Here is a 117,133-nt window from a genome sequence, read left to right as displayed (position 1 = left end):
GGGCAATAGTATTGAACTTTAGTATGAGTATATGAAGGTCTTCAATGATGGACTCCTAAAACTGACACAATACAGTGCTATTTCATCTTAGAATGAATTTTGCATACCACGGGATGCTAGAAAAATCAGATTTTTTATTTAAAAATAATTTCAAAGAATAATACCATCATGGAACAACCCAAGGACAGTTGAGGCAAACTCTCAGAGTTCAAAGGCGCATTCGCCCACCCAAGCTGGTCTGTATAAATACAAGAAGTTTATATGTGAGTGCAATGGAATGTACAGCGGCCCCAGAGGACCAAAGGGGAAAAAACGTGGGAAGAGAAAGAGGACCCTCTGAGGGACAGGCATGCCCCTGCTACCATGGACTCTCACCCCAGTAGTGCCTCCTGCCCCTCAGACCAGGGCACCACTGGAGATGAGGCTTGCCAGCACTTGGACAGGGCCACCCTTGGCCTGGGCTCAGCCTCAAGGCTCAGAGCGCGGAGGTTGGCTCCCCAGACGTCAGCAAGGACCAGGGGTGGTGGGGCAAGTCGGATGATTTCCCTGAAAACTGGGTGGAAAGTGAGGAAGGGGACTTCTGCGAGGATGCTGGGCATGCGTGCAGAGTGGCACTGAGACTGCTCTGGCTGACGACAGGCAGGATGGGGATGGGAGACCCACAGGCCAAGCTCCAAGCTCTACCCTGCAGCATCCTTGCCAGACTGCAGAGACGCGCAGGCTGGGCTCAGATAGCGCCACCTACTGTCAGGCTCCTAAGCATCATGCAGCCTCTCAGAGAGGACAGCCACGGCTGCATGAGTCATTTCCACCTGGAATGCTCTGGAATGTTCCTTGATCTGACGTAGGGTGGGGGCTGGGGCGGGGGGAGACGTGACTATTTGCGGCACCACCCACTCCCTCCCCAGTGTCTTTCCCTGCTAAATACCCAGCCTCCCTAATAAGCCCTTTCCAGAACCTTCCAAGGCACTGTCTTAGCAGAGGGGAGTCCCAGTGTGAGCAGGCCAGAATCCTGAGGCATAAGGAAGCTTTGGAGAGTAAAGAAGGCCTTGACAGAGAAGAAAAACACTCCATAGTGAAGCCACATCTGTCCCCTGCTTCCCGTGCCCTCTCCCTCTCATCCCAAGGTTTCTGAGTCCTTCAGCTGGGTCTCTGCAGGTAGCATGGCCATGGTCCTTCCCGTAGTTACCCTGAAGCACCATGCCCACTGCCGAGCCAGGCCTCCCCCTGCCCAGGGCATGTGTCTGAGGACACAGAGCAAGCCGCCGATTCGAGCCCCCGCTTCCCCCCTCCCAGGGCTGAGCACAAGCGCCCAGTGATCAAAGGCCCGCTCCACCCGGCCCAGCAGGGGCTGGCAGCTGAGGACACAGAAGGCCGCCCTGCAGGTGTGTCCTCCTCAGCCAGCACGGAGCCTGGGCCTGCCTGTCCGCAGGATCCTGATCACGAGCCCTTCTCGCCTGCTCTGGCTCACCTCCAGCCTTTCTGGGCACTGTACCACCTGCCCCCCGCCAAGAGAAGCCTGTGGGGGCCCCAGATCTGGGCATCCCAGGGGGCTCCAGAGCGGGCAGAGTGTGGAGAGTGCAGGGCCTGCGCAGGAGAGCTGGGTTTCTGGCCCCCATCCGGCCCCTGCAGTGAGCTGAGTGACCACGGGCAGCTGCGTTCCAGGCATCAAAGCGCCGGGCCCTGGGCCCCAGGGTGCCGCCCACCAGAACAGTTTCCAACAAACAAGTTCCACTTGGTTGCTTTTTTTTCCCTTCAAGTGGCTGCTGGGGCTCAGTGCACAGTATTCCTCACTGGCTTCCGCCAGGCCAGCTCCCTGTCTTCGTCCCCAGGCTGGGGGAGCATTGTAAACGAGTCACCTGTTGACAGCGGGGCAGAGGGGGGCCCAGAATCTCTCTCTGCTTGTCCCCAGCATGGCAGCATAAACCAGGGCATCACTGTGTAACCACCGTGCTAGGAGCATTCTTCTCAGAGGCCAGCTGGGGGTCCTGAGACTGTTCCCTCCGGAGGTGTCCTCAAAGCCCGGCAGGAGTCCTTAAGCTGAGCAGGGATGAAGGCTGACCCACTGTTACCTGCACACAGGAGAGAGGTCCTATCAGAGGGCCCCGAGAGTGGCAGGTGGGTCCTGCCACCAGTAAGCTGGTGGTCCCCCATGCATGAGTGGCAGGGGCAGGTCCTGATGCCCCAGCCCAGGTTTTCCTTGCTGACTGCCATCCAGCCCGCTCAGAGACAGGACTCAGTGCTGTCAGGGTGGTGAGCAGCCTGTCGGGTGTGGGAGGAGAAAGTATCACCTGTGCTCAGGGACCGGGCCATCCCAGCTGAGGGCGCAGAGCTGCTGTTCCAGTCGGGAGATGCGGAAGGCCAGGTAGGAGGAGGACACCACCAAGAAGCAGATCCTGGAGCAAAGGGTGGGGGAGGGGTGAGAGGGTGGGTCTCTCCTTCAGCCAGAGGGCATTTCAGAGCCTCCTCACTGCCAGGTGGGGAACAAATGACTCCTGCCACCAGAGAAACACCAGCATCTCCGGGCTCCTGTCCACACGCAGGCCTGGCCTACAGGCTCCCCAGAGGCCAGAGCAAATCTGAGGTTGGTCCCTGTGGTCCTGGGTCCTTCTGCTGAGCTCCCTTTCCTCTGATCAGTCCCTATGGTCTGATACCTCCTCTGGGAGGCCACTGGGATACCTGTGGGTGCTGAGAGTGGCCAAGGCCCAGTCAGCAGAGCTAGGGGCCGCCAATGAGAGGTGGGCAGCCAGGACCGGCTAGAACCTGCCTGAGAACAGGCAACAGTGCGGCAAGCTTCTGCCCATCACTGCCCGCCCCCAGCTCTCACACAGCCCCCCAGTCTTGCCAGTGCCACGCAGTCCTGCCCTGTCCAGCTCTTTCTTTCCCCAAAGCCTCTTCGCTTTCGCCTCCCACTGCAGGACCCGAACCCTGAGCTACGGGATCCGTACGGAGGAAACTGCAGGTGCTCTGTCTTTCTCCAGCCACCACCCGGGAGCCCAGGGATGCCTCAGCCCCGTCCCGATCCTGGGCCGTGCCATTCCCTGGCACCAGGGGTCCCCCTCCAGATATCCAAACGCCCACTGGCTCGGCCCCCACCACCAGTATGGCCACCTACAGCACGAAGAAGACCTTGAGGAGCCGGTAATCCCAGAGCCTCAGCTCCCCATCGCTCTTGCTCTCCTCCTCCGGCTTCTCCTCTGCACGGGCAGTGGCATCTGCAGGGGAGAGAACATGCAGGTGTGTGCCTGGCCCCCCTGTGCCTGCACACCCCCGCCCACCGTGCCTGCACACCCCCAAAGCTGAGTCTGCACCCCCGCCAAACTGCGTCTGCACTCCCGGCCTGCCTGGAGCAGGCACACCTTTCCCTCACCACCCCCCCTGCCTCCCCGCCCTCCCACCATTCTCCCAAGCTCTCCAGGCTCTGGGCTTTCCCTTGGAAGCAGGAAGGAAGGAACAGCTCCAGGAAGCACAAACCCATCAGGACCCCACTCAGCAGCAGCAGGTGGGTGGGAAAGCCGAGGGCGGACACAGTGGCCCAGAGCAGCCCTTCAACTCACCAGGCCTGGGGGGCTTCCTGGAGGGGAAGAAACTTTCTGCAGAGTCCAGGGGGGTGGACGGGACACTAGGGATGTGGTCTGGGAGGGACAGGGACCTGGTGGCCGGACACACTCTCCTCCACTTCATCTCAGGAATGAGGACTTCCTGTCGAGGCAGCAGAAGGGTCCAGGGCTTGCGTGTGCCCGCGGGTGGCCGGCACCACCACAGGGGCGTCACCCGCAGGGGAACAGGTACCAGGGAGCAGAACGTTGCCGGAGCAACCACAGGCCTGCAGCTGCCCCCAAGCTGTGACTCACCCCGGAAAGTGCATCTTTGAAGAGAGCCAGCACCGCAATCCGCTCACCCAGGAACGGGCACTTGCCCAAACCCCACGAGGGACAGCGCCTGGTTTCCTCCGGCCAGGGTGCCCACCCCTTGGCGCCTCCCTCTGCCAGCCAAGCTCTGAAAACATGCAGGCTTCGCCTTCTCCCTGCCTGGGCACTGTGCCTCATCCAGGGTTCACCCACTGCTTCATGGTCGGTGGGAGGCACTTCAAATTCCCGGGGGTCACGTTCATCCCACCCCAGCTCCGGATGCTCAGTCCTGTCAGTGCGGAGCTGGCGGCTCAGGGAAACTGCAGGCCTTGCGCAGTCAGGAAGTGAGACTGTCCAGTCCCACAGAGACCCTGGGGCTCTCATGGGGACATCTCTGTCCCCTCCTGGACCCTGCTATATAGGGCCGCTGGTGTATCCATATGCATGGGGTGGACCAACGCAGGCAGTGTCTTAAATCTGGACGTTCGTTTGCGTGAACAGGTCAGCAGGGTGGCTGGGCCCGGGGTGTGGCAGGTGTAGAGGCCCCAGAGCCCGGGGGCCGTTGGCATTGCGGTCAGGCACTGGCCCTGGCCCTTACCAGAGACGCGCACTCAGGTTCCTCAGGGAACTCTCTGACGCTCAGACTCTTCTTGCTGGAAGGCTGCGGAGGCAGGAAAACTGGGTCACCCCGGTCACCTGCCCACCTCTGACAGCCCCGGCCAGGTGCGGGCGGCAGCGAGAGAATGTCACCCCCAGATAACCCACAGTAGGTCCGACAGAGCCTCATGCTGAGTCTGCCCACCGGGTGCTGACCCTCTGCCCCATACCTGGAGGTGCGTGCAGATCCGCCTCAGCGTGTCAAAGACGCTGTCCCGGGACAGCAGTGACACAAACACGTACTGGGGCACGGAAAGAAAGCGGAGTCAGCTGAGGACTGGGGGGCGGTGCGGGGGTGGGGGGAGAGCAAGGGAGCGCAGCCCCCACGGACCTTCTGGCTGGTGTTGGTGGTGATGGCCAGGCCGTTGGGCAGGAGACGAGCCATCTTGTGCTTTTTGACCATCTGCACGGACACCACGGGAATGGCCACCTGAGTAGGGGACAGGGGGGGAGGGGACAAGTCTCAGATCTTGCCCCCAAGGAAGACCCCTTTGCTTGCCTGTATGGGTCACGGCACCTGGCAGCCCTGAGTCGAACCAGTACTGCCTCGGAGAGAAAGGGACCTTCACACGACACCTCCTATAGTGAGAACCCCACCGTGCACCCGTGCTGGTTTCCACTGCTGTATCCCGGCAGGTGGCTGTGGTGAGTCCTGTGTGGGGCAGAGGTGATCCCTGCACTGGCTTCCCCGATGGTGACCCCCCCCCCCCACACACACACACTCGGCTCCTCAAGGCATCACAGAGAAGGTGACATTCAGGCCACCTCATGCCAGGAGAGGGGTCTGGATTGGGGCAGAACCACTTTCCTGGACCCTGGCAAAGATGCCTTGGCCTCAGGAAGCACGGGGACAGCTGTGACCTGCGTGGGCTGAGGGCTGTCCCTGCCACTTGCCACTACCTTGATATCTTTGCCAAAGAGGCTGGCGTGGAAGCAGAGCCAGTTGGAGGAGATGTAGAGCCGGCCCTGGAGAAGCAGGTCCCTCTGGAGGGCACAGGAGCACACTGGCAGGGGTGGGAGAGAGCAGGGCATGGGCAAGGGCAGTCCAGCAGCCCCAGGGCCCTTGCACACCCTCAGGAGCCTGGAGTCCAGCCAGGCAGTCTCCAAAACCACTACCCAGTCCTGGGTCCAGCTCCCCACAGGCCTTTCCTAGGAAGCCTGACAGCGTCCCCACCCTCACCGCAAGACGTTTTCTATTTCACCAATGCAGATCAGTGCAAGTCAGTGCAGGCTTCTACCTCAGTATCCCCAAAGCTGTGGGACTCGTTCCCTGAGGCAGAACCACTGGGCCCTGCTTGCCCTGCACCCAGATTGTGCAAAATGTTCCTACTGAGGCCAGAGGCCTGCCTGGAGGAAGAGCCCCTGATAAGGGCTGAGCTCGAGGGAAAAGGGGATGCCCAGAGGGTTCCCACCTGCTTCCCCATCCAGCCCTGGTGCTTTCACAAGCCCGAAAAAAGCAAATACACCGGGCCCTTGCCAAGAACAGCCTAAGCTGTGTCCCAGAGGGGACGGGAGCAGGTTGGGGCCCAGGAACTTAGAGGAGCCCCCACAGTCATCCCGCAGGGACACAGCTTACCTTTGAGGACCATCTCCTCTGAGGGGACGTCCTTGAACAGCTTGTGGTACTGCTGGTTGTATTTACTCAGGAGTGTCTGAAACGCACGGGGTGTGTCTCAGGAGAGGGGGGGGCAGACACCACGGGGTGCCAGGGGAGCTGCTCTGGCCACAGACTGGGAGAGAGGCCAGGCCACAGCACAGGTAAGCACCCAGCGGGGTGGAGGCTGAGGCCCAGCACTGCCTGTCTCCTGTGTTGCCCGGTGCCTGGAGATTAGAGGCCAGCCACGTCCGGGAGGGGACACCCTGTTGGGTTTCCTGGCGCCAGGCCCCCCAGGCCCTCCCCCAGAGCCGTCCCACACTTACCCCCTCCCTGCCACACTTCTTTATCTCTTCGCCCTTCAGGCCCTCTGGCCAGTGCGGACTGCAAAGGAGACATTCCATTCCAGACATGGGGACCTTTGAGGCCGCCCCGCGGGCTCCATGCCAGGGCCGCCCTGGCTGCCAGCCAGAAGCTAGGGGCAGAGGCTTCAGACTGAGGATCCTTGGCAAGGGGGATCATGATCCAGCAAGCGCGTGGAGGGCAGGGCACCTCCGGATGCCAGGAAGAGTGGCCAAGCGTCCCCCGACTCCCGGGATGGCTGTGTGCAGGGCACCCACCCCAGAGCACTGTCTCCTGTTGATGCTTTGGGGGGCCAGGCCTGGGTGTGAGCAAGTCGCTCTAGGCGGTGTCTCAGCCCAAGGGATTGGCAGAGGCACCGTGGGCGGGATAAATGAGCAGGAGGGACTGGGGGGACTGGAGGGGCCGCCGGGGAAGGCAGAGGGAGGTGTCAGCTCATAGTTCCAGGCCCACAACCCACAGGACTGGCCACCTCGGCTGCCTCCTGCCTAGGGCTGTGACTGGACAGTGGCTGGGGGGAGGGCGGGAGGCTGGTTGGCCTCAGGACAGGTGGGCAGGGAGGGGAAGGGAACCCAAAGAGCCAGGAGACTTCCGGGTCCCAGTGCAGAGTAGAAGAGGCCCTGGGCAGCCCCCTGAGGAGTCCTCACCCAGACCCCTTTCTAGCAGGACACCTCCTGAGGCTTCCCACACCCATCATTGTAGCTGAAAGGTGAGGCTTGGGCAGGAGCGGGGGTGGGGGGGTGGGGAGGGCAAGCAGGGGGGCAAAGGGTCTCACCTTGAGTCTGGGGACTCTGGAACCCTGTCTGGTTTCTCTGGGCAGGGCTCGGGGCTCTTCAGAGACGCCGTCTTCCCATGCATCTGGTGGGTGCTGAAGACAAACAGGCCCCATGGGGAAACAGGGCCTCAGGGCACCCCCCTCCCCAGTCATGTTAGCACGCCCCCCCCACTCCTAACACAGACTCCACTCTTCTGAGAGGCAGTTTTCAGGCTGAAAGACACAGGGGAGCAGGCCAAGCAAAGCCTGTCCCCTGCCACGTCCTAAACACCTTGGGCTCCTCCGGGCAGGCAGGAAAGCGCCCCTCATGCCCAGTGCCAGGAAGCTGTTAGGCTGCGGGGTTCTGGGCCTCACAGCCTCTGGCCGCACCCTGGAAAGGCTGCAGGGGAGGACTCAGGTCTACCCTGGGCCTGGGCAGCGAGTGTAGACAACCAAGTTCTGGGCAGGAGGGCTGGCGCGGGGCCTCCACTGCTGAGGAATGCTGCAGCTGTGGCGTGCGCTTGACCCCGTCAACCGCGGGTGAGCAGCCAACAATGGGGCACTCGGCAGTCCTGCTCCCAAAACACCTCAAAAATGCCCCGGCGCGGGCGGGGGTGGGGGGTGGGTGGGGTGGGACTGGAGGGATAGCACAGCAGGTAGGGCGTTCCTCTTGCACACAGCAGATCTGATTCCATCTCTGGCACCACATACTTTTGCTTTTTGGGTCACACTCGGCGATGCTCAGGGGTTACTCCTGGCTCTGCACTCAGGAATTACCCTGGCGGTGGTCAGGGGACCAGATGGTCCCGCAGCCTAACAGCTTCCTGGCACTGGGCATGAGGGGCACTGCTTTCCCATCTGCCTGGAGGAGCCCGAGGTGTTTAGGACATGGCAGGCTTGTACTCTATCACTGGCCCAAGATCTGTAGAAATTCTTGATTTAGAATATCAATCTTTACTTTCCTAGTTTGTTACTTGCCGGGCACTATCTGCTAGTATTGCTGTGCTTGTTGTACTTGTGTTTAATTTGGGTAGGGGAATCGCCTACTCCTGGCTCTGTGCTCAGGAATCTCTCCTGGTGGCACTTGAGGATCCACATGCAGAGCCAAGGATGGAACTTGGGTGTGCTGAATGCAAAGCAAGTGTCTTGTCCACTGTCCTATCTCCCTGGTCCCTTGATTTAATTCTGGAGTGGTAAAGTCCCCTCAGCAAAGCCTGGCAAGCTCGCCGTGGTGTATTCGATGCGCCAAACACAGTAACAAGTCTCACAATGGAGATGTTACTGGGCCCGCTCGAGCAAATCGATGAACAACGGGAGGACAGTGCAGTGCTACAGTGGCGTCCCCTCACCTCCTCTTCCATCTACTACTTTCTTTGGTGCTTTTCAATCATACAGGCTCCCAGGAGTCACATGTATGGCTCAAAAGCAAACCAGGGGTCCATCAAGAGAGCAGAGACCAAACAGGATTCTGGGAGAGCACACGGGGTGATGGTTTCAAGGGCAGTGGAGAGAGTGACTGGCACTGTCAGGGCACACTCAGAGCCCAGACAGGAGGGGCAGCAACCCCCTAGAAAAAAGGAGACTGGGAGCTGGGGAGACAGCACAAGGTTGAATGTACTTGCATTGCATGAGGCCAATCTTGGCTCCAGTCTGGCACCCCATAAGGTCCCAGGAGTAAGCACAGAGCCGGGAGTAGGTCTCGCACATGCTGGCTGTAGCCCAAAATTAAAAAGAAAAAGGGAGACTGAGTCTGAGTCCTCAATCCCTGGCACCCCATATGGTCCCTCCAGGCCAAAACACACTGCCTTCAAAATGAGCTTCCATTCAGACTCCCTGCTAATGCATCTCATCTCCTGAGGGGTGTGTGTGTGTGTGTGTGTGTGTGTGTGTGTGTGTGTGTTGTTTTTTTTTTCTATTGGAGTTACGCCACAGTGGTCAGGGGTCACTTCTGGCAGTGCTTCAGGGACCACATGTGGTGCTGGGGATGGAACCCCTGTAGTGTGAAGATGAGTAAAAACAAAGAAATAGGAGCAACACCAGATGCAGAGTTTTGGGTAGCACAGCTGCCATGCATTCGCCCAGCCATCAGGCTGGGAAGGTCCAGGGATCAACGCTGTCTTGCACAGAGACCATGAAGGAAGCGCAAAGGGGCCAGGGGTGCAGCTCCAGTGGTAGAGCATGCGGCGAGCAGTGTGAGGCCCTGGGTTCCATGACCCCCTGAGCACCTCCCTACATAGGCCTGGTGGTCCTTGAGTACCTCCAGGGCCTGAGCTAGGAACAGCCCCTGAAAAATTAATAAAAGTGGGGGGGGAGCAGAGTGATAGTAAAGCAGGTAATACACTTGCTTGGCCAACCTGAGTTCCATCCCCAACACCCCACATGGTCTCCTGAACACCTCAGGAGTGATCCCTTGAGCACAGAGCCAGGAGTAAGCTCTGAGCACTGTGGGGTATGGCTCAAAAAAGGGAGGGTCGAGATATAGGACAGGGCTTAAGGCACTTGCCTTGCACACATTACACCCTGATTCAAATGCTCTGCACTGCATACAGTCCCCAGAGCACTACGAGGAGTCCTGAGCACAGAGCAGGAATAGCCCCTGAGCACTGCTTGGTGTCACCCCAAAACAAACCCCCCCTTTTTTTTTGCTTTTTGGGTCACACTCGGCGATGCTCAGGGGTTAATCCTGGCTCTGCACTCAGGAATTACCCCTGGCGGTGGTCAGGGGACCATATGGGATGCTGGGAATTGAATCCAGGTCGGCGCATGCAAGGCAAATGCCATGCCCATTGTGCTATTGCTCCAGCCCCCCAACCTCCATTTCTTTTTTTAACAGACTAATGCTGGTGTGTAGCACTGGAAGTTTGCAGCTAGATGTGAATTAATTAACATAAATCTAGCAGGGCTGGGAGGTGGAGGACATCTGAAGTTTCTGCCACCAAGAGGGTTGAGGTGAGTGGACTCTCCGCTCTGCAGAGCCCATCCTGGGCAGGAAGCCTGGACAGGGGACACAGGGCCCGCCTGGGCTGGCGCCTCCGACCTCACAGGAACCTGGGTCACTGTACACTCCGTCATTCCTCTGGTGGATCCTTCCTGAGTGGCCACACTGTGGCCCAGCCTGGGGCTACTGGAGGGGCAGGACGAGCAGCTGGCCCTGGAGATGCTGGAAGGGGACTGTCACGAGAGGGGAGGAGCGGGGAGAGGGGCAGTGAGCAGGGACTGGGGGACTCAGAGTCACCTCACCCCTTTCGGACTCAATGGCCGAGGACAGGCCTGACAGTAGCTCTCTGCTCTGAGCTGCGTCCCTGGGTCCCGAGGACTCACCTAGAGAAACTCCCAAATCTGTGCTTGAACCTCAGGGCTGCCACACACACACACACACACACACACACACACACACACACACGCACGCACACACACACACACACACACACACACAAAGAACTTGACTCTGTGTCTAGACAGAACTGTCCAGTGTGCCCACAAATGCTTCCTCTGGGCACCCAGCAGCCCTGAGAGGCCCCAGACCAGCATCCTCAGCTCATTCTTCTCTCTCCCCGCAACCCCCTCCACCCCATGCATCCACTCAAGCTCCAAGTCCATGGGACTGGCCACTGCTGGGCCCACTGTGTCCATTCTGGCTCAGGGTGCGAGGCCAGACTACCGTCAGCCCGTCCCTGAAGCTGGGAGCAGCTTCACCCTAACTTCCTCACCAGAGTGCCTGGGCCCAGAATTCTCCCCAGATCTCCCTCTCCAAAATTCCCTCCCAGACTTCTCCACCTGGGCCATTCCCAGTCATCTTTCACACTGAAGTCCAAATGTCACCTCCTCTATGATGCCTTCACTGATTTCTCCCCACCTCCATACACACCCCACCCCCTCCTCTGGGGTCCCTGCTCCTGTCTTATGCTGCTGCCCCCGCATTTACCGTATCAGGTGGTACATATCTGTTTACACATCTGTCTTTCCTGCACCCCAGGGGTATATCTTAGACTTGTGTCTCCCTAGGACACAACAGTCCCCCTGAGTTTGCTAAATGAATAAGTGCAAGAGCCAGTAAAAGAGGAAGGGGGTGCAGAGTAGGGGGGAGTCAGAGAAGGGGCGCCAAGACGACTGCTGTCCAGCAGGAAGGGGAGCAGATGGGGACGGAAGCTGATGAGGGACACGCAGGTGGGCCTTTCCTCTGGAGCCCAGCTGCCCGGCAGACAGAGCACCGGGGGCACTGGAACCCTCTGACTGACCACAGGGGCACTAGGGTGGAGGTCAGATGTGACACTGAAGAGGACAGAATGGCCCAGACATGATGGCCGGGTGTCAGGTGGAAGCGCCGACTGCCCTCCCGCCCCTCACCTCCACCGCAGCCTTCTCTGGGGTCCCCCTCTGGCTCCCCAGTCTCCAGCCCACACCTGCACTTCCTGGCCACAGGCTGAGCCTCCAGGCATGGGCAGAGGCAGAAAGTGAAGCTGGGCCCTGAAGTCTGAGGTGGAGTCTTGTGTTCAGGGGTGCGTTGTCCTGAGCATCACCCAGGAAGGTACCCCCACCTCTACTCAGAGACAGCCCAGGCTGACTCCTCCATGTGGTCCTTGGGAACTCGCAAGCATCCTGTAGGCCCTGTGAGCTCTGCTCAAGGCCAGCACCACCCTCTCCTGAAGATGGACATGATAGGGGGCCCCAGAGAGAGCCACGCTTCCTCTTCACACACAAAACACCTCTTGGCGGCAGCTGCCCCCTCAGCCTCACCCGTCCGCCCAGAGGGGTTAAACCAAGAAACCAGAAAAATAGCCCAGCGGGGCAAGGAGCTGAGGTGTCCTGGAAGGAAGGCCAGCAGTGGGACCTGGCTGGGCCCCCTCTTTCCAGCAGCTGCTCTGAACTCTCCCAGCTCCCTCCACCCCAAACCCTGCACAAAGCTCACCCCCACTTGGCAGAGAAATGAGCCCCTGGTCACACAAACCACAGCCTGACGGATGCACACTGGAATCGTTTGTAAGGGTCGGGGGATGGGGCTTGGTGGTAGCATACTGCTTTGCATGTATTAATTTGGAGGATTGATCTCTGCCCCCCCAAACAATGAGTCATCTTTAATGTTTTTTTGAGGGGGCCACACCCGGTGGTGCGCAGGGCTGGCTCTGTGCTCAGGGATCACTCCTGGAAGTGCCTAGGGGACCATATGGGATGCCAGGGGTCAAACCTGGGTCAGCCGCATGCAAGGCAAATGTCCTACTAGATGTACTATCACTCAAGCCCCCTACATTTAATGCTTTTAAAAATAAAAAAGAGGCAGGCAGGGAATGGGGGGTGGGGGGGTGATTGGGGGAACCTGGGGACATTGGTACTGGGAAATGTACACTGGTGGAGGATTGGGTGTTGGAATACTATATGGCTGAAATTCAATCATGAACAGCTTTGTGAGGGTCTATCTCACGGTGATTCAATAGAAAGTTAAGAAAATTAAAAACAGGGCCAGGGTGATAATACGGCAGGTAGGGCATTTGCCTTCCATGTGGCCGACCTGGGTTCAATCTCCAGCATCCTATATGGTCCCTCAAGCAGCACCAGAAGTAACCCTTGAGCATCACTGGGTGTAGTCAAAAAGCTTAACAAAAGTTTAAAAACAGAAAACAGAGGGGTTGGGGCTAGAGCAATAGCATGGCAGGTAGGGCATTTGCCTTGCACGCGGCCGACCCGGGTTCGATTCCCAGTATCCCATATGGTCCCCTGAGCACCGCCAGAGGTAATTCCTGAACGCAGAGCCAGGAGTAACCCCTGTGCATCACCGGGCGTGACCCAAAAAAGCAAAAAAAAAAAAAAAGGGGGGGTTTCAGTAAACAGTGTAGCAGTCAGGGCACTAGTCTACCAAGCATCAGGCCTGTACCACAAGGTCCCTGAGCATCAACGGGCACAGCCCTGAGGCCCCTTAGCACCACCAGTGTGGTCCAGGTGGCCCCATCACTATAGGGACCAAACAGCATCACATCCACAGGCCCTCGCACAGAACCCTTGGACCACCTGAGCACCACTTGGGAGCCAATGCCCTCAAAAACAAAACCCAAAACATAGAGCAACAGCAACAGAGGCTAGCTGCCTGAGTCCTGTTAATGAAGTCAAAATTAAATCAGGCCAGTCAAAAAAAATATCAGACCAATTCAATCAGAATTCTGGGGTGTGGCCTTTAGGTAAATACACATATCATCTAACAGGCTATTGCAATAGTATTTGCAAACAAAAAAAGTATGTGTAAAACAATGACAAGGGGCCAGGAGTGTGCCCCCTGTGAAGGGCACGTGCCCTGTGTGAGGTTCTGAGTTCTGTCCCTGCATCACATGGACCCTAAGTACCACTGCTATTGCCCTTGGCCCCCTAAGCACCACTGTGTGTGGTCCCCACAAGAGGAAAAGTAAGTATGTGATTCAGTGCACGTTCCAAAGAGAACATACCTGGGGGCTGGAGTGATAGTACAGTGGGTAGGGCATTTGCCTTGCATGCAGCTGACCCGGGTTCGATTCTCAGCCTCCCATATGGTCCCCTGAGCACCCCCAGGAGTGATTCCTGACCTGAGTGCATGAACTAGGAATAACCCCTGTGCATCACCAGGTGTGACCCAAAAGGCAAAAAACAAAAAAACAACAACAATAACAAAAAAAAACAAAGATAACATATCTGGAAAGCAGCTACCCCCCAGATCACTCTCTCTCCCTACCCCAAAAGGCCGACTGCATTCTGACTTCAATAGCACAACAGCAAAGAGCGGTGGCATAAGGCCCACTGGTCTGGGTGTCATCTAGATGCAAGAAGGGGCTCTTGCATGCACCCTGCAGCCTATGAGACCCTACTGAATCCTCCCTGCATGGCTCCTTTTCACTCAGCTGCATCTGAGAGGCTCATCCAGTGGGATGAGGAAACTGCACTTTCTTCAGAATCCTGTCACAGAGACACACAGTGATTGATGGATGCCTTTTCATCTCGGAGGGCCTCTGGGTAGGCATCAGTTTTCACCTTTTATGGAAAATCTGCTGCAAACATTCCTGGCCCTGTCTTGAGGACACAAGTTTTCACTTCTGTGAGTAAACACTAGGTACTGGCGTGACTGGATCACAAAGGAGGCGGGTGTTCAGCTCTGGGCTTTGTACAGTTCTCAGGTGATTTTAAACCTGTAGTCGGTGCCAAGAGAACACTAGATGTTTGCTCGAGGGGAGGGGAGAGGTAGAGAGAGGGAGGTAGAGGAGAGGAGAAGAGAGTCAGACACTTCCTACCTCTACCTGTCTTGCCCATAGCTCAGGGCGTCGCACCCTCCTGCTCTTCAGGCCCAGTCTCCTGGGTCCTCCCGGGTGGAGGGCTCTGCCCTTCCTGTCCATCACTCTGTCCCTCTTGACTTCCAGCAACATCCTGAGTGAGACAGGAGCTGGGTCTGGCCACACAGATCCCCGTCTTCCATGAAGATCACTGAGCATATCGGTTCAATGGTACCAAAGGAGAGAGACCCTCTTTTCCCATGCAGAGGTCAGTGCTGAACCCCACTGTCCTTCCCGGGAGTCTCCCTATCTTCCCTTGGGCGCCACAGTCCAGGAGCTGGTTGGCCTGGGCTGTCTCTCAAAGGGAAAGTGGGATTGCGTAGACAGTTTCACCAACATGCTGAAACTTGAAAGCTGACCTCTAGGTCCAGAGAGATACTACGGGGGTGGAAGCACGTGCTGTGCAGCTGCTGAACCCACTCAATCCCCAGCACCACATATGGTCCCCCAAGCACCACCAGGAATGAGCCCTGAGCACTGCTGGCTGTTTCCCAACCCCCCACCCCCAACCCTACCACAAGAAAAATCTCACTTCTAGGGCTGGGGACATAGTGTGAGTGATAGATAGTGAGAGTCGAGTAGCACTGCATTCCCCAACACCCAACAGCCAGGCCCACATCATCAAGGAGACCCCTGGGCACTTTTTTTTTTTCTATAGGAAATTTTCTTTCTTTTGCAAAAATTCATTCTATTGTTGGCATCTCCACAGAGAACTAGAGACTCACTTTTGACTTTCTAAACTCATACTCTGGGACCAGAGAGAGAGAGAGAGAGAGAGAGAGAGAGAGAGAGAGCGAGCGAGAATGCAGAGGTTATGATGCTTGCTGTGCATCCCACTGAGCCTGTTTCAAACCCCCAGCACCATACATGGTCCTCTGAGCTCTGCCATGAGTGATGCCTGAGTGCAGAGCCATGAGTAAGGCCTGAGCACTGCTGGTGTTGCCCAGAAACAGATAGATAGATAGACAGACAGACAGACAGACCTTCCAGGTCTAGGATAACTGCCTTGCTTTTCAAGATGACTCTGCTCCGCTCCTCTCTGCAATTCTCCGCTCCTCTCCTCCTCTCCTCTCCTCTCCTCTTCTCTCCTCTCCTCTGCTCCCACTCTTCCTCTTTTCCTTCCACATAGGGCCATACTTGCAAGGCAAATTCTCTACCCTGCCCTAGGCCTTCTTCCTTCCAGTGACTAAAGAGGAGAGAACCCCAATAATCAAGTCCACAGTGAGTGTGATAGGGTAGGATCAGTGAGTTGAAGCCCATGGGTTGGTCTGGCTCAGCAACCTGGACAAAGGACTCTGACAAATGGGCAGGTCTGGCCACACCCCTACTTGCCAGGAGGTGGGCTGAGGACATCAGGCCAGAAATTAGCTGTTTCCTTCTCTCTGTGGCAGCATTGGAACAGGGCATAGGGGATGAGGCACAAGGCCAAAGGTGCTGGTTCCCCAGGCAGCACCGTCAGCAAGGAAATTACCTTGGCCAGAGCTGATGGAATCATGGAATCATGAGTCAGACAAGCAAAGCAAGCAGACAGTTCCTTAGAGAGCAAAGCTGAGCCAACCGTCAGCTCCCACCCTAGTGAGTCCATCAGGAAATCCAAGTGTGAGGCAGGATGCAGCCAGGAGGGTACCCAGGGAGAAGAGAGCTGCAGGGGCACCCCAGGAAGTCCCTGGGGAAAAAGTGATGAGAGAAGCAGGGTCAGTTGCCAGTGCTGGAGAGCAGGAAGAATCTGTCCCCTTGACTTTCCTGGAACTATTTGTTTATCTGTTTGTTTGGGAGGGGCACACCCAGATGCTAAGGACTCACTCATGGCTGTGCACTCAGGGATCACTCCTAGAGGGGCTTGGGACCAGATGTGCCAGGAATCAAACCTGGATTAGCTGTGTGCAGGGCAAACGCCCTAGGCGCTGTACTATCACTCTTGTATGCTCTCTTGACTCTCCATCCACTTCATGTGCTCCGACACTTGGTGCTGAACAGAAGTGCTCACACTAGGTTTGCCCAAGACCACACAAGGGCATGTGTATGATGATGTTATTCTCAAAGGCCAATCCTAGCCCTAATGAGCCTGATCTCTAATCCTAACCCTAAACCCTAATCCTTAAATAACCTAAACTCCTAATCCCTAAACCTAATTTATAATCCCTAACCCTAAATCCAAAACTCTAAAACTAAATCCTAATTTTTTAACCTCTAATCTGTCATGGAAATTTATCTAACCCATAATGCTAAACCACCCTAATCTCCAGCCCCTAATCCCAACACTTACTATCAACCCTCAACCCCAACCTCCAACCTCTAACCCCAACCCTACTCTCCAGACCCTAACCCCAACCTTTATTAGTAACCTCCAACTCTAACCTCTAGCCCCTAACCCCAACTCTAACTTCCAACCCCAAACCCCATCCCTAACCTCTAGCCCCTAACCTCCAGTCCCTGAGCCCAATCCTAATCTCCAACTCTAACCCCAACCCTAACCCCAATCCTAACTTCCAACTCTAACCCCAACCCCATCCCTAATTTACAGCCTCTAGTCCCAACTCTAAACTCCAACCCCTAACCCTCATCCTAACCTCCATCTCCTAGCCACAACCCTAACCTCCAACTCCCAAACTCCAATTCCTAGCCCCAACCCTAAGATCTAATACCTAACCCCAACCCTAAGCTCCAATCCCTGACCCCAACCCTAAACTTCAATCCCTAGCCCCAACCCTAAGATCCATCCTCTAACCCAAACCTCCAAGTTTAGCCTCTAACCCATCTCATGGCACTTTCCCCTTCAGGGTGGAACTGGCACCCTGGGCTCAGCTGTCCCAGCTACAGCCCTGTGGGCAGGACAAAGACTCTCAGGCCTGGACCTACCTGCCCATGGTGGCTCTTCCAAGGAGCAGGGAGAGGCCTCTGGGGAACGCTGAGTGGGCACCATCCATGCACAGACACGGAGGCCAAGGCCCAGAGAAGCATCTCACTCCTGACCACACAGTGAGTGGATGGAACTGGATTTTAAAGTCCAGTTGGACTAAAGGCACCTTCTCTGGCCAGGCGTCAGGACCCTGACATCTGCCTGCAGGAGGCAATCCCAGCTCTGGGGATGGCCCCAGTAGAGGAGACATGGCAGTACTTACTCAGGGGAGCAGGGGTCCCTCATCAGAAGCCCCCCCAGATCCTTTCTCTCCCCTACACAGAGAACCAAACCAAGTGGGTGAGCTAGTGGCTAGGGAGCCATGAGCTGGCTGGCTGCAACGGGAACAAGGACTCCTTTGAGTTGGGTGCTGAGAGAAGGCCCTCCATCTACACGAGCTCAGCCCCTGGGGGACAGCCGGCAGGCAGAAGCAAGACTACTTGTCACCCTGGCTCCTGGCGGCGCCTGGCCCTCCGCTGCTCAGGCACTGAGCCAGCCCAGCTCTCCTTCCCTGCTCCTGCACCCCGGCCCTCAGCACCCCCAGGATACTCTTGGCAGCACCGTGACCAACTTGCCCCTGTGTGTCCTGGGCTGCCTCCCCAGCCTAACCTGCATCTCAATCTAACCTGCTTCTCCCATATGCAGCTCCGGAGCCGGAAGGATAGTACAGGGGTGAAGGCACTAGCCCTGCATGAGGCTAACTCTATTTCCATCCTCAACTTGGCATAAATTCTCCCCAAGCACCTGGGGGTCACTCCTGAACACAGAGCCAGAAAAGGCCCTGAGCACTGCAGGGTGTGGCCCAAATAACCCCCCAAATGACAAGGATGGTGCCCGTCCTCCCAGCATGGCCTTCCCCCAGAACCATTTCTCCTGAAGTCTGGCCAGTCTGTGCCTTCAGGGAGGACAGGCCCTCTGGGTCTGGGTCCATACCAGCTGCTTGGGCATCTTCCCAGCAGTGCGACGTTGATCTGGCTGTCTTGACACTTCCTCATTTCCCCAGGGCTCTGCCTGGCTTCAGGCATACAGTAGGTGCTCAATGACTGCGGGGGGCTCCCTAGTGTCATCTGGGCGACAGCAGGGAGACCCCAGATGCACAACAGGCTTGGAGAGTGATCCGCTCAAGTTTGCTCCCAGTCCTCCAGACACCCCCAGCTACCACCCCCCAACCCCATCATCACCTCCTCTACATAACAGGGCTACCCCAGGCCTGCAGTGCTGTGGGGGGCTGTCCCAGCCAAGTTTTCTGCTGCTGCATGGGACCTGCCGGGGAAATAGGGCGGGTCCTCACACCTCAGCCTGCACCACCCAGAGCTGAGGCCTCACACCCCCTCTGTCCCTTGAAGGATGCCTAGAAGGCCAACCCCGCCCCCACCCCACCCCACCCCGGGCAGACGGAGAGGGAGGCCCCAACAGACCCCAGACTTCTCAGCAGGCCCCACATCTGCCCTGCGTAGCCACCAGCTCGACCCACCCCCACCAGAGAAGCAGCGGCCAGCAGGGCCTCTGGTACCTGGGCCAAACTCCCCACCTCTCGGGCCCCACCACGGCTCAGACCCCTCGCTCAGGCCCATCCGCCACTTCTCCTCCCTCCTCAAGAGCTCTGAGGTCCCTGCTACCCCTTCTTGGCCAGAGCTCAAAGGCCTTCTGAGGGAGAACGGTCACCAGGGAGACGGTGAGGACAAACAGCTGAAAGCGGGAAGCGGTGCTCCAGGGGAGATCCAGGATTTCCTGCGCGGCCCTGGCCAGAGCTGCACCGAAGGCCCAGCCCGCGGCTGGTTCGTCCCCGCCGTGCCCACTGCTGGAGCAGCATCTGCTGGCGTGGCCTGCTCCCAGACCACTTTTTCTTGGCAGGCCACTTGGGCCCTGGTTGTTTCCAGACAAGAAGCTGGTCATTCAGGTCTAAAAACAGACTGGTATTCATGAGGAAACAGAGCACTGCTGTGCCCCGGCGGTACCTCCACTGGGCCTACCTCAGCCACTCAGACGCCCCCACTCGGGGTGCCAGTGGGGGCGGTGAGTCCAGGGACAAGTTAGCTGTGTCCATCCAGGGACGGGGCTCAGCACAGCTGACCCTTGCAGCTCCCCCCACCTCAGAACTGGAAGGCGCAGGTGGGCTCGGAGGGGGAGCCGGGGGTGCTGGAGCAGGGAGATGAGCAGGCGGGCCCGGAACCAGCTCCCGGCTGAGGGGCTGCGGGGGAAGGGGCTGTTTCTTGCTGGGCCTCGGTTCTTCCTCTGACAAGGAGCCAGAAAGTCCCAGCCCAGGAGGAAAAGCAAATGTCTGAGGGGAAAAAACAAAAGTGAGCCAGGAAAAGGTCCTGGGCAGCAGAGGCCGGCGGGGTGCTATCCTCAAAGGCCGGCTAGTCTCTCTGCCTCCTTTCCACAAATAGTCACTGAATGCTGCTATTCTGTGTGGGCACTGTGAAGGGGGCATCAAGCGAGCTGCTATCCCCGAACGCCCGGTGGGAGTGGCAGACAGGAGACAAATATTTATATAAGTCAAGACATCATTAAAGCAGCAATCAATGCCGCGAAGGAGAAGCACGGTGTCCTAGAAGGACCTCTCTCAGCAAGCCCGTGGAAGACTTCCCAGAGGTGGCGGCAGCAGCACTGGAGCTGATAATGGATGGGAATCAGATGGAGGGGGTGGTAGGTCACTGGAGAGGGGCTATGCAGGATGAATAGGAGGGTCCTGAAGCCAGAGCTATGTGGCATGTCAGAGGAACACAACAGAGTCCTTTGGTCTGGAGAGCAAAGGTGAGGCGTGAAGAGCATGAGGCTAGAGGGGTGGCAGGGCAAGATATGTAAGGCCCGCCCCCACGCCCCCCCCAGCAAGTCATTATCTTGAACTAAGGGATCTAAACAATGATGTGTACTGTGGAGATTGTGTGCTCTCTGATATTGTGTGATTCTCTGAGGGTTTGCTTAAGAGTAACCCAATGGAGAGCTGGAGCAGGCTTGATCCCCGGCATCCCATATGGTCCTCTGAGCACAGCCAGGAGTGATCCCTGAGTGTAGAGCCAGGAGTAACCCCTGAGCATTGTGAGGTATATACCTACACTAAAAAAAAAAAGATAGAGAGAAAGAGAAAGAAAGAAAGAAAGAAAGAAAGAAAGAAAGAAAGAGGGAAGGAGGGAGGGAGGGAGGAAGGAAGGAAGGAAGGAAGGAAGGAAGGAAGGAAGGAAGGAATAAAAGGAAGGAAAGGAAGGACGGAAGGAAGGAAGGAAGGAAGGAAGGAAGGAAGGAAAGAAGGAAGGAAGGAAGGAAGGAAGGGAGGGAGGGAGGGAGGGAGGGAGGGGCTACAGCAATAGCACAGCAGGTAGGGTGTTTGCCGTCGACGTGACAGACCTAGGTTTGATTCCCAGCATCCCATATGGCCCCCTGAGCACTGCCAGGAGTAATTCCTGAGTGCATGATCCAGGAGTAACCCCTGTGCATCGCTGGGTGTGACCCAAAAAGCAAAAGAGAGAGAGAGAGAGCAAGAAAGAAAGAAAGAGAAAGAAAGAAAGAAAGAAAGAAAGAAAGAAAGAAAAGAACCCAATGGAAGTGGGCAGAGGAATATTGATAAAATAAAAATAATTTTATGTTGGTGGTTAGTGTCCTGGGTAAACCAGGAATTGAGGTTCAGCCTACTACTCTCTCCTCTTCACATCTAACCTCAAAGACAGATCCATTAGACTGGATGCAAGTAGTGAGAACGTTTCAGACTTGGAGCCTGCGATGATGGTCAGAAACAGATTTAGAGGATCTATTTCCAAATACAACCAACAATGACTAAGTGGTTCATTGAACATAGGTCATAAGGGAAAAAGTGTGAAATAATTGACTCTGGATTTCTTGCTTAAGCAAGAAGGTACAGTTTTGCTTTGCTAAGACAAGAGAGAGAGAGAGAGAGAGATAGAGAGAGAGAGAGAGAGAGAGAGAGAGAGAGAGAGAAATGTACTGACAAAAGTATACTGGAGGGAAACAATCATGCATTCAGTCTTGAACATGTGTGAGAAACATCTATATGAAAACACAGATGAGTAAAGAACTCAGAACAAAGATCTAGGCTTTGTGGATAAATTTTCTGTTATTGGACTGTGGACAGAAGCCAGGAAGATCCTTCAGCGAAAGTGTCTGTATAAGGAAAGGCACCATCAACAGAGCATAAGATGAATTCAATGGGTGGGAGAGCAGGGGAAGATTTTCCCACCAAACAGCACTGAATGAATAACAACAGTGTGCATTATAATTAATTGAATCCCTGTCTCACATCACATATAAAAATTAACTCCAAAAATGTCAATGCTGGGGTCTGGAGAGATAGTATAGTCGGTAGGGTACTTGCCTTGCACACAACTGAGCCAAGTTTAATCCCCAGCATCCTATTTGGTCCCCAGAGTATTGCCAGGAGTGATTCCTGAGTGTATAGCCAGCAGTAACTCCTGAGCATCACTGGGTGTGACCCCAAAACAAAAACAACCGCCCCCCCCAGGGCTGGAGCGATAGCACAGCGGGTAGGGCGGTTGCCTTGCACACGGCCAACCAGGGTTCGATTCCCAGCATCCCATATGGTCCCCTGAGCACCGCCAGGAGTAATACCTGAGTGTATGAGCCAGGAGTAACCCCTATGCACCACCGGGTGTGACCCAAAAAGAAAAAAAAAAAACAATCCCCTCCAAAAAAGTCAATGCTAGTATTATAAAAATTCTTTGAAGAAAACTTAGGTGTATATATTTTATTAATCAATGATCTTGAATTAGACAATGGTGTCTTAAGATATGACACCAATAGCACATGAAATCAAACGGAAAAAAAACAAGATAATTTAACATCATCAAAATTAGAAATTTTGTGTTGCTAATGGTATTATCAAGAAAGTGAAGATGGGTCTGAGAAGGAGCCAGAGAGATAGTACAGTGGATAGGATGCTTGCATTGCATGTGCCAACCTAGGTTCAATCCCCAGTACCCCATATGGTCCCGGAGCCCTGCTAGAAGTGAATCCTGAGCACAGAGGAGTAAGCTCTGAGCACCACTGGGTGTGACTCAAAAAAAAAAAAAAGAACAAAGGGACCAAAGTGCATGATTTTCATGTGGAATCTCCAGGTTCAATCCCAGCGCCTCCCGCATGGTCCCCTAAGCACCAGCAGGAAGGGCCTCTTGCAACAAGCCTGGAGCAGCCCTCAGGCAGTACCAGGTATGGCCAAGAAACAAAAACAAACAAATGAAGATAATTCACAGAATGGAAGAAAATATTTGCAAATCATATATGTGATGAGTGACTTTGTGCCCAGAGTAGGTAATGGACTCTGATAACCTTGAAGATACGTCACCAAGTGAAATAAGCCAAGAGAAATGGAGAAACGCTGGATGATTCCACTGAAATGAAGTATCTCTAGTGGTCGAGTTCAGGGAAACACAAAATAGAAAGGTGATTGTCAGGGGCAGAAGGGAAGAGGAAACGGAGAGTTATCTAATGGGTGTAGAGTTTCAGTTACGCAAGATGAAAAAGTCCTGGAGATTGGTTGCACAATAACAGGAATACACGTAACGCATTGAACTATATAAATAAATTTAGAGATGTTTAAGATAATCAATTTTATGTTATTTTGTTTGTTCTGTTTGGTTTTTAGGCCACACCAGTGCTCAGGGCTTACTTGCTGTACTACCTTTCCAGTCTCTCGTTACTTAAGTTTTTTGGGGGGAGAGGGTCACACCTGGCGATGCACAGGGGTTACTCCTGGCTCTGCACTTAGGAAATGCTCCTGGAGGTGCTCAGGGGACCATATGGGGTGCTGGAAATTGAACCCGGGTCAGCCATGTGCAACGCAAACACCCTACCCACTGTGCTATCGCTCTAGCCCCTCATTACAAAAATTAGTTGTTTCAGTTCTGTTTTTGGGGAGCACGGTTTAGGATTTGGGGTCGAAACGTTCGAAATATGGTGGTAGCAAGGGGGAATGGTGGTAGAATTGGTGTTTAAATATTAAATGTAATGAATTATTGTGAACAACTTTATAAACATAAAATAGCACTGTAGCACTGTCCTCCCATTGTTCATCGATTTGCTTGAGTGGGCCCAGTAACATCTCCATTTTGAGACTTATTGTTACTGTGTTTGGCATATCGAATATGTCACTGGTAGCTTGCCAGGCTCTGCTGTGCAGGCGAGATACTCTCGGTAGCTTGCCAGACTCTCCAAGAGGGCGTAGAATCGAACCCGGGTCGGCCGGGTCAGCCGCATGCAAGGCAAATGTCCTACCCGCTGGGCTATCAAAAAAATAAAAAAATAAAATTAATGAACTTCAAATTTAGGGTCAGAGGTAGTATGAGGATGAGGTGTTTGCCTTGTAGGCGGCCACCTTGGTTCACTGCATCTGGGCCCCTGAGAATTGCCAAGAGTAATCCCTGAGCACAGTGCCAGGAGTAAGTCTTGGGCAATGCTGTGTGTGGCTCAAAAACAAATAAAAAGACCTCAAAACTTAACAATAAAAAGACAATCCCATTTGAAATGGGTGAGGTTTAAATAAACATTTATCAAAAAAAAAACCACATTTCTCCAAAGAAAATATCAAATGACCAATAAGCACATTAGTCACCAGATAAGGTCAAATCAAAACCACAATGAGTATCCCTCGTTACAATCACAAGGGACAGTAATCAACAATGTGTTTAGGTGAGGTTACAGAGAAATCAGAACCCTCAAGCACTGCTGGTGGGAATGTAATATGGTGCAACTTCTTTGAAAACTAGTATGGTGGTTCCTCAAAAGGTCAGACATAGAATTCCTATATTGCCAGTAAGTCCCCTTCAAGGTAGATCCCAAAAGAAATGATCACATGTCCCCATCAAATCTTGCACAAGAATGTTCACAACATTCCATGGTAATTATCAGCATAATAGCCCAAAATATTGAAACAATCCAAATAGTCCTCAGTTGATGAGTGCATAAACAAAATGTGGAATGTCCATTCAATGGAACATACTTCAGCTATGAAAAGGAATAAAGTTCTGATCCATGCAATGAAATGTATGGATGTTAAAAACATTATGCTAGGGGCCAGGGAAATAGACAATGGGGAAGGCCTTGCATGCGGCTGATCTGGTTGAATCCCTGCCACCCCAAGTGGTCCCCTGTGCCCTGATAAGAGTGATCCCTAAACGCAGAGCCAGGAGTAAGCCCTAAGCACTGGAGGATGTGACCCCAAAACAAAAACAAAACACATTTGGGGATTTTTTTGTTTTTGTTTTTTTCAGTTTTCAGAGACATTACTGGGCCCGCTCGAGCAAATCAATGAACAATGGGAGGACAGGACCTTTTTTAGTTTTAAATATATATATATATTTTAAATTTTTATTAGTGAAACACCATGAGGTACAGTTGTAGACACTACAAGTTTTTGTGCTTGGGTTTCAGTTATACAATGATCGAGTACCCATCCTTCCACCAGTGCCCATTCTCCCCCACCAATGATCCCAGTATCCCTCCCACCCCCCCACCCCACCCCCATCCCATCCCGCCTCTGTGGCAGGGCATTCCCTATTGTTCTCTCTCTCCTTTTGGTTGCTGAGGTTTGCAAAAGAGGCACTGAGTGGCAATCATAAAACAAAACACATTATAGTAAATGAAAGCAGTCACAAAAAATTGTATGTGACTCAATAAGTAGAAAATTCCAGACTCTGAAAACCAGAGAGATAGCACAGAAATTAAGACACTTGTATATAGCCATTTCAGCCATGACCCTGGTTCGATCCCCAGCATTGCATATGGTTCCCTGAGCACAGACCCAGGAGTTGTCCCTGAGCACTGCCAGGTGTGGCTCAAACCCACACCACTAACCCCACACCTCCCTAAAGAAAATGTCCAGGATTGGTAAAACCACAGAGATCGTAGATTAGTCGTTGCCAGGGCCTGGGAGAGTGTGGACAGGAAGGTGACTAATACATAGGGTTTCTCTTGGGGGTGACGAAACTGTTCCGGATTGAAGACAGTGAAGATGTTTGCTCAACTCCGAATAGTCTGAAAGGTACTGAGGGTACTTCAAAGGGTTAATGTTTGAGCTGAGAAGGTCTCAGAGGAACAGCGCATGCCTTCAATGTATGAGGCTCTGGGTTTGAATCTGTGGTCTCACAACACTCATGTACCCACGAAAGTCAAGGTTTTGGTGGCGGACTATACCTGGTGAAGAGGAGTGGGCAGGTAAGAAGGCAGGAAGTCAGGGAACTAAGAAAACACTCTGGAGGAAAAAGGTCCATCCACCCCCATATCAGGAGAGTCGTGGGCCAAGGGGCAGAAAGAAAACCAGGTGACCTGGAAGCAAAAGAGGGTTTCCAAAAGTTCAAAATGGCAAGCAGTGAAGCTGGGTGAGAGGCACAGAGGAAGCTGTGAGGAGTGAGGAATGGGCAGAAGCACAGGGTAGGGCAGGTCCCGAGCGAAAGCAGCTCTGAGCATGGGACTCCAGGCTCCACGAACCTGCAAGGAAGGAGCTGAGGAGTAGGTCTCTGAGCGCAAGTGAGCAGGCTTCTGAGCTCAGGACTGGAAGCTCTACACCAACCACCCTCCCATCCTACCTCCTTTCCCAGCAGGGCTTGCAGGGAGAGGGGTCATGCATTCCTCTGGTTTCCTGAGGCCGGTGTCTGTAGTCAGGAGGGTTCATCTTCCCTGCCGCCCTCACCAGTGGCTCCTGCTTGCTGGCCCTATGACCCACCTCAAGAAGGGCTGGGAGTCCTTGGTATTCCTGCAGACTGGTGGGGGTCAGATGTGGGCGGACAGTAGCCGCACTCACACTTCCTAACCCACTCACTCTCCATTCTACACCCCCATTCCAGAGCCTAGATCCTAGATCCTAGATCCCAGATGCTTGCCCAACACCAAACTCAGAAATTAGCCAGGATTTGGGACACACCAAGCAAGGTCCCTGCTACAGCCAATTGGGAGTGGGGGGTTGGGGAGAGGATGGGGAGGCAATGGCATGCTCAAGCTTGAGAGTTCAGATGACCCCAACTAACGGAGCAGCAAGGTGAGTTCTGGAGTCTCTTCTTTCAGAAAGATAAGAATCCAGTACAGGAGCCGGAGTCAGGGTACAGCCGGTAGGGCACTTGCCTTGCATACAAGCCAAGCCAGAAGTTAGCCCTGAGCACAGCCAGGTACGGCCCAAAAACCACAAAGTAAAACAACAGGAAGCTGGTACAGATATTCTTTTTGCGTCTGTGGTCCCAGGATAATGTGCCTGTAACACAAGTGCTCTGAGGGCTGGTGACATGGTCCAAGTGCTATAACATGTGGTACAAGGCCCTGCGTTCCATCCCCAACACCACCAGATTGAATACCTGTGGGAGGGGCCCCTACTAAAGCAGACAAACAAAAAAGAGTCTGAAAATGCCTCTGTTCCACTACCAAGCTCCACGCCCAGACCAGCACCACAGGCTTCCCTCTTTGTGGTCTCTGGACTAGTCAGTGCCAGGATGGGAAGACACGGAATGAACTCTTGTGGAGATCACTATTATTCCAGTGGGCATAAGAGCAGCTAAATACTTTCTCTGTAGACTGCATTATGCAGGAAAAGGGACAGGGATAGTGATTCTATTCATATGACAACAGATAAAAATGTCTACCCATAAAAATGTTAATGTAAAAAAATTTGAGAAGAAACCCATATTTTCCAAAAATGGCACAAAAGATTTGAGTAAACTGTTCTTGATTGAAAGATTCAACATTGCATAAAAGTAAGTTTTGCGGGGGCCGGAGTGGTAGCACAGCGGGTAGGGCATTTGCTTTGCATGCAGTCGACTCGGGTTCAATTCCCAGCATCCCATATGGTCCCCCAAGAACAGCCAGGAGTAATTCCTGAGTGCATGGGCCAGGAGTAACCCCTGTGCATCGCCGGGTGTGACCCAAAAAGCAAAAAAAAAAAAAAAAAAAGTAAGTTTTGCTCAAACTTTTGTTTGTTTGTTTGTTTGTTTGGGGGTCACAACTGGGAATGCTCAAGAATTACGCCTGTAGGGGCTGGAGAGATAGCACAGCAGGTAGGGTGTTTGCCTTGCATGTGGCCGACCAGGGTTCGATTCCCAGCATCCCATATGGTCCCCTGAGCACCTCCAGGAGTGACTCCTGAGTGCAGAGTCAGGAGTAAACCAAGTGCATCACCAGGTGTGACCCAAAAAGCCAAAAAATAAGTTTTAAAAGAAAAGGATTACGCCTATCTCTGGAAGACTCAGGGAACCATATGGGATGCAGAAGATCAAATCAGGGTCAGCTGCATGCAAGATAAACGCCTTATCTGCAGTAGTATCTCTCCGGCCAGTTTACCACAAACTTAATGTACAAGTTTTACCCTACTAAATGTCTGAACAATTAGAGAGTCAGGCCTATTTGCTGGGCTAGGACAGATAAACAGGTCTACAGAATATAAGAGCATACAGAACATGATGTATGGTACATATGAGCACATTTAGAATATAATAAAGAAAATTTAGGGTAGAAGTTAAGTCAAAGAGCTAAGTGTACACTTTGCATGCAGGAAGGCTAGGATTATTCCCCAACACCACATGATCCCCAGAACAACGCCAGTAGCAACCCCAAGTACTAAGCCAGGAGTGGCCACAGAGCAATGCCAGGTGTGACCCCAAAACCCAAAAACAAGTAAATAAATAATTAAATAATAAAATTTCAAATAAAACTGGATTGTCCCGTAAATGATATTGGACAATTGGCCACCCCATACGATTTCACAAAAATTAATTCCAGGTAGATTTTTTAGAGAGCAACAAACATCCAAAGAGTCCTAAATCAATGAAGAACTTAAATAAAATAGAAGACAATATTAAAATACCATGAAGGGCCTTTCTGAGCAAGAGATAAAAATCCAGAACACATTAAATATTTAATGACACAAGCATTAAAAGCCTTTGTTCATGAAATTTTAAACTGGCCAAGGGTTGGAGTTTTTAATAAATTAGCTCATCTGAGTCAATAAGAAGAAAGGTAAACAGTGTAATTTTTAAAAGTGGATAAAGAATAAGAACAGACCAGCCACAAAAGAATATCACTCTTAGATCTTATTAGAAAATATTTTAAAATTATTTTGCTCAATATTACCAACACTGTGAAAATAAGCAATTTCTGACCCCTTGAGGAGTCTGAAAACAGGTAACCTTTTTGACATATATTACATGCCTTCAGCAACACACAGACCAATGCCAGGTGTGACCCCAAAACCCAAAACCAAGTAAATAAATAATTAAATAATAAAATGTCAAATAAAACTGGATTGTCCAGTAAATGATATTGGACAACTGGCCACCCCATACGATTTCACAAAAATTAATTCCTGGAGTGATAGTACAACAGGTAGGAAATTTGTCTTGCATGCAGCCAACCAGAGTTTAATCCTAGGCATCACATATGGTCCTCCAAGCACTGCCAGGAGTAATTCCTGAGTACAGAACCAGGAGTTAGGCCTGAGTACTGCCAGGTGTGCCACCACCACCCCTCCACCACCAAAAAATATATAAATGCAGGGCTGGAGAGATGGTACAATGGTTAGGGCACTTGCCTTGCATATGGCTCACACTGTTTCAATCCCTGGCACCACATATGGTTCTCCATGCCCCCTGCCAGGATAGATTCTTGAGCACAAAGCTAGAATTAAGCCTGAGCACCACCAAGTGTGGCCTAAAAACTGAAAAAAATTAATTTAGGGCCAGAGAGATAGTATAGAGGGCTGGGTGCTTGCCTTGTATATGGTCTACCCGGTTCTATCTATCACACTGCAAATTATTAAAAATTGAACATACTGTAAATCATCAAAAACAATAGAGATATTTAAAAATAAAAGGGAAACTATATCCTTTATAAGAAATTTCAAAGGCTTAGAAATTTCATAACATTTACTATTGATAGCACATCAATGAAGAACCACTTTGAGAAAGGGAACCTATATTTTTCTAGGCAGAGACATGTCAGACCCATGAATCCCACTGCTTCCAATTTATTCTTAGGAAATAACTGGATACAAACTTCAACATTTTAGAATGTTCACTGAAGTATTGTTAGAAGAGGAAATAAGCCAATAGGCCACCACCAAATCATGGTTTATTCCAAGAATGGAATTTATAGAATTAATAAATTCCATAGTAAGTTAACAGGATTTTAATAATGAATAAAGTATTTATCATTATTAATAAAGCTTGCTTGGGCTGGAGTGATAGCACAGTGGGTAGGGCATTTCCCTTGCACACGGCCAACCTGGCCAAGCAGAGTTCGATTCCTCCACCCCTCTTGGAGAGCCTGGCAAGCTACTGAGAGTATCTCACCCGCACATCAAAGCCTGGCAAGCTACCCGTGACATATTCAATATGCCAAACACGGTAATAAGTCTCACAATGGAGACATTACTGGGCCCGCTCAAGCAAATCAATGAATAAAGCTTGCTTATGAAAATGAGTCCATATGAGCATAGAATAATAGAATAACATAATGTGGGAAAGGCATTCTTTAGAGGGGTATCCCTCATAAAGTATATTAGAATGATGGTCTCCAAAATTTTAACAATATATTCCTAAGCTGAAATTTTGATGTTGTCCTACTTCCAGTGTAACTTGTGTTAATACTGTGATCAGAATAGCCATCTAAATTGATTGTGAGAAAAGAAGGAAAATGAAGAAAAAGAAGGGTGGGGGTGGGAAACATTTAAAGGTATAGCAAAATGAGCACATCTGAAATTTCAAATTTCTATAATTTCATTCTTAAATGAACCCCCTGAAGAATTCAAGAAAGAATTCTTGAATCTCTCTCTCAGAGAGAAAGAGAGAGAGAGAGAGAGAGAGAGAGAGAGGGAGGGAGGGAGGGAGGGAGGGAGGGAGGGAGGGAAGGAAGGACTTTGGTTTTTAAAACAAACTTGTCCAAATCCAGTTGTGGCAAACTGCACAAAAGTAAACCCACACAGTGCACATCAAACAGGTAGAATCTGAATGAGATCAAGGTTCTAGCATGTCCTATTCCAAGTTCTGGAACTGCTCTCCTGCCATGCAGGATGTTAACTCTAGGATAAACTGGTTATTACTTATCCCCAGATTAAATGTTTCTTTTTTTAAAAAAAAAATAAACCTTGCACCTTGGAGAAGGGAAAAAGACAGACCTATTCTTAGAGCTGGGGCTGAATCATCCCCGAAAGCCTCGTTTTAGATTCTCCGAGCTGGAGGCTCTGCAGGAAGAGGGCCCGGGGAGGCCTGCTGGGGCCCTGCGATCAGAGGAGGTCAGTGGCACGTCTCAGGTGAACCCAGGGAGACTCAGACAGGAAAGACTCTGCTGGAACTTGTGGAAGAAGGGTTAAAATCCAGGTCTTTCGATATGGATGGCAGATGAAAAGCGCTCATAGCAACTCATGATTAGGGAAGTGCAAAGCAAAACAACACGTAGATACCATCTCACGCTGCTGAGAATGGCACCTATCCAAAATCTGGGAACAGCCAGTGTTGGTGGCCTTGGGGAGAAAGGAACCTTCCTCATGTTGATGGGAATGCTGTCTGGTTCCTCCTCTAGGGAAAGCAATACGGAGAAAAAGATTTCTCAAAAAAACAGAAAAAGAACTCCCATGCAACCCACTTCTTGGCATTTACCCCCCAGACACACATACAAACACGCACACACACACACACACACACACACACACAAAAAAAAAAAAAAAAAACCAATAATTCCAAAGGATATATAAGCACCCATGTTCATTACAGCACTTAGTACAATAGCCAAGATATGGAAATTACCCAAATACTAGACTATGGATGCATGATAAAATGGAATACGATGTAGCTCTTAGAAAAAAACAATGTTGCAACATGAAAGGAACTAAAGGATATTATGCTGAATGAAGTCAGAAGGAAAGCAACAGATACCAAACGATCTCTCAAATGTCAGAGTTAAAGACACACAGCACGAGAGCAACAAAAGGACTTAAGGAGGCAACATAACAGGAGAATGTTGGGGTGAGGTTGGAGAGAGAGGGGCCTCAGGGTCCTTGGGGAATGGAGGGACATGGTGATGGGAAGGATGTTGAAATTATGTACGCAGAAAACCATCATTAACTATCACCTGCAAATCACAGAACTTCATTCTATTATAAATACAAACTGTCACTGTCCTCCTGATGTTCATCAATTTGCTCGTGTGGGTTCAATAACACGTCTCCACTGTGACACTTGTTGCTGTGTTTGGCATATCAAATACTTCATGGGTAGATTGCCAGGCTTTGACGTGCGGGCGAGATACTCTCGGTAGCTTGCCGGGCACTTCGAGAGAGGTTGGAGGAATCGAATCTGGGTTGGCCAGGTCAGCCACATGTAAGGCAAGTGCCCTACCCGCTGTGCTATCGCTCCAGCCCATAAATATATAAATAAAATAAAATTTTCAAGACAAAAAATAAAGAAACTCCAGGCCTTTGATAAAGCCCAGGCTCTTCCTGTTATACCAAGGATGCCTCACGGACAGGGAGAAGCCAGTGTCCTTACCCAAACAGATTTCACTCTGACTAGTGAGAACTCAAGGAACAAGCCTCTGTCACCACGTGCCTCTCTCAAGAACACCAGATTTCCACTGGAGGCACGACCCCAACAGTGCATAGGTGAGAACCACCCCTAGCCTCTCAGTCACTCATGCATCAGCTCTCCTGAATCTGTTCCACATGGACCGACTGTTTAGTCCTGGCCTCCTTCCTTCATCACCTGATGTGAAACCTCAGGAGTCTGATGTGAAACCCCTAGGAATCCAGGCAAAGATTACAGGCCCATGCGCAGACACCTAGAGTTGGGGGTGAAACTGGTGTGTCTGAACAGAGGGACATATTCCTGGAAAGAAAGCATTTTATGATTATTACATGTGTTTGTTTATTTGGGGGTCATACCCAGCAGTACTGGGGAACCATGTGGTGCTAGGAATTGAGCCCAGGGATCCTGCATGAGAGGATGCATTCCAACCTTTGAATGTATCTTCAGGGATGCATCCGAAAAGATTTGCACAAGCTTCTCAGCCTTCATCTTTACATTTCTTTTTCTCTTTTGGTGCCTGAGCGCTGAGCCTCTGCACATTCCTGGCTATGGCCCCAAACCAACCTCCACCATTAAAAAAAAAAAAACTTAACAATTTTTCAAGTGTCTTTTAAACATGACCCAAGGAAATACTAATAAAACAAGAACTAAAAGACAAGTTCAGTCTCCGCGGATTATTAAAACACTCGAGTTCTGAATTATGACCAAGATTTTCTTTTTCTTTTATTTTTTTTTTATGATCAAGCTTGGGCATTTGTGGCCACGCGACATCTTATTATCTCATTCTTACTTTGGACAACCTGGCAGGCTACCGAATGTAACCTGCCCACACGGCAGAGTCTGGCAAACTCCCCATGGCATACCCAATATGCCAAATACCAGGAACAATGATGGGTCTCATTCTCCTAAAGAGCCTTGAATATGGCACTTTAAATCTCAGGGCTATGGGGCTGGAGCAATAGCACAGCGGGTAGGGCATTTGCCTTGCATGCGGCTGACACGGGTTCGATTCCCAGCATCCCATATGGTCCCCTGAGCACCGCCAGGAGTAATTCCTGAGTGCAGAGCCAGGAGTAACCCCTGAGCGTCGCCAGGTGTGACCCAAAACGCAAAATAAATAAATAAATAAATAAATAAATAAATAAATAAATCTCAGGGCTAGGACGAAGGAGACATTACTGGGTCCTGCTCGAGGCAATCGACGAACAACAGGATGATTGTGATCGTGATCATGATGATCAAGCTTTTCTAAATTAGTAAAAAGTGTGATGCCAGGCCTCATATATGCAAGACAAGTGCTCTACCACTGAGCTATATTCCTGGCCCTTTGATTAAAATTTTAATGTAGTCAATGATCCCCCAAATTATACAGCTTTAATTCCATCAATAACATGATAGATTTTAAATATAAACTCTAGGGCCTGAGAAACAGTCCAAGGGTTAAAGTTTCTTGCCTTGGATATGGCCAAGCCCAGTCTGAGCATCATAAGGAGAGTTCCCAAGAACAGCTGGTTGTGACCCCAAAACCAAAGTAAAGAAATAAATAAGATAATAAATAAACCCTGGGCTGGAGCATGGCTTAACAGGCTCATGCACATGCCTTGCATGCAGGAGGCCCAGGTTTGGGAGGAGGCACTGCGGGGTCTCCTGAGCCCAGGTATTTTACTGAGTTTGGATTCAAAAAGCTCAGTGTAGGGCTGGAGCGATAGCACAGTGGGTAGGGCGTTTGCCTTGCACGTTGCCGACCCGGGTTCGATTCCCAACATCCCATATGGTCCCCTGAGCACCACCAGGAGTGATTCCTGAGTGCAAAGCCAGGAGTAACCCCTGAGCATCACCGGGTGTGACACAAAAAGCAAAAAAAAAAAAAAAAAAACCCAATCTCAGTGTAAATATCAAATCCTAGTATTATCACTAGGTCATTTTAAAAGAAAATTTCCAGACTACAAATTTTAAAATAGCATGTTGTGTAACTCCACTAGCTATGGGCAAGTTTTGAGTAATCTGACTAAAGTTAACACAGAGTAGAAATAATTAAGGGCTTTTTCTCCAGAAGAAAATTAATCCCGGGCCAGAGCGACAGTACAGGGGGTAGGGTGCTTGCCTTGCATGCAGCCGACCCAAGTTCGATCCCCGGCTTCCCATAGGCTCCCTGAGCACCGCTGAAAGTAATTCCTGAGTGCAGAACCAGGAGTAACCCCTGAGCATCGCCAGGTGTGATCCAAAAAGAAAAAGAAAAAGAAAAAAAAATTTCTTCTGAAGAGATAATACAGTGGGTAAGGGATTTGCCTGACACACAGCCTACCTGGTTTAATCCCCAGCATCCCACATGGAACCCTGAGCACTGCCAGGAGTGATTCCTGAGTGCAGATCCATCCAGATATATCACCTGAGCTTTTGTCTGGCCCCAAAACAAAACAAACAAACAGATAAATAAATACTCATTACCAGAGTTGTTTGCTCAAACATAACCACCCACTGCAAGTCCAATCTCCATAAAGGGACCTCAACAAGCAGAAACAAGGGTAGGACTTTGACAGCCAATACAAATACTTTTGGTATTTCACGTCAACAAATGAGGAAGAAAGAAGAAACACAGACATATTGCCAGGCCCAGCTAATAGCCCACCCAAAACACTATCGATACAGGGTTAGAGTTCGAAGGACTAGAGCACATGGTTTTCTAGGGTTTGATCCCCAGTACCGCCCTGGGTTCTTCAAGCACCACAAGAGCAAACCCCAAGTACTGAGCCCCTGGGTATTACTGGTTATGGCTCCAAACCAACATTCACCATAAAAAAAAATTTTTTTTTCAAGTGGCTTTTAAGCGTGACCTGAGGAAATACTAATAAAACAAGAATGAAAGACAGGTTCAGCCTCCACAGGTTATTAAAACACTCCGGTTCTGAATTATGACCAAGCTTTTCTAAACTAATAAAAAAGTGTGAAGCTGCAGTGGGGAGATGTAGAGGGGAAGCAGTTCATTCCTAGGAACCCCTTCCTTCTGGAATCTGGGCGGTGGCAGGCAGGGACCTTTTGGAGAGACAGTTACTCGTTAATTATACAGGAAGCTTTATCCCCAATGACTTCTGCCTTCCCTGCCCTTCCTACTCTAGTCCACAGTTGGGGAATTAATCAAAACTTCAAAGGTGGGTGATAACAGATGGTGACAGAGTGATGCCCAGTCAGGTGGATAGCAGCACAGAGGCCAGACGGACGTCCTGCCAGACTCAGCCCAGCATCAGGCAGGACTGCGGAATGGAGGGAAATCATTTTCATTTTCATTTCTCAGGAAAGGAAGAAAGCCATTGTGTTCTAGTGCTCAGATGCAGTCAGTCATCCCGAACTGGAAAGACACATCATTCTTTGCCTTATTTTACTCGACTGTAGGGGCCACACCTGTGAAACTAGGGATCGTCACATGGTGCTGACATCCTGCCTAGGGCTGGCCATCAGAGCCTGTGGGCTACCACTTGAGCCACAGCCCCAGTCTAAGAATGTTCCACTTTTGACCTTATAGACAATCCATAAGCAGTCACAGCAAAGGAGAAATTAGGTAAAAAAAAAAAATAGAAAGAAAAGCCCTGGGGCTGGAGTAATAATACAGTGGGTAGGGTGTTTGCCTTGCATGTGGACAACCAGGGTTCAATCCCTGCCACTCCATATGATACCCTAAGCCTGTCAGGAGTGATCCCTGAGTGCAGAGCCATGAGTAAGCCTTGAGCACTGCCAGATGTAGCACCAAAACCATTTTTTTAAAAAGCGGGTTTTTTATATATAATTTTTAATATAAGCCCTTCAGCCCAAGGAGATATCACTCACCAGACTGAGTACAAGATTTGCACGTTCAATCCCTGGCACTGCTGGGTGTAACCTCTGAGCACTGACCTGGTAGTAGCCCCTGGGTAGTACCAGGGGCAGACCCCAAATAAACAAACAATACAAAAAAACACCCTCCAAGACTGAAGGGGAAACAGACTGGTGAGTGGAATCATGGTGGCCCCAAAGAGGTACAGGGAATTAGGCACTTTCCTTGCATGCCACCGACCAGGTTCAATATCTGGCATTGCATATCCTCCGCTGAGCCCCCAACAGGAGTGGTCCCTGAGCACAGACACAGGAGTAAGCCCTGAATACTACCACTGGGTGTGGCCCCAAAACTAATACAAAAAAAAAAAACCCAGAAAGCTAGAACCATGGAATGACCACATGAAAGCCTTAAGAAAGCCTTACCTCTTAACTTAGGATGGCAAAGTAGGACTAGAGAAAGGAACCACCTTGTCCCAACTCACAGCAAAATAGCAGCATGAGACTATAAACTCGTGTCTGATTCATGCCAATCTGATAAATGCAGTGCTTAACATGCAAGTGCCGAGATGGCTGTCGAGTGGGCTGAGGACCGGTGCAGCCTCCCAAGCCGGCTGGGAGAGCTTGTGGGAGCCGGCTGTGGGGACTCATCCTGAAGGCTGCCCATCCCAGGGCTCACCAGAGGTGGTCCAACTGGTGCAGAGACCTTTCTGGCCTGCACAAAGGCTTTGTTTGAGGAGTCACGCAAACACAGAAATTTCTTAAAAGCCATAACCAACCCCATCAAGGCATGCCCAGGGCTCAGCTGGCCTCTCTAGACTATTCAGAAAATCTTCCCAAGAGCCAATGAGGAATAACTTCACTTGAATCTACAGAAATGCTCCTGAAAGTTCATAGTAGCATCTGTCAACTTGTCCTGGAGATCTGCTCCTTGGCTCCATTAACTGGACTTGCCAAAGAGTTAACTGCAGCCCTGTGAGGTCCCGGAGCATGAACTGGAGCCCCGCCTGAGTGGCCAGAGGGGTGTTCAGGAGATATACGGGTCCGCAGGGGATATATGGGTGACCACCCTGCAGCCAGGCACCCCCTCTATGCCACCTCGCTCTGCCACCAACTACATCTCCAGCTCTTCCAAGAATCAGACTTCAGCGCGGGAGGTGTGCATGGGCGGGCACATTGGCGGGCTGTGTCAGAGCTGGGCTGGTTCCCTAGTTCTGGATGCCTGCAACCCTCCAACAGCCACGCGGTGCGGTGGGAGTGTGTGCATGTGGGGCGGGGGGCGGCCAGAAAAGCAAGGAAGGGCAAATGACATCTGGGTGGAGTCCCACTAGACAGACCCTTGGCGGGCAGGTCCGGAGGAGTCCCCGTAGCAGGTTGCAGTGGGCACAGGGTTCGTTCGGACCCTACCTGCAGCTGGCTGGGTGCCAGGCAACCCTCCAGAGCTGACTGCGGAGCTTCAGCTCGGGCCCCGGGAGGAACTTCGCGCCGCGTTCGCTGACTCTCCCCCTCCAATCATCTCCCACCGTCTCTCAGGGGCCAGCGCCCACAGTTCCCGCGGCCACCCCTTTCCCCCCTCCCCCGCTATAGGAACTTCCCAGTTTCCGAAGCGACCGGGGATCAGGCCCGGGACCGGGAGACCCGCCCCAGCCCGCCCCTCCGAGAAGAGCCAGGCGCGCGGGCGCGGCCGAGTCGTGCCAGGGCAGCTCCACGCTGCGTCCTGGGCAGCGGCGGGTCCCTGCAAGTGCAAACGGGGCCGCGGGAAGGGAGAGGCTGACCCCTTCGTGGGGAAGCGGGCGAGGCGCGGCGGGGATGCGGGGCTACGCACGGATGAACGGATGCAGGGATACGAGAAAGGCGAGGGGGAGGGAGGGGAGCGGGGGTGGGCGGCACTGCGCACCTGATTTGGCCACGTGGCCCCTCGCTGCCCGGTCGCAGGCCCCTCTGAAGAGCCCAGACCTGCCGGCCAGGGCATCCCGCGGCCGCGCCAGCACCTCGCAGCGCGGGGGACGCCCGGGCCGGCGCGCGCCCCGCTGGAGCCGAGCCCGCATTCCGGCGGCCGGGAAGCGCCTGCCTGGCGGCCGCCGCGCACACCCCACCCCGCCCGGCGGCACCCGAGCCCCGCGATCGGCGGCCCCCCGTACCTGCCCGTCTCGGCGGCCTCGCCCCGGCTCAGCGCGGTCATCGCGTCGCCTGCAGCGAGCTCCGGGCCCGCGCGGCAGAACCGAGCTCCCGCCCGCCCCCGGCCGCTCCGCCAGGGCCCGCCCCCGCGCGCCCATTGGCTGCTCGCTCGGACGGGCGCAGCCCATTGGCCGCTCCTGCCCCTCTCCAGACCAGGTGGAGCCCCGAGCTCTGGACCATCCTGCCGCTGCGTCCTTGAGCCGGGAAAGTTTCCCGTGGCTACGCCTCGTGCCTCTCACAGAGCCCGCTTGGGGTGCTCTCAAGGTTCAGGTACCTCTTCAACCCCTTCTGCTTTCAGAAGAGCCGGGCGACCGCTGAATCAACTCCTCAAAACGCCCAGGAGTTTGCATTCCAGGGTGCATTTGAATGGCCCTCCACTCCAGAGAAGTGAGAGAAGGGTTCCCAGGGGGGGTTTGAATGCGATAGGGAGTGCCCAGGAGTTCGAATGCTTTCACTTTTCTTAAGAGTTGCGGCCTGCCCTCCAGACAACAAACTCGATTGTCTGTGGAATGGCTGGGTGACCAGACCAGAAGTCAAGTGTGGAAACCAGGGCAGAGAGCCCCTGAGATGCATGGCAAGAGTGAACATGATCTGGGCTTTAGAAATCCCTAGTCCCACAATGTAACTACTTGACCACTGGCAAGGGGAAAGGGTGCAAGGTAGGTTCAGTTCCAGTCCCCACTCCCTCCTGTTTCTAGGTAGTGAAGGAACCTGGGGTCACAAGGGTTCCAGGAAGTGGTAGAACTTGGCCACAATGAGGAGCCAGAATGATCTCGACTCAGGAGCCTGTTCCAATTCTTCCAAAGGGGCAAGAAGAGCAGGCCAAAGGCCAAGGTCGTCGTCTTACCCACCAAAGCAGGAGGGGCAGGGCCCCCCCTTACTGGATTTCAAATCTGTCAATTTCACCTCCCAGCACAGCAGCTTTTAGAAATGCAGCTGCCGCAATGCCTTCCCCCGGGGCTGACACAGCACAGGGAGCCCAGGTCCCCCAACCCTGCTCCTTGGATTCCCGCAGGGATACAGGTGGTCAGAGTGAAGTGGAAACACACGAGGCCCCAGAGTCTTCTGGGGCTCAGCTTCTCGCCCCCACCAGAAAGGAGAGGAAACAGGTGCTTCAGCTGTTGTTTATTGACATACAGGTAGGTTCTATAGCAACAGGCCTGGAGAAGGCTGCAGCGGCCGGGGAATGGCAGGCGGGTGGAGTGTTTGTCTGCGGCCACTGCTGAGTGGAGTGCAGGGACGGATGTGCACGAGGCACGACAAGGTGGGAGAGGGGAGCCTAGGGGGCTGGAGAAGCAGGAGCGAGTCAGGGTCAGAGCCAGCTTCACCGGGACCCCCTGCCCCTGGCTCTGCGGCCCCCTCTCTTGCTGTCTTCTGACCCCTGGCCAGGGCTAGTTGTCTGGAAATCCATTTTCTACAGGAAGTGGACATAGGGCACAAAGGAGGCAGAGCTGCTGCCCTCTGTTATCTCTGGGGCCTAGAGTCAGTCCTGCAACCCTCTCTTGCCCCTCACTGCAGCAGGGACACATGATGGGCAGTGGCTTTGGGGGAGCCCCCTGAGCAGGGTCTTACACAGAGCCACGGTTCAGAGGCACTCGTCCGCCTTGCTGCCCCAGCCCACGAGTGCCACACTACAGCCAGAGTGAGCACTACAAGCGGTTGCTGACCTAATGGACGGGTTGGGGGAGGGGTGGGGCAGGGGCTGGAGATGGGGCTCTGCGGCCCATCACGGCACGGGAACCACACGCATGGTGTTGGTGAAGCCAGAGCCAGGGCGCCACCCTGTCAGCACAATGACCACGTCTCCCTTCTTGAAGAAGCCTCGGGCCTTGCCTAGGGGAAGGAAGAGAGGAAAGGTTGGTGAGTCAATGCCAGCCAGCCCGGCAGGTTCGCCTCCCACAGCCTGACTGGCCATTACTTCCTCGCACCACAAGGTGGCACTAGTCTCACAACAGAGCCAAGGAGGCAAGGGATTCCTTATCACTCACTGATGGCAGAGTTGGCAGGGACCTTTGGATTCATTTTATACTCTAGAAGGTGGAGGGCCTTGCCCAAGGTCAGAACTAGCTGCCTCTCTCCTGTGACAACCTACTCACATAGGGACAAAGACCACATCAATCCTGTATGAGGTGTGGGGTGTGTGTCTGTGTGTGCCCTGTGTGGTGTGTGCATGTGTGTGTGTGTGTGTGTGTGCCCTGTGTGGTGTGTGTGTGTTTGTGTGTGCGCCTGCCCTGTGTGGTGTGTGTGTGTGTGTGTGTGTGTGTGTGTGCGCGCCCCATGCCACAAGCAGGAGCTATTTTTATTAGCAAGACCTCATGAGCCAATGCCCCCATATGAACTTCCTTGACTTTCCGGATCCTCACATGGAGATCCGAAGAACTGCTCCTCCGGAGATAAGGAGAACTGCTCTCAAAAGTTACACTTTTGAGGCTGGAGCAATAGCACAGCGGGTAGAGCATTTGCTTTGCACGTGGCTGACCTGGTTCGATTCCCAGCATCCCATATGGTCCCCTGAGCACTGCCAGGGTTAATTCCTGAGTGCAGAGCCAGGAGTAACCCCTATGCATTGCTGGGTGTGACCCAAAAAGCAAAAAAAAAAAAAAAAAAAAAAAAAAAAAGACAAAAGTCCCACTTTCCCTCCCTAGTTCAGCCCAGAAATTCTGGAATGGGATGATGGAGGATTCAGAGAAAATACTCCCCAGGAGGGTGCTGGCACCCTCGGGTCTTATACGTTCTCTCTCCTGAGGACCCCAGAGAAGTCAGTGACTGCGCACCCCCACCCCAGGCCGGCTCCCATCCACGTACCGACATTCATGGCCAAGTTCACCCGGAGGTCTACATCCTCAGCCCACGCGTCCTGCACTGGGTCCTTACACACCACGGGGAAGATGCCACGGTACAGGTGGGCCTGGCGGGCCGTCTGGTGATTCCGGGTCACAGCAATGATGGGGGCACGGGGGCGGTATCTGGCCACCTGGTGAGCTGACCTGGAAAGGCACAGGGGTAAAGCCAGGAGAGACCATGAGACAGTGTCCCCCAGGTAGGCCCAGGGAGCCTGCTGCATGGGTCACTTTAACACCGGCCCCGTGGGCCCCACTGCAGAACACAGGCGTGGGGGGGGACAGGCAGAAGCATGCATGTCGTTTGCATGTCACACAGCACCAAGCTGGTCACGAATGTTCTCTCCACCTGCCCTCCACTGCTCTCACAGCAGGGCCCTGGACCGGCCAGTCTTGTGCACTCAAGCACAGGGCCCAGGTTTGGCAAAACCACCTTCAAAACTCTTCCGTTCTGGCCCCAGGAGGTATCCATGGGCCAGCCTCACGGGCACCCATTCCTCACTCGGCCACCAGGAGGTACAAGCCGAGACTGGTACTGAGTGGCCATCCAGAGAGGGGAGGGGTCCTGGCCCCGGGGAAGGGTATGCAACCTTCCCTTCCTGCTGCTTCTGGAGAGGCAGCTGGGAGTGTGAGCTGAGTCGTGCAGCAGGGGTCCTCTGAGGGGAGTATCCTTGTGCACACCGGTAGCTGCAGGTATGTCTCAGGAGCAAGGGACGAGCTGGCAGGAGGAACAGGCCTCCAGAAGGCAAGTTCTGAGGACACACAGCAGCTGTCCCAGGAACCTAACCCATGTCACAACTGAGAACGCTCCACTTACGGCTTGGCCTGCACTCAAGGCTTTCAGAGAGAAGCACCTGCTCAAGTCAGAGCCCGGTAAGAGGATGGAAGCCCAGGAGACTGGAGCTAAGAATAGTCGAATGGCCAGTCAGACGTTTTGACAAAGGTCAACCCTAATGGTGGAGCTGTTTGCCTGGTGCCTCTCCTGGCCGCCCACCCCAGTGACCATGTGGGCAGGATGCTCCCGGGCCTGGGAGCGAAGGACAATTCAGGCCAGGCCTCCACTTGATGGAATGACACAGAGTGCCAGACAACGCTGTGATTTCCTGGCCACAACCCACTTGTCTCAGGCTCAACGAGGGGCCATGGGGTGGGGTGGGGTGGGGAACGGGGGCGGGGGATGGGTGCAGCAGAGCTGAGATGCTGATGCTGCTGAGGGAGCTTCAGAGCTGCCGCCTGTGCGCCAGAGCCCTGGGGACTCAGTGTATAGTCACAGCTGAAGCCTCTGGTCACAGGGAGAGGATAACCTCGCTCTGAAACCAAAACGGCCCGGTGCGCCTTCTGAGCGCTCGCTGGAGTCTCTCCAGCTGTGGAAGCAGCTTTGCTCTCGCTGGGCCCTGGCCCTAGGGACGCCTTCCCTGCAGGACTCGGGCCACAGGCTGAGGGGGTCTTACCTGGCCCAGTGCCATCGGCGTGCCCGGGACCCCCAAGGAGGGGTACCCTGAGCAGGGCATCCCCAGGGGCGCTCCCACCTCCTACCTGCCGGACTTGGTGAGGACGATTATGGCCCCACTGCAGCACTTGAAGGAGGCCTCCACGGCACCCACGGCGGCAGCTTCTGTGGGGTCGCTGGTAATGGGAGCCAGGCGACGGAGCTCCTCAAATAACTGCATGTGGTAGATGGCGGCCTCTGCCTCACGGGCAATCTAGGGGAGCGACATCGTCCAGAGGGACGAGAAGGGGAGGGGGGACAGAGCTTCGTCAGAGCTGTGTCACACTGGGGATGGGAGGAAGAGGCCACAGACGCGGGCAGGGACCTGGCCCCCAAAGGCCAAGAGAAGAAGAGCATGAGGACTCCTGGGGACGGGGGCGTGTGCTGGCGCTCCTGAGGCCCTAGCCTGCCCTGACCTCGCTGGCTGCTTCCTGCGGAGACAAGAGGCCCTGAGCCGGGCCCCGGCTGCAGCAGGGCTGGGCCCTGGACGTCGTCGAGAACAGGCGGCGCAAGAGACTGGACGTCATTACCTGCCCGCAGGGCCCTACCTGCCAGACTCCGTCAGAACTATCAAAGCTGCCGCTAAGCACTTATAGGAAGCCTCCACGCTGCCCATGGCCATGGCCTCCAGGGGGTCTGTGGAGTGACTGGACGTGCGCACAAGTTCTTCAAACAGCTGGCGGTGGAACATGGCTGCCTCGGCCTCCCGAGCTATCTGCAGGGGTCGGGAGGGGGGAGGGACAGAGGACGGGTAGAGAGGAGACAACGCACATGGAAAGACAGAAGGGATCCATCAGTCAGTCAGAGAGGTTAATGGGCTCCGTCTGCCCGGCAGCAGAGGCAGGGTGTGGACGCCTGCGAGGGATCTGAGCGCGCCCACATCGCCGGCCAGCACAGGGGGTCCGGCGGGCGTCTCCGCAGGGCCAGGCACCCTGCCTCACCGTGACTCGGACAGAGGGAGGAGCAGGTCTGGCCTCCTCACATGGCTGGCTGCGCCCCACAAAGCTCCCTGCTGGCTTCCAGGCACACGTGGGGGTGCTGCCTGGCCTTGGGCAGGCGCAGCAAGGCTACATGCCTTTCCCGAGGCTGCCATGGAAACGCACTGAGCAGCCCCAGGAGGGCTGGCGTCAGGCAAAGCCCCAGAAAGTCTCAGGGCTCACCCACATAAAGGCTGAGCACGTGAGGCCGGGTTCAATTCCCAGCACCACATGGTCAGCCCCAAGCACTGCCAGGAGCAACCCCCAGCACAGAGCCAGGAGGAGCCTCTAAGCACCGCCAGGTATGGCCAAAAAACAAAAAAAACGCCAGCAGGTAGACAAACAGCCGCCCAGTGGGCTCTGATAAACAGCCATGTGCAGAGACAGACCCTGGTGGAAGAAACACACACAGTTTTATCAGACCCATGATTAAAATCTAATGATTAAAAGTCATGAGAAAGTCAGAGTTATTTACAGACAACCCGATCAAAGGACACCCGGAATTAGGAGGCAAGCTTTAGAGGATTATGTCCCAGTTCCCAGCACCCTGAGAGAGTAATGGTGAGGAAGAATCAGTCACCCATGTCATTAATGTGACAGGCTAAGCAGACGTGTGGCGGGATTTACTAGGTTAAAGGGTTTTTCTCTAAGAACAGAGGCATGCAGTCTGAGAGAGGACACGAGCAGGAAAACCACCGTACCTGGTACTGCCTAGCCCTCAGTTACAGGTCACTAGCTGCACCAGTCAGACATGGGAGAGAGCAGCCAACAGTTAAGAGGAGAAGCTGCTAGCCAGTGCTGGGGTGGGGGTGGGGGAACAAGCAGCCAGTACCAGCTGCCCAGTCCTCACAGCGCAGTGCTGGCACCCACACCTTGCTCGGTTCCTCTCTGTGGCGCCTGTCTGGTCACAGCAGAGTAGGGTACAGAAAAGCAGGCCGGGAAGCCAGGGCCCACAGTCTTAGTCCCTGACCTCAGAGGATTCTGGGTCCAGGGGCAGCAGGTGCGGCTCTATTACCGTGTGCACACCCCACTTACACACTGGGCTGAAATCTATCTCACAAATATAAAGATTCCATCATTCAGTGTTCAATAACAGCTGTGAATATTTAACACAAAGGCTACAATGAATTGCATCTAACTCACTTTAGGGCAAGGCTTGAGGGCTGATTTGCCCAAAGACACAAAACAAGTTACGTGGGCTCCTCATGCAGGTCACAGGTGACAATCTGGTCCAAGTCCGAGGCTATGCACACAGCTAAGGCAGGAAGACCCGTGGAGAAATGGGGTGTGTGGAGAGCCCCCTGTCCTAACATGCTGACTGGTTCAGGTCTATCATTTCCTGCCGGAGCCATCTTGTGAGCTGCTCTCAGCCCCTCTGGGCAGGTGTGAGGGGGAGGCCAGAGGCCCCGGGCATGGGGACAGCAAGCAGGTTGCATCCACAGGGCAGCAGCATCTGCTGGGGCAGGGCCGGGGCTAGTGTCCACCGACTTCAGTATGGATCCTTCAATCACCAAGAATGCTGGAGACTGCCTGGAAGACCTCAATCAAAGTCTTCACTATAAATGTCTTCCCTGGGAGGCTAGTAACTGAACACACAAAATGCAAAGGCAAAGAAGGTCTCTAAACTAGAGGTTGCTCTGAGAGTTGTTTAAATTTGGGGGGAAAGGGCCAAAGAGATGACTCAATGAGTTGGGCACAAGCTCTGCAAGTAGGGGACCCAGGTTTGAACCACAGCATTGCCCAGCCCTGGCCCCCAGAACAACTAACTTCCAAGCACAGGGCCAGGTGTAGCCCCTGAGTACCACTGGGTATGACCCAAAATGAGTAAATAAAAAAGTATAAGACTAATTTGGGGAGAACACTGGATGTGCCACGTAAAGGAAACAGGGTGTTTCACTGTCCAAAGGTTAAAGATAAGGCCACTTCCGGGTAAGGGGTGCTCAGTGAGCCACACACCTGATACGCATGGCCCAAGGGTGACTGGAAGCAGGTAAGCAGGCTGCACTCTCATCCTAAGCAAGCCTGACACCAGATCCCGGTGTTAATCAAACCTCACCCCCAGAGCACAAGGGCAGAGACACTGAGCCCCATGGAGACGAGCTAGACAGTGGACATGGCCAGCAGGAACCCAGTGAGAAACCATCTCTGGGAGAAGAGTGGACCCCAAGTCTCCTGATACTCTGCCCCAGAGCAGCCAGAATCACGCTGCCCCTTCTCCCTGTGGGATGGTCCCTTGTCACTGAGACCCCTGCTTTAGTCTGCGGTGAGTGCGACAGTCCAGCAAAGCAGGTCCCATTTGCAGACACCATGCAAGGCCAGCGCCAGTCAACTCGGTGCAGACAACAGCCTCCAGGGGTGTCCGTGTGGGAGAAGGCTCAAAACAGACAAAACGGAGGCTGGCTGGAAGGAGTCCAGGACCTTCCTCAGAACAAAGCGAAGGGGCGCACAGCACCGTGGTCATCCAGAGGAGGGTCAGAGTGTGTGACGGCCCAAAGCCAGCAGTGGCCCGGCTTTGTCCAGTGAAGGAGAATGCCCCCGCCCCCGCTGCCCCCTCCGACAAAAGGGCGCAGGGGGAGGTGGGCAGAAGGCAGAACAGTCAAAACCCAAAAAACCAACAAACGAGACTCCACCATCACCCCAGCACACGCTTCCTCACAATGGTTGGAACGCGGAGGACCAGGTGACAGAAGGCTCTGGAGGCCAAAGCCTGTCAGAAGTCACCTGGCATCAGTGCTTGCTGGGGCCGCCGGGACTCACCAGGTGCTGCATGCGCACGGCCTCCAGCGGGTAGTCGCCCTTGGCTGTCTCCCCGGACAGCATGATGCAGTCTGCTCCGTCCAGCACCGCGTTGGCCACGTCGCTGCCCTCGGCCCGAGTGGGGCGTGGCTTCTTGATCATGCTCTCCAGCATCTGGCAGGGGAGAGGGGAGTGAGCACTCCTGGGACGCGGTTGGTCTGTCCACAGCTGACCACTCCCCCACCTCCCCCCCCCCCCCCCCCCGAGAGTGTGTCTGTCTGTGTGCATGAGCAAAGGGGCTGCATGTGTGCCTGTGTAAGCGTGTGAGACATGGGAGGGAGGGAGAGACAAAGGTAGACAGACGGGGAGGTGGGGGAGGGGGGAAGCCTCCAATGTATCCTGTGCAACAGGAAGACACGTGCCTGGGTGGCGCAGATAACTGGCTTCCCAGCCCGATTGCACCGTCCAATCATCATCTTCTGCGCAAGGAAGACCTTCTCCGCAGGGATCTCAATACCGAGGTCACCACGGGCCACCATGATGCCATCGCTGGCTTCCAGGATCTCATCAAACCTGACAGAGAAGTTGGAAGAGATTGGTTCTGTGGAACCGGGACCACAAGTGCCAGGATGCTAAAGAGATGCCCCCCAGGAGTGACTGGACTGCGCCTCACCAGCCCTGTATCAGCATCTCCCACACGCCGCGAGGCGGGGCATTCAGGCCTCGATTCCCTCCCTCAAGTGGGCTTCTTCAGCTCTGTGGAGTTCCCACTGGCGGGAGCCGGGGGAGGACACCTCTGCAGCCACAAACCTGTCTCCTCTCCACCCATGCTCTGTGGGGCCGTAATGCCGCTCTCCACCCTCCACTCCCCGAGGCCTCTGCTGCCCAAGAGGCTCCTGAAGTCACAAGGGGTTGTGGAAGGCCCAAGTCCATGCGGCTCTGCACGGCCTCTTGCACCAAGGTTTGTGAGTACGCACAGGGCACAGGGACAGCAGGAGGCCCCGATAGCTTAAGGGAGCAACGAGCCACGGCCAGATCAGTCCCGAGCAGCTGCCAGACTGCTCTGGGGTTCCAGCTGCTCAGACCTGTGACGGGGTAGGGAGTCCAAGACCACCGATGCCACCAAAGTGGCCATCCTCATCTGCTCTTGGTGAGTGGGGGGAGGCGATGACACCATCAGAACCTGGAGAACCACATGCTTTGCTCTGGGACATCAAGGCCAGGCCCAGGCCAGCACAGTGACCATCAGCTGTTATGGAAGGGAAGACACAGAGGCTGGGAGTCGAGGGCTGCCTGAGATGAGCTGTGGTTCCAAGTGAGGGACAATGGGTCCCTACAGGGTGCCCCGAGCTCCACTCCTGGGGATTACCCCTTCTAAAGCAAGTAAGGGGAATGCTCATGACTAGAAGCACAGAATGCCACTGCCCAGTCTGTGCGCTGTGGCCTGGACTCCTTTCTCAGTGCTGTTCCTGGACACAGCATCGAAAGGCTGGCATCCATCGAGAAGTGGAGATTAGGAAATCCTTTCTGTTCTACATACCAATGCCTACCGCTGCCTCTGCAGACAGTCGGAGGGCTGGACAGACAGAGTGGCCTGCGCAGAGACGGGCAGGCGGCCAGGTCCAGGAGGCAGGGAATCACCTGCAGGATGCCGGACAGGCAGCGGGACTCACCTCCGAACGCCCTCATGGTTCTCGATCTTGCTGATGATCTTGATGTTCTTTCCTTTCTCTCCAAGGACCTTCCTGACCTCATGAACATCCGCTGCCTTGCGGATGAAAGATGCGAACACCATATCCACATCCTGTTCGACCCCAAACTTCAGATCCTGGATGTCCTTCTCCGACACAGCAGGCAGATCCACAGCAGCTCCGGGGAGATTCACACCCTTCTTGCTGCCCAGGGAGCCTCCGTTCTCCACCTCAGTCACCAGGTAGTCAGGACCTGTCCCACATGGGGCGGAAGGGGCAACAGAACAGGATGTGTGCTCAGTAAGAAGACCCTGCCCCTGCTGCTCAGTACTATAAACCAATACCAGTGTGGAATTCAAATCCCAACTCCAATCACCCTGCAGCTTTGGGCAAGTCAATTAGCAACTCTGTTTCCTCACCTGTGAAACAAGTAGTAACACCTAACAAAGTGTTATTTTTATGTTTTATTTTTTGTTGTTGTTGTTTTTGCTTTTTGGGTCACACCCAGCTATGCACAGGGGTTCCTCCTGGTTCTGCACTCAGGTATCACCCCTGGCAGTGCTCAAGGGACCATATGGGATGCTGGGAATCGAACCAGGTCAGCCACGTGCAAGGCAAACGCTCTACCTGCTGTGCTATTGCTCCAGCCCCTATTTTTTTTGTTTTTAATTTAGGTTTGGGGCTACACCCAGCTGTGCTTAGGGGACCATATGGGTGCTGGGGATCGAGCCAGGGTGGTGTGCTTGCCTTGCATGTGGACAAGCCAAGTTTGATCCCCAACACTCCATATGGCCTGCTAAGCCTTGCCAGAAATGATTCCTGAGTGATTCCATAGCCAGGAGGAAGAATTGCCAGGCATGCCCCCAACCCTCCCAAAATGAGAATTAGCCAGCATTCCCAGGCACACTGGAGTCCTGAATATATCAGACTGAGGTAGAGAAAGAAACCGACAATCCAAAAGGAGGATAGGTAGAAGAAAAAACATCTTGCATATACTCCTAAGAACTTGATTACTTCATGTCTAGTTTTAAGAATATGGTATATTTTCATTTAATCTCATGGCACCCGCCCCCCCCAACAGTACTGGCTTGGTTTTCTTTGGTCACAGTTTTGGTTTTTCAGGTCACACCGAGCAATGACTGATACCAGGAATCAAACTGAGACTGGTCATATGTAAGGCTAGAGTGTATTTTTAAGAATATAGAGACGTGGACCAGGACAATAGTAATGCTATGGGTAGGGCACTTGCCAGCCACCAGAAGTGATCCCTGAGGGGAGAGCCAGGGGCCAGGGGTAAGCCCTGACCACCAATGCAAAAGCAAAACGAAATGACACAAGACAGAGGCTCATGTGGAGTGGCTGCAAACAGAGAGCCTCCTCCTTGGAAGCATCCACATCCTGTGGCTTCTAAGGGCTGTTTCCAATGGACCTGGGAGTTAAGGCCTTTGCAGTGGGCACTTATACCTGCTCTATGCTGGCTTCAATCGTAGGCTCCGAACAAAACAAGGAGCATGGAACTGAGGCTATGCACCAGGCTAAGTTGAAGCTCCCTGGATGCCAGAGACCCCCATCTCCACGAAGTGGGCCTTTTCCCAAGTTTCATGTTGATGAGTCTGAAGACATGGGGCTGAATGTGACTCATCCCAGAGGCTGAGGGGTCCAATTGTGTCCTGAACCCTGGGTGTCTGGATACATGGCCCGGACTCCTGAAGAGCCTTTGAGTGGCCAAGTCCCTGCTCTCCACCCCACCCCCACCTCAATAAATCCAGTTTCTGAACCACAGAGAGAATTTGCTGTCAACCAAACTTCTGATCTTAAGCCAGCAGAAATCTATAGGCAGAAGACAGATCCTGACAACGAGAGCCCGCCCCTACTACTCACCTTTCTCCTTCACCTGCAGAGAAATGAGACCATCATCCACATAGATCTTGCTGCCCACTTCCACCACCTTGCAAATGTTCTTGTAGTCCAGCCACAGGGTGTTCTCGTCACACTTTTCCATGTAGGCGTTATCCAGAGTGATCTTGAGCTTGGCGCCCTTCTTGAGCTCCACCTCCGCGGTGCCACTCTGTGGACGAGACAATCCAGTGTGCCTGTGCCCACAGTGCAGAGAGGCAGCCCTGGGGCAGGAAGGAAAGGACCCCCCCCCACCTCCCTCTGGGGGCAATGATCACGCCTTGGCAGCAAGAAAGCATTTTTTTCTGGGAGTAAAGGATCGTATTCTTTGGGTATGAGTCAAGGAATAACCAAAGGGAAACCTCACATTATTTCATTTATGTGATTTAATAATAGGAAAAACCAAAAACCGAAAAGTCGCTTCTCTTTGTTAGATGAAATTGGAAGGAGTAAAAAAATAAATAAATAAATAAAGGCTCCTTTCTGATTTCTCAGCAAGGAGCAGGGGAGCGTGTGGTGGGTGGGTCAACATTTCCATCGGCAGTGAATGAATCCCTCATGTATCAACCCAGACTCAGGACTGTGGCTCTGGGCAGGGAATAGGCTGCTAAGGAGTGTCAGGGGAGAACAATGCCCCAGCAGGGCCCAGCTCCCACCCCATGCTCCCCGGGATACTCACGCCCTTAATGAGCCCAGTTCGGATCTCAGGTCCCTTAGTGTCCAGGGCGACAGCAACTGGCCGGTAGAGAATGGGGTCAGAGGCAAAGCTCTCCGTGGCTGTGCGCACATTCTTGATGGTCTCTGCGTGGTACTGCAGGAGGAAGAGGGCGGCAGGAATGAGCCTGGGGACACAGGGCATGCGGAGACAGCCCCATCTCCTGGGGACCTCAGCCACTCACCCTAAGAGCAAATCTTAGGAATATTCAGAGACTGCTGCCAAACCCCAAGGAAGGCTTGGGTCTAACCATGGTTCAGCAGGAAGGAAGCCTGTCTCCTTCTAGTTGTTCTCACCCCACTAAAGCAAACAACTGCAGAAAACTGCCTCAGAATGTGTGTTTTAGTAACACCAGCCTGACAATTGTTGATCTGATCGTCAGTAATTTGGAGCTTTTTCTCTATTGATTCCAGCTGCAATTTAAACTCAAAGTTATTGACTTAAACAAACAGTGGCCCAAGCTCAATAACAACACATTGCACAGTTTCACAATCACTCTCCAGGGCTGGATTAGATGGAAACGGTGCAGGGAAAGGCAGGAATATGCCTTTCTCCCGAGTGCCCTCTGCCAGTTCTCAGGAACAAAGCCTGGCCCCAAACTTCAGTCTGAAATCCTTTCTTTTCAGTCTAAACTTGCCACGGCTATTCAACCGAAAAGGGAGCCAGGGCCAAGACGCCAGAAGTTGTCAGCACAGTCAATGGCACTGCCCATGAAACAGAGGTGCTGGGAGTCTGACTCTGCACTCTGGGCCTGCTCCAGGACCCCCACCGCCCCCACAGGCAGCCGCACCTCCGAAAAGGAAAAGAAAAGCTTCATCTCCAAGGACATTGGCCTAAAGCTCATGTCTGAAGACTGAAATTTTCAGTTTTCATTCAGGAAGACCCAATGAGAACCACTGAGATTTTATAATTTCAATAAATTCTTAATTTTTTTTTAAGTAAAAGGCAAAGATTTACACAATCTGAAGAGAGTATTGTACATGGTGTGGGGTTTTTGTTTTTGGCGGGGGGGTGAGGAGTGGGGTGGGAACGGAATGTCCTATTTTTTTTTCTGCTTTTTTTTGGGATCACACCTGGTGATGCACAGGGGTTACTTCTGGCTCTGCACTCAGGAGTTACTCCTGGCGGTGCTCAGGGGACCATATGGGATGCTGGGAATCGAACCCAGGTCAGCCGCGTGCAGGGCAAATGCCCTACCTGATATACTATCACTCCAGCCCCCAGAACGTTCTATTTTTTAGTAAAAATTTCTACTGTTGGATTGCAACGAAAAAGCACTGACAAGTAAAAGTCACAGAACACTGAATATTGTCAGAGTTGACACAAGCAAAGGAAAACATGGTATCTACTTCAAGCAGAAATGACCCGAGTAATTATCCCATCAATGTTATTGTTGTCTTATGTTATACCGTCCATACTATTTAATCCCAATATGAAACTCTGACTCCTGGAACTTCCTTGGCCAAATACGTTTTATTCAGAATTTCTGGGTAACATGGCTTTATGGGGCCACATCCTCATAAGATTCATACCCACCCGCCTGCCAATGGTGGCAGAGCAGACCTAAGACAGGATGCAGACAGACAGTGCCTCTGTTAGCAGGAGGGAGGGAAAGCCATGTCAGCACACTGCCCGGACTCTAAATTTACAGGAGCGGAAAAGCACGCCCTGCCCACTGGCCAACTGTGCTGATGAAGAGCCCAGACCTGCAGCCGGACTATTTCTAGCACACCCCATTAGGGCCCCTTTCAGACCCCTGTCCCCAAGCCTGATCCCCAGCACTCTGTCCAAAACCTCAGATTAAACAAAGAGAAGTTGTTTTTTCCTAAGTGGCTGTTCTAATTGGGGATTAAGGAAACAGTTAATCTCTAAATGCCTTTTGTGCTTGAAACAGAAAAATCTCCCAAAGGCTGTGATGGGTTCTGCTGAGCCTAGTCGCCACCCTCAGAGCTGTCCCGGTTTGTTTTACCAGATGGAGCGGATGGGACGGTCCAGCTAAAGGTCAGCTGCTTCAGATCTATTTCTGCTCCTTCCCTGCCCACTCTAGCACATGCCAGCAGCAAACCAATCCTCACAGATTCAAGTGACTGGAGGCCCTTCCGTGACACTAGCTGAGGACACCCTAGCTTGGAAAATGACAAACTGCCACCAGGCAACTGTGTCACTGCCGAGCTGAGTCCGCCTAGATGGACAGGCCCCGTGGCATCTGGAGGCTGGGTGGCCTGCCAGGCCATAGGCTGTGGATGGAACACGGGTTAGGGACTCAACGTGGAGGTTCATGTTTCCAGAAAGGGGGACTTCACCTCTTGGGCTGCATCTCCTGGGGTTTTATTTTTACTCTGAACTTAACACCACCTTCCAAATGCCAGAGGGCAACCCCCTACCACCTGCCTCATCCTGGATTTTGGGTATCAATGCCCAGCCAGCCAGAGCCTATCAATGCCCAGGGGAAACTTTCTGGCTTAATGCCTGAACTCGAAGGTTCGAGAAAGGCACTGTCCCCCAGGCACCCACACTCCCCCACCCAACTGAGTCGACTCTGACCTTGGGACCTTCCACAGGGAGGGAGCACTTTCCCTTTCCCGTAGCTCCTGCAGCACCCCCCTGGCTCCAGCCTGTCTCCCACTCCAGTGAGCCAATAAAAGTTCTGGTGCACATACCACTGGGCTCCCCAGGGAAGCGTGTGGACTGTTTAGTTCTAATGTCCAAAAAACCCATGGGAAGCAACAGGTTGGAAACTTAATAGTGATGAACTAATCATGAGCCAGACTGTGCATTAAACCTCAGGGCCGCCTCGAAACAGCAATGGTTCTGACTTGGAAAGGAGCCAATCTGCAGGCGACCTCTTGGTTCACCACTAGACTAGGCCATCAGAGACAGCCTGCAGTGAGTGTCCAGCTGGGTGGGTGGCTGGGCGACCTCGTGGCTGAGTGGGGTTTCCAGCAGAACCCTTCCAGCTTCCCGTTGTGAGGGCCCAGTGGCAGCACAGGTGAACAGGAAAACCAGACCTGTGATGAAATGGGTCTTCTCAGCTTAAGAAGACTTGGCCAGGGTCTGGAGCAATAGCACAGTGGGTAGGGCGTTTGCCTTGCACACGACCAACCTGGGTTCAATTCCCAGCATCTCATATGGTCCCCCGAGTACCACCAGGGGTAACTCCTGAGTGCAGAACCAGGAGGAACCCCTGTGTATCGCCGGGTGTGACCCAGAAAGCAAAAGAGAAAAAGAAGACTTGGCAAGCAAGGTAGCAAAGACTGGGAAATGAGGGCAGGAAGGGGATCATAAAGACAACCTTCCCAAAAGACGGGACATTCAAGTTCATTCTTGCCTGGTCCACTATGGCTACACAAACACTGTACCCCCCACCCATCAAGCCACGTCAGGGCCCGGAGACCCTAAGAGCCCACCTCATGAGTGCCGTGAGAGAAGTTCAGACGAGCCACGTTCATTCCAGACTTAATCATCTCCTTCAACATCTCCACCGATCGGGAGGCTGGGCCTAGGAAAAGGCAGTTGACAAGTGTTATTCAAAGCGAATGCCCCTTCAAGCGGGCTGAAGTTTAAAGAAGTCTTGATATCCTACGTTTCCCCTAAATTTTACCTGCAGCAAAGAGCTCAAAATTCTTTCATTTCAAAAGACCAGGTGGCTTTTACTGTGCTAGTCTACTTTCCTGCCACCTCTTTTTCCTTTAAATCCCGCAGGATCCAGGGCCAGAACACTAGTACAGCAGGTAGGGCGCTTGCCTTGCATGGCCAACCTAGGTTCAAACCCCAGCACCCCATATGGTGCCCCAAGCACTGCCAGGAGTGATCTCTGAGCACAGAGCCAGGAATAAGCTCTGAGCACAGCTGGATTGGAAGGGGTTGGGGGAGCCACAAATCCTACAGAATCTGATCGAACTGAAAAAAAAACTACCAAAGACTCGGTCCATCTCCTTACTCACTAAAACTCAGCCAGATGCCCAAGCCCAGAATTACAGTTACATAGGTCATATCAAAAGGATCTCTGAGGCTGTGAATCTGTAGCTCAATGGTAGAGAACATGGTTCTCAAGAAGTTCTGGGTAAATCCCAAGTACCAAAAAAATAAATAAATAAATAAATAAAAGTTTCTGAGATGCTCTCAAAATCCTGTCAGAAAAAGAGCAGGGAAGTTAGCAAGGAAAACGCTCACTCAGACTTCCCGTAACAACAGCATTAGTGGGCCAAGGAGCTGGTGCATGTGTCTTTCACGTACAGGAGCCTGGAATCTGCAACTCAGCGCCACCAGAAACGGGTCCTCCACCCCTCCAGAAATACTGTTTGACGCTTCACTCAGCACACAGGTTCACATTCAGTCATTTTGGGAACAGAAAGCTGAAGCGTCCCTGTGTGGGTGGGGAAGGACACATGCTCACCGATGGTGCAGATGATGCCCGTGTTGCGGGCCGTGATGGGTGCCGAGTCGATGTCCAGGCGGCACATGTGCTCCAGGAAGGTGTCGGCCATGGCCGCGTGCAGCTGCTGGGTCTGGATGAAGGCAGTCCCGACGTCACTCTGGTGCTTTGACATGGCTGCTGGGGTCCTGGGTCCCGGGGAACTGAAGAGAGAGGACCAGTTTGAGAAGCCCAGCGGAGTGACCACAGCACTTGGCACAGAGGCTGCTTCCTGCTTACACATTAACTCAATCAGCACGCTCCGTGCACAAGCCACAGGGAGCCCCGCCATGCCTCAGCCACACAGGGGACATTCAAAAGGCTCCCAGGAAAACTAGTAGACACTTCACACCAACATAGAGACACAGTAACAAAGACAAGCTACCACTGTGAGCAGATGGCCCACCCACCTCTAACATTTACTAGCCAGCTTTCTTATTGACTCTCTGAATTCAGTAAATCACATCATTTTAAGTTCACTAAAGGTGTATCCTCAACAGGAAATTGTAATCCATCTTCCAGTGATATAGACAAGCAGGTCCTCATGTAGTGTCCTGGTAAATCTAGATCTCTGAATGAGCCATGTCTACCCACATTCATTCCCCACAGTCCCTGCTGAAGCCCAGGGATTGTTCTTGCTATAGACAATTCCCATTCCGCAGTCCTGAGCTCCAGAACCACACATAGATTTCTACTAACTCAGAGCAAGACCAACATTCATTCCTGACCCACCTTCAACCTACAGGTAGGTTCCAGCCCACTGGGAGGCAATAAAAACCAGTCCCTACACATGAGGCAAAGTCCAGCCATAAACCTGAATGCCTACATCACCAGGACCTGCACCGAAAATCACACCTACTTTTACTCGGGCAATTTGCCCGCAGCCCAACTGTTCCGTTCCGTTTCTGTGATTTCAATGATACCAACAGCTGCCATGAGAGATTACAGCTGCCTGTCAATCAATCTTTTCCCCCATCTGATTTTCTGATGTGCTACCCTGACTCCTTTCAAGTCAAAGGGAAGACAAGGCAGCAGTAACAAAGACAGACCGTCTGTTCCAGGTAATTAACCAGCCCGGGTCACAATCCTAACAACTGCCCCGACCTTTGCTTTTCTTCATTACAACTAAACTCACTCAGCCGGTTAGCTGGCTGATTAGAGACTAAGATGAGATGCTTCTGGGCAGTGCTGAAGAACCACCAGGTGAAAGGAAGTGAGCCCAAAAGGCCTCCACCCGAAGCTGTGCCTCGGTCTTCAGACTGAGGGCCACTCCCTTCCAAAGCTCGTGATCTGAAGCCCACACTCAGAATAAAACAAACCCCACATCAGCGCTGCCCCACATCCCCACAAGCTAGAATCGGAGAGGTTGTACAGTTAAGGTGCTTGCCTTGCTATCTGCCGGCTCTGGTTCAGTCCCCGGCACCACACCTGGCCTCCCCCAGCATTGCCAGGAGTGATCCCAGAGCACAGAGCCAGGAGTAAGCCCTGAACACAGATACGTGCGTCCCCCACACCCCGAAAAAAACTGAAGGCTCCAACCCACATCAGCCTCCACACAGACCCCAACTCTTTCGCCTCTCCTCCTCCACCTGATTCTGAGGTCTCTCCGGGTGAGGAGACCATCTGTCTGCCACCTTCTGGCAGAAGCTCAGGGAGCTTTGTTTTGTGACCAACTGTGAAAACACCGTTTGTCAACCACTGAAAAGCAACAGTCACAGATCCTTGATTCAGAGTCTGGAACGTTTTGAATCAGGAAATAAGACACTGGCGAATGGGGCCCGGGAGATGATTCCAAGGGGCCACGTGCGCATGTCTACATGCACGAGCCGTGGGTGCCATCCCTGCATCACGGGGCCCCCAAGCACCACCAGTGTTGTCCCAAAACAAAAACACAAAAAGACCCTGGCTCACTGTTCCACATGCCAAATATACATACTGCTCCTCCACATGTGTGTCTTGCTCCTAACACAAACCAGGCACCCAAATTAAGTCACCCCTCTCATGATCAACTAGATTTTTTTATCTCTTGGAACCAGAGTCCCTGACAGAATTTCCGAGTATTTGAACGCCTCTTTATCACAACCAAAGCCTCCAGCACCTCCTCCCTGAGTCATGGCTATGTCTGAACTGCCAACAGGATGCCCTGGGCACTCAGGGGCCCTTGACCTATACCCAGAGCTGAGTGGGGCTGAACAGAGTCAGAGCACCCAGCTGGGTGGAGGTGAGTCTGGATGGCAGGGGAACAGTTACTGCTGAGTAGGCACCGGGTGGCATATCGCGCCAGCTGGAACATGAGGTCTGTGCTGTGGCCTCCACTCAGCCATCCAGTCTGAGGACTGCATGTGGCTGGAGGAAGAGCTGGAGGAGCAGGCGGGAGTGAGGTGAGCAGCCCCACTCCTCCAGCCACAAGCCCACTCCCTCGGCCTCCGCCATCAGGAGGGGCATCTCGCAAACACCAGGCTGGGGGAGTACCTTGTGTTCTCTGGACTTGGGCTTCCGGTGACAGAATGCTGGTAGCGAGTTTGCTCAGGGTGTCTCTGTGGCCCCACTTGCCAAGACTGCTCAGAGCTGAATAAGATTTTCCCTGCAGAGCTGCACAAGAGTTGAGGTAAAAGCTGAGTGTAACTTACGTTCTTTGGGGTAACGGAGAAATACCCTCAACTACCAGGTCTCCAGGTATCCCTTAGAGATATTATAAAGGAAAACACAGAAGCCTCCAGTGAAACTGGTAGGGAAATCTCACAGGTAACAAGTTCCCGCTGATCCTCTGTAATGCTTTATTGCCGCCACCCCCCTCCCCCATTCCCCACAGGCAGCTTTCCGCTGAGGTCTGGAAGTTGAGGATCTACTCAAGCTTTCTTATTTATTCAAGAAACTGGTCCATTCAGGGCTGGAGAGATAGTACAGCAGCTAGGGCAATTTCCTTGCAAAAAGCTGACCTGGGTTCGATCCCTGGCACCCTATATGGTCCCCTGAGCCTGCCAGAAGTTATTCCTGAGTGCAGAGCCAAGAGTAAGCCCTGAGCACTGCCAGTGTGCCCCACCCGCCACCACGCAAAAAAAGGGCAAAAAATCCAGTTACATGAATCAATTGCTACGCTATACAATGTACTTCAAGAGTTTACTATTTAAATGCGACAGCAACATAAATCTCATGTCTTTGATCATGAATATGTAGCAGGGAAAATTTCCAGGGTTTAAGAGAAGTCAACACTGGCTACAGAGAAGGCTCAAAAAGCTGAGAGCTTACTCTCTCTGCCTGTGGAGTCCTGGGTTCAATCCCCAGCACAAAATGGCAAAATGGTCGCAGAGCACAATGCAAGAATAGGCCAACTAAAAAATTAAGGCCATGGGCCAGAACAATACTACAGAGGGTCGAAAACTTGCCTTACATCTAGCTGACCCGGGTTTGATCCCTGGCATCCCATATGGCGACCTGAGCCCTGCCAGGAACGATCTCTGAGTGCAGAATTAAGAGTGAGCCCTGGGGCTGGAGTAATAGCACAGCGGGTAAGGCGTTTGCCTTGCACGCAGCCAACCCGGGTTCGATTCCCAGCATCCCATATGATCCCCTGAGCACCACCAGGGGTAATTCCTGAGTGCAGAGCCAGGAGTAACCCCTGTGCATTGGTGTGACCAAAAAAGAAAAAGAAAATAATAAAAAAAAAAAATAAGAGAGAGCCCTGAGCACCACCTAATGTGGCCCCAAAACAAAAATTAGATAATTAATTTTAAAAATAAGTAAAGGTCAGCTATGGGGTGTAGGCAGGATGAGCCTCGCAAGCACGTGGATGGGATTTCAATCCCAAGTTTGGTCCTAAGCCCGGCAGTTGTGAGTACCACAGTGAGGTGCTCCGAGAATGTACTTGGGCCCCACAGCTAACAGCTAAAGAAGCCTGATCAGCTGTGTATGCAAGCACCACAGCTAAGGTAGGAACCCTCACACGACAGTGTGAGCATGAAGGCCAACGTGCAACTCCCCGTGAACCACAGGACCAAGAGTCTGAGTACCACAACCAAGCGCGTGCGACCCCGAGTCGGCACCACGCCAGCAATGCGGTGAAGGAAAGTCAGCCATGACCCATTCACAGCCTCGGTGAAAACCAGGGTGCCCAGGGACGGGGTTCAACAGCCGAGCATTTGTCACAGACACAGGCACAGGCACCCCAAGGATAAGTCTCTGGTCGAATCTATTAGTTACTTGGCCAAACACAGGAAGCTTCTTTTTCAGGTAAGTCCAGCCTCAGTCTTAGTGACAAGAACACCCTGACACAGAGGCTGCCTCCAGGCCAAGGAACAAAGACAATTACTTTGGGTTCCAACACGAGCCCTATCTCACCATCTCAAATAAAATCTGAGGTCTGAAAGTTCTGATCTTTTGCTCACCCAGACTATTGAGTACAACAACAAAAAAAAAATCTGCTGGGATTTATTTGAGTACAATAGGTCGGGTGCTTGCGTGCATGCAGCATCAAATCCCTGGCATTGCATATGGTACCCCCAGAATGCCAGGAGAGATCCCCAAGTAGAGCCAGAGGTCCTAAGCACAGTTGGGTGTGGCTCGAACATTCACCCCTTCCCTAAAAAATTTTTCAAACGGTGTCTGAATGGATTTATGTAACTTAAAATGCTTGTGGGCAGGCAGCCATTGGCTCCCTATACCCGTAAGACCCCAGCATGGCTCGGAGCCCTCTGTCTCCCAGAAACACCCCCACCTCATCTCCGCTCAACCATCAGGTTCCCACCATAGGCTCTGCAGGGCGGCTTCCCCTGCCCATCTCCAGGGCTCCACACCTCTCCTCTCCAGCCTAACAGGCCAGCCCCAGACATGGCCCTAGAGTCCATCACGTGCCCGGGCCTTTCCTCTGGGCCAGAGGTACGTCAGCGCTGATTCTCAGGACTGGCCTCTGAGCAGCACCCCTCCCTCTCACGCGGCCCGCTGCATAGTGCCTGCCAGAACACGCAGCCCGTGGGTGCCCGTCTGACTCACTACTGCGTCATCCTCCTCCTTGGGAGACACAGACATGCAGTGCCAACCTCCAGCCAGCAGCAGAAGCCCGGAGGATCCCCGGATGGTGGCAAAGGCCGTGCCCAGTCACAGGAGCCTTATTCTTGAGCCTGAGCCCCTGCAGTAAGATCGTCCTCGGTGCCATTTCCCTCTGAAACAAGACACCAGCAGAGGCCTTAGTGCAGGGGGACATGATGGAGTGGGCAGTTGTGGCCAAGGGCCAGGAGTCCCTGTGCCAGCCTCTTGCTCCTGATCTTAAGGGACTCCACATGCTCCAAAACTTGTTTTCTTTGTGCCTGACACAGTTCTTTGGTCGCTTTTCATGTGCATGTCCATGCAAGTCCATGCATATGTAATCATTAGCACCCTTTAGAGTAGGCTGTGCCAGGAAAGAGTCACGCATGCTTACACCGCTTAATCCTATCTTTCACAAAGCCCATGACATTCTGCCCTCCTACATTAGCCCGGCCTGGGACCCTATATCTGTGGAAGCCCATCGGCAACCAGCCAGGGCTTTCTGCACTAGTTTTGCTCTGAGACCCAATGATGACAGCACCCAGAAACCTGTTCAATGTGCTCCCCACACCTCCTCCCACTATCCCCCACCCTCAAGTCAGCACCCCAGGCTTTCAATTCTCCAAAATTCCAAACTCCAGACTCCATTAGAAAATTTGCATTCCGTGCTGGGCATGGTATTGAGGCCTGCCTACCCTCTCGGGTTAGTCTTCCTGGATGATGCAGCAGGGGAAGCACAAGAAGGTCCCCTGCTGACTCCCCATCAGCATTAAAATGGGGGCCAAATAGGTCAGAGACTTGGAGTGGATTCTGTTATCAATCAGGAGTCATGCACTTACCGCAAGAGGACTGAAGTACAAGCAAATTTTAGCAAAGACACGTCGATCTGAAGCCCTGCCTACCTTCAGCCGGGTTCATTAACAGAAAACAAAATCTTAAGTTACTTGGTTATGCACAGGAAAAAGTGAGCCCACATACTGTAAAATCCCCGCCTTTCTTTCCTTGTATTCTAGGTAAGAAGTGAATGTTCCTTCAGAAGCAAGGGTCTGATCTTACACCAGAATGTGGAACAGGGTACAAAAAAGTGGATACTGGGGGCTGAAGAGACACTAGAATGGGGAGGATGCTTGCCCAGCTGGGCTTAATTCTAATACCATCATATCACCTCCCAAGCACCTTCACAAGAGATCAGTGAGCATAGTTGGGTGTGCCCTAAAAGCCAAAACAAAAGTGGAAAAAAAAGCGGATACTGGAGCCAGAGGGAAAAGTGCTTGCCTTACATGCAGCTGACCTGAGTTTGGCTCCTGAGACCACATATGGTAGCCCCAAGCACCACCAGGAGTGAGCCCTGAGCACATGGGAGGGTGCCCCCCACCCTGAAAAAAAAAAAAAAGATTAATGGGCTAACTCCAAGGCAGACACCTCCGTGTGCTCAGACGCCCAGGGTTTCCAGGTCGGACTGCAGGTGCTCAGGGCAGAAGTCTGAGCCTGAAGAAGCAAGTGTGCTGGAAGCCTTTGCTGTGCTGTCCTGTTGCCTTTTAAAGGGACTAAAATAAAATGGCAGGCAGTGTGTGCTTCAGGACCTGGTGCTCCCTGCCTCTCTAGAAGCAGGAAGGGACCCAGGAAGCCAGCTGAGGGCCTTTTCAAATCAGCTCCAGCAGTAAGATGGATGTCGGTCTGGGGGGAAGGGGGGAGAGCATGTGAAGGAGGGGTGGCTGGAAGGGGGTCCAGCATGGTCAGCTCCCACGGCAAATCAATGATGGAGTCACCGCCACATTCTTCCTACCAAACTGCATGGGTTTGTTCCCATTTTTAAACTCTCTTGAGCTACAGAAAAACATGTTAACATCTATATTCCTAGCACCCAGAACTGACCCAATAACTTTTTTTGTTTGGGGGTCACACCAGTGAGGCTACGGGTTTATATCTGATTCTGCACTCAGGGATCGTTCTTGGAAATCATACAGGGTGCCAGGAGTGGAACCCAGGTCAGCCACGTAGCAAGGCAAGCACCCTATCAGCTGTACTCTCTCTTCAGACCCCCGTTAACAGGTAACATTTAGTTTGGACGTTTTTCACATTTTCCTATCATACTCAGGCTCCTCCAATCTTTCTACATCCAATAAAAATGCTGACACTATAGCCATGAATCCTGTATCCTATCTAGGTATGTGTACCTTTATATTTAAAGTCCTAAGTAAGGGGCCGGAGCGATAGCACAGTGGGTAGGGTGTTTGCTTTGCACGTGGCTGACCCGGGTTCGATCCCCAGCATCCCATATTGTCCCTCAAGAACCGCCAGAATTACTGAGTGCATGCGCCAGGAGTAACCCCTGAGCATTGCTGGGTGTGACCCCCCCCAAAAAAAGTCCTAAGTAAAACAACATACAACAACTTGACTTTTCACTGGGCATGTTTAAAATCTACAGCACTTAGGTCTAGTTAGCCCAAAGGAACTACTATAATTGTGATTCATACATAACCATCCCATTTATGTATTAACTTATCAGCATGCCATTCTCCCACTACTAAAACCCACTCCCCTCAATAATCAACAGTATGACAACTTTCCTAATACACATTTCCTTTGGGCAAAGCATGAACTTCTACTTAGTCCAGAAATAGAACTCGCGTCATGTGGATTACTTTTAAAATGCCACTTTATTAAATATTGCTGGATTTCTCTCCAAAGTCATTACATACATTTACAACCAACCAGTACTGTGAGTTCTTGCCTTCCCCCACTCTGGGACTTGATAGGGTCAGGCATTTAAAATGTCTGCCCATCTGATAAGTGGCATTTGTTAAGCTGCTCTCAATATAGTAACCAAAAACAGGATTGTTGGAATGTTTTTCTTTACATATTAGCTGATCTCTTAAAACTTTTGCAGAATCGGGGCTGGAGTGATTGTACAGCGGGTAGGGCATTTGCCTTGCACGTGGTCAACCCGGGTTCGATTCCTAGCATCCCATATAGTCCACCGAGCACCGCCAGGAGTAATACCTGAGTGCATGAGCCAGGAGTAAGCCCTGTGCATCGCCAGGTGTGACCCAAAAAAGGAAGGGAAAAAAAAAACCCTTTTGCAGAATCTGCAGGGTTTTGTCTTAGGTGAGAAACTGTCTTGGTTGAATGGGTAAGATCAATGGACTCCTTTTAATGGACTGCGACAGCTAAGCTGGTGCACTCTGGAATGCTATGCCCAGCAATCTTGCTGCCCTATCAAATGTGGTCTTGACATCTCCACCCCTATAGACATGGCCTAGTTCCCCCCACTGCTCCTGCTGGGAAAGAGGCTGGGAGCTGGAGTAGAGCAGAGCTGGAGGAAAGCGTCAGAGGCGGCCAGAGGTACTGCAGCCAGGGCCTCCCGCCTACGTGCAGAGCGTGCAGCCTGCTGCAGGGGCGGGGCACTGAGTAGCCCCAGCAGGAAGCCAAGGGGCCAGCAGAAGCTATAGACCATACTGGCCTCACTTTCCCCAAAACAGCTTCTTTTTTTTTTTGGTTTTTGGGCCGCAGAGCGGTGCTCTGGGCTTATTCCTGGCTTTGCACTCAGGGATCACTTCTGGTGGGTCTGAGGGACCATAGAGGATGCCGAGGATCAAACACGGGTGGGCTACACTCAAGGCAAGTGCCTTCCCCACTGTACTATCACTCTACACCTCCCCCGACAACATCTCAAGCAAAGACCCATATAATTAGGCGTTTCAAGTATTGTTCATGGCTGGCTTTTGGTGAGAAAGGAAACGCAAGCTCCCGAGGAGGAGTGTGGCGGGAAAGGCCAGAGAGAAGACTCAATAGGCTAGAGTACATCCGGGCATGCAGGAGGGCCCAGGCTGGATAAGGGTCCCCGAACACCAAGGCAGTGTGGCCCTCAAATAAAAAATGGTGTTCATTTACGGGCTGGAGAGAGAATACAGAGGTAGGGTGCTGCCTTGCAAGCAGCCAACCCAGACTCTAGCATCACATTTGGTGCCCCAGCCTGCCAGGAGAGATCCCTGAGCACAGGGCCAGGGATAAATGCTGAATGACCACCACTGGGTATGGTCCCCTTTGCAAAATGATCTTCATCCAGCACTATTCCTACCTGGACCACAAGGGTTTTGTGTGTGTGTGTGTGTGTGTGTGTGTGTGTGTGTGTGATGACTCAAGGCCCTGTTAGACCTTTTACCATATTTACGACATAAATATATATAGATATACCACAAGATCCTCAGCAAGGCTGCAAGAGAACTGCTCTCCCAGCGACTCAATCCTGTGGTAAACCAGCTAACTGATCCATGACTGTGGATACTGGGAATGATTCGAAGAAGTCAAATGAGTAATTTCCACTACCTGATGTCGGGTCTTAGTTCTTCGCCAAGAAGACACATCCTAACTTGCCTTCATAAAAAAACGGAGGCAAAATAAAACCGATGCAGCATGTGTGTGGTGCAACAGCTGCATTTTTTCCTGCCTTCTTGCTCACAGCTGTTTCCTCATTTCTCCCATTGCCTCAATATTAAGAAACACACAGCTTTAAGAAATAAAATGGCTTTTACTGTGACCCCACATTCATGTCACAACACTCAAGGCCCAGAAGCAACTCCACAGGTCCGGCTCCGTTCAGGAGACAAGGACCCTGCCAAGTAAGTCACTCCAGGGACGCAGCTCTTTAGGACCTAACAGTGCTCTCTCGAAAAAGATGGCTTTGGCACCCAATTTACTCATGTGCTAGAAATGAGAGTAGCTGCATTACCCGGGAGAAGATTAGCGTCCACATTTCTGGCTCAAGGCCAGTCACTGAGAGGAGTTCAAGGACATTCTTAACCCACGGTCATTCAGGACACACTGCAACCCTTATTCCTCTAGCACTGCCATGTCCACTGCAGAAGGTACAGTGACGCAGTAAGCCTGGGCAGGGAGGGATCACCTTCGTGCCCCCATGGGGGCAAGAGAGCGAGCCTGGGGCTGGAGCGATGGCAAACGGGATAGGGCATTTGCCTTGCACGCGGCCGACCTAGGTTCCATTCCCAACGTCCCATATGGTCTCCTAAGCACCGCCAGGAGTAATTCCTGAGTGCAGAGCCAGGAGTAACAGCTGAGCATCTCCAGGTGTGACCCAAAAAGCAAAAAAAAAAAAAAAAAAAAAAGGGAGTGAGCCTGGGCTCCTGGACGACCAGTTTGCACTTAGTGGAGACATTTTGAATTGTGGAAAATGCCTGCGTCATGATCTGACTCACTGAAGGGGAGGGGGGCTTTATAAGCAGTGCTGCTTCCCCACTCACCTAACAAAGACGTTTTTCTGCACAGCAGTGAAGTCCAGAGGTCGTGCCATCTTTCCCACTGAGCGCCTCCTACCCCCACAGACCTGGTGATAAGCTACATAGATCCTCCCCCTCAGAAGAGCCCCACTGCAACCCCTCCAGCACCCTCCTGCTACCAGAGGGCAAATTATTGGCTAACAATGCTGCAGACCTGAGTCCTGACCTAGGCCCACCTCTGTACCCTAGGAAGTGGCCACACCCACAGCACTGCTTAGCCTCCAACTCCCCAGAGTCCCACTGGGGAAGGATGCTTCATATTCCCAGGAAGGAGCCTGAAGACTTTTGCCCTGGGGTAAGCGCTGACCACCAGAGACTAATCTCCCTCAGTCCTCAGCCTGGGCCTTCCTTTGAACCAGGTCCTCACTCTTCGGAGACCAAAGAACCCGTGTGACAACTGGAAATCTTCATCCAAGGAACACATTATAAGCACTCTGTAAACACAGTGCCTGGATTCCCATGGGGGAACTGGTTTCCAGGCGATGTCTGGGGTTCAGAGGGCATGGCTCCCAGAGAGATGAACTGTGATACTTCCCTCCGGCTCAATTAGGGAATGTCTGTGATCAAATGCGCGGTGGGAAGCATCTTTTCCCTGTATCTCACCAGAACTCTATGAGCACTTCACTTAAGCCCTACCACCCTCACCCCAAGGTCTACCACCTTCCTGACTGCACTTACCAGTGGCAACTTTTGTGTTCGCCCCATAATGAGAATCTGAGTTCTGGAGGCGGTGGCTGCCCTTATTATCCTAATCTTTCACCTCCTTCCCTGAACAGCTCTCCAAATGCACGCAGGGTTTTCACCTAGCAACTCGGCAAAAGGAGCCCTAGAAACGATCTCTTCCCTTCCCCATCACCCGCGCCCACCCCGTGGCCTTCAGGTTCCGCAGTCCGGGGGCGCTCAGCAACAGGGAGCAGAGATGAGGGATCCGCGTGTCCATCTCCAGCCACGGGTCCCCTGCGCCCTCTCCCCCTGGCCGGAGCCGCCCAGGCCGGGGGCGCCCCGTGCACCCCCCTTTCCGCACTATGGGCCTTGGGGCCTTCCGAGGGGAGCAAGGGGCGGCCCCCAAGCCCCCCTTTGTCGCGCCCCGTACCCGGGAGGCCCGGGGTTACAGCAGTGCCGAGCGGCGCCCGGGGGGCTGCACCAGCATCTCCGGGGAGGACCACGCTTCGCAGCCCGCCGCTTCTCAGCCAAGCCCCCACCCCGGATCCGCGGGGCCGGGGCGAAGCCAGGGGGCGGGGACGCCGGGGGACGTGAGCGATCGGCCGGGGAGGAGCCAGCAGCGGGCGGTGCCAATCACGCGGGGCGGGCGAGGGATGCGGAGGCGCGGACGTGACCGGCATGCAGGGGGAGGAGGGGCGGGGCGGGCCGGGCCGGGGGCGCCAGGCCGCGGGCAGCGTGGCCGGACCCTGCACGGAGGCGGGGTCGGGCGCGCCACGAGGGCCTCCGGGAAGCGGGCGCTGGGACGGCACCCGAAGGAGGGGCGCGCCGGCGGGGACACGTTCTTGGGGAGGGGTCAGGCGAAGAGGCGCACGGGGGAGCGGAAGGGGGGGAGGAGGAGGAGGAGGAGGAGGAGGACGGGAAAGGGTCAAATCGGGAGCGGGTGAAGGGGGGAGCGGAGGACGGAACCCGTCGGGGAAGGGCAGGGGGAAGCGGGGCGGGGGAGCCACCGAGGAGGAGGAGGGGGGACGCAGGACAGGCGCCGGCTGAGCCATCCATTTCGCAGCGGGAGCCGGGAGAGGGGCGTAGACGCGCGAGCCCCAGGCACGAGCAGCTTCCCTGCCCGGGAGCCCCCCGGCGGGTCCGAGATGCCAGGGAACCTGCGGCCGCGCCTCCCCGGGTTCGGGGCCCGAGAGGGCGCGCGGGGCAAGGCCAGGATTCCGCGCGAGAAGGACAGCAGCCGGCGCCTGGGCCGGGGGCCGGGGGCCGGGGAGGGGGCCACGCCTTTCCTCTCCCCATCCCGCTCACCTGCGGCGAGGCCGGGCGAGCGTCCGAGCAGACGGAGCAAAGAGACGCGCACAGGCGGCGAGCGTCGATCCAGTGCGGGAACCCGCGGCCGCAGCCTCAAGGTTACCCCCGGCTGCGGCGCCTCCGCGATCCCTCCGCCGCCGCCCCGCCCAATCCCGGCGCCCGGCCGGCCACGCCCCGCCCCGCCGCGCGCCCCGCGCTCGCTCACCTTCGGGCGGAAGCGCCTCGGGGGCGGGGCGCGCGGGCCGGCCGCCCTTTGGGGGGACTACATTCCGCGGCGGACGCACACGGGGCGCAAAGAGCCCTTCATGGACGCGCCAGGAGCACCAATCGGGAGGCGGCATCGCGCAGCGGCCCTCCCACCCCCCCCCACCTCCCTCGCGGTGCCTCCCACCCAGACCCCCGGGCGCCGGGGCCACCTGTTCGCGCCTCCCGGGGGGCCTGCGTGCTCGGCTCGGCCCGGCCTGCCCGGATTCGTGGGTGATGCCCAGATTTATGGGGGGGTCTAGGCCATACGCCCCCCCACCCACCCAGCCACCCACCCCGCCTTGCGACCCCCGCACCCGTCTCTCGGCGCCCGCCGCAGCGCGCCCGGGACGCGGAGCCCAGGCGAGCTGGAGATGAAAGGCCGCGGCCGGCCGCCTTCCCGAAGGATTTGCACGGGGGCGGGGTGGGCAGTGCAGGACACTGAGACCTTTTTGTTCTAAGACTCCTACGAGGAAGGAGAGGTTGGGCCCTCTGGGGACTCGCGTAGGGGCTGGACTCCCGCAGAGCGAGCGCCCGGGCGTGGCACGCTCTTGGGGAGCGAACCGTGCAGAAACTGCAAGTCAGGATGCATGCAAGCTCGCGCAGAAATAGCAAGTCAGGATGCATGCAAGCTCGCGCAGAAATAGCAAGTCAGGATGCATGCAAGCTCGCGCAGAAATAGCAAGTCAGGATGCATGCAAGCTCGCGCAGAAATAGCAAGTCAGGATGCATGCAAGCTCGCGCAGAAATAGCAAGTCAGGATGCATGCAAGCTCGCGCAGAAATAGCAAGTCAGGATGCATGCAAGCTCGCGCAGAAATAGCAAGTCAGGATGCAAGCAGGGGACGATCGTCTCCGCGAGATTCCGCACTCGTTCTCTGCGTGGCGCCCTTCCGTCGGTGTTGGCGGGACTTGCCTTCACATTGTTCACCGGGACATTTCCTGAGATCTCAGTAATGAGCCCGTGGTGACGTTGGTTATCAGTGCCACCAACAGCTGTTAACGCTTGCTCGCTTTTAGACATTTAAGAGCACATATAACGTCGCTTCATTAAAAACTGGGAAGACTGTACGCGTTTCGGTTGCCTCCCATTCCTGGATAATGCGACCTTGGGTGTGCCCGCTCATGTAGACACCCCAGCCTGCAGCTGAATCACAGGCCTGCCAGCAGTTGAATCACGGACCATCATTAAACTATCCTGTTAGCTAAGATAAGATGGGAGGAGAAAATGACAGTTTTAAAAGTGAATTTCTGCTTGCGGAAACAAAAATCTTTTCTAACAAAAATCTTTCCGTCTCGAAGTCTTTTCTGGTCTCTTTAGTGGAAAGCGGGAAGTAAATGGTTCGGTTCCTGGGGTGAAGGGAGAACATGAAGTAGATGCAGAGAAACAAGCCCAGCTCCACTGGGTCAGATTCCCCCGTACCCAGAGAAAGGATGACGCAAATGGTCCTCTGTGCCCTGTGCTAAGGACCAATGGGAGTACGGTGGTGGACACACTGGCAGCAACCAGCGGCAATGATGAACTGTGCTCCATTTCCAAGATCTACATCTAAGGGCTTGAGGTGCCCATCTTGAAGGCCTCTAGTCCCTGTGAAGACTGTGGTTCTGGCAGCTGTGTCTGACCCCCAGCGCCACTGGGGATTTCATGCTGCCCCACAGCCAGGTGTGTTCAATCATCACAAAATAGGGGGTATCCCCCCTGGGAAGCACCAAAACAGAGAAAGATGTGCATATACCACAACCTGGAAATATGCCTCCCAGTGAGCACTGTATGAGCAGTGCAGTCACCACTACCATGATTTGTGTGTTCAACTAAGAGCCACCCCAAAAAGCAACATTGGTATATGTGGGGATGTGTGTGTGTGTGTGTGTGTGTGTGTGTGTATAACCGTAGGTCATTACAGTAAACTCATAACCAATAATAATGGAGCGAAGAGCTTTTAAAATAATTTTTTGGGGGCCATACCTTGCAGTACTTGGGTTACTCCTGGCTTTCCTCTCAGGGATCACTCCTGGCAGTGCCTGGGGGACAATATGGGATGCCAGAGATTGAACCCAGGTTGGTGGCGTGCAAGGCAAGTGTCTTACCTGATGGACTACCTCTCCAGCCCTTTTTTTTAAAAAAATTTTAAATTATATAGTTCCAAACTTGAAATGTACATGCATTGAAAGTGGGGAGCTGGTGGAAAACAAGGACCCCTCTGCTACAAATTTGTCCATGAAATTCTGGCAGAGGCTGATTCGGCATGTCCTTACTCACAGTAGAAGCACAGTGAACATTTACATTGAGATTCCGGTTTTGTATTTTGGTGGTGCTGAGGATCAAACCAGGCTCCTGCATGCAAAGCAGGTTTTACCACTGAGCTATGTCCCTGACCCCTGTAATGTTGTTTTACTGGGGTGGGGGGTGATGGGAAGCACATCCAGTGGTGTTCAGGGCTGTTCCTGGCGCTGTGCTCAGAGGTAACTCCTGGTGGTGCTTGGGGTACCATATACGGTGCTGGAGGTCAAACTGAGGTCAGCTGCATGCAAGACAAGCACCTTACCCACTGTACTCTCTCTCTCCAGTTGCCAAATGAAATTTTTTGTTTGTTTTGGTGAAGAAAAATAGTTTCTATTGAAAGAAATTTAGAGATATGTGACAGATGACAGAGAGAGAGAGAGAGAGAGAGAGAGAGAGAGAGAGAGAGAGAGAAAGAGAGAGAGTCTAAGAAAAAACATGGGCTTCTCCAGAGGGGAGATTCCACTATATATTAATCTATGCTTATCCTGTCAAATGTTTGATTTTTTTTTGTTGTTGTTGTTTCTGGACTACACTGGCAGTGTAGCCAGCTTACTCCTGGCTCTGAGCTCAGAGATCACTCCTGGAGGAGCTTGGGAGACTGCATGGGGTGTAGGGATTGAAATCGGGTCAGCCAATGTGCAAAGCAAGTATGTTCTCCACTGTACTATCCCTCCAGCCCAAGAACTGGATTATTTCAAGATGACTGGAAGACAGTTCTTAGGATGGGGCTCAGTCAGGCTATCCATGTGAGTACAACAGTGCCTGATATTCTTCCTTTGGGTTATCGTCATGTCTGGTGCCAGAGCATCTTTCTGAATCAAGTAACTTGGGTTGGCCTTGGGGACACCCTCCAGAATCTTCATTCCTTTGACTCAACAACAAGTAACCACAGAACTATAGGAAACTGTGGAAGCTGAGAGAAGAGACTCCCCTAGATCAGGACTTCTTAAATGCAATCCACTTGTGAACCCTTTATACAGGAGAAGTTTTTACTCAACCCAAGGTACATTTATAAATATATATGCATATATATTTATTTATAAATATATTTATATTCACTGTCACTTTCCTCCCGTTCATCGATTTGCTCGAGCAAGGCCCAGTAATGTCTCCGCTGTGACAATTGTTACTGTGTTTGGCATATCAAATACATCACGGGTGGCTTGCCAGGCTTTGCCTTGCGGGCGAGATACTCTCGGTAGCTTGCCGGGCTCTCGGAGAGAGGTGGAGGAATCGAACTCGGGTTGGCCATGTTGGCCGCTTGCAAGGCAAACGCCCTACCCACTTGTGCTATCACTCCAGCCCATATTTACATATAATACACAAATTAAACAACAGTGATAATAAATCACAAATTTATTTCAGAACATGTCCCACATTTGGAACCTAGGACCACCAGACCAATAGTACAGTGAATGTGGCTCTTACGTTCTATGCTGCTGACCTAGGTTCTATCCCCTGGTATGCCATATGGTCCCCCAACCCCTGCCAGGCATGATCCCTGAGCACAGAGCCAAAAGTAAGCTCTGAGCACAATTGGGTATGACATTCTGTTCCCAGCCCCAGAAAAAAAAAAAAAAGAAGCTAGGCCCTTAGGTCTTAAGCAGCAGTGAGGAATAAGCTAGGCCCTTAGGTCTTAAGCAGCAGTGAGGAATATCTAGCATATGACCCATAGAAGGCCCTTGAAATCATGTTGGCTGGCCCTGGTATAGACAGACACATAAGCTTCTTGGGGGCTGCCCACGCCCCAGCTGCCCAGGCGTGTTATAAATATCCTGACGGCCCTTGGCAGAAAAAATGTTTCCCTAGAGTACTTCCTCCTCCTCCTCCAGCCCATCCTGCTGGATGGAAACAGAAGAATCAAGGCTCATTGTACCAGGGTATGAATAAGGATATAGACAACTGTTACCTGTTTGGCTTCTCAGCCAGAGAATCTGGAATTTAAATGCTTTAACTCCCAAGATCATTTATCTTGTCTTCTGGAGTCTGTGGACCACACCCAGCTGTGCTCAGGCTTACTCCTTGCTCTGTGGTCAGGAATTATCACTCCTGGCAGGGGTGGGAGGCCCATATGGGGTGCCAGGGGTCGAATCTAAGTTGGCCATGTGGAAGACAAGTGCCTTACCCATTGTACTATCTGGCTCCTCAAAGGTGATTTGGTGTCAAGATAGGAAGGTCAGCAAATGATAGCAGACTCAATCCTGGAGCCAAAATGAGCTTTGGCCCTGGTAAAGGGAGGAAGTTACACGTTGGCCTTACCATCACCTGATCCTAGCCTGAAACAGTATTAAGTGCTCACAGGCCAGTAACAATTTAGGTCCTGAATATCATGTGTAAAGAGGGATGCTAATCACGTTGAACCTAACCTGCCCTTTCCAGAGAGCTAGTACAAGTACACTTTTAGTTCCTTCTATGCTTTTCATCAGACTCCAAGATCTCTTCAGTCCTACCAAGGTGCCAGGTGGCACAAAATCTTTTACCTTTTCTGGTGGTACTTGGGATCAAACCCTCACACATGCAAGGCAAGTCCTCTTTCACGGAGCTAGATACATCCTGGCCCTGGCATAAGTCTTAATTTGAGTTTTCTCTAAACAAATCCTAACAGGAAGAGAAAACTGTTCTGACGTCAGGAGTGAAGGTCTGAGTGGGAAACAGGCTTCTTTATGGAGGAGAGTGAGTTCTGACAGGGAGCTAACAGGAAGGCCATCCCAGCTGTAAAGAGGGAGTAAGAATGTCCTCTGAATGCAACTGTGTATCTAGATACCCCATCTCTCCCTCCAGCCTCCGCAAATCCTTATCACTGAAAGGCAGGACTTCTGCAGTTTAAGGTGTCCTTGTTCATTTTAATGGAACTGCTGGCCACTCAGGTGACTGGTCAGTCAGCAGGATCTCCAGCAATCCCTTTCTAAAAACTCCCCTCAAGGAGAGCTGAAGCCTATTCACCAAGCCGGTCCCTCCCCCCCAGGCCCTGTTCTTCTTTTCTGATACAAACTAGTGCATCCAAACTCAGGCTCCCTGGGGCTGGAGAGATAACACAGTGGGTAGGGCGGTAGGGCGTTTGCCTTGCACGTGGTCAACCCGGGTTCGATTCCCAGCATCCCATATAGTCCGCTGAGCACCGCTAGGAGTAATTCAGAGCCAGGAATAACCCCTGTGCATCGCTGGGAGTGATCCCCCAAAAAAGCAAAGAAAAAAAAAAACCAAAAAAACAACAAAAAAACCAAACTCAGGCTCCCTAAGTGGGGCTGTAAGCACCACCCCTCTCCTCTACCCCACCCCCCCTACACACACACAGAGTAACCAAGATTTGGAAGATCAAAACGGCATCAATGAACAATAGCTCAAGTGTCCCCTTCTGTAGAAGTCGCCCATCACAGTTCAAGGTCTGCTTTTCTCCATTTCCAGGCTCCCTGGCTACTAGCTAAGCAGACCTCTTATTCCAGGAAGCACAGGGGGTGAAGGAGAGTCCTGCTAACAGCAACGCTTTCTTTCAGTTCAAGTCTGACATCTTTGGCCCCACTGCAGGGGAATTCTGAAGTATTTGTGAAACAGTCCATACTCCAGAGACAAACTTCAATGAAGTGGAGCCTGCTTTATCCCCAAGCCCTCCTGGGGGAGAAAAGCCTGGGTCCCAGAAGCTGAAACATCTTTCAGACATTCATATGAGAATTTGCTAAAGAACCAAAAATGACTCAGCATCAGACTTTATACACTCACCGCCCCTCCCCTTACTGGCAGAGGGAAAGGCAGAATTAGGCACGAAGGCTCCTCCCCACATCCTTACCACAAACTGAGTCAGGGCCACACCCTGCCAGTGTGGAAAATTACCATGAGAAAGAGGGCGAAGGCTAAACTCCAGGGGGGGTTAAAGCTCTCCATGCAGAAACATAGCCAGAAATCGAATGAAATAGCCCCCCTGGTCCTTGCCCTAAGCATGCCCAGGCCCAAACAACATAAGGTGGCTGAAATCCAGAAATATGGGAAAGGCAGGCGCCACCCCACCTGCTGTTGGCCTCTATGTGCAGGATGTGTCACAGCCTTGGAACCATTCACAGCCTTCACCTCCCAGTCATAAAGTGGGAGAATGGGGCAAAAGAAAAAAAAGAAAAAAAGGGCCGAGCGATAGCACAGCGGGTCAAGTGTTTGCCTTGCATGCGGCTGACCCGGGTTCGATCTCGATCTCCGGCATCCCAAATGGTTCCCCAAGCACCGCCAGGAGTAATTCCTGAGTGCAGAGCCAGGAGTGACCCCTGAGCATCGCTGGGTGTGACCCAAAGAAGCTAAGTAAATAAATAAATAAAAGTGGGAGAATGGGCTGCCCTCCTCCCTCAACTCTCAATTCCTTTAGGCTTGGGGAAGATTCTACTCCAGAAACCCAGGACTCTCTGCAAGCTCCCCTGTAATGAAGGCATTCTTAGGCGTTCTTTTTATGGATGCATTGTAGGTTTTGTTTTTCCATTGTGTTTTGAATTTTATCAGATGTGATTTGTATGTCTTGCAAACTACTTGGATTCAAAAAGTATTGTTAGTTTTCTGTGGAACACTATATAATGGTATATTTAACTTCATGATTTTATTGTCATAAAAACATTTTTATGCATAGGCCATTAAAAGAAGTGATATCCATGAAGCCACTAGCTCAGACATTTGCATTTAGGTAATTTACATTGTGTGTTCATGACTTCTCATTCCATCATTTGCTAGTACCTGCTTATTAGATTCCACTAAAAAAGAATATATGAAATCCTATAATACCACATATAAGTATTAACAATCTCTAAAGCTTGATCAAAAATGTTAAACCATTTGAGTGGTCAAGCACCTAGATTGAATTGCTAGAATACCAGTGGGAGTGGTTTGAAATTCACTGGGCAAGTAAAATAATTTTTTAAGTGGTTAATAGCTCATGTCTCGGAGTTGGGCAGAACTAGTTAAAGGATGGGTACTGCCATGAACCAGCCTGTAAGACCTTTGTGGGGTTTTTTTTTGTTTCTTTTTTGCTTTTTGAACCTTACCCAGCAATGCAGGGGTTACTCCTGGTTCAGCTCTCAGGAATTACTCCTGGCAGTGCTGGGGGGGCGGGGGGGGACCACATGGGATGCTGGGAATTGAACGGGTTGGCCGTGTGCAAGTCAAACACTCTATCAGCTGTGCTATGAGACTTTTGACACATTCACTGTCACTGTCCTCCTGCTCGATTTGCTCAAGCGGGCCCAGTAAGGTCTCCATTGTGACATTTGTTACTGTGTTTGGCATATCGAATATGCCACAGGTAGCTTGCTGGGGCTCTCAGAGTGGGGCGGAGGAATCGAACCTGGGTTGGCCAGGTCAGCCAGGTCAGCAGCGTGCAAGGCAAACAGCCTACCCACTATGCTATAGCTCCAGCCCACATTAAGATCTCTAAAGAAAACCTCTACTTTTATTGTCAATTAAATGAGAAAATACTGGTAAATACTGAGAGATTATGATAGAACACGGGACCAAAACAGCAGCTCTAGAGTAATGGTGCCTCAGCAATGAGCTGCAGAACATGGGCAAATCATTCATTCCTGGTGTCTGCACTCTCATCTACAAAATGGAACTAATGGCAACTATCTCAGCGGATTGTGAGAAGGACATCACAAACTGCACTGCCAAACACAATGGAAGAAAGTCAAAGTGTTAGCAAATTATTAAAGTGCTTAATATAAGGTTTAGCACCAATCTAAGAACGACATGAAGTATCGGCTATCTCATATTTCCCAGATGAATTGCAGGGGTCTTCCCAGGACTGAGGAAATTCAGGTAAGACGAGCTCACTCTCTTTAGGGGCATTTACTGATCGATGAGGTATTTCCCCAACATCTTCAGGCTTCAATGACCCCTGGGTTCAACCAGAATTGGGGGAGAGTTTGGGGAAAACTGTTAAGTCAGATGAATATACTGATCAAGAAGGGAAACAGAAGTGGTAAGAAACGGATCCTCTGGGTACATGGCATCTCCATGTTAAGGAAGGTCAGGATCTAGAAAGCAGATCCAACTGACTTGTAAAGTAGGGCAAATGTAATAACAGACAATAAGCTGCAGGAGGGGGCTTTTGCAAATCAAGGAGCAGTCATAATAAAAATACAAACTTGGAAAGTCAGGTTTCATTTTGTTTTGGGGCCATAGCTCACTCTGCTCAGGGGACCATGTGGTGCTGGGGACCGAACCTAGGAGGACTCCTGTATGCAAAGCACGTACTGTAGCCCTTTGAGCCATCTTCCTGGCCTCTAGTTTTATTTTTTTAAAATTTAAAAAATTCTATATCACTTCATTTTGTGTCATTTGTGAGGGCTGGAGTGATAGCACAGCAGGATAGGGCGTCTGCCTTGCATGCGGCCGACCTGGGCTTGATCCCCAGCATCTCACATGGTTCCCTGGGCACTGCCAGGAGTAATTCCTGAGTGGAGAGCCGGGAGTAACCCGAGCTATCACCAGGTTTGACCCAAAAAGAAAAAAAAAATTCTCTTTGCTCGTATTCCTGTTTTTCTATTTCACACAATTATTTGGCAGTGCCCGAACTGTCTTCTAGAACTGTCATTTAGGTACACAGAGCATAGCCAGCAAGTCCAGAAGGGTAGTAGTGGCCTTTCAACATCTGGATTTCATTGGAGCAGCTGGGGTTCCTAGAAACAGCTATCTTACCACACCTTGCTGTTCTTACAGAATCTGAATTTTAAGAAGGCCATATTTGTTTGGGGCCACATTTGCCAGGGCTTACTCCTGGTTCTGTGCTCAGGGATCAGTCCTAGCCGTGCTTGTAGGCCATATGGGGTGCTGGGGTTCAAACTCCGGTCAGCTGCATGCAAGGCAGGCACCCAGCCCTCTATTCTGTATCTCAGGATCCATTTTTCTTTCTTAAAAGTCTTTTCAAAGACTTCAAGTTAAAGACAAATTTGTACTTGCCAATCCCCCACAGTTCCTCATCTCTCAAAGAAATAGCTGGGAGGAGGAAGAGAGTAGGGGGCTAACACCTGAGATAGGGAGACATAGGAGAGTAGGTTTTGTGCAGAAAGCAGAGGTCCTAAGTGTCAGAACTCTGAGCTGCCCTGGCCTCAGTGGTTCTTTTCAATTTTTTTTGCTTTTTGCGTCACACCTGGCCATGCACAGGGGTTACTCCTGGCTCTGCACTCAGGAATTACTACTGGTGGTACGTGGGGGACCATATGGGATGCTGGGAATCAAACCCGGGTCAGCCGCGTGCAAGGCAAACGCCCTACCCGCTGTGCTATTGCTCCGGTCCCGATTCTTTTCAATCTTGAGGAAAGGTCATTGGTGGTATTCTATTTCACTTCATTTTGTGTCATATGCATAACTGGTGAGTTTCCTTCATCTAATCCATTGAAAAATTGTTGGTGGGCCTGTAGTATAATACACTATGTGGACCAGGCTTTGACTCCACCGGACAGGAACAGTCCAACCCTCAGATGTTTTGCTCTTTTCGGACCCCGCTCCCTTTTGGGGGCTTGAGTGAGGCAGGTGCTGGGTCCCAGACAGTCAGACCACAGTGATCATATGCAGTCCACAGCACCTTCCATTTTATTGTTTTATTTACAAACAGGGTGAAGTCAACTGGGAAAATCCGGGGTAGGGAGCCAGTCTCGGCCATCCAAAGGTAGAGTGGTTCCTGGGTGAGTCTCCACCATGAAGGCCGCCTCTTCTCTCTTTTTTCCTGCCCCTCGGTGAAGGCCCCTTTCCTCAGGGCAGCCTTGCCTGCTGCTCCTGAGCCCTTTCATGAGGGCAGATGGATTGTAGGGGGGATGGGGGTGGTACGAGGGCTGGGGCCCCCTCAGTTTGTGTAAACCTGAGTTCCGATCACACGCATGATTTCCTTCTGTATCTTGGGGTCCTGAGTATTAATGTTGGCATCGCCCACCTGACCATCCTCATATCTGCCAAAGACAGGGCAAGTGTGAGCATAGGAAAACAATACCAGAATAAGGTCAACTAATAAAACTGAATTTGGAGCTGCAGTCACCCACCCCCAAGTCAAAACTCTTCCCTGCAACTCCACCGGGAGGGAACCTTCTCTCCTCTAAGAGATCCTGGTCCACCCCCCCACCATCTCCCAGGGGAATGTCCCAATGCCAGCTATACTTAGGAAGCCTGTTTCAGGTAACAGAAACAGACTCCACCAGTAATCATATCATTATCCCCATCACAATCCCCACATCCTCAGAATAATGCCCAAAGTACCCTTGTAGACTTACACAAAGAAGAACCGTGTGCAGACATGGTCGGACACAGGGCACACCCAGATATTCCCATGCTTCTGGAGGTCCTTAGATGTAATCACTGGGAAGAAGGGGACAAGAAGTTATGTTTATTTCGTTGCTACTGTTGCTACACCCTGCATAGACAGGGCTTATTCCTAGCTGCGCACTCTCGAATTGCTTCTGGTGGAGCACAGGGGACCGTATGGAGTGATGGAGATTGAACCTGGGTCAGGCGCGTGCAAGGAAAGCATCTTATCCCCTGTACTATCTCTCTAGTCTCCAGCAGTTACAATGCTAAGTCTCAGAGTTCTAGGAGAGGAGAGAAGCTATGAGGCTTCAAAATGACCTTTGGCTGAATCATGCGCCAAAAGTACACCAGACAAAAAAGAATCGGAAAAACAGGGACTGGATGGGCTACCTACCTTCACAAAGTGCTATACAGTTGAGATTCCGACTCTGCAGGAATCTTGACTGAATGGATCGAGTCTGGAAAAGGAGGAGAACAGAGCCAGGTTAAGACTATTACAGCTTTTCCCTAGAGAAGCCAGTGAGGGCAAGGAATATCCTGGGATCCCAGCCAACTCCACTCACCCTGCAAAGCTTACTTCCCTATAATAATCAGTATGGATGAGTCCACAGTCTCTACCTATATGATTAGGTTGCTGCAGCTGAACACAGGCTGTGCTTGCGTACTTATGACTGGGGTTACAAATGATTCTGAAAATGTATCGTCTTAGAACATTCCTTCAAATAATCTCCAACTCCCATCTGCCAATCTTCATGGCCTGAAATGGTCCTTGCAGAAGAGTTCTCTCATTGGAACAGGGTCAATAATACCTGAGGGATGGTATTCATCCTGTTGTATCTCTGGACCAGCTCATCCTTGGAGGGCATCCTGTGCTGTCCTTTTCCCATTCCTGTCACAAAAACAAAGAAAAAACCAGACCCAGTTCATTCACCCAGGTCCGAATCAAATACCATTAACGTGCCTACTGTGACTACTTGTCAGGCACTGAGCTTGACACTTCGTAGTATGTCAGTAAGTTAAAAAAAAAAAATCTTTACAGATGACTACAAGCAAGGAACAACTAATTACAACACGGTATGGTAAAGGCTAAGGTGGGGGAGAATACAGAGCACTGTGTGAGAGTACAAAAACTAACAGAGCCTAAGAGCTTAGAGAAAGATTTCCTGGTAACACTGAGCAGAGAACTGTAGAATTAGGAAGAGATAGTAGTAAATTAAGAGGAAGGAGTGTTCTGGGCAGAGGAAATAGAACACAGAAGGTCTGGAGAAAAGAGAGGGGAGGAAAGGCGAGTTAGAATAAAATCAAAGCAGGCTTTATAAGCCATGTTAAGTCGACCAGAATTTATCCAGAGAACATCAGGACATCACTGAAGGATTTTAAGATGGGGGATTCACACATTAAATGAGTCAGGAAGGAGGGAGCCCAGGAGAGTGGTGATGATAACACCTCGCATCAAAATGAAATGAGTGGAAATGAAGCAAACTCAGCAAATCAGATCTGCTCCAGTCTCAGTTACATAAACTAATCAGTCATTCAAGAGAAAAGGGAGAAAGAACAGCAATTAAGTGATAATAACTTCCCACAGGTAACTATTACAGCAATTACTTCAAAAAGTTCTCCCAGGGCAGCGACAGCGGAGCAGGCTGATTGCAGGCTTTGTATGCAAGAGTCACAGGTTCAAAACCTGGCACTGCAGGGTCCCCTGAACACTGCCAGGTGTGACCTTTGCAACAACCTAAGCACTGCTGAGTGTGCCCCCGGCCCAATCCCAAGAAAAGGTCTTTCAGTCTTCCCAGATTTGAGGAAGAGGTGTCAATTCTCCTTTCTACCTTTTCCCCCCCACCTATAAATCCTATACCTTTCTTTTATCACCTATTAAATAGATCTACTTATAACACACTCATTCTCATTTAGGTATGAAATAGTACTCGTATGTACCTCTATTCCTGAATTTTAGGCCTGAGATTAGGACTCCAGTTTGAACTCAGCTCAATCATAGACCCAGCATGTGTTCCAATCTTTTGAGCTACCTCCCCACTCTGATTCCTAGGAACTTTCAAAATACATTCTTATTATTAATCTTTGGTGATAATCACTATCCTATCACTGTCCTCCCGTTGTTCATCGATTTGCTCGAGCGGGCCCAGTAACATCTCCATTGGAGACTTTGTTGTTACTGTGCTTGGCGTATCGAATACATCACGGGTAGCTTGCAAGGCTCTGCTGTGCGGGCGAGATACTCTCGGTAGCTTGCCGGGCTCTCCGAGAGGGGCGGAGGAATCGAACTCGGGTCGGCCATGTTCGCTGTGTGCAAGGCAAAAGCTCTACTGCCGTGCTACTGCCCCAGCCCTTTGGTGATAATATGTATTGCAAATGCCCAGTCCCAAACTAGGAGTAGACATTTACAGCCCACATAGGCTGTTTTTGTTTTATTTACAATCCATGTAGTTTGAGTAAAATTTATCAAGATTCTACCGTTTGGCATTTTGTTTTCTGAACCACATTCAGCAGCTACTTCCAGTCTGCTCAGGGGTTGCTCCCAGTGGTGCTTGGGGGAATCATGCTGTAGGGGGGATCAAACCCAGCATCCTGCATGCAGAGCATATGCACACGCTCTTTGCCTCCAAGATTCTAGGATTTGTATTTCCTTCTTTTTCTATTCTTGGATGACTGGAATAGATGGAAAAATTGGAATAATTTACTCCTTGAAAGTTTGATTTACTCTTCACTTGTCTACCTAGCATTTTAGTTTATTTCTTTTTTAAAACTGCTCAGTATCTCTGTATAGCTTTGGGTGTCATTAGCTTTCTATTTTCTATTAAATCTGTTTGGTAAAGCTTTATTTTCCAGGAACATTTTGTCAAAAATTTCTTAGTGGCATAAAGTCGGCAGACTTATCCCCGTGGCTTCTGAGTTCTTGGTAGGTCTGTTGCTCTGCCCCCTATCAGTCACAGTATTACTCTTGGCTTGGCACTCAGGAATCAGGGTTTGGTCGTCCATGTGGGGTGCTGGGGGTCGAACCCACTTTGGTTGCTTGCAAAACAAACACCTGCCCGCTGTACTATCTCTCTAGCCCATTTTTAAAAAAAAATGAAAGTAATTAATATTAAGGTACTACTGGTTTATAATACTATGTGAGTCTTGGGAGTAGACGCTTTGTTCTCTGAAAGGATCACCTTTGACTTTTTGGGTACTATCTGTTGTATCTGAATCTACTCATATTTCACTTAGTTTTGTTTCCAACTATATTATTTCCTTCTACTTATTCTGTTCTTAGAAACTTTTAGTTCTGTGAATCTGGACTTTAGCTTACTAATCTTAGTAAGAGTTAAAAGACTAGAGAAATAAAAGAAACTAGTTCTATCCCACTCATACAGTAGACATGAACTATAAAGTAGCTATCCTTTACACAAACATACAAAATAAGAACAAGACTCGGGGCTGGTACAGCAGGTGAGCCCTGCTTTGCTGTGGCTGACTTGGGTTTGATCCCATGCACGACATATGGCTTTATCAGGAATGATTTTCTGAATACAGAAACAGGAGTAAGACCTGATCACTGCCAGGATTACTGCACAAATTCCCCCCCTTCTCCCCCCCCCAAAAAAAAAGAAAAGAAAGAAAAAGAACAAAGACTGAAAAGGAACTAAAACAGGAGTTGGAACACCAAGATAATCCTAACTGAAATTTGTTTTCTCAGCTTGACAAAGCTAGATATATCTGACTAGAATTTAAACGTTTTCCCATACCTTTCCCTTTAGAATAAAATTATTTTTCATTTTACATTCAGTGTAACTGAATAGTATATATGGTCCCCTGAGCACCACCAGGAGTAACTCCTGAGTGCAGAGCCAGAAGTAACCCCTGTGCATCACCGGGTGTGACCCAAAAAAGAAAAAAAAAAAAAAAAAGGGAAAAAAAGAATTTATTTATTTATTTTGAAAGATGCTGAGAGGCAGAAAACAGCTCTAGAAATGTAAGCCAATGAAAGTAATCTAAGCCTTCAGGTTAACCACTCACATATAAAGTCACATACACATACAGTCAACAATGGCAGACTGCCGCCAAATATGTATTCTACATAAGGCTTAGTTTCATCTCCTAATTATTTCCTAACCATTCCTCGAGTCAAGCTCCTACAGTCAACAAGAGCCATCTTCAAGGAGAAGAGAACTTCCTAAGAGAAAAGGGAAGTAACTTCACCTTGTAAAGAACCTAAATTTCTAATGAGAGTAAAAAGAGACTTTCTTTGACACTGGGGAGGGAGCTGACACAGATCAAGTATCTATGATGGAGAAGGAAGATGACAGTATCGATCATGTGTTCACAAAGAATGCAACGTAAGGAGTGAAGGAGGTCAGAGGGGTTTCTTACCTGAGTATCCAAAGGAAATACTGGAGATGGGGCTCAGGTAGATGCCTTTGCCATAGGCTGCTCCATGCAGCTTGCAGGGAAACACCAGGATGAGCAATAGGAGCCTGGGCCCTCCCTTAGGCAGCCACAGGGCTTATACAGCGTTTTGTCCCTCTTTTTACTTTCTCACTCATTCCAAGTACCTAACTCTTAAAAACTGGCTGGCTGAAAAGCAGCTGCAGGTTGACGCCTGTGACTTGAGCTACTAGATACAGCTGGAGAGGAGCCACTGATTCAGTCCTTCAGAATCCATGTTCCTATCCCCATGCATAGGGCCCCCCAGAAGGAACTGCAGAACAGGCAGCCGGGAAGAGAGGCAATAACTTCTTAGAACTTCTCAGGACAAAAGAAAAAGTCCTATATCAATTCTGAATGAAGAGTCATATAAAAAGTTCTATCTAAGTAAGTTAATTTATCGCATTAACTGTAATCAACAATCCACATTCCTGCCAAAGCTGTATTCCCATCCCTTAAAACCAGTAAAACAAAAGTCTGGGATCAAATACACAACAATCACATTTATCCTATACATTTTAGTCCACTTCTTCCTCAGAAAGCCTAGTCTGAGGGAGTTCTCTCAGACAGCCTTCCCTAAGCCACGGGGCAGGAATTGGAGTATGAGACGTGTGAGGAGGAAAGGGGAACAGCCTCACCTGCAGCTTGGTGTAGGATGCATTGACCAGCCCATTGCGCAGGATCGAATGCCAGTTCTCAATGTGGGACCCACTGTAAGGCAAGGCAAACAGGTCTCTTCACATATGAGATTGCCAAGAGCACTTCCAGACTCCACCCCCAGTGATCCGCATCCCCACAGCACACGAAGATGGATACAAACAGACCTGGCAATGGGCATACATGCAGATATAGGCACAGACATTCATGATGAGCACGTGTGGCTAATCCATACATCTTCATTTCCAGTTCTATCCTCTCCTCTGCACTTCATCTAGTACCATCCTAAGCCTCAGCTGGAGCTAAGTTTCTTTGTCTGTTCTCCTGATACTTCAAATTAAACTTTTTTTTTCTTTTTGTGTCACACCCGGCAATGCACAGGGGTTACTCCTGGCTCATGCACTCAGGGATTACTCCTGGTGGTGCTCAGGGGACCATATGGGATGCTGGGAATCGAACCCGGGTTGGCTGCGTGCAAGGCAAACACCCTACCCGCTGGGCTATTGTTCCAGCTCCTGAACAATTTTTCTTAAATCCAACTTAGCACTGGCTGAAATCTGACTTTCAGTCCTGACTTCAAGTCTATCTTTTAACCGTCATACCTTTTTTTGTTGTTTTAGTCTCATACTGTCGATGCTCAGGGGGTTACTCCTGGTTCGGCACTCAGGCATCACTACTGGCAGTGCTAGGGGAATCATATGGTTCTGCCATGTGCAAGGCAAGTGCCTTACCCATTGTACTACCTCTCTAGGCCTGACCATCATACCCTTTAAGTTGCCTTCAATGTATTTTCCTCTTCTCTCCTCCAACAATTAGTATAGATTGTTGAGTTCTTCAGAGCAATTTTAACAATCTATCTCCTCTATTCGTCTCCTTTCAACCACATCTTTTTATATGTGTATATCACTTCTCCTCAACTCCATCATAAGTAGCTTGAGAGGAAAGACATACCGTTTCACATCTCCATAGCACCAATCACTATGGCACTAAATACACATCTGCTGACTGCTGGTCAGTGCACAAAGGCAACAGAAACTCACATACCAACACAGAACTTGGCCTCCCAACCCCCATTATCACTTATCCAAGCCTCCCTCAGTCCCCACCCTCCTCACTGAAAGGCAAAGGTGCTGCCGTAGAGCTTCTTGGCGGTCCGGAACCGAGCCTCCTTGGCAGGAGGGCTGCTCAGCAGGAGGAACTGGTGTGAGGTGTGCATGAACTTCAGCTGCTGCCCAGGGTGGGGTGGGGTCAGGAAAACAGAGTAGAAACAGAGATCAGGGAGGGAAGGGCGGAGGATGGGAGCAATTTTGCCATGTATTGATCCCAAATAAGAAAAATACGTCTAGGGTCAAAGACCTGGCTCATAGGTAAGAGCCAATCAGGCAGATCTAGGGCCAAGTTCTCTGCCTTGGAGCCCCTCCTTATCCCTCCCCAGAAATGTAGACTTCAGAGAAAGAATGCTTACTTACCCTGCTGAGAGGTAGTTTGACAATATGTGACCTGTTGCTAGAGATGATCCTAGAATCAAACAGGAAAATAATTTATAGAATAAACGTGAGGATACATTATCTTGAGCAAAGAAATAAAGAACCCCGGGACTGAGCTGTGTAAAATGTGCAGATAACTATTTGAATACTCCTTTAGGTTGTAACATTTGTGTATAAAAATGTGAAAGGGAAACTACTGACCAGGGATCAGCTGATCACTGGGGACTTAACAAAGGACAAAATAAAGACAGGAGTCATAAATGGGCTGCTACATCTAGAATAAGAGGAAGCTCAAAAAAAGGTGAGCTACAAAAGAAAAAAAAAAAGAAAGATATGATGACAACTTATACCCGTAATTTTGGACTTAAAATTTGGATTCAGGAGCACAGAGAAAAACCAAGTAATTGTTTGGAGCTAGAGAAAGAACAAAAGAACAGACTGGGCTGTATGGAGAATGAACAGGGAGGACAGAAGAGAAAAAAAAAAAAGGTAAGAGCTCTGCAAGGGAGCATTATCTCCTATAGTGGATACAGCTTGATTTTTTTATGTTTCATCCATACGTACACTTGTTAATGCCACCCTGGATGGCCCATAGCTGGTTATTCACTCCTCATGCTAAGAAAAGCATCCTATGTTGAGAAAGTACTAATGTCAAAAGCTGAATAGGAATACAGTCTAGGGGAGAAAAGCTATGTGAGGAACAGAACAGAAATCAGAATTGGGGAGGGAGAGAAGTGGGGAAAGGGCAATAGGGAATGGTCATAATCTCTGTCAGAAATAACAGTATGTCAAGACTCGAAAAAAACAGGAAAGACCTTGAGAAAGGAAAATGAAGTAGAGAGATATCTTTGAAACAGCTGAAATTAATAGTATTCTTCTTAAAAAATAATTGGGGGAGGGCTGGAGTGATAGCACAGCGGGTAGGGTGTTTGCCTCGCACGCGGCTGACCCGGGTTCGATTCCCAACATCCCATATGGTCTCCTGAGCACTGCCAGGAGTGATTCCTGAGTGCAAAGCCAGGAGTAACCCCTGAGCATCGCCGGGTGTGACCCGAAAAGCAAAAAAAAAAAAAAAATAAATAAATAAATAAATTGGGGGGGGGCGGGGCCGCACATCAGGCAGTGTTCTTTGTGTTCTCCTGGCTCTGCACTCTGGGAATCACTCCTGGAAGGCTTAGGGGCCCACATGAGATACCAGAGATTGAACCTGAGACAGCTGCGTGCAAGCCAAGTGCACTACCTGCTGTACTATCGCTCTGGCCCCAGATGAGTATTATTTCCTGTAAGCAAGGAGGACTAAAAAAAAAAACTCTTAGAAGGGCTGTAGAGATAGTACAGAAGGCAGGGTGCTTGCCTTGCCCATGGCCAACCTGAGTTTGACCCTCATACCCCCGATGGTCCCCCCCAAGCCCTGCCAGGAGTAATCCCTAAGCCGAGAGCCAGGAGTAACCCCTGAGCACAACCAGGTGTGGCCCTCTCCACAAAAAAACAACAACCTGTTGAAAAACAAGAAACAGGAGAAATTGAGATACTATGTAAAAATGTGTGGGATCTGAATTCTTGTCCAGAACAGGTGACCCAACAGATCCCAAAGTAAAAGCAGCCAGTCTCTAGAATCTTGGGAAGATGCTGAAACCACCTCTAAGAGAAGATGTAGACTTCTGTACTGTGCAGGCTTCCAATACCATGCCCACCTCCTTCCTCCAAGCCCCCAGAGAGCCCTGCATTCATACCATTGCAGGAGAGGATGGGCCAGGGGATCGAGCTTGTCCATTTGCTTCTTAATCTCAAGATATGAGCCCTGAAAAACAATGGTCACGAGGTTATCACCTAGGAGAGCAGGAAACCCTCCCACTCCCAGAGCCTGACTATGGGGATCCATGGCAAGGCAGGCACTGAAGGTCACAATAAGGCAAGAGGAGATGAAATTCCCACCCTCAAGGAGTCCAGTCAGGGTGGGAACACTGATTAAGTACAAAAATGACTGAAGATCCTTACAAAATGACATGCAGGTGAGTCTCCCTCATTTTAAGCAATTCCTACAGTCCTTAGAAAGTTGATTATAAATAATAAATAAAATCTATGTCCTAGAAATATTAGACTAAGAAATTCAGTGGTAAAACTTTACATAAAGCAAAGAGCCCTTCAGGGAAGGAGATCTTCCTTCCTTGGTACGTCTCACGTTAGTATGAATTGTGACATGTAGGATTTGCCAAGAGGCCCACCTGTAATTCTGAACACAAATGAATATCTATTCATGCAGAGATTGCAGACGAGGGGTGGGGAAGTCTGGTGAGGGACAGCCTGGAGTCAGAGGCTGGCACCGCTCCATGTGGCTGCCCCACCCCTAGAAGAACAGATGATGTAGGCCCTTGGGTCCAGCTCCTTACTTTCAAGCCCCCCTCCATCCCTTCCCACCTCTGTCTTTCCCTTCTTCCTTTCCCTTCTAACCTAAGAAGCATGGGAAAAAAACTTTAAATATGAACAATTTGTGAAAGAATCAGCAGTTAAGGTAAAGGTTAAGAGATTAGAAGAGAGAAAGAATAACAGAGCCAACGAATCAGTGAACAGAATGGAAATGGCTAAGAAAGGTAGACTAAAGAAAATTCAGTGATGATTTGAGCAGCAACTCTCAATCTTTATCCCAATCCCACAAAATCCAAGCAGAACTGTACCCTTGAGTGGGGCACAAAGCAGAATACCTGGGTCATCTCCCGTATGGACATCACACTATCCAGGGCCTTCTGAAGTCTCTCATAATTCTTCTTCTGTGGAGAATCAACAGGAAGAGAATAAGAAGATGGTGAAAAGTAGAAAACAGTAAGACGTGATTTTTTTTTTTAAACAGAGGGTCAGATATATAAAAAGTCTAGGCCCTAGCAAAATAGGAGAAGTATGTCACTGAGCCATTTCTTGACAATAAACAGCTTCTAGCTTCTATTGGTTCCTCTAGAGAAATCTTGACTATCAGAGCACTTTTAATATATATTAGCCCTCATTTTTAAAACAATACATAATGCAGCCAGTTCATAAATCCACAGTTCAGAAAGGTGAAGTGACTAGTCTAACAACATTCAGCAAGGGAAATGCAAAACCTCAGAATAGAATCCAAGTCTTCAAGTATCCTAAACTTATATTATTCTCTATCATAACATTAATTAATATTAATTAATCAATATTAATTCCTCTCCCCTTCTGACAAACTCAATTATATGTTCACTTAAACAGCAAAATTTTAGATTTAAAGAATTTCTGAGAAAAACAAACAATCCATCCCTGCCCCAGCTTTTTGGGCAATACCTAGCTGTTCTCGGGGTTTACACCCGCTTCTGCACTCACGGATCACTCGTAATGGGTCTTGGGGAATCATGAGACGCTGGGGATTAAATCTGGTTGACTGTGCACAGCAAGTGCCCTATCTGCTGCACCATCACCCCAGTGTTTTGGTTAATCTTCTTTCATTCTTGATTCCAAGCTCTTGTGTACACTAGAATGAATATAGTCTCCCACTATATTTAACTTTTCCTGTTCCTTAGCCTTGACTTGCTTCCCAAGCAATTATACCTTAGGATTAAAGGCCAAAGTCTTGGGATCAGTGGGGTCCACCACAGAGGGGTAAGGCTCAAAGATGATGCTCTTTCGAGGGGACTCCAAAGCTGCGCGACACATGGCCACCAGCAGATCCACCACCTTAGAGGAAAGAAAAGAAGAACAGAATTAAGTCATCTCCAGTACTAGGAATCACCTGGTGTGACATATCTCCTAGAGTCACTCAGCACTTCTTTTTGTTGTTTTTGTTTCTACAAACAAACCCAGCTGACTCCTGGCTCTGTGCTCAGGGTTCATTCCTGATGGGGCTGGGTGCTGCTGGAGATCAAACCCGGGTCAGCCATGTGCCAAGCAAGTGCCCTACCCACTGTATTATCGATAGCTCTGGCCCTTCAGCACTTTTCCCCCTGAACTTTTTAAAACTTTTAAAAAACTTTTTAAAACTTCTTTTTGTGATCCTTTACTTAAAAAAACAAAACTCATTATAAAATTTCAAGTCACAATGACGGAAAAAGCAATTAAAAGATAAAAATCATCACCCATACCCACAACCAACTCTCATTTGCAAGCAGCTACCACGAAGGCTGATGTACACCCTTTCAGACATTTTTTCTATGGAAGTACATTCACATACAATTTTTTAAAGAATTGTGCCATATATACTGTTGCATTTACTTCTTCATTATATTTTTTAACCATAGATCAGAAATATGTAGTATTTCTACTATAACACTATATCATAATTGAACAAAACTCCCTAAATTTAGCTGCACCAATTTTTCTTTTTCAAACTACTACAAACAATACTAGAATGAACATCCTCACATATGAAAACATTTCTCTAAGTTCCAAGCAGTGGAAGTGCCATTTGATCCCAAATCCCCAGCCTCCTGTCCTCCTCATACCTCAGCTCCAGTGGCCACCTCTTCCGCAGCTCCAGACATGACTCCCAGGGTGTAGAAGGAGAAGACGCACAGTTCACGAGTACAGACAGCTGGCTGAATGGATAAGGAGACAGTGGTGGTAGAGGGTATGCAGGAAGGAGTTAGAGGGAGAGAGAGACAACCCTGACCACAGACAGCCCTAGAACGAGGCAGGAATTTGGAGCCTCCTATGTCAGGAGAAAACTACAAATAAGTGGAGCCTTACTTAAATGCCTCATGATCAGTCAAGAGCCAATGCTCTATAAAGCCATCAACGACCTGCCTACGGAGTGAGAGACTCTCTTTTGGACTGTCATAACACTTCTCCTATCTCTTCTATACACTTACGGTGAAGCACCTGTCTGACCTAGACCTGAAAGATAGAGTCCTATCCAACCAAGCTTGGTGAATACCCAATTCCTTTTTTAAATGCTGGAAGATTATACCCACCAAAAAAATTCTATCTCCTCAGCTTTTATACAAGGATGCTGATATTTACTTCCTGAGAAAAACTATTTCTATTCTCAGGGAATATGGGTATAATTCTACCTATAGTCACAGACACAGGAAGAATGGAAGAAACGAGGCGTGAAGGGCCTTGGCGCAGAGTCCAAGAAAGAGAGTTATAGTAGAAGTGTTATACCTTGAGCATAGAGCCATTCTGGAAGACATGCTGCTCATCACACACCACACAGTACTCATTCAAGGTTGGAATCCTCTGTTCTGCATACTTCATGATCTGCAGAGAAGATATATCACTAAGCCTACTGGAAGTAAAGTATAGATGTGGAAAATTTCTGCTTTTCCAGCTACTCTCCTCCCTTTAACCCCCATGTCTAAGGGAGAATTTATTTTTGCAAGGTAAGTGGGGAGCTGAGACGCTATTTCAACTACCTAGAAAAATAAGCCTGTGTTTACTGTCAAACCACAGATTTAAATCTGAGAGTGTCAATCCAGAAGTAAGGCCGCGGGGGCTGGAGCGATAGCACAGCGGGTAGGGCGATTGCCTTGCAAGCGGCCGACCTGGCTTCAATTTCCAGCATCCCATATGGTCCCCCGAGCACCGCCAGGAGTAATTCCTGACTGCAGAGCCAGGAGTAACCCTTGAGCATCACCAGGTGTGACCCAAAAAGCAAAAAAAAAAGAAACCAGAAGTGAGGCAGCAATATTTTGGGGGGGGGGGGGTCACACCCGGCGATGCATAGGGGTTTCTCCTGGTTGTGCTCAGAGGACCATATGGGATATTGAGAATCGAACCCGGGTTGGCCGCATGCAAGGCAAACACCCTACCCACTGTGCTATCACTCCAGCTCCAAGGCAGCAATATTCTGAAGGATTCCCCTCTCCACCCCTTCACCCTCCATACTCTATCTTAACATTGCTTTTTCAACTAGATAGGCTTTGTGTATACATCAAGTTTTACCGTCTCACATACTTTTGGGATGGCAGAGATGGATTCTAAGGGCATTTATGCTTTAAAGAAGATTTACTGAATGCTTATTATGTACCCAACTTAGTGCAAAGTCTCCTCAGTAAAAAGTCTCTCATATGTAATAATGCAAAACACTGTCTTTTCAGACCCTGTATTCCAGTAGGGGAAATGTGGAACATATACAAACTAATTATAATTCAACGTAGATGTGATTCATGACACAAATGCGGCAATTAAAACAAAAAGTATCCCAGCACATCAGTGAGAGGAGATGTCATTTCAGCTAAGAGTATTTTGTTGGAAGTAGAGAAGATTTTGTGGAAAAGGTGGCACTGAGCCTTGACTGCAACAGGCAAGTATGAGGAGAAAGGTCAATGGAGGGAATGAAATGAACCAAGATAAGATGCAAAAGTAGTGAAAGTACATAGAGAGAATAAAGAGACTTTACAAAGAAGCAAATGGCAGTGCTCAGGGGACCATATGTGGTAACAGGGATCAAACCCAGGTCTCCTACATGCAAGGCAAGCACTTTAACCTCTGTACTATCTCTCCAGCCCCATACTCCAAGTTTCTTTTTTGGTGTGGGGGAGAAGATAGGGGAGTCCTACCTGTTCTTTTCAGGGCTTAGGAATCACTCCTGGCAGGCTTGGGGACCATATGGGATATTGGGGATCGAAACCAAGTGGGCCACATACAAGGCAAGTGCCTTACCTGCTGTACAATGTCTCCAACCTCTCACCATTCTAAGCTTCTTGAGGATGAAAACTACATATCCCCCCAGCCCTCTAGAGTGTTCAATACTTAGTATAATGCTGGAAGTGGAAATATTTGTTAAGTGACCGAGGAACCGAGATGTTAGGAAGGGTCAGACAACAAAAGGGATTTGGATTTGATTACCTGGACAAGGAATCCATATTCCAGAGTGGGGATATTCTTGCAGTGACCACTGACCTGATGATCAAAAAAGACAGATCCCATGAGCTTCTGTGAACCTGGTGTTTTAATAGACCTAACATTCATCACCTACGATTCTCCTAAAGTAGCTAAGCTCTAGCATCAGTCAGCCTAAGAAATCCTAAAGCTGAAGAGAAGATTTTTAGACATTTTTGTCAAAAGTTCAGAAGAAAGGCCCACTTGTCCTTAACCCTCTTCAAAGTAGAAGAAATAGTGGGGCTGGAGCGATAGCACAGCGGGTAGGGCGTTTGCCTTAGACGCGGCCGACCCGGGTTGATTCCCAGCATCCCATATGGTCCCCTGAGCACAGCCAGGAGTAATTCCTAGTTCAGAGCCAGGAGTGACCCCTGTGCGTTGCTGGGTGTGACCCAAAAAGCAAAAAAAAAAAAAAAAAGTAGAAGGAATACTACCATAACTGATTAACTGATTATAACTTTATGAAGACAAACATTAATTATATCTCTTTGGGATACACAACCCCAGACTCTACTTAACAAAAAAGTTTGCGAGTTTCAGTAGCAATATTCAGCTACTGAAGAAACAAAAAACAAAAAAACTGTACTTTAATCCACCCACTGATAATACATGCCTAATCTGTCTTATGACACCTGGCCAACCACATTCCCCCTCCATTTTTAGAAGCTATACTCCCACATTTCCACTCCCACCCTCCTGACACCCAAAGTCAAACCCGCCCAGCCCATGTACCAAAGGAGAGGTCCTTGCTGGGGGAGGGAGGCCCACGTGCTGGGGGCACAGGAGACCTGCCTGGGGGCTGGGAGGGTAGCCAAACACCTCTACTTTGGGGTTTTTCATGGTGCAGGAGATGGAACGGTTCATAAGGCGCCCAACCCGAAGCTCGGGTACACCCAGTTTGCCTTTCAGCATGGAGTCCTGTATGATAGGGAAACTGGGAGACCTGAAGGGAGAGCAAAGAGAAACTGTAAGTGGGAATTCAACAGAAACCCTCAAAGAGGACTGGAGACAAATGAATCCTACGCCATGATCAGTGAACTGAGCTACACTAAAGAGGAATTCACTATCTGAAAAAAATTCCATTGGATTTAAACAGTCAAAACAGAACTGTCAACTAGCACCAAACAATTCAGTAAATCTTCAATGACTTTGGTAACATACTTATGAGATATATGCTGTAACAAGCCAGACACAGTAACAACAAGCAATATAAATTATTTAGTGCCTGCTAAGGGGGCAGGATTGCGGGACAATTAGTTAACTGGGGCACTGGTGGAGGGAAGGGCACACAAGTGGTGGGATGGATCTTGGAACACGGAACACCTCAAACAACTGGAACATAAACAACTTTGTAAATCATGCTGTTAAAAGTTTCAAACGTTTTTTTAAAAAAGACCTGAGTAGACTTGTATGTCATTATCTCCGTGTTCTTCAGATCAGAACAAAAGAGGGAAGGCAGAGATGTAAAGCTGGGTGGGTCTTATGGCCTCAAGGCTGGATACAGAATACTCCCATGATGAAGATGTCTGCTTTATTTAGGGGTATGTGCGTGAGTGCATGTATGTCTCTGTGTGTGTGAGATCCCTTGAAGATGCCTGCTTTAATGAGAGGTATGAGTGTGTGGAGACATGCAGTGTGTGAAATTGCTTGAAGAAGATGCCTGTTTTCATTTACTCTGTGTGTATTTAGGTACGTATGAATAAGTGTTTACCACTGAACTCTACAAGAAGCAAATGCACCCAAACAACCTGACAGAAATAGAGTGGGAAGCGATGAATCTTGATCTGTATTTGCCTTTGGGAAGATCATAAGCAAGGGGTGGAACATAGAAGAAAAGAGCATGTAGGTCCAGAGTCAAAAATGAATCTTGCATAAAAGAAGTTGATGCTTATCCTCCAAATCTACCTCCTTAGGAGAAGAAATGATGATGAGAGCCAGAAAAGGAGAGATGGAGAAATTGACATACATTTCTCCAATACACTCCTAGAGTTAGGTATCATGTTTAGTTCAAACTTTTTTTTAAAACAATTTGTAACAGAATACAGAAGGAACAGAACTGCATGGTGTTCAAGGTATAAAATTAAAAAGACCTAGAGAACACAAAATAAGCTGAAGTAATCAAGAAGGTGGAATGGGTGCTAAGAAAAATAAGGATGATTACAGATGACCAGCTACTAGGGGCGCACTTACTTGGGGATAGGTGAGAAGATGCTGAGACCAGCCCGGAACTTCTTGATGGTACCACTTGCCTTGAACCAACTGTGCCTCTTCTCTTGCTGGGTCTTCAAGAAATCGTTGCTTAGATGTTTCCATTGTTGGGATGTAAACATACCCAGGATCCTAAGCAGTCAAAAAGAACAGACTTTTAAAAATCCAGAGAGAGGAGCAGGTGTAAACCAAGAAATAGAACTATAAAAGGCAACTAATCCAAAATTCAAACCCAGCTGACGCAGAGATACTCGCGGAAAGATACGTGTTTCAAAATGTCTAATATAGACTAGTATACATGGAAATGGACTCTCCAAAAGGACCTCTTTACCTCAGGGAGCAAATACCTACTCTTTGGGTTTCGAGTCTAACAGACAAAAAAAAAAATTCTGAGATAGTTTGCCTTTAAAGGAAAATCTTAAAGCTAAGTCTTCAAAGGCTATGTACCTTGCAATTATTCACCAAGAATGACTATACTGAGAGAAGTGGTAGAATGGAGGTGAGCACCACCATCTGCTTTGTGAATAGTGAAGAACACAGGTTATGAAGGATGCTGATACTAGCAGACAAAATATTGGGGTTTCTTTTGGGGGGGGAGGTCACACCTGGCGATGCCCAGAGGTTACTCCTGGCTTTGCACTCAGGAATCACTCCTGGTGGTGCTCGGGGGACCATATGGGATGCTGGGAATCAAACCTGGGTTGGCCGTGTGCAAGGCAAACGCCTTACCTGCTGTGCTATTGCTCCAGCCCCTAGCAGACAAAATATTATATACATAATTTGTTGTTTTATAATTTGAGCTGGTTCTCAGCTAGTTCTTTTTATCTATTTGTCCTTGATCAGTTCTCTAACATTACTTTATTAAAAATTGTCATCCCTGAAACCCGACTGTGAAAAGCTTTGTAACTGTATCTCACAGTGATTCAATTGGAAAACACACACACACACACACACACACACACACACACACATACACACACACACACAAAAAAAAACTGACCCCCAATTACAAGCTCCTAACTTTATCAACAACTAATAACCTCTCTCTCTACTTAGTAGAGAAGATTAAGCTATCAGATACCAGTTCCTTTAATTTTCCATCCCTATTACAAAATGTTTCCACTCCAAGCCTTATCTTCATACCTTCATTCTCTGGAGACAAGGTAGTCCTCCTATAAAGGATCAGTTCTTCTATTTCTACTCCAGATCTCTGCCCCTACTTGCCTCTTTCAGACCTTGATCTGTCAATCAAACTCCTTTGCTATCAGTTCATCAGTTCCATTCTCAAAAGTCTAAATAATTTTTAAAAATGTTTTTGAAATGCAAATGAAAATTCCTATTTTCATCCAAATTTCTCACCCCATACTTAATGTTTTCATTCTATTACCAGCCACTCATCATTCAACTTACTGGGTTCAGGGGTTTCTATCTTTACTATAATTGCTCTCATCTTGATATTAAATTCAACAGACACCCACTAAATTCTCATTCTTAATCCCTGCCATCTTGCCCTTTTCTTTTTTGGTTTGGAGCTGGGCCACACCTGGATACACTAAGGTATTCTTCCCCAGTAGCACTCAGGGGAAGGACACCTTAATGTCCTTTGATCCAGTGCAGGGGATCAATCGTGGGCCCCCCTGCATGCAAGCATGTGTTCTAGCCCTCTGAGATACCGTCATGGCCCCAGTCCATCTTGTATAATTCTTGCCTATGACACCATTCTTCCCATTCTTCTCCATTTCTCTGATGGGACTTCAGTACTTCTTCCTACTAGGCCTACCCTGTTGTGGTTTGGGGTAAAGTGTCTGGATGTTAAAAGGTGTTTAACTCTTGGTCCTATTTTCTTCTCACTCTTTGCTCTCCCTTAGCAATCTCATAGTATATACTAATTGTAATTTACACCCCTACACTGATATATATCGCCAACCTTGAGCACTTAACCTAGGTACCAAATCCACCACATTATCTAATTGTTAATTGAGCATCTCCATTTGAATATCCCAAGTTACCTTTAAACATGCTTAAAACAGAAATAATCTTCTACCCACATCCTCCAAATTAATCTTTTAAAATACATATTTAGTGTTTTTACAGTTGACGCAGAATTCAGACTGCAAACACAGAAAAATTTCCTATAATTTTTAGGGGGAGGTAGGTGCTGTGGATTTAATCCAGAATACCTCCACACACATAAACAATGCATACTAGCACTGGGTGCATTCCTGAACAACGCCTTGGTAATTATGACAATATATCTTACCCAGCTCACTCTTCAAGTCTTAGAGATTCTCTAATACCTCTTCACCGCTATTTTCACTGATAACTACTCTTTGGTTGATGCCTGTACTGTGTCATGTCTGAATTTGTCCAAATCTCCCACTAAACTATAGTTTGGGTCCCCTGTTTTACTCTTTTCTACTGATTTTTCAAATATTATTACAACTGGGGCTAGAGCAATAGCACAGTGGGTAGGGCGTTTGCCTTTCACCTCCAGGAGTAAACCCTGTGCATCGCTAGGTGTGACCCAAAAAGCCAAAAAAAAAAAAAAAATTACAACTGTTTATCTAAAACAGAATTGACTATGCTCTTTCTTACTTAAAAATCTTCAATGTTCCAAATATCTAACTCTGCTATGGAGCCCCTAGCTTAAGATGCCAGCTAACACAGTCACTAAAAACATTTAGCTACTTGGAGCTCTTTACTCATATACTTTTTCCATACCACTGTCCTTGCATGTTTGAAATTCATTACTCACTTCCCTTTTCTTCTTTCTTCACAGTTCTCCACCTTCCAACAGACCAAGTCTTTCCTTCCTGTTTTTCTAAACCTTACACTTACTTCTATGAGAACGTGTATTCACATGATCTATTCAGAACTTTACTGAGAGAAGAATCTAAAACCCATTTCTCTTTATATACTATTACATAGGGCTGGAGCAACAGCACAATGGGTGGGGCATTTGCCTTGCACACGGCCCAGCCGACCCGGGTTTGAGTCCTCCATCCCTCTCGAAAAGCCCAACAAGCTACCGAGGGTATCCTGCCCGCACGGCAGAGCCTGGCAAGCTCCCGTGGCGCATTCAATACACTAAAAACAGTAACAAGCCTCACAATGGAGACGTTACTGATGCCCACTAGAGCAAATTGATGAACAACGGGAGGACAGTACTACAGTGCTACTATTGCATACAAATAACAAGGTGCTCAACAATTGATAAACTCAAACGAAGTTTTTACAGTCCACTCAGGCACAGGAAATATAAAGAGCATGCCTCTAATACCAGGTTTGTATTTTCCCTTATATGCAAAATACTGACAAGCCCTCAGTTCTGGGAACTCTGTAAGCCAGACAATCCAGACCCACATACTCTCCCACCTAACTACAAATTTGGTTCCCTAAATGTATCTGTCTCTTAGGGTATCTTAGAAATACACTTTTGAAAGAAAACAATCAAACTGTCCAGACACAGACCCAGTACGTCCATTCCTTTCCCTGTACGTCCATGACCAGAAATACCAAAGTTCTGGGGTCAGAGCAAAATTATAGCGGGTAGGGTATTTGCCTTTCAGGTGGCAGAACCAGATCTGATCCCCAGCATCCCATATGGTCCCTGGAGTACTGCCAGGAGTAATTCCTGAGTGCTGAGCCAGGAGTAAGCCCTAAGCATCACTGGGTATGGCCCCAAAACAAACCAAAAAAAGAATCAAAGTTCTTACTTTTTCAATTGAAGACCCAGTCCAAACCCATCCTTATTCGATGGCTGGAAAACCTCAATTGACGGTTCTGAAAAGAGAAGAAAAAACTCCTAGTATGCACATATCTCTATCCTGAGATAATTCATAAATTAGCTTCCTCACATTTTAAGGCCACCAGAACTTGAACTTTATCTACTTGCTACCCCCCTCGCACCCCAACAACTATTTACACGACCCTAGCTATATACGCATAGAAAAAATATCATTTACTGACAATAAATCATAAATTTCTCTAAAAAATTTTTTTTACAAGTTTCATGGTCTCATATGGAGTCACAACCCATAGTTTAAGAAGCTCAGATCCAAACAATAACAGAGGGAAACATCTGAAGCAGATGGCAGATTCTGGAGTGGTGGGACCGATTTCAAATACCATCAATAAGTAGTTGAGAAGTAGGTAAATGGGAATATCTGGGAACCAGAGAAAACAAATCTGTTGATCTTTAGAGACTGGTTATGGTGGCAAGAAATGACACCAATGACAGGGATTGAAGGACCCCATCATGGCCTACAGATTAAGCCCAAGGACCTTGTCACTGTTCTCTCTCAGCACTCTTAGAACTGTCGAATCATCAGACCATACTCAGAGCAACAGTAGCCCAAAATCACCACCTTTACCTGGCCCATCAAGGTACTGTGAGAGAGAAAACCGCAGCCTCAAAACAATAGGTTCTGTCCGGAGGACTTTCCAGGCTGTAGAGACTTCCTCCTGAAAAATAAGTCTCCCATTTAGAAATAAGAACAAGAAGAAATAACTTGACATTTTCCCTGTATGACACATACATGCACATGACAGTACACACCACTGTCGGTTGATGGTCTACGAAAGACAGGGATGGAGAATATGTGCTCCAAATACAGCACTCAGGAACAAGACTCCTGGCCTACATGATAAAATCCACAAGTCCAGATAGACATGGTGTTGCCAGGTACTAGCACCACTTACATCGAGGAAGCTGATGTTGATGTGGAGATCAATGTCCACGTCATCGATAGTTCCATATTCTCTACAGAGAGAGAGGCGACCACAGGTGAGGCCCATTAAGGGAGGAAAAAAAAAAAGAACAGAGACCGAGGCTGTCTTTAGGCTCTTTTATGGCCTCAAGTCACTAATTTGACCAAGTGCCTTCTTAATACCGGAGTTAAAATCATTACCCTCTGGGTCTAGATTCAGAGGGAACTTTTAAGAAAAACTGACTCTACTTCCCTACCAATTCCTGTGAAAATTAACCATTAAGTATTCTGAATAACTCCTACCATCATTAAGCTTTTAAGTTATCAATGCCCCAAGACCACTCCATGACATAGCACAACCCTTAGTCTTTTAACAACTCAGAAATCAGCCAGCCTTGCTGCAGTCCTGGAATCCCTACCTGATGGATACAGAGTTCTCACTGTAGATCTCCTTCACGGCTTCAATGTCTGCATCAAGCTGGGGGTGTCGATACAGATCAGCAGCACAGCTCCCCTGAAGTAGCAGCAAAAGGTGATAGTAAAGATTGAAGGCATGAGAGAGAGTAAAAAAGAAATGAAGAATTACCAGGAACAAGCAACTAAATCAGCAGCTGTACACATAAGTAAAAAACTGCTTCTATGAAGAGGTATTTGCTGGTGGTCATAAGACGGGGAATTGATTAGCAAACAAGTCTTCCTCTATTACCTCTTACAATTTTTTTGGAAGATTAGATACAAGCTTTGCTTGAGTTCACAATCTAAATCCTCTAACTTTTTCTTAGGCCTTAACAAGATTTTTTTTTGTTTTTGTTTTTTTGGGTCACACCCAGTGATACTCAGGGGTTTCTCCTGGCTCTGCACTTAGGAATCACACCTGACAATGCTGGGGGACCATATGGGATGCCAGGGATTGAACTCAAGTCAGTCGCATGCAAGGCAAATGCCCTAGCCACTGTACTATCGCTCCAGCCCTTGACAAGAATTCTTAAGTATATCTCTTATAAAAATTCAGGACAAGCTGGAAAGAACTAACATATATCGCTTCTTTTTAAAGAGTTAAACATTCCTGCTCAGAATCATGCCCAGAGCAGGGATGGCATAAAGGGCAATCTTTTACAAACTTGATCCTAATGAACGAAATGGCCTGCTCTGGATAATGAAGGAAAGCAGAAAAGAATTATCTCAAATTAAGAGCAGATGGCTAGCCTGCATGTAGAGGGTTTAGTTTACTTTGGGTAGGGTCTAACCTCTCAGCAGGAGTTAAGGATTCAGAGACCTTGCTCAGACCAGTTAATAGTCTATCTGATTTTTGTTGCACAATCATCTTCCACTCCCAATGTATCCAGACAGAAGCACACATCTAGGATACCCATAAGTCTTGGTGCTGTAACCTCACCTGAACGCCATAGAGAAATTCCTCTGATTCATTATCTCCCTCCGAATCATCATCATTCCAGAACTGGCCTTTGATGTCCTGGTGATGAAAAATAAGGACATTTCTTTTTGTTGTGTCTGTTATCCCATGGGATGAGGGGTGATGAGATGGGAAAGATTCCCATTAAAAAATGGGAAAGAAAAAAAAATGGGGAAAGGTTCATGGGACAGACGAAGGTCCTAACACCTTTCCTCCCTTCTCACCTTTCGTCTCAGTCTCTTTCTGGATCTGATTATATCTATGGCCTACCTCTGACTTATCGAAACAGAGGAAACAGTAAGGAATTGGGGCTTCTGAAATCTTATATGATCACTGAGACTCTGGTAGCAGGGAGGGGAGGAAGACTTTTAATTTCAAAGCCAATTTCAGCTCATGTATAATGTAAGTTCTGCTACAAGCTGGCCTTTCCCCCACTCTTTTGGTTTTAGTCCACATCTGGTGATAACTCAGAGGACCAGGTGGTGCTGGGACTCAAACACAGGCTTCTGGAAAGAAAAGCATGCATTCCAAACTACTGAGTTCTCTCCTCAGTTAAATCAGACCTTTTCTAAGATGCTTGTCTTTCCAAGGTTCACAAATACATCCCCAGGGGCTGGAGAGGTAGTACAGTGATAGGGCACTTGACTTGCACAGAGCCAACCTAGGCCCGGCCCCCTGAGCACCACTAGGAATGATTCCTGAGTTCTGAGCTATAAGTATCCCTGAGTATCTCTGGGTATCAATATTTCATTCTCCCCTCCTTTTAATAATATCACCTATACACACATAGAGAATGATGTTTCACCCTTATTCATGGGGGTGAAAAAAACAAGTTTCCCAGTGGATGCAAATAGGAGCAAATCCTATACCTTCTTTTCCTCTGTATCTGTAACTATGATGAAGTTTAATTATTAAACAAGGCATAGTAAGGAGGTTAACAATAATCACTAAAACTGCACAATAATATGCTGTAATCAATTATATTAAATACATATAATTATCAAAAATATTTCACTGTACTTTTGGACTGGTTAAGGGTTTCACTAATTTATAGTGAAATCACAGGTAAGGGAGTACCAATGTATCCATGGCACTTCTTTAATTTCAAATAGTCACCCCTACCTTCAAAGGATGGAAGGACAAAACCAGGAAAAGATGAGGTCTACACTTGAACCCATCTACCCTGGGGATGATCAGGTGGAGCAGAAGTCAGTTCTCACCATTGGGTCAGTGGATCACACACACTCCCGGTTCAGTGCTAGGCAGCACCCCTCCATACCACCAGCTGAACCCAGGCCAACAAGATGGACATTTAGGAGGTTCACAAGGGGATACAAGGGGGGAGGGCAGCAATGTCAGGGGCTGACAGGAGATCTGCTGGGGATGGCAGGCTCTGCTGTAGTGTTGGTAACAAGTCCTGTGGAAAGCAGACAACAACTGGTGTCATCACCACTTAACAGCTGGCGGTATATACACAACCACACATGTTCATGGACACACTTTTATTGTAAATATGTACAGACACTTGCACATAAAAGGGCATGCATGTACACTCACACTTGATACATGACCTCATTAAAGATAACGGACCACAGAAAACACTGGACAAATATACAACACTGTTGTTCCACTTATGCTGGAAAGTTGGAACTGGAATAAATCCCTGCTTTGTTCAGAATGCTCTACCAGCCCCTGAGGCCAAAAGTGATGATGGCAAGACCTGATGCTTATTTATGTGATTCTATTTGGAACATTCTTCACAGCCCCAATCACAATCGGAATGTTTTTGTTGTTTTTGTGTGTCACTGGTGCTTGGGGTTGCTCCTGATGGTGCTTTATTATTCTAGAACCTCGGCCTCCCCCATGCAAAGAATGTGCTCAGCACTTTGAGCTATCTTTCCAACCCAGAATTAGATTATTTTTGGACTCTACCCCTTGTTATTTTTCCAGATTGAGTCACTACCTCTATTTCAAATATCAGTATCACTAGAAGCATTTATATGACAAGCATAGCTAACTTAAAAAATCTACAATACCGAACATCTCCAGATAGATGTGCCCTGTTATTAAAGCAAAATAATGCATGCCCTGGACTCATCAAGGAACATATGTGCCAAATAAAAATGGGATCATGGGGTCAGGAACAATAGCGTAACATAACACCAGAGAGGGTAGGGTGCTTGCCTAGCATGAGGTCAATTCAGGTTCAATCCTTGGCACCCTATACGGTCCCCCAAGTCCTGCCAAGAGTCATTCTGGACTACAGAGCCAGGAGTAAGCCTTGAACATTGCTGGGTATAGCCCAAAAAAGGCAAAAAGAGAAAAAAGTGATCTTGGTCATTACAAATACACTGAAATACACCAACTCCTGGACCTTTCCCATACAGCTCTCCTGCTCTTCTAGTTCCAGTAATCCTTGGCCCTATACCAGCAACTTGCAATTCCACTTGAAACCTCCATAAACAGCAGGAAAAAATAATTTCATTGTTAATTTAAGATCTTAATGGCAGAAGAAGGCAAAGTAACCTTCAGAGCAGTCAGAAAGGGACTGGACAGAGCTATCTCAGGTAGGAGCACATGTTATAGAGAAGAGGTCAGGCTTCATCCCCAGGAACACAAGGAACAATTCCTAAGCACAGAGGCAGGAGCAGTCCTGGAGAACCACCAAGTGTAGCCCTCAAACCAAAAATAAACAATACCCCAAAAGACATCTGTGGCTCCCACAGCTGAATGCACACCAGAATTAAATAAATAAATTAAAAACACTGGGCCTATGTTCCTTCCTCAGAGATGAGTCTGGTGTCACTGTCATGGTTGTGGTCTGGCCCTTAACCACATTATTAGGGATATTAGAAGGACATTAGGAATTCTGAAAGCTCTCCAGGTGCTTCAAACAAGTAAAGTTTGAGAGCCTCTGTCCTGGACCAAGTTAAAAGAATGATCACATACCATGACGACTATGAACACGTACAAGTGCGCAAGTACTCAGCTCCCTAAATGAGAGCAGGCAAGAGACAGGACAGGAGTTAAGAGTTAAGGTGGCAAACACCTTTGATCCTTGTGACGATATAGGGTCCTGAGTTTACCAGGAGTGAACCCTGAACCCAGAGCCAGAATAGCCCTTGGGCACCACAGGTATGGTTCCAAAATTTCAAATCAAAAAACAAAACCAGCCAAGTCTCATGGCACTGCAGCCTAAGCATTAAATTTGTTTTAAATCTCTAGCTAAGGTCCAGGGCTGTCACTCAAGAACAGTCCATACCCTGCATGTATGAGGCAATAAGTTTAACCCCCTGCACCATACTATCACTTCTACCCAAAAAATGTTCTCCAAGTAGTTTTTCTTGGCTCTGCACATTCTCAGCCAAATCCGCTCCATCTTTAAACACAAGTGTTCTTGGTCTCTGTTGAGAGTTACAGAGACTCTTAAGATTCTAGACAAACTGAGTCTGGATTTGTAGCATCAGTGTCATCTGAAAAATTGCTAACAATGTAAATTCTGAGGTCTTGTTAAGGGACCTAAGTGAATTAGGAAACTCCAGAGACAGGATTCCAGCAACCTACTTTAAGCCCTCCAAGTTATTCTGACACATGATTAAGTTTGAGGACCACTATTATGAATCTGAGTATGTCCCAACAGCCCACATTCACTCTACCTCCCCACCCATGATTCTTAAAATTTTTTGAAAATTATCTTTATTTACTTTTGCTTTTTGGGTCATACCCAGCTATCCTCAGGGTTTACTCCTGGCTCTGCACTCAGGAATCACTCCTGACAATGCTCAGGAACCATATGGGATGCTGGGGATTGAACCGGGTCATGCAAGGAAAACACCCGACCCACTGTACTATCCCTCTGGCCACACGGTGATTTTTTTTTTGGGGAGAGTAATTTAAGCCTGGTAATCGAAAGAGGATAGGAACATCAAACACAAAGCCAGAGCAAGTAAACAGCTGTCCTTTAACTGACAACACTGTCTAACCTATGTAAAAGTGCAAACACTTGAAATTTAAGGTTTTTTTTTTAAAAAAAATAGAAAAGGTGGGGCTGGAGCAATAGCACAGCGGTTAGGGCGTTTGCCTTGCACGCGGCCAACCCGGGTTCGATTCCCAGCATCCCATATGGTGCCCTGAGCACCGCCAGGGGTAATTCCTGAGCGCAGAGCCAGGAGTTAACCCCTGTGCATTGCGGGTTGTGACCCAAAAAGAAAAAAAAAAGTCAGCCTAAGATTCCTACAAAATACTTCACCACAAAATCATGACAAAATTTAATTATTGGTGGAGTAATAGGTACATGAAGGTTTTTCTGTACTCCCAACTTCTGTGTATTACTAGAAATTTTCTTTTTGCTTTTCAGGTCACACCTGGCGATGCTCAGGGGTTACTCCTGGCTTTGCACTCAGGAATCACTCCTGGCAGTGCTCAGGGGACCGTATGGGATGCTGGGAATCGAACCCGGGTCGGCTGTGTGCGAGGCAAATGCCCGACCTGCTGTGCTATCGCTCCAGCCCCTAGAAATTTTCTAAATATTTTTTAGACTACTCTTATACTATGGTAGGGTCTTTCCTAGAAAGTCAGCTCTAAATGTGAATAGCAATACTGCTCCAGAGACTCTACAAACACCTCTGTGCTATTCTTGAAACAAAAAATATTCCTTTGCCCTTGTGTTCCCCATTCCTGAATGCTCTTTATCCAGATACCCATAGTCTATACTTTTATTCTTTTAGCTCGGTGTCCAAAGATCACCTTGACCATTCCACATAAACAGCAACTCCCCAGCGTACGAAAAGAACCATCTGATACCCAAGTCATAGGGGAGCAACACGAAAGACTTACATGCATCTTACATGTACAGAAAACCATTCAAAACAAAATTTTAAAATGCAAGACTCCATTCACCTTCAAGAGCAGCTGAGAACCCCAATATGAAGAACCTGGGGGCTGTTTTTGTTTGTTTTTCAAACAGTCAGGCGCTGGTCTGGACGATGCTGGAGGAAGGACTAGGGAGGCACTAACATCCAGCCTGCTGGGTCTTGGGCCAGGAGGCAGGACGGTGGCGGCGGAGGCCAGAAGTACCAACTTTCTCAAGGTCTCTGCCACGGAAGCCGCCGGGAAACACTCAGCCTTTCTCCAAGGGCTACTGCTGCGTGGTGTCTGCTGTTACCACAAAGGAGGAAAAGGGAGTTCAGAGGGGGGCTTCTGGGCCAGGGAAGGGGGCAGTTTCGACTAGAAGCGTCTTCAAAACCAGGCGGCTCCCGCCAAGGGAACTCCCACCTTCTACGCTCAACGCCCATTGCTTCTGGAGAGATGGACCACCGGGGGGTGGTTTCTAGGACGGACCTGGGCACCAGGGGGCGGGGGCGGTGGGGGGAGGGGAGGGGAGGGGAGGGGAGGGGAGGGGAGCGCGGAAGGGTCGAGGCAGGCGCAACCAGACCCTTTTAAAGAGGAATGCCCGAAAGGTGGCCTGTTCCAGAAGCTTCCTGCCCCTCTGTGCATGCACACTCAGGCTTAGGGGAGCGGGGTGGAATCCGGGGCTCCAACGCCACCCGACCGGTCCTAATCCCACCCAAGTTCCCTGCAGGGTGGCAAAACCCGGGGCTCGCGCGATCAAGCCCGAGTCCGGGCTGCCTCCCTTCAACGGGGCACGGAGGGAGGCTGCGTGACGAGCCAGCCCCGACGCTCCGGGGCTCCGGGGCTCCGGGGTTCCGGGGCTCCGGGGCTCCAGGGCTCCGGGCTCCGGGGCTCGGCTCGCAGGGCCCTGCACTTCGGGAGGGGCCCAGTGCAGACGCGCCTCCTCGGGGTGGCAAAGCTCCGTCCCCCGCAGCTCCGCGGGGCGCCTCTCGCCGGGGCCACGCGACGCGACGCGACCTCGAGCCCAGCAGCCTCTGCCCGGCCGAACCCGGGGCGCGCCGAGGCGGCGTCCGCGGCCCTCCGGAGACCCCGCCCGAGACCCCCGCCTGGAAGCCGGTCCGGCCCGGCCGGGCCCTCGCGGACAGCCGCGGCTCCCGGCCCCTCGCGCCGTCCCGCCCGGCCGCGGCAGGCGGGCCCCGCACCCCCCGCGCCGCCCCGCCCCGTCCCCGAGGCGGCGCCCCCCAGGCCGGCCTCGCGAGTACTCACGGCGACCCCGGGCCGCGCGCGGCCGCCGCCGAGGGGACGAGCGGCCCGGGACGCCCCGCGGGGGCGGAGCGGCAGGCCAAGGGGCGGGGGCCGGGCCGGGCGGGCGAGGTCGCGCACCCCCCACGCCTCGCCGTCCCGTCACGAGCGCGCGGAGCCACGCTGCGCACGCGCGCGCGGCCACGCGCCGCTCACGTGGCCCGCGCACGTCCAATAGCCGCGCGGCCCGCCCCCCCGGCTGCGGCCCCGCCCCCGACGCCGCGCCGGCGGCGCCTGCGCAGTCGTGCTGGAGGGGGGGTTGTTGCAGAGCGCGGAGGGGCGCGTGCGCCGTGAGCCGGCACGCGTGCGTGGAGAAACAAGAGGGGCTTTGGGGGTGCGGGGAGCGCTCTCCGGTGGCGCCGACACGCGTGTGGCGCCCCATGTGGTTGGGAAGAATGAACAGAGGTGGCAGTCCGGCTGCCTCTTCTAGGCGGGGCCCCTGCAAGCCGTAAGAGCTGAAGGAGGTGCCCCCTGAGATCTGCAGCCTCTGCTTCTGCGATTGGGAGTAAAACTCCTCGGTCTTTCATCACTTAACTTCATTATTTTGTTGAGGGGCCACACCCACTGATACTCAGGGTACCACTGGTACCTTTGCCGGTGCTCTGGGAACCATGTGGTGCCGGGGATCAAATCAAGGCTCAGGTCTGCAAAACGTGCTCTCCAGCCCAAACATCACTCCAGCCCCAAACGCCTTAGGTCTTTAATGAACTTTTTCTTATTTTAGTGTAGGCACTGTACGATTTTCGTAGTTGCTTATAATGGGTTATCAGGTATACAATGTTCCCACCACACCTCTAGATTCCCTCACACTTTTCAACCTGACTCCTTTGACAGTGACTAGTTAAAGCTTCGTTGTAGTTCGGGTCCCATCCTCATGGTAATGTTGGAGCTAGTGGTTTAGACATACAGAGATATGGCCTGTACGCCATAGAGAAACCCACGGCTGCTGACCCTTGCCCATATGTTATTTCCAGACCCTCTCTTCTTGCTCCCCTTCCATTTATTTCCTTGATTTTCTTTTTCCTTTAATTCATTCTGACTCACTCTAGGGTAACTGTATTGGACCCGGGAGCCCTCAGGCCTTCTGTTCAAACATGGGTGCAAAGTTTGGTATCAGTGCTGGCTTTCCAGTGATACTATTCCAGGGAGTGCCTGGACTGGGTTGAAACCACAGTAATGCCCTGATCCTGGGAATCAGGATTCTGATACTGATTCATTTAAATCATACATTAAAGACTTGAGGCAAGAATCAGAGAAAGAATAGGAAATGATTTATTATTGAGTACTATACACTTGCTCGAGCAATAGCTGGAGCGATAGCACAGCGGGTAGGGCGTTCGCCTTACAAGCGGCCAACATGGCCGACCCGAGTTCGATTCCTCTGCCCTTCTCGGAGAGCCCGGCAAGCTACCGAGAGTATTCGATATGCCAGACACAGTAACAACAAAGTCTCCAATGGAGACGTTACTGGGCTCGCTCGAGCAAATCGACGATCAACGGGAGGGCCTTTACCTTACCTTTACCTTACTATACACTTACGGTTTTTTTGTTTGTTTGTTTGTTTTTTCTTTTTGGGTCACACCTGGCGATGCACAGGAGTTATTCCTGGTTCATGCACTCAGGAATTACTCCTGGTGGTGCTCTGGGGACCATATGGAATGCTGGGAATCAAACCCGGGTCAGCCGCGTGCAAGGCAAATGCCCTACCCGCTGTGCTATTGCTCCAGTCCCTTTGTTTTGTTTTTGAGCCACACTTTGCTGTGTTCAGGGCTTACCTCTGGCTCTGTGCTCAGAAAATCACACCTGGTGGATTCCAGGAACCATATAGGGTACAGTGAGTTGAACCCAGGTCGGTAAGGCGAGTGCCCTACCTGCTGTACTACTCCAGCCTGAGAATAGTATACAGTTAAGAATCAGGGCATAGGGCTGGGGAGATATTTCAGTGGTAGGCTTCATAGCTGGTATGTGCTGGAACCAAATTTGATTTCATAGCAGCACACAGTTCCCCAATCACATGCAGCTGTCCAGGTATACCTCGGGAGGCCCTACTACTATTAGGGTAGTCCTGTTGTTCTCTGATACCACAGGACCTGAGCACCTCAGCATCTGGCCCCTAGCACCAAACTGTTGGCCATGAGAAGTTGGGGTGGTGGGGAGGCCTGTTCACTCCTTGGGAGGGTGTGTGCTGGTGTGCTCATGCACACACACACACACACACACACACACACACACACACGGGCAGTTTACTCAAGAGTACACAGAGTGTCAGAATATGGGCATATTTTAGGAAATGTGCCATTTCTATACAAATTTCTAGGTTAGGGGGTATGATGCTGCCAGCAGTTCAACCTGTACCTGTGGGGCGAGTGCATCAGCAACCTGATGGTGCCTTCAGACTTCCAGATACCCCAGAATTGCTGCTGTGCCTTAGGCCAGACCCCAACAACTTGGAGTCAAGTTTACCAAAAAATTAAATGGCAAAAAATTTGGTATGTGGGAGACACACCCACAAACCACTTCCAGCTCAGCTACATAAGCTCATTTATTGGCCTTATTTCAGAGACCCATAAATCTCAAAAGAAATCAAAAGACACAGTTGGGGCCTGTAGTGCAGTGGTAGGCGGGAACCCGTGCCATGCTCAAGGCCACTCCTTACGCGCTCAGGTCAAGCCTACGTATGAGTTAAGTTCTACGGAACCCGGGTAATGTTACCTTGGACTCTAAGCTCAACGGGACCAGAAATGGAGATCCTCTGCCCACTTTCCCCAGTCTCCAGTGACCCAGGGATCACACCGATAGCCACCTCCTGCTGTCACTAGATAATCTTGTCAACGGCCACCATCCAGATCACACGGCTGCTTCTCCCGAAAGGGAGCATAACATGAGGCCCCCATAACCATGCCACCAGACTTCAGAGATGGGGGGCAGGTGAGAGCCCTCCCCACCCCAAGGGACCCAGCTCTGGCAGCCAAAAACCTTCACAACTGCCGCCATGCTCAAGGCTGCTCTCCATGTGCTCAGGCCAAGCCGCACATATGAGGAAGCATATTCCTGGACTGTGCAACCACAAAAGTGGCCACACAACACTTTATAAAACACTCCTTTACCCATTCTCCATAAATACCACACCACATTTGATGGGGTTCATATAGTAGGCAACAAATCATAGAGGGAAATGCATATATATATATATGCATATTTACATATCTTAAGATATGTAAACCAATGCTCACACCACCCAAACTTTAACAGCATGTTAGTGATATCCTATAGAATGTCTTAATGAATGTCCTGCCAAAATAGAACAATCTTCACCCTGTTTCCTATATGAGCACTTTTTTGTAAGCATGTTGAGCAGTTCTTCGTAACAGGCAATACAAAATATACCATTTCGATTGTGTTTTGGGACAGGGATTAGGACTTGGGATGGAAACATCCCAAATTTCGTGGTGGGAAGGCGTAATGGTGGTGGGATTAGTGTTTGAATATTGAGTGTAATCAAATATTGTGAACTAACTTACAAAATTTTAATTTTTTTAAGAAAAAGTAATGTGGAGTTTATTCCCAATTCAATCAGCTTAAACAATGGTTGAATAAATAGCAGTTCTCCTACATTATAAATAAAAATTTCTAGGTTATATAGGTATAGAAAGGGAGTGAATTAGTAAGGCATGGGATAGTCATGATATTTCACTAAAGAGGGAATGTTTTGTGGTATTTACTGGAGTCAAAGTGCCATCTGGATTCTTAATATCTGGTCACTTCCTGGAGTCACCATGGCAATTGTCAGTTGGCATGGCATACTTAGGTGAGATTTTTACTATGTAAATGTATACAGTGAACGAATAATGAAGCTAGAAGTCATCCATCAGTCAGTTGGTCCTCTATCTTGGACCTCTACCGAGCCTCTGCAATCTTACATTACAACTGAGACCTGGCCTCATTGTTCTTTTGAAGCATTTGTGACACAGTAACTCCCTTTGATGTGGGCAGGTAGACAGGGAAGGCCCCCCAAGGCAATGGCAAAAGCCAGCCCTGCAGAAAATAGGAAAACAGAAACTAAGGCCTGATAAGACCTTCACCTGGCTCCAGCAACAGACCCAAAGAAACTCCTGCAGGAACAAAAGGCCAAGAAAGGAATTTCAAAGATCATCACCATTCCCAACCCCTGCCCCCAACCTCCTTAGCAACGGACTTTGACCTCGGAGAAAGCCCTGCCCCCCCAGTGGGGGGTAGGTTGGAGAAGCCCTATAAAGGCCACCTTGAACAAAGGAGGGGCTCACATATGCTGCCTGACTGAGCCCATGTGGTACTTGTTCCCACGTGGCGGAACACGTGTGGTGCCCAAGTACATGTGTCGCCCGCATCTCCCCTCTTGAGATGTGTACTTTCATGTGATAGGGCATGGATTGAAATCTCCCTTTAACCACCAAGAGACTGCAAACAACAAGCAGGGTTTATTGTCACACTGGCTAGCCAGGGTCAAGCCGCCTAGGCGGACATGCAGGTCCATCAGTTTGGGCAAGACCCCGAGGAGCTTCTTCAAAGGAGATCTTATAGAGGCCTTCACCGGTCGTTATAGCTGAGCCTGCACATTTCATAGCCAATGTATTTGTAACAACACCTACTTTACTAACCAATCCATTTAAAAGTACATCACTCCTTAGCCTATAGTTTAAAGATCAGCATTTGCGTCAGTGCTTAGGAACGTCCTGGTTTTTAGGGCAGACATGGGTCTTGTGAGAGACATTTGGTTATCTGGTCTGACCCCCACCCTTCTCGTTGATGTAGGCAGGTAGATAGGGAAAGGCTCTCTGCAATGAAACAAAGTCTCATAGAAGAATTCTAGGACCGACCCACTCTGTGGACACAGAGAATAAAGACTTGATAAGACCATCCCCAGACCCTGAAAATATGGGCCTCCTCCCCATGAAATTCCTCCTTTCCGAAACCCACTTTCTATCCGGTTGACTCCAGCGACCCAGCCCCAAGGAGACCCCAGGACATTCCAAGTCAGATGACTCTCGAACCCGCTTTCTATCCGGTTGACTCCAGCGACCCAGCTCAAGGAGACCCCAGGACATTCCAAGTCAGATGACTCTCAAACCCACTTTCTATCCGGTTGACTCCAGCGACCCAGCCCCAAGGAGACCCCAGGACATTCCAAGTCAGATGACTCTCGAACCCACTTTCTATCCGGTTGACTCCAGTGACCCAGCCCCAAGGAGATTCCAGAACCTTCTGAGTCAGAAGGATCTATAAGAGCCAGCTCAAGAGCCCAGTTGGGGCTCTCTCCACCCTCGGAGAAGCCCGCGTTCCCTCTGGACGCGTTACTCTCTCTCTCTTACTCTCCATTCCCCCGCTTATCTGCTTATCCCTTCCTCTCCCTCTCCAAAAGCCTCCAAATAAAACCTGTTACTTCACTGCTCGTCTACTCCTGAAATTCTTTTCTGCGAGCGAGACAAGAACCCCAGAAACCTCGGGTAAGGCTTGGGACTGGTCTCTCCTTTCCTGCGAAGAGCAAATTCTCGCCCCAGCTTGAGTCCGTGGCTCCCCGAGCAATCGGGTGGTGGGGATTAACTCCCGTGCCGAGAAGATCAAGCGGACTTCAGGTGTGGCTTGACGGCCACCTTGTGGGGCTGGCGGGGCTTAGGCCCGTGCCGAGCAGGTGCTCACTGCAGACTTTACCGGTCCTAGCCTACCCAGGGTTCCGGGTGGCAGAGGCGGGTGAGGAGAAAGTGGCCGTCTTTCTCCTCCCCACTTCACATAAGTCACCCGTGGGGCCCACCGACATCATCGTGACAACTCGGGGCACCTGTATCTGAGTTCCTTGCTCAGGGGCAGAAAAACAAGTTATTTTGCAATGTGGGTTCCTGTAAAGAGGATCTGAAAAGGCTACCTAAACCTGTTCCTCACATTCTTAATCTAGGAAAGACAAGTTGGTCAGCATTCAGCTGGTTCAGGGCCTAGTTCTTCACACTGCTTTTGTGTCTAATGCTAGGATGTGTGTAGGGGCTCTCTCCGCCCTTGGAGAAGCCTGTGTTCTCTCTTGAGTACATTACTCTCTCACTCTCTCCCCCTCCACACCTTAAAAATCCTCCAAATAAAATTTATTTATTTCACTGCTTGTCAACTCCTGAAATTCCTTTCTGCGAGGCGAGACAAGAACCCAGTAACCCTGGGTCCCAGGTGGCAGAGGCGGTTGGGGAGAAAGTGACCATCTTTCTCCTCCCCACTTCACATAAGTCACCCGTGGGGCCCACCGACATCACGTTCATTGGCAAAAACAGAACCACAGAGTTAGCTCAACAGGAGTGAGTGCCTGCTTTGCATGCGGGAAGCTGGAGTTGGGGTCCTGGTACACACAGACCCCAGCACTTCTCAGAATGGTCTCCAGAGACTTGCTTGGAGCTTGAAGTAGACCCTGAGCTGGGTATAGTCCCCAACCAAACAAACAGCAACAACAACAAAAAATCAAACTTTTCATCACCGTCCCTAGCTGTTTAAGAGAGACACGATCCAAGATGAGAAAAGGTGTGAAGTTTAATGTGATAAAGGACAGGGCATAGTATGGCTGCTAGTTCTTGTATAAGCACAAAGATATTTGCTTAAGGGGATAACAAAATGCTGGAGTTGTTCAGTCTTGGAATGTCTGCATGAGGGAATGTTTTCCCAGAGGCAATGTTTTCTGAGTCTTTCTCCCTTTACATCAGTTGGCCTCCTTTGTGTTGGCTTTTCTCCTGTCTCAGGGCCAACATAGGCAGCTGTACCATGAGTTTACATAGAATGCTGATTATCTTCAACTGATATGTGTGTATTCAAAAAATAAACACGAAGACCCCAGGCTCTCTCTTCGGCAGCCTTTGGTGGTCAGAACTGCCTACCCCACCAGGGGGTGGCCGATGGCAATGGGTGAACAAGGAGGAAATGAGGGCCAGGCTGGTTGATATCAAATGCAGTTTATTCCAATTTCATCTCCATTCTCTCCTGATTCTCCTTCTCCCGATCCCCTTTTTCCCTCCTCTCCAGATCCCGATTGCTAGCTCTAACAACCTTAGTTATCTCCCCGGGCCTGAGGGGGTTGGGGTAGCAATTACATATAAGTGTGGTCATACAATCAATGGATGTAAGGTTCCTCTCTCAGGGGAAGCTTCCTTCAGGACAAACTATCATTCGGTAAGAAGACCCGCCTAAGGGCGAACTACCATCTATGGGTGCATTTCTCCTTTCCTTAGTCTAAGACCCCTTTAAACATTCATCTTAATTCTACTTCTTAATAATATTAGTCATTTTGTATGGACACAGTAAGAGATGTATTAAGCTTATAGAATGGATCTTCTGGGGACATCTCATTATAGTTCTCAGACTACAGTGCTCAGGCCAAATTAGTCTTTCCTAACTCTAGCAGGGTCCTAATCTAGTTGGTACTTCTTGGATCATGACAGAATATGTCCATGACTATGCACTTCACTTATACTTTAAGTATTATGGCTCTTGACCTGACCCATTTCGATGCTAGGGTAGTTCACAGCTTGCATTGGGTTCATCCAGATCCCCCATCAGGACCCTGCTTTTGAGGTGCTAGGAACTAAGGGCAGTTGAGGCTTAAGTCGAGAAAACAGAAGCTCAGGAGTGAATATTACTTGGAGTCAATTAAGTCCCAAGTTATAAAAGCACAGAATAAACTATCTTCCTGTGTTTATACAAAAAGGACATTGCTCTAAAGTAACAAGGCAAGCACATAAGGAGAAGAGAAAAAGCAATATTTAACTTACAAATATAAATCCAGAGTCCTTTGAAGGATCTGACCTTACAAGTCAACAGAGTCTGATTAGGGGAGAAAGGTGATAGACCACTTCGGGAAGCAGAGCACTGAGACGGAAGTTACAGATAAAAACAGAGGAATGGGAGTGCCTCAGGAGCACTGTGATAAATCAAAGCTTCCTGTGGCAAGGGAGACCACACATACCAATGTTATCCTAAGATGTTCAGAGCTATATTCCCATAAACAGGGGAATGGGGGTGCCTCAGGAGCATTGTGATGGGTATTAGTCAGTAAACGTAAACTCTGTGACAAGGGAGAAAGGACAGACCAATGTTATCCTACAGATATGAGACAGACGATCCAAGAATGATGCTTTTAACCTAATTGTTTAACTCTTTAAATATAGGAAATAAATCTGTGTTGGTCCAGGAATTCTATTTTGAATGCATATATAGAGTCGGCAAAAATTCTATATTATGAAATTTCCTGTTATATTTTTATCTCCTAAACTTATTTTCCTCTTTCTGGGCTGGAGCAATACACAGTGGGTAGGGCGTTAACCTTGCACATGGCCGACCTGGGTTCGATTCCTCCGTCCCTCTTGGGGAGCCCGGCAATCTACCAAGAGTAACCTGCCCGCACGCCTGGCAAGCAGCCTGTGGCATATTCGATATGCCAAAAAAAGTAACAGTAAGTCTCACAATGGAGACGTTACTGGTGCCCGCTTGAGCAAATCGATGAACAACAGGAGGACAGTGGACAGTGCAGAAATTACATCACCTCATAGGAATCCCCAGAGGTAAGGTTCTATAGTCAGTGGGCTCCCCACAGGTGGCTTATGTGAGGCAGGGAGGAGAGAGATGGCCGCTTTTTTCTGCCACCTCCAGACCGGCTGGGAAGACTAGGACTGATAAAGTCTGCCTTGAGCCCCTGCACAGCACAGGCCAGAGTCCCACCAGCCCCACTAGGTGATCCTCAAATCACGCCTCATGCCTACTTGACCTTTTTGGCTTGGGAGTTAATCCCTACTACCTGACTTCTTAGGGAGTCATAGACTCGGGCTAAAGAGAGGAATTTCTCTTTGCAGGTAAGGAAAACCAGTCGGAGGCCTTTCGGGTCCTTGTTTTTCCTCACAGGAAATTATTTCAGGAGTAAATGAGCAGTGAAGAAAAAAACATTTTATTTGGGGGTTTTGAGGAAGGAGAAGGAGGGGGAGTAATGGAGAGAGGGGGGAGGAGTGAGAGAAGAGAGAGATGTTCAAGAGAGAAGAGAATGTGAGCTTCTCCAAAGATAGAGTCCAGTACACATCTAAGGAGAAGAGATGTGGGCAACACATGTGCTTGGCCATGTGGACACAAGCCACAAGCAGCACTCAGGCTTGGGCAGCATATGCACACGCTTCCTTTGTTGAAGTTGGCTTTTATAGGATTTTTCCCAAGCTGCCCCACAAGGGGCTTCCAGCTAAATGAGTCTGCTAGGGTGGTTCCAAGGAGCTAGAGTTGGGAGTGGTCGATGGTCTTCTTTGAAATTCCTTTCCTTGGCCTTTGTTCTTGCTGAAGCTTCTTTTAGAGATGGATCCAGCCTTCCCTGAGTCTGTTGGTGCCAGATAAAGTCTTATCAGGTCTTAGTTCCTGTGTCCGCAAAGTGGGCATTTTACAGCTTTAGGTTATTGATTTTATTACTTCCTAGGAATTCCATTGCCACAGAGGCCATTTCCTGTCTATCTCCTGCACCAGTTCCACTGTTCTTTGTATGGACCTCTGTGGACATACACAGTTTTCTTTTTTCTTGCTAGCGTCCCTTGTATCAATATGGTTTATTCCAACCATTTTTAACCTAAAAAGGTAGTTAGAGGGAGATTAGCTTCCTCCTCAACAACCCTTAAAGTAAAACTTTTTTTTTTCTTTTCGGATCACACCTGGCGATGCTCAGGGGTTACTCCTGACTTTGCACTCAGGAATCACTCCTGGCAGTGCTCAGGGGACCATATGGGATTCTGGGAATCAAACCCGGGTCGGCCGCATGCAAGGCAAATGCTCTACCTGCTGTGCTATCACTCCAGACCCAATATAAATAAAGGCCCTCCCGTTGTTCATTGATTTGCTCGAGCGGGCCCAGTAACGTCTCCATTGGAGACTTTGTTGTTACTGTGTCTGGCATATCGAATACATCACAGGTAGCTTGCAGGCTCTGCCGTGCGGACGAGATACTCTCGGTAGCTTGCCGGGCTCTCCAAGAGGGGCGGAGGAATCGAACTCGGGTCGGCCATGTTGGCTGCGTGCAAGGCAAACGCCCTACCGCTGTGCTATCGCTCCAGCCCCAAAGCAAAACTTTTTTTTTTTTAGCTTTTAGGGTCACACCTGGCGATACACAGGGGTTACTCCTGGCTTTACACTCAGGAATTACTCCTGGCGGTGCTCGGGGGACCATATGGGATGCTGGGAATCGAACCCGGGTCAGCCGCGTGCAAGGCAAACGCCCTACCCGCTGTGCTATCACTCCAGTCCCAGCAAAACTTTTTTAAATTTAAACTTTATTTCTTTTGTTTTTGTGTTTTATTTTAGGGTCACACCTGGCAGTGCTCAGGTCTTTCCTATTCTTGGTTCTGCACCTAGGGATCACTTCTGATCGGCCTCAAGGGATCACATAGGATACCAGGGATCAAACCCAGGTAAGTATTCCATCTGCTATACACTCTGGTCCCCAAAAACTTTAATTTTCTGAGACTAGCATTTTCTTTCTATACCTCATAGCATAGGGCCCCTTACAGCTTTGTGTACACATTCATTACCCTTTACTTACAATTTGTTGATTTGTTTGTTTGGAGGCCATACTCAATGATACTCAGGAGTTACTCCTGGCTCTGCATGCAGGAATTACTCCTGGCGGTGCTCGAGTGACCGTATGGGGTGCCAGGGATTGAACCTGGGTTTTCTGCATGCAAGGCAAACACCCTACCTGCTGTAATATTACTTAAGCTCCCGTTCATTCGTTCTTGTGTTGGAGGCCACACCAGACTGTGTACAGGGCTTAGTTCTGGCTATACACTCAGGATCCCTTCTGATGAGACTTGGGGGACCATACAGGTTCCCAGTGATCTAACTAGGGGTCAGCTGATTACATGGCAAAAGCCCTACCTTGGGTACTCTCGTTCCAGTTTCTGAAGCCCCTTTTATATTACAAGTCTTGGAGCTGAGTAGGGCTACATTCCAAATATGCTTTCCCAGATCCTTGACAACTAGAACGGAGGCATTTGAACCAGGTCTAGAAAAATAGCCTCTGAAAATGTGGTTTCTGGGGTAAATAAGTAAACAGAAACAGAAAAATGGAGAGTTCATCCTGGTGGCTGTGGCTTTGTCCCTGGTCCAGGAGCCAAAGTAGTTTGAGTACTGATAGTGATGACCACCCACCATCCAGTAATTACCAGGCCAGGATTCTCCTTGGGCTGGTTCTGGCAACTGATTTTAGTTTTTGTTCTTGTAGAGTGGTTTTTCTTCTAATTTTCCAAACATACGTGCCCTGTTTGGGGATCACGTGACCCACCCCAGTCCTCAACAAATGGCTTTTCTGAGGACTTAGGAATGTGGTTCATACCTCACATGTGTGAGGCCCTGGGTTTCATCCCCGACACTGCTGCGTCCTGGGGGCACACCAAGTGTGGTCCTCTGGGGCTGCCCAGGCACCACTAGGTGTGACCCCAACAACAAAAACAAACACAAGTGGTT

The 117,133-nt window shown here is 50.1% G+C and overlaps 3 protein-coding genes across 10 annotated transcripts; all 3 read right to left on the bottom strand.

Annotated features, from left to right (window-relative positions):
* Nucleotides 1-1,982: 1,982 nt before the first annotated feature.
* GRAMD2A (GRAM domain containing 2A) lies at nucleotides 1,983-37,967 on the bottom strand. 3 transcript variants are annotated; one of them, XM_056128767.1, is made up of 12 exons: nucleotides 37,878-37,967; nucleotides 7,238-7,330; nucleotides 6,429-6,486; nucleotides 6,085-6,160; nucleotides 5,409-5,512; nucleotides 4,840-4,938; nucleotides 4,679-4,750; nucleotides 4,450-4,512; nucleotides 3,558-3,702; nucleotides 3,116-3,215; nucleotides 2,292-2,396; nucleotides 1,983-2,072 (listed from the first exon to the last, which is right to left on the bottom strand). In XM_056128767.1, the coding sequence occupies exons 1-12, from the start codon at nucleotides 37,916-37,918 to the stop codon at nucleotides 2,069-2,071; spliced, it is 960 nt and encodes a 319-aa protein (XP_055984742.1). In that variant the 5' UTR covers nucleotides 37,919-37,967; the 3' UTR covers nucleotides 1,983-2,068. The 3 variants fall into 3 exon arrangements, with proteins under 3 accessions (XP_055984742.1, XP_055984744.1, XP_055984743.1); XM_056128769.1 differs by lacking the exon at nucleotides 4,840-4,938; XM_056128768.1 differs by lacking the exon at nucleotides 1,983-2,072 and having other exon boundaries at nucleotides 2,288-2,396.
* A 1,057-nt stretch (nucleotides 37,968-39,024) lies between these two features.
* On the bottom strand, nucleotides 39,025-67,076 carry PKM (pyruvate kinase M1/2). 3 transcript variants are annotated; one of them, XM_056128743.1, is made up of 12 exons: nucleotides 66,960-67,076; nucleotides 57,145-57,264; nucleotides 54,655-54,836; nucleotides 53,666-53,757; nucleotides 50,223-50,354; nucleotides 49,529-49,715; nucleotides 47,630-47,900; nucleotides 46,379-46,529; nucleotides 45,978-46,130; nucleotides 42,792-42,958; nucleotides 40,720-40,901; nucleotides 39,025-39,747 (listed from the first exon to the last, which is right to left on the bottom strand). In XM_056128743.1, exons 3-12 carry the CDS (start codon nucleotides 54,806-54,808, stop codon nucleotides 39,641-39,643), a joined length of 1,596 nt encoding a protein of 531 aa, XP_055984718.1. In that variant the 5' UTR covers nucleotides 54,809-54,836; nucleotides 57,145-57,264; nucleotides 66,960-67,076; the 3' UTR covers nucleotides 39,025-39,640. The 3 variants fall into 3 exon arrangements, with proteins under 3 accessions (XP_055984718.1, XP_055984717.1, XP_055984716.1); XM_056128742.1 differs by lacking the exon at nucleotides 57,145-57,264 and having other exon boundaries at nucleotides 66,960-67,062; XM_056128741.1 differs by lacking the exons at nucleotides 42,792-42,958; nucleotides 66,960-67,076 and adding an exon at nucleotides 42,291-42,457.
* Nucleotides 67,077-77,020: 9,944 nt separating this feature from the next.
* PARP6 (poly(ADP-ribose) polymerase family member 6) lies at nucleotides 77,021-105,733 on the bottom strand. Of its 4 annotated transcripts, none has more exons than XM_056128755.1 (24): nucleotides 105,608-105,733; nucleotides 104,390-104,644; nucleotides 100,711-100,907; nucleotides 99,473-99,550; nucleotides 98,496-98,590; nucleotides 98,069-98,129; nucleotides 97,741-97,831; nucleotides 97,084-97,150; nucleotides 93,350-93,499; nucleotides 91,892-92,102; nucleotides 91,127-91,180; nucleotides 89,441-89,536; nucleotides 88,780-88,872; nucleotides 87,890-88,015; nucleotides 87,028-87,093; nucleotides 86,059-86,126; nucleotides 84,308-84,356; nucleotides 83,954-84,066; nucleotides 82,820-82,892; nucleotides 82,128-82,197; nucleotides 78,563-78,642; nucleotides 78,148-78,211; nucleotides 77,720-77,804; nucleotides 77,021-77,401 (listed from the first exon to the last, which is right to left on the bottom strand). In XM_056128755.1, the coding sequence occupies exons 3-24, from the start codon at nucleotides 100,711-100,713 to the stop codon at nucleotides 77,299-77,301; spliced, it is 1,896 nt and encodes a 631-aa protein (XP_055984730.1). In that variant the 5' UTR covers nucleotides 100,714-100,907; nucleotides 104,390-104,644; nucleotides 105,608-105,733; the 3' UTR covers nucleotides 77,021-77,298. The 4 variants fall into 4 exon arrangements, 3 of the variants coding, with proteins under 3 accessions (XP_055984730.1, XP_055984729.1, XP_055984731.1); XM_056128754.1 differs by having other exon boundaries at nucleotides 104,390-104,647; nucleotides 105,608-105,729; XM_056128756.1 differs by having other exon boundaries at nucleotides 83,954-84,063; nucleotides 104,390-104,647; nucleotides 105,608-105,728.
* Nucleotides 105,734-117,133: the final 11,400 nt, after the last annotated feature.

This window comes from Sorex fumeus, unplaced genomic scaffold, assembly GCF_029834395.1.
Source record: "Sorex fumeus unplaced genomic scaffold, SorFum_2.1 ptg000067l, whole genome shotgun sequence".
NCBI classification, from domain to species: Eukaryota; Metazoa; Chordata; class Mammalia; order Eulipotyphla; family Soricidae; genus Sorex; species Sorex fumeus.
This window is presented reverse-complemented; position numbering and strand designations above follow the sequence as displayed.

What these genes read in the sequence shown, in the direction of transcription:
- GRAMD2A (XM_056128767.1), bottom strand. Translation starts at nt 37,918, where the DNA reads ATGACCGCGCTGAGCCGGGGCGAGGCCGCCGAGACGGGCAG. An exon ending in GGATCTGCACGCACCTCCAG is followed by an intron (nt 4,513 to 4,678) that starts GTATGGGGCAGA and finishes CTGCCTCCGCAG; the next exon opens with CCTTCCAGCAAGAAGAGTCT. An exon ending in CAGGAAGCCCCCCAGGCCTG is followed by an intron (nt 3,216 to 3,557) that starts GTGAGTTGAAGG and finishes TCTCCCCTGCAG; the next exon opens with ATGCCACTGCCCGTGCAGAG.
- PKM (XM_056128743.1), bottom strand. Translation starts at nt 54,808, where the DNA reads ATGTCAAAGCACCAGAGTGACGTCGGGACTGCCTTCATCCAGACCCAG. An exon ending in TCTCTCACGGCACTCATGAG is followed by an intron (nt 50,355 to 53,665) that starts GTGGGCTCTTAG and finishes TTCCTCCTGCAG; the next exon opens with TACCACGCAGAGACCATCAA. An exon ending in GAACTGGGCTCATTAAGGGC is followed by an intron (nt 49,716 to 50,222) that starts GTGAGTATCCCG and finishes TCTCGTCCACAG; the next exon opens with AGTGGCACCGCGGAGGTGGA.
- PARP6 (XM_056128755.1), bottom strand. An exon ending in AATTTCTCTATGGCGTTCAG is followed by an intron (nt 98,591 to 99,472) that starts GTGAGGTTACAG and finishes CTGCTACTTCAG; the next exon opens with GGGAGCTGTGCTGCTGATCT. An exon ending in AGAATGGCTCTATGCTCAAG is followed by an intron (nt 88,873 to 89,440) that starts GTATAACACTTC and finishes TTATCCATTCAG; the next exon opens with CCAGCTGTCTGTACTCGTGA.